Source organism: Furipterus horrens, unplaced genomic scaffold (genome assembly GCF_987537825.1).
Source record: "Furipterus horrens unplaced genomic scaffold, mFurHor1.1.pri manual_scaffold_9, whole genome shotgun sequence".
NCBI lineage: Eukaryota > Metazoa > Chordata > Mammalia > Chiroptera > Furipteridae > Furipterus > Furipterus horrens.
The window spans coordinates 740,334-878,724 of record NW_028327179.1 but is presented as its reverse complement, the minus strand read 5'-3'; the positions used below and the strand labels follow the sequence as shown (position 1 = coordinate 878,724).

General features: G+C 61.7%; 1 protein-coding gene across 1 annotated transcript; it reads left to right on the top strand.

Moving 5' to 3' along the window:
* The first annotated feature begins 24,980 nt into the window (after window positions 1–24,980).
* On the top strand, window positions 24,981–82,891 carry TNS3 (tensin 3). Its single transcript, XM_090286985.1, has 29 exons — window positions 24,981–25,033; window positions 26,924–27,095; window positions 28,562–28,612; window positions 29,948–30,070; window positions 30,304–30,368; window positions 33,029–33,112; window positions 34,531–34,643; window positions 34,942–35,002; window positions 35,713–35,788; window positions 38,415–38,544; window positions 38,834–38,899; window positions 39,809–39,913; window positions 48,014–49,246; window positions 54,612–54,757; window positions 55,478–55,618; window positions 56,008–56,021; window positions 57,566–57,581; window positions 66,687–66,726; window positions 69,661–69,805; window positions 69,922–70,523; window positions 70,995–71,081; window positions 73,048–73,179; window positions 73,735–73,830; window positions 74,362–74,439; window positions 75,178–75,255; window positions 80,661–80,829; window positions 81,011–81,079; window positions 81,169–81,195; window positions 82,187–82,891. The coding sequence occupies exons 2-29, from the start codon at window positions 26,946–26,948 to the stop codon at window positions 82,329–82,331; spliced, it is 4,242 nt and encodes a 1,413-aa protein (XP_090143111.1). The 5' UTR covers window positions 24,981–25,033; window positions 26,924–26,945; the 3' UTR covers window positions 82,332–82,891.
* Window positions 82,892–138,391: the final 55,500 nt, after the last annotated feature.

Here is a 138,391-nt window from a genome sequence, read left to right as displayed (position 1 = left end):
CCCTGGTGGGGGCTTGTCTGCTAGAGCAAGTCCTGTCCCCGGGGCCTCAGTTTCTTCACACGGGAAGCAGGTGAGTGACGCTTCCTGCACCCACCTGTACACGGCTTGCCCTGAGCTCATATCTGGGGGGATAGTCACTATTTAGGCTGAGGGAAGTCCAGTAATTCGTGTATAATTGCTGAAAGCTCAGGGCTCCAGATACCTGCGCCCTTGGGCAGGACAGTCTCAGCTGAAACTTGGTGGTTTTGGGGTGATGGGAGATCCTAGCCCAGGCCTGGCAGGTGGCCCCTGCAGGAACGGCAGCGGTCAGCTCAACTGTTGAGGAATGACCGGGCGCATGCCCAGTGCCTGCTGTCCTGTCCTCTCATGGTCACGGCCCTCTGGAGGCTGTGCTGATCTTGCCGCAGTCCTGGGTGACGGGCGGCTAGGACTTGAAGGAGGTGTGGAGTCGCGCAGAACTGGGGGGAAGTACAGCGTCCCCACACACAGCCTCTCCCAGCATCAGTGCCCAGCAGTGTGCCTGTGTTTGTCACATGGACAGGCCAGGATCAATATGTTGTTACTGACTTCTGTGGTGTACACTGGGGTTCACTCTTGGTGTTGTACCTTTAATGGGATTTGAGAAGTAAGGAACGGCACGTGCCATCATTGCAGTGTCACACGGTACCTCCGCCGCCGTACAGACCCGCTGTGCTCCCCCGGGTCACCCCTCCCGCCCCCTGCCCACTCTGCCCGGAGCTTCGCCTTTTCCAGAATGTCATAGGGTCGGAATCATACAGTACGTGGCCTTCCACGTTGTCTCTGCCACTCAGTAATGCGCATTTAAGGTCTCTCCGTGTCTTTTCACGGCTCGAGAGCTCATTTCTTCTTCGCTCCAACTAATATCCCATTGCCTGGACGGACCATAGTTTATCTACTCACTTCCGTACAGACGTCTTGGCTGCTTCCATGTCTTTTTTTTATTTTTGTGGATTGTCACTGCAGTCAGAAGAGCCATCGACATTTTAAAATTTTGCTCTCATTAGGGCCATCGTGTCCACTTTCCCATAGGCCCCTTTCCTGGTAGGCTGTCCGCACCAGCTTTTCTGACTCAATCCGGTGAGAAGGAATCACTTGACACGTGTGACCTCGTTAAAGAGACATTCACCGTGGTGGCTGATTTCCCACCAGAACCCTTGCTTTGAGGCCTGGAGCTTAGACAGTGGCCCCACATGCCCGTTCCCATCAACAGAAGCCCCGGCGTGGGCTCTGGGCTGCCTCTTACTGCCCACCGAACGCCCACCGAATGCTGTCGACGCTGGCACTGCTGCTCGCTCTGCCGTGGGGCCCTCAGGCGGGCCCTGCCCCGCACAGGCTGCATGAACACAGCATGGACGTAAGAGGGGACGGGGGTTCCCGGGGCAAGCAGCAGGAGCAGCCCTGTGGCCGTGGGACCCACAGGAGGGAGGCGCACACAGACCTGCGCCTGACTTCTAGCCCCGTTGTGGCGGCAGGACTGGGGGTCTCAGCTTCTTCCTCTGCAAAGGAGCAGTCCCAGCACCTTGTTCCTAGCAGGGTCTTGGCATGTTTTCCAGACCCGCAGCAGCTTCTCCCTGGTGCTACCCGGGGGTCCTCGCGGTGCCCTCCTCTCATTCTCTGCAGGGCAGAGGGGACTTTCTTGGCAGTTCTGGGGGTGCCAGGACATGACTGTGTTGGGCATTCCTGCCACTGTCTTCCAGGCCCTGTGTGCAGGCTGAGGGGACCGCCACAGGTCTTGTCCTCAGGGCAGTGGCCTTGGACCCACTCCCACCCACCCCCAGATACCCTCTGCCTCATGGCAGCCCCGAGGCCATGAATTCAGGCACAGTCTTGTGCCACCGGGGTCAGAGGGCCAGCACTGAGTGCCGGACAGAGAGTGTGGCACACCCCTGCACGACCGCTGATGTGTCTCACCGAGGCCTAAGGGCAGCCTTCTGCCTCATCTTTTGAAGTGCGTCCTGTGGTCACGGACAGTGCATTTCTAGTCAAGCTCCTGGTTTCATTTTGGGGGTCTCCTTCTGGGGGACACGCTGCACATCACAAACCCACTGGTCCCTGCAGCTACCCTTGTATCTGAGCCCCACCCCCAGAGTTTCACATGGGACATGAAGCCCCCTTTGGACCACGTGCTCGGCTTTCTCTTCAGTGAAGCAGCTTCCTGGGATCAGGATTCAGGGCACGTGCCTCCCAGTCTCCTTCACACACAGACATGGCTGGGGGCTGCCCCGCCACCTCCAGGCTGCTGTGCGGCTCATCTGTGTGTGGCTCTAGTCATTCAGTCTCTGGCTGCGTTTCCGCCCACCCCCTCGTCATTACCCCCAGAAACTTTTGGAGCCCCAGGCTCCCTGCAGTTCTCAGCCCAGCCCGCACGGGACTGTGACTAGGGCTTTCTGACCGCTGAGACTTCATGATGATAAACAGTCTGAATGGCTGACGTCAGACATCCTCATCCGAGAGTCTCCGTCTAGAACCTTCGACCCTTTTAGGCTTCTTTATGTGAAAAGCATTTGGGAGGGGTCACCTGGGCCACAGGAGGCACGTGGACCTCTCAGCATTGCCCAGCCAGAGCAGAGGCTGCCTCCCAAGGAGGGGACCCAGGAGTGGTCCCCAGGCCTGGGGGATGCTCGTCCTGCCCTTGTGGACCGGTGCAGGGGTGCTGGGCCTTCAGGTGGCTTCTGGCTGGAGAGTGATGCCGTTGGCCGCTTCTGTGAACGGGGCTGGAAGTTTGGCGCCATCCAGGGCGACCCAGTGTGGGTTAGTGGGCATTCCCGTGGATGGAGTGAGCAGGCTGACCATGCTCAGACTTTCCACAGAGCATTTCTGGGGACGATCCCTCTGTAGCACCCTTTGTGGAATTCACTTTTCCCCTTAAATAACTGTTGCTATATTTGTGCCTTTTCTTGTTCTCTTTGTAACAAGAAGGGAGGTGTTAAAAAAGCCAGGCATGTGCGTATTGGGGATCATTCCATTTCTAAGCTCACCCGTCACTTGTGCGGATGTCCCTCTGTTCTGCCTCCTGCCCAGCCTGATGGAGGGCCTTCTCATGAAAGACACCCCCTCCATGATGCACCCTGAGAGCCAAGCTGCGGTCCCTTTCCCAGGACTTCTGTCTCAGAAGTGCACGGGCACTGGTCAGGCCGTGAGAGGCCATTTCGCCCCTGGAGAGCCAGCCTCACCTCAGACCCGGGCCAGCCCTGGGTGTCCCCTGGACGCTGACCTGCAGGGCTGGGTGCACACGCTCTCAGCCACATGGGGACACGCTCCTAACTCAGACCCTCACCAGCTCACACACACACTCAGCCCCTGGCGCACACCCACCCGGGACCCCCACGCCCACTCCCAGCACAGCCACTCCAGGGGGCGAGACTCCTCCGTCCTGTCCTGTCCTGGTCGTTTGTGCACCTGCTGCTCTGGGGACAGGTTGCTGATAGCAGTGGCTGCCGGCGCCACGTCAGCAGGTGCGCCTGGGTGCAGCCTGTTTGTTTGTGCTCGTCCTTGGTAACGGTGACGGGGCCCCGTGTGGAGCCAGGAGGCCATAAAGTGGTTCTGGGCCTGGCCTCTCGGGCCTCAGCAGCCTTCCTGCTCCCCAGGGGATGTGGCTGCCTCCCTGCCTTGTCCCCATTGTCACCTCTCCCCACCCCCCTCCCGGGGGCTCCTCCTGCTGAGAGAGGGAGCCACCCCTGTGAGGGGAAGCATGTGGAGTTGGAACCCTGCGGAGTCCCCTCTCCTTCCTGGACCTGACCGCGCAGTGGCCCCTGTGGGAAGCGCGCTCTGGGCTGAGAAGAGGGCCAGCGCGGAGGCCCACAGACACGCGCCCGGTCCTGCGGTACGGGAGCACGGGAGTGTGCCCGGGGGGGCGGGGCCCGCGCAGCTGCTGCGCGTGTGCAGCCCACCTCGGAGTGGGGCGGGCGGCACGTGTGTCAGCCAGGGGCAGGCAGTGTCCCGAGCCTGAGGTGGTGGCTGCGTGCTGGTCTTCAGCTCCATCAGGAGAGGGACAGGCGCCCGCAGAACCCCAGGCCTGAAGAAGCATCGCTCCTTCCTGCGGGAGGAAGGCTGCGCTGGCCTGGGCATGCCCCCGGGCACAGCCCTTCCTCCTGTCCCGGGGCGCAGCCCAGGACGACAGCGCTGTGGGCCTCTGAGCAGAGCCGACCGGAGTGGGCCGAGGGCAGGTGAGCACGCTCCATGCTCCTGGTGTGGCCTGGCCCCCGTGCCGCCCGTGGGGAGGTACCTGGTGTCTCTGTGAGAAGGAGGCCCCTGGAGCGGGCTGCAGTCAGAGGGGCAGGTGTGCCTCCGGGGCAGAGCCTGGGCCCGTGTGGGCTCCAGCATGGTGCCGGGTGTGCACAGAAGCCGTACCCTCTGCCCCCCGGGTCAGCGGAGGCACTGAGTACGGGGGTCTGCAGCCGGGGGGCCGGTGCCCGGCCACCCGTGTTCCTGCTGCTCAGCAGGGTGACCTGGTAACAGCGTGCACGTGTCCTGACCCTCTGTTCGTGGTTCCGTCACTCTGCGGTCAGCTGCCGCCTCCTCTTTGAAGGGTGGAGACAACGTGAAGGTCTGTTTTCACAGAGTCTCTGTCCTGGGACCTGGGTTGAGCTACGTGGAGGGAGCACAGGCCGCTGTGCCCCTTGCTGGTGGCCTTTCAATGAGGCGTTTGCAGCACCTGATGTAAACACTGGCTTTCTCTTGAGTGGCAGGTGTCTTGTTCCCTGGACCATCCCGTCTCCTCGGGGTGGCTCCTGTGCATTTCAGGGCCGACTGGCTCCGACTGGAGGCCTTTCCTCAGACGTCAGCGTCCGTGGGGCATCACAGCGCATGTGCAGACAGACGGGAGGGCTGCAGTCGCGTCTGTGGACGCGGAGGTGCTGTTGCTGAGCTGGGGACCCGGCACCCGGCCCCGGGCCCCGCTCACTGACTGACCACAGGCCCTGCAGTTGGTGGGAGTGGCTGTCCCCTCCCTGAGCACGTGTCCGTTTTGTTTATTGCTGTGAGGAACAGGGTGCCTGGCTAGGGAGGTGCCTGATGCAAGTGTGTGCACAGAAGTGTCTGTCCGTGGGCCGGGGCGGTGCAGATGGGGAGCTCTGCGCCGATGGGGCTGGGGTGTGGCCGGCGCTGTGCGATGCAATTCGGGGCCCCGCAGAGCGCTCTCGTCCTCTGGGGGACAGCCTGGGGCCAGGATGCATAGGTGGTGTCCTCACGCCCGTCTGGCCTCGGGGACACGGGCACAGGGCAGGGCTGGCCTCTGGCTGCACCCCTTGTGGCTTCTGTGCGTGTCACTCATGTCCTGGTGCTTCCCAGGGCCTCCCACCTGCCCTCTCAGCAAACGTGTTTCCAGACAATGAGTTAAAAAACAGCAGGTAGGCTTGCCTTTACAGGAAAGCTGAGCAGGTCGTAGAGTCCCCGGTGCCCTCGCCCCCACAGTTAGGCCTCTTATAAAATGTCGTGTTAGTTACGCTCGTGGGACAGTATCGATACGTCATTACTGACCAGTCCCTGGTTCACTGTAGGGTTAGTCCTGGTGCAGCGCCTTCCGTGTGTCTGGGCCACCACAGGGTCACTCCCAGTTCCTTCTGACCCGAGCGTCCTCCGCGCTCACCTGTCCACTGTCTTCCCCTCTGTCCTTGGCTGCCCTGGAGCTTGACTGTTTCATAGTTCGGTCTTTTCCGGAAAGTCCTAGAGCTGGAGTCATGCCGCGTGTAGACCGTTCAGATGGGCCCTGTCACTGAGTAACCAGCATTTAGGGCTCCTCCTGTCTTCATGGCGTCGTAGCTCGTTTCTTCCTGTGGCCGAGTGAGAAGCCATTGCCGGCGTGCAGACCACGGTTTTCCAAAGGCGGGAGCTCCGATACCTCGCTCGTTCCTTGCCAGCGTGTCACACGTCTCGCAAAGCCCCAGCACACACGTGGCCGAGTGGGCTGCGTGGGGCCTGGCATTAGCCCCACTCTCCACTCGCCCCGCTGTGCCCGTCCGCTGCCCGCTCCCTGTCCTGGCAGAGCCTTTGCTCCTCCCGTTTGCTTCCTGCGTTCTGTTCGTTTGTGTGCTTCTCCTCTCACCCAGCTTGAACGTGCGTGTGGATCTGAGGACACGCAGGTGAGGGTCCCGGCGGGGAAAGCCGGCCGTGAAGCCAGCCAGAGAGCAAGAGGGGCCGCTGCATGGGTGTGTGTGCTTGCGTGCACGCGTGTCAGCGGAGGGGATGAGTCAGGACAGTGTCCCTGCCCCAGGCAGGGTCGTGAGTCAGAATGTTAGAGCCATAATAATGCGTCCCAGACAAGTGAGTGACCGTGTGTCATGTTCCTTGAGGAACTTAGTAAAACAAGCAGGGGAGTTATAAATAGTCACCACGGCCAGACCAGGGTCACGCTGCCACCCACTGCTGCCCACAGGACAGTTTGTCAGACCCTGGGGCTTTCCGGCCCTGGGCACGTCCCAGAGAACTCTGAGGCGGGGCAGGAGAGCCAGGGCTGGGGCTGGGCCTGGGGCGCCGGGCCCTTCTGTCCCCTCACTGCCAGCAGCCCTTTCTGCTCAGGGACAGCCAGGTGTCCCTGCGCATGGAGAGCCTGCCCGGTGCCAGAGGAGTTCTGATCACCACCTGCTCCTGGTACCTCCAGTTCTGAGACGAGGAAACCGAGGTGCAGAGGGATTCAAGCCCGAGGTCCCAGGGCCCCTGAGGTCCCACCCCAGATGGACTGGGCACTGGGTCTGACCTCCCCTGGGTCAGTCGGCCTGGTGCCTGGAACCAGGTCTCTTGGGCCTCAGTTACAGCGGCAGCCTTGTGACATGGGCACATGTCTTTCCTCACGTGCTCTTGGTCTTCAGAGGACCATGGTGGAGTCCAGAAGATAGTCTCCCCCATCCCCTGCACGGCTCTGGCCTGGAAAAGGACAGTCATGTGATGTGGCCACATTTAGACTCCGTGCCCAGTTCCATGTGTGGGAACAGTTTCCTAGGAGGGGGTCAATTTTGTCGCAAATGGAAGGCCTGGGTGAGGATGTGAGGCGTGGGCAGCCCGGAGACCCCGCCGAGCCCCCCCCTTGTCCACACGGTGCGTGGGCAGGGCCTGCCCTGGGTCCTGCTGTCAGACCCGGGTCCACGCGTTCCTGGACATGGAAGGAGTGGGGTTCTGTCTGTGAGCGGCGGGCATTTCCTCGAATGGGGTCGGGCTGGTTGTGTGGTTTCAGTAGATCGTCTGAAAAGCCTTGGACTTCGCAAGCGTAGGTCTGGCCTCTCCTGACAGTGGGACTCGGCCACTGTGGGCATCGTCAGGGTCGGTCTCAGCGGGGAGCCTTGCGCATCTTTGTGCCGCGTTTTTCTCCGGGACCCACCTGCGTCTCCTCCAGGTGGTGCTTCCCTGCCTTGTGCACGTCCCCCCGGAGCAGGTCAGCCCTCAGCTTTTTGAGGGGGCCAGCTCTGTCTCTGTGCTCTGTCTGAGTATCCAGCTCCCGTCAGGGTCCTGTCCCCGTCGGAGCCCCCGATTTCAATCCCGAGTGCCCACGGGCCCCCTGGCCACCTGCCCTTTGTAGGAACTGCCTTTGGGGTCACTGGCCATGAGGGCCTCTGCTGCCTGAGCCCAGGCTTCCTTCTCTGAAGGAAAGAGGCTGCTGTGTCCATTCCGTAGTGGTCACAACGTGGGGAGAGGGCCTGTGACAATGTTCTGGAACAGAAGCCGGACAAGCGCCCCCTTTCTGTCAGACTGAAGTCAGTGACGGCACTTTTTGTTTGGCTTTTCAAATGGAAATGTCACATGAATGTCATGGTCCCTCTGGGTGTTTTCTTTGCCACCCAGAGCTGACAGTTAAGCCTGTCTCAGTGACTTACTGGTGGCTGGAAGGACACCTGCTGGCCCCATGCACTTTTGGGACAACAGGACACTGACGACCATCTTTTTCCAGGTAGAGTGTGAGGGACTCCCAGTAGGGGGTGCCCTTCCCTGCCCCACCAGAGGGGGGACCATGGGTATGCCCTCTGCCTCCTCCAGGGTGTCTGCCGGGCATGTCCCCACACCCCACAGTGGGCACGGCACTGTGCCCCCGGCCCTGGTTTTGCTGTGCACAGAATCCAGAGTCTGGTGGGGATTTTGCCCGAGCCCCGGTGGCCTGGTCTTCCCCTCAGGGGCTGCAGGTCCCTCCCCGGGGCCCGGCTGCCTGGCGGCTGTCCTGTGTGTGTGTGGCTCTCTCCCTAAACCCGGGCAGGGGGTGCCGCCTCCCCACTGGCTGCTGGAGGAGGGAGCAGTAGGACGGAGGTGGGCAGCCCAGCCGCCGGTCCCCGTGCCTCCCCTCCCCGGGTGGATGGCCTCTGTCCCACAGAGCTTTGGCTTCATCCTGTCGCTTCTCGGGCAGAAAGTGCAGAAGTCTTTTCCTCTCTTGGCTCTGCATCAGCTGAGAACCTTCCAGCACCCAGGGCTCAGCATTTTGGATGATGGCCCGTCACCCACACTTTGTGTGTGACCTTGGGACTCTCCTGTTCAGGTGGGTCTAGGCCAGGCCACCTGGGCTCCCATTTCTCTCTTCCCCTGTTACCTCCGCGTGGCACCCGTTCTGTGTCAGGTGCTCGGTCCGACATTTGCTCAGAAGGTCACCTCGCTCACCCGGCTGAGACAGGAAGAGCCGGACCGGGAAAGTCAGGTGGCTCCCTGAGGTCACAGGGCTGAGTGGCCACCCTGCGCACTCTCGGGGGGCAGCTTACACCTGGCTGTCAGTGCTGCTTCTCAGGTTTCCATTTGCCACATTTGGACACCAGAGCCCGTGCAAGGACGGACTCTCGTGTGCTGTCCCTGGACCTCGGGAGGACATCAGCGTGTGTTTTGTGCCCGCGGTCAGACTCTGAGGGGGTGTGTCTAGGTCTCAGTGCCTCATTTATTGAGAGATGACAACAGGGGCATGAGCAGGGGACTCCAAGTGTCTCTTGGCCTCCACAGCCCGGCCCCAGCGCTGCCTGAGCTGCACACTGTCCATCTGTCTGCCCTCCCACTCCACCCTCTTGTGTTATCCATTGTCGGGGGGCTCACCTGCCAGGGACTCAGGCCAGGCCTCGGCACAGCCACGTCGGGGCTGCGGACAGATGCCACGGCAGAAAGGCTAGCCGGTGGCTTGCCACCCGTTTGTCACGCTCGTGGGGCTCCGTGGGACATGGTCTGCTGGGGGGCAGAGCAGGCGCATCACCATGTTTCTAGGTTAACTGTGATCTTTAGAGATAAGGGAAGGGGCCAGGTTCTTTATGATGGAATCACGTGTGTTCCTGCTGTTTCTGTAGATTGACAGGTATGTGCGTCACACATGCATCTCACACGCAGACAGGCACAAACATTAGAGTGATCGTATGTGTTGGCCGCCATCATTTGAGGCCCCTCGTGGCCGCCGTGGGGCTGGAACGAAGCAGCAGATGGCCGCTCTCAGCACCGGTCGTGCGCAGAGAAGACACGTGGCAGGGAAGGCCCGGGTTGTGCCATGAGTCCCGGGGGTGGGGGTAGGCAGTGGGGTCTTCTGGTCCCTGCAACCTCCCCGGCTTTCTCATCATTGTCCTCTCGCCAGCTGGAGAGAGACCAGTCTGGTCAGGTCCTGAGCACACTGTGTGCTCGTGGGGACGGTGGCCCCGTGACAGCTGCCGACGGGGCCCCTACTCTCCTCGCCTTCATCTGGAGACTCAGCGGACGCCAGGAAGCCGACAGTGGAGCGGGTGGGTGACAGGCCGCCGGCCGGCTGATTGCTGAGCCTTTTCATGACACAATAGTCGGACTGAGGCCCGACAGCCTTTTATTGACGTCCGAGGCGCAGGGGCGTTTGTTCTCCCGTCTTATCTCTGCCTTTCATGCACCGGCCGAGAGCACCGGCTCCTATTGGCGCGCCAGCGGGAATCGTTCCCAGGTGCAGTCGTGGCTCTCACTGGGTCACCGTCGGGTCCACCTGTGTGAACACCCACAGGGCCAGTGTGCCTGGGCGGCTCACAGTGGCCTGGGCCCCGGGCATGCCTGGAAGCGGCCAGCCTGGCGGGGGCTCCGTGTCTGAGAAGTTCGCTGCTTCCAGAGCGGCCTCCGACCTTGAAGGAGGCCCTGGCCTGACTTCTGGTGGCCCCGTGTGGGAGCGCACAGGGCCATGCCGCTCAGCCTGGGACGCAGGTGCAAGCCCTCACCTGGTGGCCGGGGCGCGCACACGGTGCTTTCCCTGCGCCTCTGTGGTCTCGCGCGCCGGAGGGGAGGCTGTCTGAGAATGGGCCCTGAAATCTGAGCCAGTGTTTCCTGGACTCGCACGGCCTCACTTCAGCTGCTTAATTCAAGTGAGGAAGATGGCGGTTTCCATGGAAGGTGACACTAGGACTCAGGTTACACGGTCCAAGGCCCGAGTGTCCCACCTGAGTTCTGTTAGCTACACCTTTGTGTCTGTGCATGCCTGGTGTGTGCATGTGTGTGTGCACGGTGTGCGTTCATGTGTGCTTGATGGGCGCAGTATGTACATATATGCTCGGTATGCGCATGTACGCTCATGATGCGCAGTCATGTGTGCTTGATGCGGGCAATGTATGTACATGCACGCTCGGTGTGCACATGGTGTGTACATGTATGCGCAGTGTGTGACGTGCGTGCATATGCACAGTATGTGCGTGGTGCTTACACATGTATGCATGGTGTGTACATGTATGCAGCGTGTGGTGTCGCACACATGCACAGTATCATGTGCTGTGTACAGTGCATGCATGAATTGTGTGTGTGCGTATACCCATGGTATGTGCATGCGCATGCATGGTGTATGTGTGCCACAGTGTGTATACGTGTGTGCACGTGTGCATGCCCAGGATCCCTTGGAGGACCCCTGCTTTAGTAGGACATGTGGACAGGCTTGGGTAGGACCAGGGCAGCATGTTGAGCCTACTGAGTACAGGAGGCGGGGACCTGCCGCAGGCCCCAGAGCTGGAAGGCGAGCAGGTGCTGGGCCAGGACTGTAGTGCCCTGGAGGGTGTCAGCTTGGGGACAGCCTCAGGCCTAGTCCCCAGCTGCTGCATCCAAGTGGACACCCACGCTAACCCCTTCAGGAGTGTCCTGAGTGTCACAGTGTGGGGGGAGTGGGGGCATTTAGGAAGAGCTGCGTGGGGGGAGAGTTGTGGCCTGGTTCCATGCCCAGGGCCCCCCGCACTGTGGCCCAGATCCCCGGCCCCTCGGGGGTGGCTCAGAGCAGGCCGCTCTCCCGGCTCGGTGATGGGGTTCATGGCTCAGCCCCATGTCTCAGCGACCTGTGCTGTGTTTTTGCCCGCTCTCGGGGCCTCTGTGAAGGTTGGGGATCCCAGTTAAGCTCCAGGTCCTCCTGGGGAGGAAGTGTAGAGCCGCCATCATGAATGAGCTCAGATACGTGTGCTTCACCCCTGAGACCTCTTCTCAGGTTCCTTGGACATGTAACTCTCTTGAACGAAGCCACAGAAGTTAGGAGGAAGAAAGGCAGGTGCCTGGCCACTCTCTCAAACACACAACTGGGTTTTCAGGTTAAAAAATAAAAAAGATGCTCCCTGAGAAGGAACTCAGCTGTGCCCGCTGGTCTGGAGCCTCTCCTCACTGACCCAGCAGAGGCCCTGGGGCAGCGAGTGAGGTGGTCACAGACCATGCGGCGTGACAGGTCTGTGAGCACGCGGGCAGCAGGAGGGTGACCTGGGAAAGCGTTTCGAGGAGACGGGGTGTGAGGTGGCGTGTGGGTGGGCAGACTAGTGAGCTCCCAGCACCAGAGCCCCCCGGGGGGGCCAGCAAAGCCCTCAGTGCTCACAGCCGGCCCCGGGCTGGCATGTCAGGGACCCCTCCGCTCCTTCTAGGAATGACGGGACCCAGGCTGGACTCTGGTCCGAGCCCAGGCTGATTCCTGGAGACGCTCCTGGCTCCCAGGCTGCAGACGGGGCCCTGACCTTGGCCCCTGGCTGGGCCTAGGTTTCCCAGGAAATAGGGGTGGCCCGCCCTTTCCAACCTCAGGCCCTGTGGGCTTTGATTCACCACCCCCACCCACGCCTGAAATAACATCCGGCCTCAGTCTTTTGTCTGCGTGGCGGGTAAAAGTCAGCCAGATTTCTGGGAAGGACGGCAGTAAGAGGCGCCGGCAGCACTTGGTTTCTCTTTGCGCAAGCTCCTGCTCCACTTTCTTCTGTGTGAGCTGCTGAGAGGGGAAACCCCCACAAGGGAACGAGAAGACCCCGCAGTGCTAAGCCCCCCACAGCCAGGATTCGCCGGCAGCAGCCAGGTTGCCTGCAGGTGGGGGACTGGGGAGGGAGCAGAGGGACAGGCGCACCTGGCGTCAGCTGGTGGCAGGTGGGCTGGGAGCCCAGCTAATGGTTAACCCTCGTGGAGGCAGGCGCTCCCCCGGTGGACTCGGCTGCGCTGTTCCCGTCCTGGCGTCCGTGGTCTGTCCCCAGCACGTCCACGCTCAGAGTTCTCGTGCAGCCCTAGCTACACACCCCAGCGACCAGCACCCCCGGGCCCTCAGGGGCAGTCACCTCTGGAGTCGGCTCGTCTCCCCACTTCCAGGCAGTGCAGAGCCCGGCACCTGTGTACTCAGGGCAGCACTGGGGGCCGTGGCCACTGGGCTCGCAGTGGGAGCAGTGAGCACTGCCGGGAAGCCAGGCGCTTGTCCCCAGTGGTCAAGACAGGCCTCAGACCCACTCAGCATTCCAGTCACGGGAGGTCCCTCCCTGCGAGAGGGGCGCTGCAGCACGTCCCCCCACCAAAACCTAAGTGCTGCCGCCGAGCGGCAGTCTGGGAGTCCAGGGTTCCCCGATTCCTCCCGGTTCCTCCTGGTCTCAAACCTTGCACCTGCCCATCTCCAGACGTGGATGTCGGCCGGTGCTGGGGGGAGCTGCCAGGCCGCACGCGACTCATCGCATCCCACGCCTCCTCCTCGGCGTTTGGAACACTGTCACCTGCAGAACTTACTTTCCCTCTCAGATGAGGAAACAGTTCTTAAAAAAAAAAGGAAGAAAGAAAGCAAGCTTAGTCCTTAGGAGAAACTGGGTCCCATTCAGAGACTCGGCTGGTCAGAAAGACAAGGAGGACCGTGTGGGTCTGGGCCTCATGCATTTCTGCCGACCGGTGTCCCCACCAGTGGTGACCAGGAGCCGGCTCCACGGGCCCTTCCCCGGTGCCCAGAAGCATGGAGAGTAGGCTGGCCTCTCCCCCTGGGTCTGGGGTTGAGCCTCAGAGTGTAGGCAATGCCTGAACCCGGGGGCAGCTTTGTGACTTCGGGCCGAGGCGTCATTTTCTGATCTGTACAATAGACTTGGAAAAGTACTTACTTCACACACACACAAAGCAAAACTGCCTGAGTCACCTCTGGGAGGTGCTAGGACCACGATCGCTCTGGAACGGGGGATCAGGAGAAGCAGCCAGGCATGTCACCTGCTTCTCACGCACGAGGGTTACACATTGACGAGGGAGAGTTTTATGTAATGAGGAGTTCTTGCTGACAAGTGCTGAGGAAGTGACAGAATCTGCCGGGTTTCAGATCGCTCTCGGCCTTGACCCTCTGACCCCTCCATGTTCACAGAAGGAAGCTGGCAGGGGCAGGGGGGCCTTACGGGAAGGACAGGCTACCCCATGGCGGAGCCCGTGCCAGAAATCCGTGGCGTCCCACCAAGCCCAGCCCCATCCACAGCTACGGGAAAGGCAGGGGAGCGCAGGCCCGAGCGGCCCGGAGGCTCCGCAAATTCCGAAGGGGGGGTGCCGCTGGGCCGGGGAAGAGGAGGAGGAACCTGTGCTCCTAATGAGCTGAGGAGCCGTAGTCAGTAAACACTGCGGGACTGTCTGGGTCCTGATTCAAGTACTCAGACTGTAAGAAACCCAGACCCAAACAAAGCGTGAGGCCCGGCAGTCACCTCCCGCTACCTGGGGCCCCCGGCCCTGCGGCCTCCAGACTGTGGACATCTGGGAAGACGTGGCGTCTGCAGGATGAAGTGTTTCAGGGAAACCTGCTGAGTTCATCGGCACGTGACCCGGGCTCGGTATGTTGTTTTCTGAAATGGCAACATGGGCTCCACAAAGCCTGTGTTAAACCAATGCTTCTGCCTGAAGGCTTGCTTCAAACTAGCGGAGCGCATTCCTCCTGCCTCCCTTGGGAAACTCCTCCGCTGTCCTCCCAGACGACTCACTTGAATATGAGTGATTGCTCGAGGGAAGAAATCCAGCCAAGGCACACTCACCCAGCGAGTGCAGATTTTGATGCATGTAACAGAGGACTTCAGAAAATTAGGAACTAAAACTGGATGTGGATGTGCGCGAGGTAGTGAGGTCCCTGTCCTCGGGGCTATTCAAGTAGAGGCCGGCGTGGCTGCTGCAGTGCTGTGCCTGGGAGCCGGAGAACCTGCGTGAGAGTGACGCTCTAGTGAGACCAGTGTCCTGTGAGGTGCTGACGGGTTTTTGGTTCAGATCCAACAGCACCCACACAGTTTGGGCCGGTGGCTCTCCAGGTGCGTTCCCGGATAGCAGCCTCGGCATCTGCCTGGGGGGTTGGACACAAATTCCCTGTCCCCACCGCAGACCTGTGGCATCAGAAATGTTGGAGGGGATGGCAGGCAGACCTCCCTTTTCATAAGCCTCCCAGGTGACTAGGATGCCTGTTCTAGAAGGAGGCTTCTTCCTGGGTGGGGCCCGCAGTGCCACCCTGGCAGCGGGAGCCAGGCCCAGGGGCAAGTGAGGACGCTGCACCTCGCGGGTTTGGGGTGCTTCACTCCGGTCAGCAGCCTCTCGTTTCCTGATGCTTTGCCCCCTCCTGTGCAGGTGACCACATAGTCCTCTTGGCCTCACTGCAGAATGTGGTCCCCGCTCCAAAATGTTCCCTCTCCAGAACGTGACCCCCATTTCAGAATGTGATCCCCGCTCCAGAATGTGGCCCCCACTTCTAAATGTCCCCCATCTGGAACGTGGTCCCCATCCTTCAGAAACTGTCAGAAAACCATCCGTGATGCTGGGGGCTGGGCATGGGCGATCGTGGGAGGTGTCAGGTGGAGGTGCATCTCTGGGGGAGAGTGTGTCACGGCAGGAGGTGTCGCGGCCCTGACACCTGCGGTGGCCGAGGCTCAGCTCCACTCAGCCGCGTCAGTGGCCTGGCTTGAAGGAGCCGCGTCCCGCACTGGTCCGTGTGACCGCCTGAGGCCGCAGCTGGCATTCTGACGTCGCAGTGACAGGTTCACATGCGGGCGGCAGCACTGGGACGGGTCCAGGTGGTTGTCAGGCGGACGGTGACTCAGAGACGGAACGCTCTGCAGACGTGTGTAGGCGGCGTCCGGCAGGCCCTCCTGAGGTGGGGGTGCTGTGCCCGCCGGTGCGCCTGCTTGCTAGTGTCGTCGTGACCCGGGATGGGTGCAGGGTCCCTCTCAGACGCACCGGTCACCCGGCGGGGGTCAACGCGCAAAGCTCTGCATCCTTGTGTCAGCTCCCAGACTGGGAGTGGCCAGGGGTCCTTTGTGAGGGGTTTACTGCCGCTTTTTTGTGGTTTTGTGCTCTCTGTTGGCAACGTCACACTGAAAATGGCCCCGGCTGCAGTGCTGGAGCCCCAGGGTGCTCGTGAGTGCGGGGCGGCTGTTCTGTGCTCACGGGGGCTTATCAGGACGTGGCGACTGCAGGTGGCTAGGCATTGGTTAGGTGTTGATCAGATGTTGATTGATTAGGGATTGATTAGGTGTTGATTAGGGATTGAACAGGCATTGATTAGTGACTGATTAGGAATTGATTAAGGATTGATTTGGTGTTGATTAGTCATTAGGTCTTGATTAGTGATTGATTAGGTGTTGATTAGGGATTGATTAGGTGCTGATTAGGGGTCTTTGAACTGCTCCATTGTTACCACCTAAGAACTGTCTTCTCCTCTGACTTGTCTATCACAGAGGACAGACCCCAGCCTACCTTCCAGCTGCCTCTCGGTGACTGTGGTGGGCAATTCTTGTCTGAACTCGGGAGGTGGGGAGCAGGAGGGCCCAGCCGGGATAATGGTGGCAGCGGCTGACGGGTCCTGGGTCCTGGGCATGAGGAGGGTCCAGGCATCGGGGCCACCATGGTGGAGGAGGGTCTCATGCCCAGAGCCCCAGCTCTGCCAGCACCAGTGTGAGACTTTGGGTGCCTGGCCTCACCTCGCCAGGCCCGATCCTCAGCGCCCTTCGGCAAAGTGGTGGCATTCAGGGGTCCCAACTCAGGGGCCGTTGCAAGAGTCTTGAGAGACGGTGCAGGGTGACGCTCGGGGTGGCTCTGGGCCAGAGGGTGGAGCGCGTGCGCTGCTGCAGCCGGTACTTCTCTCCTTAGGTGGCGGCAGTGACGCGGGGACGGGCACCTGCCTGTCACAGCCCCTGTTGCTATCACATTTGTCAAGCCTGACGTTTTAAAATGATCAGTTTTTTTTTTTTAGGTGGTTATTGATGTGAAATGCCAGTTAACTTACAGAATCCTAAACCATATTTCTTTCACGTTAAACTTCAGCACTTAATTGTGTCTGAGAGCAGACAGCTGTCACCGTCTGCCTTGGAGGTGCCGGCCACCCTGCCCGTGAGTTCAGGCCCGGGCCTGGGGTTCCCCGATCCTGCTCTTGCACAACATCCACCCACAGTGAACCCTCCAGAATTCCCCATCTGGGCTCCCTCAAGCCGCGGTGCGAGGCGGAGGAGGCTGACGAGGTCGCCTGACCACACCCACCGCCAGCCCTCGCCCCATCGCGTCGTCCGCAGACCCTAACTGCACCGAGCCCCAGCCGCGCCCCGCTGGCTCTCGGGGCCCGGGGCCCGTGCGCACGGCAGCCGCAGCGCGCTCTCTCCAGGCTCAAACCTCGGTGACGCGTGCAGTGTCCGCCAGCCTCTGGCAGTGCCCGTGCTTCTGGCATCAACAGGTCTGGGAGCAGACACGTGGGCTCTTGGTCAGCTTCCAGGGTGACGGAGGAAGCTGAGGAGGATTGCGGAGGCATCCGGTCAGCGGGGCTGGGCAGCAGGCGAACCTGCCAGAGCCGTGGTCTGTCCGCGCAGGGGAGGTGCGGGCAGCGTCGCCGGGACCTTGTTGTTCGGTCAGAGCCCCGGCAGGACGGAGCCGAGCTGCAGCCAGCAGGCGGTAAGCACTGGCGTTCTCCTGTGGCTTCTGCCTTCCGTCAGGAGGCGCTGCCTGTTCTTGAAGGGGACCCCGCGCCGGGCAGCGTTCAGGGCCTCACTGACGGCTCTCTGGCTCTGTCTCTGTCTCTGTCTCTCTGTCTCTCTCGTTGCAAGTTTCCCAGACATGGGAGACGTGCCCCCGCTGCAGCGGGTCTGCACACAGAGGCTGGGGAAAAAGCCGTCGGGGTGGACAGTTCAGCGGGTCACTTGCTCACGGAGGCCTCTGCAGACCGCACAGTGGTCTCATCTGTAGACCACACCCAGGTTCATACTGAGACTCCTGGTCCGTGTCTAGTTCAGAGGTGTCCTCGACCCACTGGAGTGGAACGGAAACTGACCTGGCGCGGGGGCGGTGCAGAGGCCGGTGGCCTGAGCCAGAGGACGCCGCTCCTCCCGTGGGGGCCTTCCGCCCCGCAGCCAAGCGCCTCCCACGCGCTGGGTCTGGCTGCCTGTCAGCCCTCACTTCCTGCCGGACGAAGAGCAGGGGGCCAGGGCAGGCGTCCCTCTCTGTCTGCAGACACCTGTTCCCAGGCCTCCGTGTGGGGCTGGGGGTGTGATTTCTCCGGTTATGGGAGCTGCTGTTCTCTCAGCGGCCCTGCGCTGACAGGGAGGGGACAGGGCTGTGGGCAGAGACGTGCTGAAGCTCGCTGTCCGTGTCCCCACGCTTTGGGACCTTGGTTTCACAGCTACACACCCCCCTGAAATTCCTCCACACCTTTGCCAAGGTGAAGCCTTGGGACGGGGCAGATGCTTCCAAGTGGAAAAGGGCCGAGTGGTCTCACTTGCCTTTGGGGCTGGGCTCCCGTTGGAGCTTTGATGTGCGAGTCCTGGAAGTGACCGGCACACGCCTGTCATGAAACAGGTGGCCTGCTGCTCTCTCCCGGGAACCCTCATGAGCTCGTGGGGTGTGCGTGGGCCTGGGAAGCTGTAGACCTGGGCTGTCCAATGGGAGCCACTCTCCCCACCCACATGCAGATGTGCCGTGAAGTGTAAAACTTAGTAGTCTCCAAAATATCATCAATACTCATTAACAGTTTTACATTCATTGCATCTAGAAATGATGATATTTCGGGGAACCTCGCTCCCACAGGCAGTTCCCACAGTGTCCGACCAGCGTGCGGGGCAGTCAGGAGCCCGTCGCCTGTGCTGCCGGCAGTGGGGGCCGGGCGTGGGCGGGTGGGTGGCCACGTCCGTCTGTGTGCGTGTGTCTCGCTGCCTGAGTTTCCCAGGAAAATGAGCCGCTGCCCTGCGCTCGGCCAGACCGCACTTGTGACGTTCAGGAGCTGGGCGAGAACCTTCTGTCCCCGCGGGCTGGTGGGGGAAGGGCGCTGGCTTGGGGCCAGACGACAGGTGAGCCCGGGGCCAGGTGCCCAGAGCCGCAGGGAGCTGCGTGGGTGCTGGGAAGAGCTGACCGTCCTGTTCGGGCTCTCAGGCCGCTGATGTGACAGCTCCCTCTTGCCCCGTCCCCCCCAAGAAGGGCCTCCTTTCTTGGCTTCTGGGTCCTGGGGGGCAAAGGGGGACGGGGCTGCTTCTGGTGGCCGCTCTGGGCTGCTGCCGCCTCCCTCTTAGCTTGACCTCTGAGTGTCAAGTGACCGAATTACATCAGCCTCACACAGGTAGGGGAACCTGTGAAGCCCTTTTAGTTTGGTCTCAGGCATCTGGGAGCTGGGGAGCGTGTGGTTTTGGAGGGAGCAGAGGTTGGACGCCCCTCCCCCACCTGCACGCTGACCTTTTTGCATTTGTTTCCTGGTTTTGCGTCAGTTACAAAGGACAGAGGAGGGAGGCGGGCAGGTGAGCGCCAGGTACCTGTCAGGTTCTGACGGCTGAGCACCTGCCCACTCGGGAACCTGAAGCAGGTGTCTGTCCTAGGGGGACTTCGGGAGACAGGAGACCTGCCATCTCCGCACCTTGGGGACACAGCTGCTCAGCCCCTGCTCAGTGCAGCCCTTCCTGGTGTCCCCAGTGCCTCCTTCCTCGGTTGGACGGCCCCTGCCTACAGGCGTGTGTGCGGGCCTGTGTGCTGCCCTGAGGCCTCCCCGCGCAGGGCGGGCGGTTCCCCCTGCGGGCCTGCTCCTTCAGCCACGTCAGGCCCTCCCAGGGAGGAGGCGCTGGGCTGAAGGCAGGAGGGAGCTGCTTCTGGCCCTTCCCTGCGCAGTGGGTCCCAGGTGCCCGTGGCCCTGGTCTGTGTCAGCTGGGCCTCCTGGTTGCTTCTGCCCAAGGGCAGTGAAAGCCCCAGTGAGTGCGGCCCTGCCACCTGCTCCCCAGGGCTGCCGCTGCCCTGCCAGCCTCTCTGGGGACGTCAGACTTAATTGTGAAAACTCTGGGGACACGTCCCTTCCTTCCCGCTTGTCTGCCGTCACCCCCTCCTCCTTCCACGTGGCTCAGAATTCCCAGGTTTGGGTAACACCTGTGCTCAGTCTGAGCACACCTGGCTTTTGGCTGAGCTTGGGGGCAGAGTGATGTCTACTTTCCCAGCTCCAGCCGGCCCCTTTCCGGTCATTCCTGCTGGGCAGTCACCGTGCAGTGCCAAGAGCATCAGGAGAGCAGCTCCAGGTGGGCAGTCCTGAGTGAGTGCCCCCGGTGCGCTCGCGGCGGGAGGGAGGCGTGCAGCTGGCCGCTGACCTTGGAAGCTCACTCTCCCTGTCTGTCTTCCTCCTCCGGCTGTGGACCGTGCCGTCTTGGCGGGTCGCACATCCAGGGAGGCTGGCGGGGAAACTGACGTTCAGGGCCCGTCCCCGCCTGGCACCCAAACACAATGAGGGAGTTCACAGCTGGTATTTACTTAGCACATACAATGCGCCAGGTGCTTAGCTCTGTTCGCGGGTTTCCTTATTTGAGTCCTGCAGTAGCTCCACTTCCCCCACAAGGAAACTGAGTCACAGGGAGGGTGAGTGAACTCCCAGCTCAGACAGTTTGGAAGGCGGTGGTGGCGGCTTCGGTCCCAGGCGTTGGGATTCCCCAGCGGGTGCACGTGACACCCACACCTGAACCCGCACCCGCACCCGCCTGCCTCTGCCCGGGTAAACGGAAGCCCTGCGGAGGCCTTCCAACTGCTTCAGCGCTGGGCCCGCGGCCCGGCCCACACCAGGCCCGGGCAGCCGTGCTTCCTGGTCAGGCCGGCTCCAGTTACGCAACCTCGCCTTTGTCCCGTCCAACAGAGCTGCTCGCACACCACTCAGGGCCGGTCGGCACGCCGAGAGCGGCACACGGCCCCACGGCTCCAGGGAGCTGGCGTCCCCCGCGCGTCCCCAGGCCTCGCCCGGGTTCCGGGGATGGCACCTGCCAAAGGTCTTCCTTTGCTTCTCACCCAAAAGCCAGAGAGCACGGACCAGGTGGGCAGAAGGGGCCAGCCCTCCGTCTCTCCGGCCCGGGGACTGGGTGCTGTCCTTCCCCAGGTGAGCGGCAGCGAGGGGGGCCTGGGGCTGTGCAGCTCCTGGTCCCCGTCCGTGGGGGGCGGGCAGTCGAGGAGACGGCAGCCAGAACGCGGTGCTGTCGCCAGGAGCCCGGTGGGCACAGCAGCTGAGCCCCCCCCCCCCCCGGCCAGCGGGCCAACCCCGGGTGTGATGGAGGGGCCGCGCCGGCCGGGGGTGGCGTCCCGGGGTCGTCCGACGCTGGGGCTTCATTCCCTGGACGCTTCCTCCTAAGTAAGCCCCCCCCCCCGCCCTCAGCCTGTGGACCCCGTGTGCTCCAGCCTTGCCGTCCGCTGTTCTGACAGAGAGAAGATCTGCGTAAGCCACTTAGGTGTCTTCTTGTCCCTAAAAGTGAAGCCAACTGGGCATTTATTGCTGAAATGTATGGACAGTGTCCCCTGCCTCCTAAAGTGGCCCCACCGTCCCTCTGACGGTGTCAGCGGTGGGTGGGTCCTTCCCTCCGTCCCGCAGACGCGGCTCCAGGTGCCGAGGGGCCTATGGGAGCCAGGCAGGCGGAGTCTGCACGGGGACGCAGAGCTGAGACCGGAGGCCACACACCCAGTTCCCTCTGTGCAGGAGGAAGGCCGGGCACTCCGGCCAGTGAGTGGGAGTGTCCCGTATACCGAGGGGTTGTGGGGTTTGGCCCCTGGTCAGGGCACGTACCTGGGTTGCGAGTTCAATTCCCCCTTCCTCTCTCTCTAAAAACCAATAAACACATCCACAGGTGAGGGGAGAACAGCAAAGACAAGCGCAGCTGGGACCTGTGAACGGGGCAGGGCGTCAGGGTCCCTTTGCTGGGGGACGCTGCCTGAGCTGCAGTGCAGGACCAGCGAGGGTCAGCGGGGGGGCTCGCCTGGGAGGGTGGGAGCCCTCAGGGCTGGGTGGCATGGGCAGAGGCTCCGGGGAGAGGCTCTGGGCAGGAGCGAGTGGGCTGTGGGGGCGGCGGCAAGAAGGGGACTGAGGGGCGGGCCGAGCTCACCCCCGGCTCGTGGGCCAGGCCAGGGCCCTGCCCCTCAGCCCGTAGCCGTGGGTGTGGGGACCCGGCCGCAGCTCCGGCCCCAGCACAGGCCTGATTGCTGACACCCCCAGGCTCGGGCCGCCGTGCGTGTGCATCTTCAGGACACAGCGGCTGCCCTGTCCCTGGGCATGTGACACTGCCCACTGCGTGATCCTCACTGGGCACTTCCTCCCCCGTTCTCATTTCCTGTCACCCAAGTCTCGGTTCCCAGAGGTCACATGCGAGCAGGTGGTGGAGGCAGAGTGAGGCCTTTGGCCCCTGCCGGCCCTGCTCTGACCCAGGGTAACCTTGCAGAGAAGGCCACACAGCCATCAGCACATGGCAGGGCTGCCCACCGCCCGTCCCTCAGCCGAGGGAGCCGAGCTCTTGCTACTGGTCCCCAGTTACTGGCACCCAGAGCGGGTCCGTCACCTGAGGGGGCGAGTGTGAGGCCTGATGTGTTGCTGGGACGGCCATGCCCCATGTCGTCTGCTCCTGCCACCACAGCCTGCCCTCCAGGGGGCCTGCCCTCGCAGAGAGGGCGTGACCGTCAAAGACCACGCTCTCCGCTCACAGGGACCCTGGGGCTGGCGTCACCAAGTGCTCTAGAGCCGTCCAGTGGTGCCTGTGTAAGGTGACAGCCGCAGGGTCCCCATGTGGGCCTGGGTTCGTGGTCCTGGGCTACGTGGTCCCTCACCCCAGGGTCACAGGGGACGCAGAGGGACAGAGGGGACCGGACAGCCTGGGGAGGAGCCGGCCGTCTGCAAAGAGCAGGCCAGTTTCTCCACGCAGCGCGCTCGGTTAGTAAAGGCGGTTTGTGCCGGCGCACGAACCTTAGTGCTCGCTGTCGTCTGTCGAAAGGTGGCCGCGTGGGCTGATACCCGTGGCCACTGAGCGGCGTTGTGTCTGTTTCAGGTACAAAATCAGCTCCATTGGCACCAGAAATGAGTGCTGGTCCCTGGGCAGGTCGCCTGATGCTTTACCAGGAGTAAACGCTCCCTCTGCTCTGACCTAGGGACCCCTGCCCTCCGGGGCCAGCATGCCTTCAGAGTGGGGGACCGCAGGTGTCCTCTGTCAGGAGGGACCGGGGCCAGGGAGGCCCCACCCACGTCCCCCGCACACGCCCATTAGTGTGCTGTGTGTGTTCTGCACACGTCAGCGCTGGGCGAGCTCAAGGGACAGGAGCCGGGGCTGCTGGGGACGGTGGCCCCAAGCACAGTCATGGCTGGGGTCCCCCGGCAGGGCCCGGTCCCCCCGCAGGGATGTGGGGTCTGCTGTGCTGGGCAGTCCGGTCGTGAGGAAGGTGTGGTCCCCACGAGGCAGGCCCTGTGACCCCACTCTGAGGCCCCCACACAGGGACTCGGGCATGCCCCCTTGCTGCCTGCCATCCAGGAGGGCAGCTGGGGTTGGTGACCCTTCTGTGACCGGGGAATGGGGGCGATGGCCTGGCTGCCCCACCGGGGGCTGGGACTTCATCTGAGCTGACCTGCAGGTCTGGCGGATCCTCCCCCAGCGACCGGAGTGAACTGTCGGAAAATACCTAGAAGAAAACATGTGATGGAACATTCTAGAAACAAAGTGCTGCCGGCAGTCTCTGCGGCCGTCCAGTTGTGCATGCGTGTGCAGCGAGTGTGTGTGTGAGCCTTGTACCCCTCACGAGAGAACACACTCCGCCCCCACGCGTGCAGTTGTGCGGGGTCCTACTGGGCGCCCTCGCCTGACCTCACCCGGCCGTGTGGCTGGGCCCGGGGGCTGCTGTCTGTTTCTGCTGTTAGGGCACTGAGCGGGCAGGGGGCCCTCCGGCCGGTAGGTGACAGCTCTGAGGTCGGTCCCTCGGGATGCGTTCCCGGGGTTGCTCAGCCCCGCGCACCAGGCCCCGGAAGTGCCTTGCGTACACGCTGGCCAGTGGCCTCTGAGACGCGGCAGCAGCGTGCATGGCACCAGCACCTCATGCACCGTGTCTGGGTTTCAGTGTTTGCTGTGCTTTTCCTTTTTAAAGACTTTATTTATCTGTTTTCAGAGCGAGGGAAACGGAGGGAGAAGGGGGGGGACACTAACGTGAGAGAGAAACACTGAACGGTCCGTTGCTTCTGTATGTGACTTGACCGGGAACCGAACCCGTGACCTTTGGCTTTGCGGAACGATGCCCAGCCTGTTGAGCCACACCAGCCAGGGATGAGCTTGGCTAGTCTGAGGCAGAAACCATCTCCCTGGGGTTGGTCCGGTCTGACCCATTCAAGTTTGGGGGCAAGGCCGTGGGACAACTGGCCGAGTCAGTGTGGAGCCCTGGCGACAGCACAGGCCTGGGCGTGGCGGCCGCGGCCACAGGGAGGGTGGTCTGTCCCCCGAGGGCCCGTGCGGGGCCCAGGTCTGTCCGCCCGCAGGGAGTGCATCCTGTGCCGGCCAGGGCTCCGGCCGCTGATGGGATCACCTCAGTCAGTGCCCGGGCACCTCCGAGCAGGCAAGACGCCTGCAGGAGCTGTCCCGGCCTGGGGCGGAGGGCAGCTCCCCGTGTGGACGCCCGGCAGGGGGAGGAGGGGCCGTCCGGGTCGCGCCCCAGTTCAGGGCTGAGGTCCTGAGCTCAGGAGCTGTGTTGTCAAGATCTCAGGAAGGTGCCCGCCTTACTGACCCGTGACATGGCCTTGGTGCTCATTCCTGTCCCTTCTGCGGGAGCCAAGTTGAGTCGGTGCCCGAGAGGGACACCAGGTGCCGTTGGGTGTCAGGTCCCATCTGAGAAGGGGGCCCTGTCCACTGAGGCGGGCTCTGGGCACCCTGTTCACGTCGCCCAGCACTGCCCACCAGCTCTGTGCCCACCCGGCTGGTCTGCAGAGCAGGGCCGCGGAGACGCAGTGCCCAGGGAGGGGCGGGGTGGGGGTGCCGCTCCCCAGAAGGCAGGAGAGAGAGGAGCCGCTGGCCGGGAAGGGCTTCGGGCAGCGGTGGGGCGTCTCCCCGTCTCAGCCGCCGTGACCGCTCTCTGCACCTCTGTGAACGTCGGTGTCCCCATGAGGGTGATTCTGACTCAGGTTGCTGGGCGCATGTCCTGGAACAGCGTCACACACGTCCACACACGCACGTGCACGCGCGCCCAGGGCAGGGCTGTTCGGCCTGAGGCTCGTTTTCCTGCTGGACAGGCTTTCAGTAGAGGAGCCGGTACCCCGTCCTCTCAAAGTCTGAATCGGTTCTTTCAAGTAGATTCGAGCAACTGAGGTGGGTGGGCACCTCCCCTATGCACAAGGTGGGGTCTCCCGTCCCACCGTGGGGCCCGGCCCGGTGGCTCCTGGGACTGGGCCTCGTGTCCTAGGGCTGAGACTCCCTGACAGACGGGACGTCCTCACAGGCAGTAAGATGAGCCAGCAGCGGTGTGACTGTCCCTCTTGGAGTAAACCCAGGAGCCGCCCCCCCCACCCCCCGCCCCGGGCTGGCCACGTGCCGACCGGCGGGGCGGAGCCGTCGGAATGACCTGTGCTTTGTCGTCCACAGGCTCCAGGGGCTGCCTCGCTGCCTGCGTCTCCCTGCTGTGACGGGCCGTCCAGGTGAGTGTCCGCGCGCAGAGGCGGCCTGGGCCTGGTGTCAGTCAGTCTGCTCTGCAGTCACCTCCGCTCCTCCTTTGACTTTTGAAGTCAGTGTCTGAGGCGATGGCACACAGCCTGTCCGTCTGCCGTCCCACGCGGCCTCCGGGGGCGTGATGGCCTCTGGACAAATGACGCGGGGGGTGGCTTTGAGAGTGTAGTTTGGGGGCTTTCCAGACCTGCTTCTACAGGGGCAGCGAGCTCGTCAGAGCGCGGGCGCACGCCGGCTCCTCGGGGACGGCGCCTGGGGAGGGGCACGTCACTCACCTGCTTTATGGCAGCGCTCAGAACGTCGGCCTGGGCTGTGGAGCCGTCGAACTGCTTTGCACTCGTGTCTGGTGCGTGAGGTTAAAGGGGGAGAATCTGGGTCCTGTTTTGCATCCTGATTTGAATGAATCAACTTCAAAAAGTCAGTTTATGGTGTTGGGTTATTGGTGATACTGCTTCTTTCAAGTGAGATGTTGGCATCCTAGATGCTTCTGAAACGGGTCTGTATCTCCTAGAAATAAGTGCCGAGTGTTTGTAACTGAAGTGCTGCAACACCTGGGATTCCTTCAAAGCCCTCGAGTGCAGGAGGTGGCCAGGGGGGCGGGGGAGGGCCGTGTGTTGATTCCGAAGTCAGAGAGGGTGGGTACATGAGGGCTGTTAAACCGGTTTGTAAGTTTTTGAATTTTTTCAAAATGAGGTAAGAAACAGGTAACAAGAGTAGTAAACAAATCAGCAATATCCACAGATCCCCGAAGCTAGTGGCAGTGGTCATGAGGGACCTAAATCGCCCTCCCCCGATGTCCCCATTTCCCATGTCCCCCATCCCCCATGTCCCCATCCCCCGATGTCCCCCATCCCCCGTGTCCCCATCCCCCGTGTCCCTATCCCCCATGTCCCCATCCCCCATATCCCCATCCCCCGATGTCCCCCATCCCCCATGTCCCCCATCCCCCATGTCCCCATCCCCCAATGTCCCCCATCCCCCATGTCCCCATCCCCCGATGTCCCCCATCCCCCATGTCCCCCATCCCCCATGTCCCCATCCCCCAATGTCCCCCATCCCCCATGTCCCCATCCCCCGATGTCCCCCATCCCCCATGTCCCCATCCCCCAATGTCCCCCATCCCCCATGTCCCCATCCCCCGATGTCCCCCATCACCCGTGTCCCCATCCCCCATGTCCCCCATCCCCCATGTCCCCATCCCCCGATGTCCCCCATCCCCTTATGTCCCGCATTGTTTGTGGTTTCACTGCCAGCTGTCACCATCTGGGGATGACCTGGCCGCCTCTCCCCTGAGCTTTTCCCCTTTCACGCTGGACACCACCCGCAGGCCTAGAGGCTCCTGCCCGTGGTCCCCACCGCACCGTCCCGGCCACAGCTGCTGGGTGCATCTGCCCTGCCCCCTCCCCCACGCCCCATCCTCTCACACCTGTGCCCTCATGTCAGGTGACACCCGCCCAGCCCCTCACGCAGAATTCCTTCCCAGTCCTCCCTCGCAGGGCAGCCGGCCTCCTTCCTGGCCTGAGGGCCCTGCGCACCCCCAACCCACAAGGGGCCACCTGCAGAGGCCTCTCCCAGCCCGGCCTGTGCTCCCCAGCCCCTGCCTGGCACCCTTGTCCTCAGCTGCCTGGGGCTGACCCGACAGCGAGGGCCCCACATGTCCCGGAGGCCAGGCGTCCTGCACACAGCCTCGGCCCTTCTCTTCATTCACTGCCAGGAGCTCGTGGTCCCCCCCATGACGGCAGAGGACAGGGGGACAGTGCGTCCGTGCCGAGGCCACGCTCCAGATGCAGAAACTGGGTCCCCAAGCACCTGGACCGGGCTCCGTGGGCTGCGAGCCTCACCCTGCACGCCCTCTCTCCTAGGCCCACAGCGCTGAGCCCCACCATGGAGGATGGTCGCGAGCTGGACCTCACCTACGTCACCGAGCGGGTCATTGCGGTGTCCTTCCCTGCGGGCTGCTCCGAGGAGGCCTACCTGCACAGCCTGCAAGAGGTGACGCGCATGCTGAGGTCCAAGCACGGGGACAACTACCTGGTGAGCAGCATGAGGACAGTGAGGGGACAGTGAGTGTGGGCACAGCTAGGAGGCACAGAGTTTGCCGAGGCTGGGATGTGCCCAGCATCTTGGGGACTCGTGCAGTGTGGGGGCAGCGCGTCCCTGCAGGTCACGATGATCAGGTCCTGGGGCTGGGGCGTGCGCAGGGTACAGTGACATTTGCCCTGACTGCCCGGCTGCCGGCCACTGCCCTGTGTACTGAGAGCAGATGTTGGGGTGCGGGGCTCCCGGCACTGGGCGCGGCCACTGGCAGGAGAAGTTGTCCCCCTCTGAAGAGCCTGTGGGAGGCGGGTGCACGCTCAGAGGCAGGGCTGCCAGGACAGTGACGCTCGTTCAGCCATGTGCTCGTGCTCGCGGGTCCTCCCCGTGCTCCCCGGCACCACCATGTGGAGGGGCCCTGCTGCCCGTGGCCCCGTGGAGTTGCTGCCGAGGGACATTCCCCCGGCACCCCTGGCCCCAGGCTGCCGGTCCTCGCCGACCAGGCCCCCTGTCGTCCTTGTCACGTCAGGTGACTGAGCCGAGCAGCCTGTGGTGACCCTGCACTGACCCGCAGCCACACTGGTGAGGGGTGGAGGCAGTGCCCGGTGCCTGGTCCCCGGTTACAGGCGGGCGCCCTGGGATCATCGCAGCCTGTCCCTGGTGTCTCGGGGTGTCTTCCTTCCTCACAGAGGCAGGGACCACTCTGAGTCCCTACCACAGCGGGAGCCCTGCGGTCTGGGAGGTTCCTCTTCCCTCTGGGTGCGGCCTCACTAGGTTCAGAGACACCCCACCCTGCCAAGTGGCTGGGATGGGGGTCCCTGCCTTTTTGGGACAAGGACCTTTCTTGAAAATCTTAAGTGTGTGGGTCATGTGACATCCTGAGTGAAGAAGTCAGGGCCACATCTCTTTCCCGCCTGAGTCCGAATGGGGTCCTCTGAAAACTGGCCGTGTGCACACAGCAGCTCCAGGGCCCGCAGACATGGCTGAGGCCGCCCGGTGGGATGGCCTGTCCCCGGGCCGGGAGGCAGACAGGCCCTGCTCTCAGCCCTCCGGGTTGTGCCCACACGCTCCGGGTGACGGGTGTGCACGCCTCTCTCCGCCCCTGTGGCCACGACCTTGTCCTTTTTCTGTGCTGGAGGCCTGATCGGGGCCCACAGCCGGCTCTCGTCTGGTCCTGAGGGACGTGCCTGGCTTCTCGCAGGCCTGGCCTCATGCCCGGGGCAAGACGCCCTCGTCCGGTGTCCCCTTCCTCCCCAGGAGGCCTGTGCGCTGTGGGGGCGGCGCCAGGCCCACAGGGTTCTCTCTGCTGTCCTCCTGTGTTTGTTTTATGCTGCTTTTCATTTCGGGACAGTGAGGCCCAACTCGAGCCTTTATGATCCGCCTCAAGGGCACCCGTGTGGGAACTTGTTTTCTCTCTGGTCCGCGGGGCCGTGGCTTGTCCGACAGCTTCTCGTCCCCCTTTGTAGGTGCTGAACCTTTCGGAACGGAGGTACGAGCTCACAAAGCTGAACCCAAAGGTAGGCCCTGGCCCTTGGCATTTGACCCCGTGGGCGTCACCGGGAAGCTTGTCCCGCAGGTGCCAGAGTCCCCTGAGGTCTGGCCTCACGGGACAGTGTGTATCAGGAACTTCCTATCCGTGGGTTCCTTTTTTAAATGAGGTTTTTTTTAGTTTAAAATAATTATAGCTACACAGGAAATTGTGAAAATAATACAGAGAGATCCCCTGGGCCTCTGGTCCTGTGTCCACCAGTTGTAACATCTTGTGTAACAAAGAGGAAGGTACCCACGCCAGGAAGCAGCTGTCAGCCGTCTGCAGATACGTCCACCTTCCCCTGGGCATCCACGCAGCCGTGTGTGCGTGTGTATGCATGTGGTTCTCTGCCACGTTGTCCGTGTCAATGGCTGTCACCACCACCATCAAATACAGGACACTGTCACCGAGAGTGTCCCTCCTGACCCCTCTGTGCAGCGTGCTCCCCTCCCCCCACTACTCTGGAACAGCAAGGACTGAGGGGGAACATTTCCAGTTGCGCACCAGTGACGGTGCCCACGGCGCACGTGGGTTTCACAGCCTGGACTGCCCTGCGCCGTGAGGGTGAAGCGGTGGTAACCTGGTGAATTGCCTTTGCTGGCTGACACTGGCAGGACGTGGGGTCAGTGATATGAGCACCTCGACTCTGCCCGTCTGCCGAGAGGTCTTGGGGGGTCGGCACAGCTGCGGGGTACCTCCTCTGCGTGCCGCGCAGGCTGTGTGACTTCTCCTGGTCCCGGCCACTTTCTGGAGTTTTCCATCACTTTACACTACGGTGCTTTTACAGCAAGACCGACCTCTGCCCCCTCCCCGCCTCCAGAACACGGGGAAAAGTGGGCGTGACTCAGGGCCGCTTGCTCAGGGCTCAGGCGGCTGATTGGCGCTGGACACCGGCTGTCCTTCTCCTGGTGACCCCAGCTGGGCGGCACCCCTCCCTCTGAGGAGCACCTGTGCCCCCAGCAGGAGCCCCCAAGGTGTTATCCGTGCCTTGGTCCCGGGGGAAAGGCTCACTGTAACGTCCCCAACAGGAAGTCAGTCAGAGAGCAGCGGTGTGGGCAGCAGCGGGGCCCAGAGCCCGGTCCCGGCTCCGGCCGGCCCGCCCGCCCCAGCGCCCACGGCACAGCGGCTCCTGGAATCTGCAGCCAGCTCGGGGCGCAGGTCCGGCCAGGGACAGCTGTCTCCTGGGGCGGCCTAACCCTTCCCTTTCTCTTTCCTGGCCCACGTTGCTGTTCTCCGCCCTCGAGCAAAACGCGTCAGGGGAACAGCCTTCCTTCCCGGCCTCCGAGGCCCAGGCGCCGCTGAGGAAGCTGTGTCTTTGCAGATCCTGGACGTGGGCTGGCCCGAGCTGCACGCGCCGCCCCTGGACAAGGTGTGCACCATCTGCAAGACCCAGGAGTCCTGGCTGAACAGCGACCCCCAGCACGTGGTCGTCATCCACTGCAGGGTGAGCCCCCCCCGGGCCCCCAGGAGGGGCCGTCAGGGCGCGGTCACCTGTGGGGGTTGAGTCACTTCACAGGAGTATGGCCAGGCGACCGGCCGCGTCTGCCAGTGTTCCCACGGGGGCGCCTCCCTGCAAGGGCCCTCCCTGTCCTCTCGCCGACAAGGGGCCTGTGCTGTCTCCCTCCCCCCACCCCCCGTGGGAGTGGAGGGAACCCCGCTCCTCTCTTGTCTCCTCAGGGCGGGAAGGGGCGCATCGGAGTGGTCATCTCCTCCTACATGCACTTCACCAACGTCTCGGCCAGGTAGGCGGGCGTCTGTGCTCCCCGGGCCGGGGGCGGGAGGCTGGGCCCCCTGAGACCGGGGAAGCCCAGCTGCAGCGGAGGCCGTGCCAGCGTGAGTCAGACGCCTCCCGGGTGCGTGTGCTGACGGCCGAATGGAGGCCCCTGATGAGGCTGCAGGGGTCAGCGCCACCGTTGTGAACAGCCAGCGTGGTGCTGTCTCCGTGGAAACCGCACACCCTACAGATTAAAGCGGCCCCGCCCCTGGGCCGTGCCTGCCGAGAAGCGCTTTGCCTCCTGTCCTCTTGCCCCTCAGTCCCCTTGAGTCAGCCAGAGGCGACTGCCGTGGCTCCCACGTTGCAGGCGAGAGACCTGAGGCTGGGTGGAGCTGGGCGGCGCACTCACGCTTCCAGGGCCCAGGGCCGGGCCAGTCTCACCGGCGTCACAGCACGAGGAGGCGTGGTCCCGGGACAGCCCACACGGGCCGGGGGCAGGCCTGCTCCGAGCCAGCGTGCAGTGTGGGCTGCCTCCCAGGGCACACGCGCGCGCTCCGTCGTCCAGACAAGAGGCACCGTCCCCTGGCTGCGCCTTGCCAGGGCCTGCATGTCTCAATGGCCACTCTGTGCGGCCGGAGCTGCTCCGTCCTGAGGAAACACAAGCCTGTTCACGTGAGCTGGCAGCCCCCTCCTCCCTGCACCGAGGATGAAATCTGATTTTCCAAATGTTTTCTCTGGAAACAAATTAGGGAGCTTGAGCCTGCCAGGGAGGAAGCCCAGCCCCTGGTGAAAGTCAGACCCTTGCCGGGATAATGCGCGCTGTGTCGGCGCCAGGTTGCGGTCCCATCGGAGCCCTCGGCGAAGCCAGAGGCGTTTGGACGGAGGCCAGGTTCCCGGCGGGCCGCACGGAGCCCCGTGTTTCCGCGTGTGTGCTGCCACAGCGCAGCTCTGTCTGGGCCCTCGGCCGGGTGCCGGGCGGGCCGGAGGGTTCAGAAACGTGGAGCCTGAGAGCCCTGTCACATGTCACCAACACTCGCTCTGAAAGCTGCCTTTCTGGGTGGTCGAGGCACACACCTCTGCTGCGTGGTCAGGCGGCTCCCGTGAACCTTGGGGCTCCGCGTCTGCCTGTGAAGTGGGTGCTGGCTGTGCTTTACGGCCTTCGTGACAATTCATGGAGCCACCGCTGTGAGGCCCAGGGACAGCGCCAGGGCTTGGGCAGCAGCAGGAATAGCAGGAGTGGCAGGAGCAGGTCCTTGCAGGGGCACAGGGGCAGCACCGTGCGTGGTGACCTCCTCTGAGCTCACTCTCCTCCGTCCCTTCGGCGGCCACGCAGCTCTCTCCGTTCCCTGCGCAGGACCGTGTGAGCCTCTGCCGGTGCCCCCCCCCGGCCAAGCTGTTTCCAGTTTTCTTGAGAATTTCAGCTGCGTCTGCAGATCCCACGCCAACCCAGCCATGAGCGCCAACTGCCACAATCTGACCGTTGCTGCAACGGCCCGCTCAGGTGTCATTCCCAGAAGTCCTCCCAGGAAGGTGCTTTTCAGGCCTTTGTCACGAACTCTGCCTGAAGGTTGGAACAGAAACTTCAAGTCACAAAGCAGGGAGAACGTCCTCGCACCAGCACCGTGATGGTAAGCTGCGGGGAAGACGGAGTCAGAGCCGACAGCGTCAGCGCAGATGACACCCGAGCGAGCAGGAGCATTCTCAGCGCTGTCACTGAAACAGGCGCGTTCCGGGCCGAGGGGTGCGGCGACACAGCTGCCCTGTCCTCCTCAAGAACGTGCTCTCGGCCCGACGGCACCGGCCCCTTGTCCCGACACGAGCAGCCGCTGAGCTGGGCAGCCTCCACTCGGCCGGTCCCTGCGCGTCGCTTGCTGGCCTGGACAGGCCCGTCCCTGCTCCGGCCGTTCCCCGCCCAGAGGCTCGTGCTTCTTGACGGAGAGGCTCGTGCTTGGATCTAATTTCCAAGGACGCTTTCAGCTGAGAAGGGCCTCGGTGGCAGCAGGTGACACGCGTTCAACGGCTTGTGCCGAGGTCGGATTGGGAACGCCCGCCCGTGCCCGACGGGGTTCCCGAAGACGCTGCTGGGTGCCCTGTGCGCCACGCAGCCGGCTCAGTGCCACGCAGGCCGCTGGGAAGCAGGGGACGGCGCGTCTCCAGCACCGCCAGGCAGCCCGAGCGCCTCGATGGCTCCCTCCACCCATTGGCCGCAGTGTCCTCACCCCTCGGACCCCCACACGCCACTTGGGCCGCCCCATGTGTCCCCCAGATGCTCCCCTGGGCTCGGTGCACTGCCCACTACCCGTGGCCTGCAGGCGTGTCGGTCCCCTGGGGTCCTCACCCTTGGGTCAGCCCCGGTCTCGCCCAGAGCCCCCTGAAGCCCGCCGCCCCTGTCCGGGGGCCCCACGGTGCCGGCCTGTGCGGGGGGGCTGGCAGCAACTCCGAGTGCCGCAGCCTTGGACGCAGGCTGCTGCTTGCTGCGGGGTTTGGATCCTGCCCCCTGGTGTCTGCTGTAGCCTCGGCATGCGTCTGTGGGGAATTGGGGTCCAAGAGGAAAGGCTGCAGATCCTACGGGTGTAGCAAGAAACGGAGCCCTTGTCGGCACCGGGGGTGGCGCCGCTGCGGGACTTGCCCGTCCAGCCCCTGTGGGTGTCTGCAGCGGTGTGACGCTCTGTCTCTCTGCCTCCCCAGCGCCGACCAGGCTCTCGACAGGTTTGCGATGAAGAAGTATTATGACGATAAAGTCTCTGCGCTAATGCAGCCCTCCCAGAAACGGTACGTATGTCCCGGGCCGGAGCGGAAGGCAGTGAGGCTTTCCAGGTGACGACGTGCAGCGGAGCAGGAGGGAAGGGCTCGTGGGTGCAGTGATGCGCCCCTCCCCCTGGGGTGTGGCAGGGCAGCCCCTTGTGGGGGCTGTGGACACAGAGCAGCCAGGCCGGGTCCCCTGGTCGGGAGAGACACCCCTTCCCAGAGGGTGGCTGTGCCCCTCCCAGGGCAGTGGCGGTGACAACACCGCGATGGCTTGGGGCTCGGCTGACAGCAGCCCCACGTGCCACCCTCAGCCAGGAACGCAGGGGTCCCGACGGCAGGACCCACCGCCTCTGCATGAAAGTGTGAAACGAGCGTCCATGTGCTCCCTGAGCCCATGGCGTGCAGAGAACAAAGCGCCCTCCCCCAGAGCGGCCGCAGCCAACAGCCAGGTGCCCACGGGATGCACACACCGGGCTGGGCCACCGGCAGGCCGGACAGGCAGAGGTGACCAGGGTGGCCCAGCGCCGGAGGGGAGGGCCTGCTGTCCAGTGCAGGGAGAGCTCAGGGCCTCCCGCGTCCCTGACCCCTTTTCATTTGCTCAAAACCCTGGATCCAATGCGTGTGGCCAAGGAGACTAGAAGCAGCTGAAGGGTCACCCAGACACCCCCAGATCCCCATGCAGTGGAATTAAGGGGGCACGTGGAGCCCTCTGGTGGCCGGGACCCGGCTGTGGCCGGCCATCTGGTCTCCCAGGTTTCTGTCGGCCGGGTGACAGGGCGTTTCTTCCTATTTGTTCTGAAAGCACAGGGAGGCTGTTCTCCACCAGTGGTGGAAACACGAGGACAGGAACCTGCGGGGAGCCTGCGTTTCCTCCTAACGTTTTCGTAAAGGGTGGGCTGAACGTGGCGCTTCTAAACTTTATTGTCAGCGTTTTCCAGGAGCGCCCTCCTCTTCAGCGTGCTCTGTGCACAATCCGGCAGCCTGAGCTAACGGACCGCAGCGTGTGAATTGCAGGCGGACATTGTAGTTTTGTTTTGTTTTTAACTTCACTGAGGCTGAGCCTGCTGGTGGCTCAGTCCAGGGGCGGCCTAATCCCGAGATGCATCCCCGCTTCTGCTGGGTTCCGCGCAGGCACGGGAGACGCAGCAGCCGACACCCACGCGACGGGGGATGCTGTAGGCTTCCTTCTGAGTGGGGTGCGGCTCTGCGGGAGGAGGGGCCAAGGCCAGGCAGCATCGGAGCGCCCGGCCTGGCCACACCCCGTCTGTGGGCCCTGCCGCCCCCCGTGCCACAGGCCCCCCAGGAAAGCACCCCAGGGTGCAGGCCGGTGTGCGGTCGGCGTGGGCGCAGAGGCGGCACGCACCTGGCGCTCGCCGTCCTCCCGGTGCCCCGGGCTCTGGGTCGGGTGTGGCCCCTGGTGCTCAGCTGGCTGTGCCTGGCAGGTATGTCCAGTTTCTGAGCGGGCTGCTGGCCAGGACGGTGAAGATGAACGCCTCGCCCCTGTTCCTGCACTTCGTCATCCTGCACGGCACCCCCAACTTCGACGCTGGCGGGGGTGAGTGTCTCCCACACGCGGGATCCCGGGGTGCTGTCCCCACGCTGCACAGGCGTCCCATCCACCTGAGAGGCCCAGCCCTCCCAGCCCCCGACTGGACAGAGCCATCTGTGTGTGACCAGGCCCCTCACTGAGCAGGGCAAGGGCAGTGAGGGGACCCCAGTGTCCCGTAGGCTGCTGTCTGACTCCGAGGCCACGTCCTCGCCCTAGAGAGCAGCGCGGGCCCCTCTCACGCTCCTTTCCCTCTCTGTCTCCCTCCGCATGGCTCCGCCCGCCCGTGACCACCCGCCTCCCTCAGTGTGCCGGCCCTTCCTGAAGCTGTACCAGGCCCTGCAGCCCGTGTACACGTCAGGGGTCTAGTAAGTGTCGGCTTCGTGGGTCTCGGACGGAAGGGGTGCAGCCTGGGCTGGCTCTCCCGTGGGGGGTGGGGCGGGGAAAGCAGATTCCGGGGCCGGTGCCCAGCATTCCCGCGTCACGCTGTCTGGCTGTCTGCCTGTCACCGTGGGGCGTGGTCCATGGGCCTGAGGGTGCAGGGAGCCACGTGCTATCTGAAGTGGGACACGTCCAGCCCTGGGACAGTGTCCTTTACGGTCAGCCTGTCTCCTTGCGTTTTAGAGGAAGGGTTGGTGCACGTGCTCAGAATTGGTATGAGTTCCTGGGCTTTTTTGGTGTGTGCTAAGCATTTTATGAACAATAACGAGAAATGAGCGAAAGTAAAAGCATCTTCAGCTCTGTGTCACTATTCAAAACAAGCTGCTGTCATGTGTCTGGTCTCGTGATGCAACTATCCAGGGTGACAGTTGTCCCCCCTCTAATCACAGAGGCTGCGGCCATCGCACCACGTGTCCTTGCCACAGGCCATGCGGCGTGGCCCTGGGGCGGCCGGTGTCATCGGCCCCATGCCTGGCCCGGCAGGTTTTCACTCCTTCTGACTCGTTTCCATGCAAGGCCTAGGAGCTGGGCCCCGGGTCACGGGGACGTCATGCGGACTCTGAGCTCTCAGTTGTCAGGCTGCTCCTCCCCTCAGTCCTGAGGTGACATAACGGCCCATCTCCCATTTGTCCCAAAGCAACGTTGGCCCAGAAAGCCAGAGTCGGATCTGCATCGCCATCGAGCCGGCCCAGCTCCTGAAAGGGGACGTCATGGTGAGTGCGCGCCCGCGTCCCCCCGCCCCACAGACCAGCATCTTTGCCGCGGTGTCCCTCGCAGTCACGCCACCGTGACCTGTCCCAGGCGTGTGTGCAGTGTGTGCTCACTGGCGGCTGGGGGCCACGCAGACCCGGCTCCTAGGAGTTCGGGCTCCTGTCAGTGGGGGGCCTGGTGTGTTTGCCCCGGAGGGCCAGCGGCTGGCTTCTGAGTCGGGGACAGTTCTGGGCGGGGCGCCTCAAAATCCCAGGGTGGTGGTTCCTCCTGAAAAGGACCTCGGGGCTCAGCACACCAGGAGGAGAAACAGCTGGGGGTGCTCTTTGCTGTTGGCCGAGGCCCGAGCGCGGAGAGCGGAGAGCGGCGGGCATGTTCCCTATGAGGGGCTGGCCTAGTTCGCTGTGTCTCTGAGAGGGAGGACGCCACCCAGGCCCCAGTGCAGCCTCTGCTGGCCCCCTGACCCGCAGGCCACGCATGTGCCCCGCGCTGCCCTTCCCCGCATTGGGCGCACTGCCTGGCACGCGGCCATAAACTGGAGGGCGTGCCGCCAAGGGAGTGGGGTGAAGTTCAGGCCTGTTCTGTGTGAAGGTTCAGGTACGAGCCTTCCGTTTCTCATCGAGAACCTGGCACCGGTGCCGCCTGGGGATTGACCCTGCGCTGCAGGCCCAGCCTCTGCCGCTCCGCCCGCCCGCCCGCCACCTGCAGGGCTCCGGGCCCCTCCGTGCGGCTGGCCGGCGCCTCGCTCGGGGCTGTGGTGGTGGCTCCAGGCTGACTACCATCCTCAGTCCCTGTCCCCCCGACGGCCTGTCGCCCTCTGATTTCCCTTTGTGACTTCACGAAGCTCCTGCCTTGTGCGCAGATGCTTTTGCTTGTCCAGACGTGAGGTTCTGCGGCCGAGGTGGCAGGAGGGGCGGCCTCATCCGCTGTGACGGGGTCGGAAGGTTATGTGGGAGAGTGGGGCTGGGCTCGTCATCCTTCCCCCTCCGGGGCCAGTGGAGGCACTGCCAGTGGTGAGGCAAAGGGGACACCCCGCCCCCCGCCCTGCCCTGCACACGGGGCCCACCGTCTGGCCAGGAGCCGGCGCTGAAGGTCAGCCTGCAGTCCACCCGGGAAGGGCAGGGCCTCAGGTGTTCAGCACACGTGCCAGGCGTTATGTAACCTCACGAGGAATGTGCAGGGCAGGCCCGTCGCAGCCTGGCAGGCGTCCAGGGCCCGCTCACCCCGTGAACACGCCCCGTCCGGCGTGCCTGGTCTCGCTGCCTCTGCCGTGGCCACTGCAGCTTGGCCACTGCGGCTTGGACTCCAAGCAGTGGGGCTCCATGGCTCGACTCCAAGCAGAGGGCTGCCTCCCCCGGGAGCCTGCTCAAACACACAGCACCATTGTGTATTGTTTCCCACGAGGCCCTGCTGCCAGGCCAGGGAAAGGAGCCACTGCCTCCTGCTCTGCACTCGGCCCCGGGGCGGGTTATTGTGGGCCCTCTGCGGCTCCCGCCACCGCCCCGCGCTGCTTGTGCCTTCCTGTGCACCTGTTCCTCCATCCGGTCCCCTGAGTCTCCCGGGCCTGGCTGGGTCTCAGTCCCTCCTGTGGTCTCAGCAGAGTGGACTCAGGTGTGTTTTCCTGGACAGCCAGGCCCGGGTCGTGGTCCTGTGGTGACGGTGTGGCACGTCTGTCCCCACAGAGCCCCTACGGCTTACGGACGTTTCCCCACTTACCTGTCAGTCCCAACCTAGCCAACCGTGCAGAGGCGGGTGCCCGTGCCTGCCCTTCCTTCCGGGCGATGGCTCCTCTGGGTGGCGGCTCAGCTCCTTCGCTGTCGGCCACCCCGGATCGCGGGTCTGGACTGGACAGCTGCTCTCAGGGACTGTTGTGATCGCACGACATTTAAACGCATCTTCCTCTAGGGGAAGACTTCTAGGAAGATCTCTGCTTCTGAAAGCCCCCAGCCCCCGCCTCCTGTCCCCCACCAGGGCAGCAGCAGCCACCACGCTCTGCTCGCCTGGGCTGGGGACCCCTGGAGGCCCCAGAAGGAGCCTGAGTTCCAGTCACATCGCTTGTGACCCTGAGGCTGGTCTCACGTGACCACTGCAGGGTGTGCTCACAGCCTGGCTGGCCTCCCCGTCTCTGCCCGACCCCCTCTCCTGCCCTCTCTGGGTCTGTCTCTCTCTCCCCACAGCCCCCCGTCTGTCCCTAAATCATAGGGCACCAAAAGCGTCCAGCACAGTGATGCCCACGTGCTGCTTTTGTGAAAAACAGAAAGGCTTTTTGTTGAAACGTGGGGAGTTTGGGCAGAAAACCATCCTCACAACCTGTTATTCAAATTTAGCAAACGGTGGCCACAGGATTTGACTGGGCAGATGTCTTCCAAGGAGACAACCTTCTGGGGGGTCTGCAGGGTCGGTGTGGCCCCTGGCCAGGGTCTGAGACCTAAGGACTGTGACATTGTGCACTGTGTGGTTCCACTGGGCCAGCCCAGGGCAGGGCACAGATGGGACCCAGTGACGGGCGCCACCACCCCAGCCTGGCCCACGGCCCCAGCAGCTCCTCCCTGGGGACCGCCCACTGGACACCCCCGGAGGCACCCCGAGGAGGGGCTGTCCCCTCAGCCGTCATGTTTCCCTTTGTTCCAGGTGAAATGCTACCACAAGAAGTACCGCTCAGCCACACGCGACGTCATTTTCCGCCTGCAGTTCCACACGGGGGCCGTGCAGGGCTGCAGCCTCGTGTTTGGGAAGGAGGAGCTCGATGGCGCCTGCAGAGGTGAGGCCGCTGCGCCGTTGGGGGGGCCTTGCAGGCGCCTCTGCGTTCTCCTCTTCTCCCAGCCCCCACCCCATTACCCCGGTGACAAAATTGTGACCCGTCGCAGGAGAGACAGTTGATCCCGCAAAGAAACATTCTAGAGCAACAGGGGCCGCCAGCACGTCCCTGCACTGACGGGGTGGGCTGTGTGGCTGGGGGCCGCACTGCCCGGCCGGCCCGCGGGGACACGTCTGTCCCTGCTGGGATGGCTCCTCGCCTCCCCATGTGCTGACACTGGTTTCTGTTCCAGATGACCGCTTTCCGGCCCACGGGAAGGTGGAGCTGGTGTTCTCCGCCACCCCCGAGAGGATCCCAGGTGGGTCAGGGCAGGGCGCTGGCCAGTGAGGGTGACACCCTGTCGGGGTCTCTGTCCTTCCTCCCCCCTTTGCCCAGGTTTGGGGGTTTTTCATGGTGCAGTTTTTAACCTAGAATGTTAGGCAACGGGGAGAGTGGGGCCGTGTGTCGGTCCCTCGAGTTCTGTTTCCCCTTCGCGGGGACATTCCACTCAGTGTTTTCTCCTTAATGGACGACCTCATGTCTCTAAAGACGATAAAAGGCTCTGTCGTCTGCAAACACTTAGGTTTGAAATAGTCTCCTTTCATCTGAAAAGACATGGACGGAGGCATCAACCCTTTTATCCTCAAGGCTTACGGCTCATTTCCGTCCCTGCGACCCCTGCGTGGGAACGTTCTCCCTTTTTGTTAAAGATTTTATTTATTTACTTTTAGAGAGTGGGGAGGGGGGAGAAGGGGAGAGAGACATCGATGTGTGGTTGCCTCTCGCACGCCCCCAACTGCGGACCCGCCTGGAGCCCAGGCCTGGGCCCTGACTGGGAGTCGGACTGGCGACGTTCGGTGCGCGGCCGGCGCTCGGTCCCCTCGCTGTGGGAGACGCGCCCCCTGCCTCTGTGCTCGGTGTCACGGGCAGACGCAGGGGGGGCAGTGCCAGGCTCGTGGGCTGCGTCTCCGTGGCGTCCTGAGCCCAGGCCCAGCCCACCCAGCATCTCGGTCCCTCTGCCCTGGGGCTGGTCCCGGCCTGGGGAGGGCTCGGGGTGACGTGGCCCTCGGGGCCCCGGGCCCCACGCAGCAGACGGGCCCGCGCGCGCCCTCCCTCCCCGTGGAGCAGCTTCAGCTGCTGCCCAGTGGGCTGGCGTGGGGCCGCCCGGCCGGGGGGCACAGGCGGAACCTGGGGCTCGGCTGCACTGACTGCCCCGTGTCCCCTGCAGGCTGCGAGCATCTGCGCGACGAGCACGGGGTGAGCGTGGACCTGAACGCGGCCGACCCGCTGCTCCGCTGGGACTCGTACGAGAACCTGGGCGCTGACGGCGAAGGTGCGTCTGCGCGTCGTAAGGCGGCCCCCGCGGGCTGGCGGCCGGAAGCCCCGCCGTCTTTCTGGGGGGGCAGTGCAGGGCCCGGGGGCGGGGGTGCTTGTGGGACCAGGCCTGGGAGCCGGGGCCAGGCGGGCGGCGGGCACTCGGCCTCGCTTCTGTCCGCTGGTCTCCCTGCGGCCGCGTGCGGCCTCCGTCTGTTCCCGTGAGCCCCGTCGTCTGCCTGCCCTCGGGACCGGCAGTCTGGGTCCGGCCGCCAGGAAGGGGGGACGGTGGGAGGGGCCGCCGCAGGCTCTGGGGAACGTGGACGGTGCGTCTTCCAACCGCTGACTGAGAACCAGGCCCGTTGGAGGGCGCGGCAGCCCACGCGCCTCTTGTCAGCCCGGCGCCCCCGGCCATGCAGCAGCGGGGCCCAGTGGCGGGGAGAGCGACCCGCCCATCTCCAGGGCTCGTGAGCGCGCAGGGACGAGACGGGGACAGCTGTGGCCCACACCGGGGTCCCCGAGTGTGCGCTTCAGGTGGCACATGGCTCTTGTCCCCCCGGGCTTCTGGCAGCGTGTCTGAGGCTGCAGCCCGGCCTGGGGACGCAGGTGTGGCCTCCGGGTGCCGCCCTGTGTGGGCGCCCGCCTGCCTCTTCAGGGCCCGGGTCGCCGAGCACACTGGGCTCCAGCAGAGGGTCCCCTAAACGTTCTCACTGCTGCTACAAAGCCACCTCCACGGCCGCCCAGGCCCCGCTGTCCCTCAGCTTTGTTGGTCTCTGGGCAGCCGCCTTCCGGAAAGCACCTGCGTCCCTCGAGGGGAGACGTCTGCTTCCTGAATCCCCCTCTGCCACTCCCCACACGCCCCAGGCCTCTTGGGTGTGAGGGAGGCCGAGCTTGGTAAACGTCCCGATGCCCTTAGCTGTCCCCTGGGGCCAGCCATCCCGCTGGGCTCCTTGCACCTCTGCCCCGGGGGTGAGGCCCGGCAGGCGGGGAGGGGGAGAGGGGACCTTGTCGCCTCAGGGCAGTGCTGCCTTCCTCTGCCCACCTCCGCCTCCGCTCGGGCCCAGGTGCCTGGCTCGTGCCGTCCCTGCCCGGGGTCAGGCCCTTCCCCACTCCCGTCCCTTCTAGCAGCGGCCCTGGCTGGGGACGTGGCTGAGCTGCCGTGTCCTGCGGGGGACTCCCGTTCCATTCCTCCTACTGAGAGGCAGGCTGCACGCTTCTCCCCGCAGGCGCACTCTGCCACGGCGGCCTCAGAGTCCCTGGCGGCGGCACCAGCACGGGAGGGCACAGGTGCTGGTTAAATACTTGACACATGGAACCAGAAGCCTGGGAGAGCAGGGCTGCCCCCCGTGCACCCCACCCCCGCCCCCTGACGTGACGCATGGCCACCAGCTGTCCTTCTTGTCCGTGCCCAGGACAGGCTCTTCCCACACTCCTTCCCATGCACTTTGTGCAGAGCGTGGCAGACACGGGGCCCCTGGGGGATGTGGCCCCTGGCTAAGGGAACAGGGCGGGGGAGGAAACGGTGCCAGAAGTCCCGTGTGCCGTTTACCCTGACACTGGCCTCAGCCCCGAGGAGCACCGAGGGCCAGGGAGGAGGGGCCTCCCCACGCTGAGTGGGTGCAGAGCCGCGGCTTGTAGACCCAGGGGCTGGCGCTGGCTCCCGGGCTGAGCGGTCCGGAGGCCTGACTGCCTCACCCGCCTTGCCACGCCTTTTCTCCACTTCCTGAGCCTCTGGAATTCCAATTTCACCAAACCTGATTGCACCAAGCCCCGCCCCGTGTTTACACTGCTTTGGCCGCTTTGGCAGAGTCCACGTCCTGCTCAGCCAACAAGCTCCTCCACCTTCTGTGCGCCGGGGCCGGGGGCGGGACCAGGGCAGGCACGCCCAGCCCGGGATGCTTGTTTTCTTCCCGCAAAATTGGGTTCCACAGTCCTGGACTGAAGGAGCCGTCGGGTGGTGTGGAAGGAAGGTAAGCAGGGAGCTCGCCTGGGTGCGTGTGCATGTGCGTGTGTGTGCCTGTGCGGCTCCCGCACACCCACCCACACCTGCGGCCGAGCCAGCCTGTCTGAGCTGCTGGGCAGACGGAGCTTCCCAAGGGCAGAGATGTCCTGGGGGCCGGTGGGCTGGGAGCTGCGGGGTTGGGACTGCAGCCTGCACCGTTGGCAGGAGGGACCTGCAGGCCGCGGGGGGACACTTGGCTCTTTCTTAGGTCGGCGACGTTACCGCTCCTTCTCCGGGGCCGGGATGTTTGCACTAGGCGTGTCCGAAAGGGCCGGGCGGCACCGTCAGCACTGCCAGGACGGTGCCCCGGACGTGTCAGGCGAGTTGGGGTGTGGGACAGGCGCAGCGCTGGCCGCGGTCACAATTGTGTGGGCCGTCTGGGCAGTCACCATGTCCGGGACGTGCCGGCCACCGCCCATGCCGAATCCCTGCCACATTCCAGAGCTGCCCGGGCCGCCAGGAGGGCCTGGGACCTCCTGGAGTTGGGTCCCACAGTGGGGCACGTCCGTCCCCAGAATGCCTCACTATTTTCTTTCCTTAATCTGTGTTTCCCCAAGACTTTAGAGGCTGCTCGTTAGAAAACATTTGCCAAGAGCTGCAGAGGTAGGGGTTCTCAGCAGCCCCCTTGGCAGGCAGGTGCGCCGGTGCCACTGCCCTGGGCCTCCTGCCCTGCCGCTCAGGGGGGGCTCTGCTGTGTGTGCCCCAGGGAGGCACTAATGGGACTCCTCGGTGGGAGAGCAGTGGGCTTGTCTGCCCAGAGGCGCCGGCCATGCTCACGCCCTGCGGGTAGTGGCTTTGAATAGAGAAGCCCGGGGCAGGCGTCTGGTGTGGCAGATGAAAGGGGATGTTCTCAAAGGCCCGAGTGCAGGCGCCCCCAGCCCTTGGTGTCCTCTGCTGGGGGCAGGGATGCAAAGCAGATGCAGGGCGTCCTGACCAGCGCCGAGTGAGGGGACCCTGGGCAGATGCTGCAGCTGCAGACCACGTGGAGGGACAGACAGACCACGTGCTGCCATGGGCCTGCGTCGTGGCAGTCATGACAGCAGCTTCCAGAATGTGGATAAATTTTTAAAAATCCATTCTTGTTTCCCAATCTCTTGGTCCCTGGATGGACACAGTGATCCAGGGCAGCACTTGGGGACAGCCCCTGGCCAGGTGGCTTCTCTACAGAAAAGGAGGCATCGTGGTATCACACAGCCGTGGTCAGGCTGGGACTCTGCCCAGGCGGACGGTTCCAGAAAGTCTAGGAGTGAAGACACACGGCCAAGTCACTCCAGGCAACGGTTTTCAACCGTGTGTTGCAAGAATGTTTAAAACATGCAGGGCCTGACTCTTCCGTCAGGGGCACTGGCCTCTTTTCCCGTAGATGGTCCAATTTTAAAAATGAGACCAGAAAGGCCAGCAAGCTTTGCTCTGAGGCAGGCACCAGGGACCAGGACAGTCGTCCTGAGGAGGACACAGTGCCGCTGTCCAGGGGGTCGGGCAGGTCCTGGGGGGGGCAGAGGGGGAGGGGCACGAGGAGCCGCAGCAGGGTGGGTGGGCTCAGGCCGTTGCGTGTCTTGTTTCTGTCTTTATTTCGTGACCATCTTCTTCACGTACAAGGGCCCTTTCCTGGGTTCAGTTGTGGACAGGGACGTCTGCACAAAGCACTGTGTGAGGGCGTGGACTCTGGGGCGGGGCCGGGAGGACGTGGCCCCGCTGCCGTCCTGCATGACCACCAGCACGTGGGAGGCCGCCCGGAACAGACACCAGGAGAGCAGGGAACCGTGAGGTCTCGTGGGGCTTGAGCCCAGGTCCAGGCGTTCAGGCACCAGGCAGTGGACGCGTGGCTCTGGGCCCCAATTTCATGGTTGTTGTTCAGTGGAGTGTGATTGGTATTCAGCAAAATTCACTGTTTAGAGCGAAGTTCTGGGAGTTTGGCTTTATGTCATGCAAGATAAGCCCCTCCTTCCGCACATTCCCTGCAGGTTCCTGACCCTGCACGCCCCCCCCCCCCCCCAGTGCCGGGTGGAGCTGGGGCCTGTGGAGCTGTGCCCACTCAGGGCGCTGGACACAGAGGCTGAGGGCAGCGTCTCCTTCCTCTCGTTCCGGATGCTTCTCCCGGGAGGGCTGCAGCTGTGGGACCCTCAGTGGCCGCGGGAGCTGTAGGGGCTATTCTCGTCTGTGCCTCCACCTGCAGGGACGCTGTGGCCTGCTGAGTGGCTTTGCTGGCGGCCCAGTGAGGGAGTCGCCTGGAGACGGCCCACGTGGGGCCACAGGGGCAGCAGGGGTCATCAGTGGTCGGCGGGTCACGTAGAGAAGTAGCCTGTCCTGGGGTGAGGGGGGCTCCGGGCCCTGGGGACTCTGGGCACGTGGGCATGAGGTGATCGTGTGTGGGTAACAGGCTGGTGGCACTGACGATAGGACAGAGTCGCACAGCCCGAGGCCCCCACATCAGCCCAGGGCAGGAATGGAACCCTGCCCCCACCCACCCAGCAGCTGCAAAAGGCAGGACTGTCTGGACAAGGAGCCCCTTCAGGAGCTAGGGAGGGAGACAGGGTGCCTGAGTCCCTCCTAAGAAACGACTGTGTGTGTGTGGAGTTGCTGGGAAAGCATTCCGGGAAATTCCTTTCCAAAATTAAATTGCTAATTTTGTGTAAAAGTGGGTTGGGTTTGACATTCCTAGGTATTAAAGCGGCGGAGTGCAGGGCTGGTGTGGGGTGCGGGGCAGGCAGCGTGCGGCAGGCTCTCCGTCTGCAGTGCCAGCCCAGTCTCCTCCTCCTCGTCTGTGATCCTGCCCGTCAGCATGGCCGGGGAGTTCAGGAAGGCCGCCCCGGCGGCCCGGGGTCTCGGCTCCCGGGAGATGCTGGGATGGAGCCGCGTCTTTAGGACGACAGCCCAGTGGCAGAGAGCGCATCCCAGGTGTCCCGTCTTCCTGGGAGCACCCCTGGCTCACCCAGCTCCCTTTCTGGGGCTGTTGCCCATGGATGCCTTGGAAGGGCACCTGCCTACCCTCCGCTCCTGTCCCTGTCCCCAGACTGGCTGTCCCCGCCCATGTGAGGACGCCACGCCTGTTAGCAGCCAGCGGCCCCACGGGCTGAGCAAGCCCTGCTGCCAGTTCCTGGAGGTGAGTTTTCCGTTTTCCTCCACGGACGCTGTGCAGAGAGGGCATCTGTGCTCTTTGAAATGGGAAGTGGCTTTGGGAGCAGACCTGTCAGAGGTGGAACCTCTAAGACTCGTAGGTCAGCCCACTGAAGAAGGAGTCCTGGTCGCCGGGTAGGCCCCCAGGTTTGTCCATCCGTGGTCTAGCTTGGTTTGGTTGGAAGCTAGGCTGGGGGTATTGCAGACACTCCTCCACCTTTTCAGTGGCCCAGTGGCTGGCACTCGGAAAGAGCGTCTCTACTTACCGGCTAGCGCACACCTGGGCACACACCCTTGAGTGCACGTCGGCGCGCACACCTGAGAGCACACCTCCGCGCACGGGTGGGCACTGGGTTACCTGCTCAGCTGTGAGGGAAGGAAGCGTCAGCTCTTCTTTGCTCATCTTCCCCGTTTTCAGGTCGTTCTCTGAGACCCTCTTCCCCTCCTTGAGGAGGCGCCTTTCAGAAGCGGGGGGTGGGGTCATCACTGCGGCTCTGCCCTCCCCCCCGCCCCCCCATGCTTCCTCCTGGTTCCTGCCCAGGGGCTCCGCCCCCCAGGGTGTCTCTGTCACTGGGTGTGTACATGTGTTGGAGGGTGCAGGGGTCTCGCTGCCAGACAGGCCAGGATCCTTTGAGGGGCCTTGGTTCTGGTCTCGGCGGGAGGCGGGGCAGCAGGAAGGGAAGGGGGACACAGAGGGACATTAAAGGCTCTTGTCCTGCGTCTGCCCAGAAAACCTGCGGGGTCCCGGCATACCATGTCCCTGCCTGGGGACCAGGGTCTGCACTGCCTGGGTGAGGACCCGTTCAGACGACCCCCCACCCCGTGAGCTGGGACTGCAAGCTCAGACGTCTCATTTAAACACTGAGGCCAAGCCGGGCAGCCAGAGCCCTCCAGGCTCACATCTGCCCCACGCCACTGGCGGCAGCGGAATCTTGCCAGCCCCCCGAGTGCCTGACGTGGTGCAGCGCCGGCCTCCATCCCCGGGGCCTTGCCAGGCCAGTGCGCTTTAACTCAGACTTGGGGGTGCGGTCACAGCTGCACAGTCTTTGCAGAAAGAAATCTGTTGAGTTCTCGGGCTCACCCCCCTCTCCGGCGCCAGCTGTGGCCATGGTCTGTCCTCTGGCTGCCCGCCGGGGCCTGGCGCTGGGCTGACCCCCTCCGTGACGTGGGGACTGGGATTCTCCCAGGGCACAGACTGTCGACCCAGGCTGCCTGTCTGCTCCTCCCGCCCTGCAGAGCGGCAGAAGGGCCCCAGCCTGCAGCTCGGACTGGTGGGTTCCGGAATCTCCCCAGGGCTGTGGAGGCAGCTGTGTGCTGGGTCTTCTCGTGCTCCCGTCAGACCCCATGGGGAGCACCCCCCACACTCGTGTCACCGCTGGGGGTTGAAGGTCAAGGGACACAGGGCTTGGTGGCCCAGGGCCGGTGTGGCATGCCTGCTGGCTGTCCCCACACCCCCAGCAGCATCTGAAAGTGCCCCTGGTGGCTCACGAACGGGTGGCAGTTCGCACTTGAGCATTGTCGAGGGGATGTTTCCCTGGGCCTTGAAGCTCAGCGCCGGCTTCCTGGGCGTCCTGGCGTTCACCTCCAGAGCCCCGCGCACAGGCCTTTCCACGGTGCCGCCTCTGCCCAGGCCCAGGACCATGCACTGAGCCCGTTCAGAGTGACAGTGCCGCCCGGCCTGGACTGTGTGCGTCCTTGCTCTCTGAGCAGGAGGGCGGTGGGCAGCTGGCACACAGGTCGGAGCTTCCCGGCAGCTGCCTGACCTCAGGAGCCTCAGGTGCCCATCTGTCAGGAGGATGGCAGCTCGTCACTGTGAAGTGGGGACGTTGCTGAGTGTCTGCCCGTGACAGGCGCTCGGTCAACACCGGCCATCAGAGAGCCATCACCCTGAGGGGCTCCCAGGCCAGAAGCCGGCACCTGCCCTCCACTGAGAGGCTCGTCCCCAGGGAACTTCTCAAGGTGTCTGTGGGGAGTGTCCAGGCTGGTCTGCCCCCCAGTATTGCCGTCCCCCTCACTGCCCATCCCACTTCCTGTGCTGTCTTTGAAATAAGGGCCCTGCCACACATGCTGTTGCCCGGCACCCAGACACCCACAGGTCTGCGCTGGACTGTCACCCCACGTTTCCAAAGGCGAAAGCCACTGACCGTGCCAAGGAATGCAGCACACCAGGGCCAGATCCGGGTGCTCAGGACAGGTCCCTCCACAGCAGCTCCCAGGGCCCAAGGACCGAGGGCCACGCCCTCAGCAGCCCCGTTGTGGTTGCCTGCAGCTCCCCTGGGGAGGGCGAGGTGGGGAGCCGCTGCTGGCCGGTCCTGCGTGCTGTGGGTGCCTCTCCAAGCTTCCGGGGACCCAGGCGGGAGCCATATGAGGCCCGGAGGCATGAATGGCCGTAGCAGGGCTTAGCTAACACCGTGCAGAGGCCTCGCCATCATCCCCACCCGTAAGTGTGCACAGATCACGGCGCAGAGGTAGGTTCTGTCCTGCCCCACATGCATCGGGCCACTTGTGGCCCGGAGACGCCGCAGCACCAGGAGGACGGAGGCCTCCGCCGAGTGACACACTTTGATGTGAGCAGGTCTGAGTGTTGTTCTGTCTCATTAGTGAAAACCTGCTGCCTGGCCTTGGCAGAGGCTCAGCAGTGCCGATGGGCAGGCGGGGCACCCAGTCTGCCATGCGTAGCCCATCCTCGATTCCTGGGGATTTACACGCTGAGTGAGTTCAGCGTTCACACCGATGCTGGAATTACCTGTGAGCCCTCCAGGCCAGTGACCCCGAATGACCGTCTCTGCATAAAAAGGCAGAAACGTCTTAGGGCCTGAAGCTGGTCCTGGGAATTGCTTTGCGCTGCCACTTGGGTGCAGAGACTCAGGCACCCTCACTACTGTGCGTTGTCTGTCTGCTACGAGTTCGTTTATTGGCTCAGACAGGGGTCCCACCACTCCAAGGGCCTGCAGCCTCGTCACCCCAGACTGACCGTCCTCTCCCGCTCTCTCCCCACAGTGCCACACACACAGGGCCCTGTCGACGGCAGCCTCTATGCCAAGGTGAGGAAGAAGAGCACCTCGGACCCCGGCATGCCCGCCGCCAGCAGCCCAGACCACAGCGACCACACCCTGTCGGTCAGCAGCGACTCCGGCCACTCCACAGCTTCCGTGAAGACAGACAGGACTGAGGAGCACCTGGCTCTGGGGCCCAAGAGGGGCCTGAGCCCTCGGGAGAAGGCCGAGTTGGATCAGCTGCTCAGCGGCTTCGGCCTAGAAGATTCCGGAAGCCCCCTCAAGGACATGACTGATGCTCGCAGCAAGTTCAGCGGGACGCGTCACGTCGTGCCGGCCCAAGTCCACGTGAACGGAGACGCTGCCCCAAAGGACCGGGAGACGGACATCCTGGACGACGAGATGCCCAGCCACGACCTGCACAGCGTGGGCAGCGTCGGGACCCTGTCCTCCTCGGAGGGACACCCGTCGGCCCACCCGGGCCCCTGCGCCTGCCCCCAGAGCAGCCACAACTCACTGCTGTCGGAGGGCTTTGGCAGCCACGCGGGGGAAGACCAGCACGGCGCCCTGGCCGCGGACCTGGGCCTCGGCGTGGCGACCCTGTATGCGCAGGAGGCGTTCGGGAGCCGCGAGCCCAAGCAGCTGCAGCCCGAGCTCGGGGCGCCCTGCGTGTCCGCGCAGGCGCAGGCCTACGAGCAGAGCGGCTACTCCACGCAGACCTGGGTGCGCCAGCAGCAGATGGTCGCCGCCCACCAGTACAGCTTTGCCCCCGACGGGGAGGCCCGGCTCTTCGGCCGTGGCCCAGCAGACAGTTCCCGCCTGGCGCCAGCCCAGCCCACGCTCCTGGGCACCCCCGTCCGGGGGGCCAGCAGCAGAGCGCCCACACAGAGCAGCATAGGCCCTGGGCCCCATCCCTTCGACACCCAGCGGCCCCCTCCCAGCAAAGCGCTGAGAGCCAAGCTCCCAGGCACCAGCATCGTGAATGGGACGGGCCCGGGGCCCAGCCCAGACCCCGCCCCTGGCTCACCCACCCTGGACATCGACCAATCCATCGAGCAGCTCAACAGACTGATCCTGGAGCTGGACCCCACCTTCGAGCCCCTCCCCACCCACCTGAGCACGCTGGGCAGCCAGGCCAATGGCCCCGCAGCCCCGGACAGCGTGGGAGGCGGGCTCCGGGCGGGCAGCCGCCTGCAGGATAGAAGAGAGGACCCCGGCAGGGCCCCCGCACAGCGAGGTGAGCTGGCGTCTCACGGGGACGCTCACTGCGTCCCCGTCCCAGGGCAGTGACGGGGAGTCAGGTCCTTCACTGAGGAGGAGTGGAGCCGACAGCGGGCCCAGGAACATGGCCTCGTGGGGACAGGGAGGCTACTGCAGAGTCCTGATGCGTGAGATGTCCCTGAACTGGCCACGCAGGGGGCAGAGGGTCGTGCTGGAGTGGGGGGGTGGGAGGGACGGCAAGGGGGGAGGGGCAGATTCAGGGATGGGGCTGACAGGTGTGGCAGAGCCCAGGGCAGGAGGCCCAGCACAGGGCGCAGCTGCTGGGGACTCCCGTGTGTACCCCTGCAGCAGCGGGGGAGCCACGCTGACTCGGAGGCAGGCTGCACAGGCATTACCCCTGGGACGTGGCAGTGGGAGGGCCAGGGTGGCTGTCATTGACAGGCAGGGGTCTCGGCTGGAGGGAGACGTGAACGTGGGACATGTGTTGGGATCGGGTCTGTGACGGGCTCTGTCTTGTGGAGGCACAAGGCTGGGGGGCCCGGGCGGACGTCCGCAGGCAGAGCGTGCTGTCATGGAGCGGGGCTGGTGGGGCGGGCGGCAGTGTGTGAAGGCCTCGGGGAGAATGTGCACCTAGAAGGTTCCACACAGAGGGGACGGGCTCAGGCCAGGCATCCAAGGCTGCTGAGGTCTCTGGACACGGAGCCCAGGTGCTCTGACCGGGCAAGGCCGAGGATGTGGGGACCTCGGGGGCCGGGCCCCCCCGTGCTGGCGCGTCTCTAGGCGCAGCTGGCTCCCGGCGCCCCGCCCGTGCCTGTCCCGACTGGAGGGGGTGAAGGCAGCACAGACGCTGGGTCCGTGTTCCCGAGCCTGATGCAGGGACCCCGTTTCCAGTGTCGGGGACTCTCCTCTGCCAAGGCCCCCACCCCCCACTGCAGGGTCAGAGCCCGTCTTACAGTTGCGTTTCCAGAGGGGTCAGGAAGCAACGTTCCCGCCCAAGGCCACACAGGTCATAGCGGGTGGGTTTCAGAACCGCGCATGTGGGACGCGCCGGTCGTGAGTGCGGCAGGTCTGTGTGCCACTGTGCCGTGCGGCGGGGGACCCTGCGGTTTGGGCGGGTGAAGGACGTCATCTCTGCGTGTCTGCTCGTTGCGTCTGTTAAAAGACGCCCTGTCCCAGAGCCTGGCCCACGGAAGGGTCTGCACGCACCGGTCCAACACCGGGGTCGCAGGTGAGCAGTGTGACGCACCAGCTGCCCTGGGGACCTGCCACCCTGTCTGTCCTGAGCCGGGAGCCGGGAGAAGATAAGTCTCCCATGAGCAGACAGACTGTCAGACTAGATCACGCAGACACAGAGCTGCAGTTCTACGGCAGCCACCGTGCGACCTCAGCCCAGCGCCGGCCGGAAGTCAGGAGCCGAGCAAGGACTCGGTGGGAGCAAAGTTCCGTCTGAGCACACGCCCCTCCTCCCAAGGCCTGCTTCAGAGACGCCACTCGGAAACAGTGACATCAGACGTTTTCCTCCTGGACGGACCTCTCCTTTGAGGTGTGCGGGGTGGCTGGAGGTGTCTGAGTGGACGTGGGGAAAAGGATCTCAGGCCCTCCGGTAGCTTTAGGTTTGTATGTTTCCCAGTGGTTGGAACACAGTCCCTCGTGATGCCCGACTGTTGACGTGACAGCTGCTTCATGTGCCGTCCCCTGGACGCGTCACACTCAAGTTGCTTGATAAACCTGCCAGTTTTAGTTACTGAAATTTTTATTTTGCTTTTAGATCACCTTTAGTTCCTTTTATTATAAAAGTAATGACATTTTGTAAATGAAAGGATTTGGGTACTTCAGCAATAAACCAGCAAAGCTCAGTGTGTTCGGTTCTTGACCACAGACTTCAGTTTAAGGAAGGCCATTGCGTTTGCCTTTGGCAGGAGCCATGGGCCTTTAGCGGGGGCTCCATGCTTTTAGGGCCCTGGTGACGTCAGCAGCTTACATGGCAGCAAACTGGACACTCGTCTTCAGAGACTTCTTTGAAATTTGGAGGTGACCGTCTGTCAGGAAGCTGAGCCACAGCCGACTGGGCAGCAGGCAGCTCCAGCCCACGGGGTGGCCGGCAGAGCGGCCAGGTCCTCCCGGCCCGAGCGCGGCCCTGCGTGCCGCAGCAGGCTCCTGCGCCGGGTCTGCGCCAGGCTGGAGGCGCCGCCACTGAGACTCAGGCCGCGGCGGATGCGCAGGACCCGGGCCGTGTGGAGGCTCCCAGAGCAGCGGCCGGTGGGCTCGTGGCCCTCGATCGGGGCGTTTGTCTCAGGAGAGATCCCAGCAGAAGACACACCTGCAGCTCTCGGCCACTGGAGTTGAGGAGAAGCAAAATCCATCCCGCCTGGCAGGTGTGGGAGCCCACTTGGCTTTAAAACTTAAACCTCAGTTTTTACATCTCTCATTTGGATAAGGTCAGAAAAAGATCACTGGGTGGCAGGGAAGGCCACAGAAATGTGGCACGAGCCGGCTGGTTCTGAGTCTGGGAACATTGCAGCAGGTTTGGGGAATTTCCAGATCCCCAGGGCACGTCCGCCCCCTTGATGGGAGGCCAGGCTGCCAAGCTGAGGCAGGCTGCACGCGGCTCACAGTTCTGCTGTGCTGAGTAAGGGGGCCGGCGAGTCGGAAGGGCTTCCTGCATGCCCAGAATGGTGGCTGTCACCCCCACAGTACAGCACTGCCTGTCTGTGTCCTGCGGGCTCAGCCCATTGACACGGGGCTGTGTCTGACCAGGGCCTCCTTGAGCCTAGCTCACAGGCGGGGGACGGCTGGAGAGTTCCAAGGTGCTGCAACCCCTCCATCTCGTCCCCAGACGCGCGCTGTGCAATGTCTCAGTTCCGGTTGTCAGTAAAGGCCGGCCAGGCATCTCAGTCAGAACTCCTCAGTCCTTGCGGACTGTGTCCTGATTGTCAGAAAGACCATGAGTCGCCTGGTGGAAAGGAGTGAGGGCGGTGTTTGCTGGAGTCCCTCCTAGGAATTGCTGCGTGTCCCACCCAGTACACAGCATGAGCCCTGCAGTCTGCAGCCGCCCACTGTGGGTCTGGTTAGTGCGGACAAAGTCTCCTCATACCAGCACGACAGTCATAATGGGGAAGGTGGTGGTGGCTGTGTTGGTGGTAGCGGTGATGATGAGAATGATGGTGATATGTAGGTGGTGATGGTGGTGGTGATGATGGTGATGGCAGTGATGGTGGTGGTGGTGGTTATGGTGGAGGTAATGGTGGTGATGATGACGATGGTGATGGTGGTGGTGATTGTAAGCATGGCTACTCTGAGTGCAGGCGGTATTCCAGGCCCTATTTTGGCATCTGTCCACATCACGTCTGACCTCCATGTCCACCATGACACATAGACCGTTTCCTTCTGTCTAACTGGACAACTCATGGCTGTGCCCCATTCCCCTGAACTCAGGCCCTGCCACCAGTCAGGGAGCCCCTCAAGGGCAGGGCTAGTGACTTACTCCTCTTGTTTTCTGGCATGTGTAATGCTTGTACAGTAAATGGCGGGGCAGGGTGCAGGTGGGGATGCAGATGACTGTCCAAGGACCCATGTTCTTCTGAACTGGTGCAGGGACCTTCCCGAGCTTTATCACAGGACAGTCCCTACCCATAGATGAAAGAGACCGTCCAAAGGTAGGGTCTCGGAGCTTTGGGCGACCTTGTAAAGTGGGGCGACGTGGGGCATTGGGCTCCCTGCAGGCGCTCTGTGCCTTCCTGCTCCAGGCCCTGCTGGGGCCTCAGGACATCGCTCACCCAGGCCCCCAGCTGCTCTGAGGCCCTGTCCGTGAGCGGGTTTCGTGGATCATGTTCTTTAAGTGCAGGGACACTTCGACTGGTGACACCCCAGTAACCAAGTGACCGAGGAGTGACTCAGTCCGTGACGTGTGCGGCCCCACAGTGAGCTGGCTCTGTGGTCCTCAGACCTGATGGCTCTTTATTTCGTGCCATCAAAATATTTCGTTCATGTTGCATCAACATCCGGCCCACTGCTGAGGTCCTGGCAGGCCCCACACGGCTGCCCCTCCACGTCCTCCCACGGACGCAGACAACTGGCTTATGCAGAGCACAGAGCCGTGGAAGTACTGACTTCTCACCGCTGATGGCGGGGACCGTCGGCCTAAGCGATGTGAGCGTAACCCCGACTCCCAGCCGAGGGCTTCAGCGTGAAGCAGTGCCCGACTGTTGCCCTTCCAGGCGAGACCCCGTGGGAGAGCCCCAGATGCAGGAGAGGGGCCAGGCCCCAACCCCAGCCACTTCGGCACCGGGACAGCCTCCTCTGAGCATGTCTGCACAGGTGGGGGTGCCACAGAGCTGGGAGGGAGGGAGTACCCCGGGGTCCGGAGAAGGGAGGTGCCCCTGGGCTTGGGCATCAGTGACAGGTGCACCGTGCGACTGTGGTGGCTTTCTGCAGCTCCAGTGTGGTCACTTGTGCAGTGCGTGGTGCACCCGGGCGGCCCAGGGCTGGGACATCGCAGGCCCTCTGAGCCTGGACGGGCGGCTCCAGCAGGCCCCGCCGCAGCATGGACCCTTCTCCCCACTTTGGAGGGCGCTGCGCAGGGGCACCAAGTGCCTTCCCAGCGCCCTGCAGCCGTCGCCCTGTCTAGCCCCAGGACTGGCGCCTCTTCCCTGACGGTGTCTTGTCCCCGCAGCAGGCCCTCCCGGGCCCTGCAGCCCCTCTGCGTTCCGCCTCTGCTCTGGGCGTCCGTGTGAGTAGTATCACGTGACACGTGGCCTTCCGTGTAGGCTTTGCTCTCTGAACGTCGTGTTCTCCAGGGTTCCCCACAGCGTTGCAGCCCGAGCTTAGGGCTGCAGATGCTTCCGTGGTCTGCAAGGGCTGCACTGGGCGTGGCCGTCCACTGCTCCGTGGCCGGGCGTGGGGCTGCGTCCACCGTCTGGTAACTGAATGGCGCTGCTCTGAGCGTTCATGCACGAGTGCTGTTTGGACACCTGTTTCCAGTTCTTCAGAGCAGAGACCCAGGATGGGCCACAGGGCCACACAGCAGTTCCTTGTTTCAGTGGCCGGGGAGCCACCCCTCGGGGGTCTGAGCGTCCGCTGTGAGGGTTCCGGCCTCCGGTGTGGGTGACTGGTTCCCAGAGTTAAGTCCTGGGTATGCAGAGGCCCCTTGAGGGGCGCTCGGGGAGAAGAGCTAATTCATCTAAGCAAAGGGTGGGCCGCAGTAAGACCCTCTCTGTTGGGACAGAGGTCGGGGCCAGTGTGGCAAGGCCAGGCCTGGGGATCACAGCTTCTGTACAAAGGCCGTGGGCCCCTACGCGCAGCGTGGTCCCCTAGAGGTGGCCCCAGGCCATCCTGAGTCGGGCTCCGTAATTCACGGTGGCCTCATGTGTCTCTCCTCACAGGCCCCTCGGGCGACGAGCCGCTGGGCAGAAGGTTCCGGAAGCTGAGCCTCGGGCAGTATGACAACGAATCTGGGTGGGGGAAGCCCACAGGTGTGGAGCAGCCTCCGAGCCTGGCGCCTCTCCTGTCTCCAACTGATGCCACAGAGGTACGGCCACCCTCGGCCCAGGGCCCCGTCCCAGACTGCAGGTCACCTCCACACCCGCCCGTCACACAGACGGCTCCTCCTGAGAGGCAGGTGCATGGTCTGCCATGTCCGGGCAGCTCCCCGGTCACTCGGCCGCCTGGGCCTCTGCCCTGAGCTGTGTGTGGGACTGAGGAGCGGAGCTGCAGCCACGCTGGGAGGCCGGGGGTCGCAGGTGGGAGGTCAGTGGGTGGTCAGCAGCAGCAAAGGTGAAGAGGTTCCCCAAAGTCGCCAAGCAGCCCAAACCCCCACCCGTCCTCAGGGGCCACGGAGGGAAGCGGGGCACAGGGGTCAGCATGGACGTGGGACCCCGTGGGCACATCACAGAGTGAGCATCGGCCAGGAGACAGTTCAGGCTTTTAACCAGAGCTGAAGGAAGGCAGGTCAGCGAACTCCCAAGCCAGGAACCCTTGCAAATTAGGGTTTTACTTATTCTCAAGGCGGAGGAGTTGGGACCCAGAAAAGGGTCACTTGTGGTCCCAACAACACGGCAGCCCCAGTGCCCCTGTCTGGGGCCTGTCCTGCTGCCGTCCTCTGCCCGGGTCTCATTGGGGGTCCCCGTACGCAGCTGTGGCCACAGCGCAGGCAGCGCAGGCTTACTCGCCTGCTCTTTGCCCCGACGGCTGCAGCACTCCCTGTCCCCAAGCTCAGCGAGCTGACCCCTCCCCCCCATGTCACTTTCAGACGGCGATGGCCAGGTTTCCCCCAGCCCTCGACGGGGTTGACGGCGGGGTCTTCTCTCCAAGCAAGAGTGGCAGTGAGTCCACGCCGTCCACGCCGGCGTTCCCCGTGTCTCCGCAGACCCCGTACGGTGAGAAAGCAGCGGCACCGCCCCCTGCCCCCGCCCTGCCCGCAGCAAGGGCCCTGGGACAGCCGGCTCTGCTGTCTCCCCAGTGACGCGGCCGCCATGCTGCCCCGCGTTCCTCCTGCCCGGGCCGCCGACGGGGTGTGCTGGCAGCACCCCCTCCTGTGTCGCGTGTCCGGTCTCAGCCGCAGCAGTGCAGGCGGCTCTCACGGGGGCAGGAGGAGGGATGCGTGCAGCCCACGGGGTGGGCGTGGGCATCGGGTCTCTGCCGGGGCCCAGCAGGGCCGTGGGTCTGCGAGTGCACGTGTCCCGTGGCCTCCGCGGGGGAACTGCGGGCTCTCTGCTCCTGGAATTGAAAGGAAGGACAGGAACCCCCGACAGATGAAGTGGGGCTCTGTGGTGCCAGCAGCGCCACCCCCCTTTGCTCCTGGTCACCCTGACACATCCTGGTTCCTTATGTCCTTGATGCTGGTCACTGGGATGGGTCAGCTTCTGACCCTTTGTGTCCTCGCCTCGTGTCTGAGACGCCCCAGTCAGGGTGCGGGAACGTTAACAGGACGGCGGTTCCGTTCCTTGGCCCCCTTCCCGGAGGTCGTTCCCCACGTGCCTGGGGAGCCGGGAGGGCCCGACCACGGGCGGGCAGAGCCGTGCAGCCAAAGCCTACGCACGTTTTAAAGCCACCGCTCTTCGGAGCCGGGGTCCTCTGTGCTCTGCATTTCCACCCTGGGCACAAGCGAGGGTCCCCACGATGGCCATCAGCTGGGCGGTGGGACGGGGGCCTCCTGCCGCTTCCTCTTTCCTGAGTGGCAGTGGCGGGCGAGGACAGCAAGCGCCGCTTCCGTTTCTCCAGAGGAGACCTGAACCTGCCTCTCCCCAGGGAAGGGCCGCCTACCCGCTTCCTTCACGGTGTCACTGTAAACGCCTCTTTGCGCGCAGACGTCGCGGTGATGCGCCGCCTTCCCTCGCAGGGGCGGCTGGCACATGGGGTGGGAACGCTGCAGTGTTGCCGCACCTGCTGGTCTGGTCCCGTGTGTCTGTCCTTCTGTGGTTTAATAACTTCGATGGAAGCAAACTCCGGGGCATTGCCCCCCGCCCCCCGCACACCCGCCCCGTCCCCGGGACAGCCACGATGTGGGGTTTGGACCAGAACCAGCCAGATCCCACAACAGCAAGGCCAGGCTCTGTAGGGGCCCAGGTGAGCGCAGGGCAGGGCCCTAGGGGGTGAGGTGAACACCGGCCCACCCAGCCGTAGCGGCTCCCCCTCTCGGCAGAAACCAGAGAGAGCTGGACGCCCTTCAGCGGGCGCGTGGCTGTGTGCAGGTGGGTCACCGAGAGCCGCACAGCCGTTCAGAGGAGAGCGAGCGTGACTGCTCCACGGTCCCGCAGGGAGGTGGACGTGGCCCCGTTTGCGCTGTGAGGCTGGTGTCATCCTGAGTCCAAAACCGGGCCCTTGGAGCTGCTTCCAGAAGCCTCTAACGGGCGGAGGTCGCCGCAGGAGGACGTGAAGGGGAGCCCCCGGCGCCGGGGAGGGAGGGGGAGCCCTTGGAGGCGAGGCTCATTGTGTTTCCTTGTGTTTCGTTCGAAGGCTGTCACTTTCCAAAGCGGGGCACAGAAACAACGCCCAGGCGCCGCTCTCCTTCCCTGGGCCCCACTCGCTTCTCTTTTGAAATCTCATGAGCTTTTCATGAGAACGTTTGCAGCGGAACGGAAGTCCCTGCAGGGTGTGATGTGGATGACATTTCCAGGCGCTTCGATGGCTTTGCATTTGCAGGAGCTGAGGGGCAAGTCCTCATGCATGCATGTCATGGCGTGTGTGTAGTCAGTCCCCGTGTGTGTGTGTGTGTGCAGAAGCAAGCACAGGTGAGTGGGGGCCCCGGACGGCCAGTGTGCGGCACCGCTGCGCCCCCGCCGGGCTACACACGGGACAGGAGAGCGGGCCGCTTAAAACCGCATTTAAAAATGAGCAGCAGGCCGCCCGGGCCTGTGCGTGTGCGGTCGGTCGGCCATCGCGGTCAGCAGAGGCAGCTCAGAGACCTCGCGAGGACGGCCCGTGGCCGGACCCCTCAGCCACAGCCCGCCGCCCGGCTGCACCCCCGCCCGAGCGGCCGTGACCGCAGAAGGCCGGCTTCTGTGGGCTGGCTTTCGGCTTAGAGGCGTCTTTGTGCCTTGGCGTTTGTTCAGCAGCTCATGCGCCCCCTCTGGTGGCCTGTTCTGGAGTCGCAGCACCGGTCTCGTGTCTGCTCTTGTGGGTCCGCACCCTGCAGGCGGGTGGCCGGGGGGCCCTAGGACGGGGTGACAGGCACGTGGGGCCAGAGCTCTGCATCTTGAAACGTCTCGTAAACTCGAGCAAAAGTGGCCAGAGCCGTGTGTGCCGGGCGCCGGGAGGTGGGGGAGCAGTCTCAGAAATGAAGGGAGACCTCAGCCTGTGCCCGTGAAAACATGAGACGTAGCTTTTAAACTCCAGATCCCCGTCCTCCGTGAAGCCTCCCAAAGCCACACTGTGTATCGAGATGACGCTCCGTCCGGGTGGGAGAAGGGGTTGGTCGGGGCCGCGTGCAGGTCGGCACCATGGGGGACAGAATCTGGCACCCACAGCGTGACAGCACTTGTTCCTCTGGGGAGGACGGTGTGGGGTCAGGCTGTCCCTGGGAACTGGGGTGATGTGAGGACATGCGGGCAGCCTGGCGTGTACAACTTGAGGTGATTCGTTTCTGGAAGCGCTCCATCAGTGCCTTGCGGTTTTCCTCTCCTTCCCAAGGCCCCCCGCGCCCCAGCCCCACGGACATCGCATCCACGGCCTGGTGGGAGGGGCTGCCTTCCTGGATCCAAACACACTCACTTGGGAAGAGTGCGGGTCGTGAGACCTGAGAGGTCAGCCGTCCGAGTCACTGAGAAAGCGGGGCGCAGACACATCGCCTGGGTCTCGCCCTTGGTTACTGGCTGTGGCCCAGCTGGTCAGAACCTTTGGGGATGTTCACGGTGGAACCTGGTGGTCCCCAATTAGGGAGCCTCCTTGACAGAGGCTCTAGCCGAGCGTGTGTTTGGTTAAGTCCTGTCCCGCCCAGTTCTCACAGACACATGGCAGCACGTGCGTGTGTGTGCGTTCATGGTGGTGCCTGGTCGCAGTGTCTGAGGCGTCCTGAGCATTCACACGCGTGCACACGCACAGAACGCGTGCGCTTGTAAAGACCGAAAGGCCAGAGAAGTGAGATTCCACACTTCGGACAGAAGGAAGCCCTTGTCGCCGCCCTGGGGCCCTGGTGGGTCACACGGACAGACACAAGGTTCTGTGAGGGGTGTGTGGTAGGGCCACCGTCAGGTCGGGGCGGCGCAGAGGCCGTGTGGTGGGTTCCGTGGGGTTGGGTCCCTTCTCTGTGGACCGTGGGGTCGGGCCTCAGCAGGCCCCGTGGCGCCTCCCTGGCCCGGGTGGGTAGGGGCTGCCTGGAAAGCGGGGGTGGGGCAGCAGAGTGGTCGGGGGACCTGGATCCCCTTTCAGTGAGTTGCCCCAGGCAGGCAGGGCACAGGGAGGCGAGGGACAGGCTGGGCAGCACCCCACGCCCCTTCGGCACCCTCTGCAGGCGCTGTGCCAACCACTCCGCCTCCCTGACCCCCCCGCACACAGCTCCCCACCTGCCACAGCGCAGGCCACAGGCCTTCCTGCGCCCCCTTCCTCCTCAGAAACGCGCCTCTCCGCCCTTCCTTCCCTCCTCTCTCTCCTCCCTCCCGGCCCTTCCCTCCTTCCTCCAGGAGGCCGCAGCCCCGCTGAGGGAGGCAGGGCGCCATCCGTCTGTCTGCCTGTTCGTCCATCCGCCCCAGCCCTTCCTGGGCCGGGCTGCCCGGGGCGATGGGCCGTGGGGAAGGCCGGCCGCTCTGCTCCCTGGTCCGCAGACACGGACTCGTAAACAGCCCAGAGGACGGGCCTGCAGCCCAGGGGTGCCGAGGGGCACGGGCCTGCCAGCCGTCCCCCGGTTGACGAGCGGGTCACGGGCTGCCCAGGGCCGGTCGGCGGCCGGTGTGGGGCCTGCCGCGCAGGGGCCCGCCGCAGTTCACATGTGCTGCAGGCGGTGCTGGCCGGGGAGGGATGGCGGGGGCCTGGCCTTGTGGGGGTTAGGGTTTAAGATGGCCGAGTGGGACTGTGCCCGACCCATAAGGCAGGAGGGGCAAAGGGGCGAGTGCCCGCTCCGCGGCGCGCGTGGTGGGTGTGCACCTGGGGGTGCTGTCTGCTCCAGAGCTTCCACCGCGGGAGTTCCACACGAGACAGCCCCTCTCCTCTGCTGCACAGGCTCGTTCCCGTCAGGTTTCGGGTTTCAGGCCACAGGTGCGGCACATCTTTCCGGTGTCCCAAGTCCTGTAAAAATGTGGGGCCATTTGAAACGGGCTTTGAAGATTCTATAGCTCTTCACCAGTGGGCTCGGGGGGTTGGCCTCTCAGAGAGAAGGGGGAACGTGAGAGAGAAGGGGGAGGCAGCCAGTGTGTGTTTGGGGCTGCCAGCAGCCCACGGGGGAAACGGCCCCCAGCCCGTGGCACAGATGAGACTGCGGACGAGAGCTGGGGGCACCTGGGCCAGGAGGGTCCCCGCACACCGGGCGGGGCAGGGACAGGAGGGTCCCCGCGCGCCGGGCAGGGCTGGAGTGAAGGGCCGCAGGGCTGGGGGCCGGGGCCAGATGACAGGCGATGCCCCCACCAGGGGGGACGGACAGGGTGTGGACCCCAGTGGGCAGGGTGCAGAGCCTACCAGGGACTCTGGTGGGTGCTGGAGGCTCCTCCCCTGTGAGCACGGGATCCCAGGGAGTCAGGTCCAACTTTGGGGGAGTCAGCTCTTGAGGGGCGGGCCCAGGGGTGGGATGCCTTCCTAGGCCGGTGTGGGTGTCTCTCCGGGAGTGGCCGCCTCCCCGGGCCCAGCTGCTTGGCCCTGGGTGACGCTGGCCCCGGCCTGAAACACGGTGAGGAGGGTTTCAGCTGGGAGTTTACAAGAGATGAAAGGGATGGGAAGGGAAAAGGGGGGAAGAAGCGAAAAGGAAGCGAACGGGGAGCTGAGCTGAGCTGAGTGAGGCGGAGCCCGGGCGGCTGCTGGAGCGGACTGGGCAGGCCCGCCCACCGCAGTCCCAGGCCGCCCAGCCCTTCGGACTCTCGGCCGCCCTCTGAATGGGCCTCCAGGGAGGGCGCCGCCCAGCGTCCCGCCCAGCTCCCCCTGGGACGCAGACCCGGGTGGCCCTGCCCGGGTGGGAGTGGGAGTGGGAGGCCACTCCTCACACGGGGCCACCAGGGACCAACCCGCGGAGCGCCTCTGCCCAGTCCTCAGCGTCTCGGGCCCTTCTGTGGATGGACCCACGCCCAGGGTGTCCAGGTGAGCGGCACTCAGTCCCTGGCCGGCAGCCTCTGGCCAGTCTGGTCCCTGATGCTGAAACCTGATCTCCGGGTGGTGGGGGAGGGGATGCAGGGGCGGGACGGGCTGGGCTGTGGGTCTGAGAGCCAGGAAGCTGGGGACAGGATAGGGAGGAAGGTGGCTCTTCCCAGAGTCCCGGTCCCTTGGCAGCAGCCTGGGTCCAGAGGCCCTGGGACCCAACGCCACGCTTTGTCTGCGCCGATCGTGGGGCAGAGGAAAGCCTGGTTCACAGATGTGCGGCTTTCCGGAGCGGCTGCTTCCCGGCACAGCACATTCTTCTGCTGAAACCGAGAAAATGCAGAAGAATGCGCCTGCCCCAGGCCAGGGCTGTGCTGCTGGGCCCCTGGCCTCGGAAGGACAGGGCCCCAGGCTGCCCTGGTGCTCCTGCCTGGCCTCCTGGAGAAGCTAAAACCAGGTGCCCGGAGCTGCGTGGGGGGTTCAGGGCGAGTTACTGCCGTCTGCCCCACGGCTGCGGCAGAAGGCGCGCGCCCAGCACGTCTGTGCCCCGTGCCAGACCTTCGTCCCCAGGAGGACCTGCTGGCCTGTGTGCGTAGAGGCTGCGGAGGGAAGACAGGCTGGGTCCTTCCCTGCGTCTCACCTCTGACCTCTCTGAGGTGAGCCGCCCTGGGCGGGGCACGTGCTAGGGGACAGTGGCCGGCTTGGGCCCGTGTCCTTGGGTCCCGCGAGGTCCTGCCTCTGCGGACCCGGGGCCAACACAGCGCGTGTGTGATTTTGCTGGAAGGATGAGGACGAATAATAGGGAGAGAGCGGGAACCTCAGAACGCCGCGTTGTGGAAAATGCAGCGCGGTGGCCAGGAGACGCGCCCCAGCGGTCAGGGGTCACCTCTCCTCTTCCAGCCTGAGAGCCTGTGAGCCCCACTCAGGGTCTCGGGGCTTCTCTGCAGCTGAGAGGAAGGTGACGTCGGCTCGCGTGCTTCCTGTCGTTCCCGTGCACTTGGCACCGCAGCGGTTTCCCATGGCTCCATGTGTGTGTCATGTCAGAAATTACCTGCTTAGGACGGAGCTGTTTTCCTTAACTCCGGAGGGAGGCGAAGAGGCATTTGGCCGGTTTACACCAGGAGGGAGTGGTGGGCCTCGGCCGCGCGGGCGCTGGGCTGCCGGGTGTGTCCAGGGCCCGCTCCCGTGGGGCTTCCTGCAGGGGTCTGGGCTCTTTGAGTGGGAGCCAAGGCCCAGCGTGGAGACTCCCACGGCCCCTTCCCCGTCCTGTCCCCAGTGGCAGAGGGGGGATCTGGGGACCACAGCAATCTCTCCAGGGAGGGTTCCTTTATGGGCTTAGGCCACTGTCTGACAGACCTCCCGGGTGGAGGCCAGGGCGTCTCATGAAGTGGGGAGCTTCCCAACCTGTGGAGGTGAGTCGGCCTCCTTTGAACAGGCTTCTTAATGGGGCCGCCTGGGCACGTGGCACCTCGGCTGGGGGTCCGAGCTGGCGAGACCGGCATGGGCGCAGCCATCTCTGGTTCCCTCTTCTTGTCTTTGTAAAGTGAGTGGACATGTGTGACGGCACCAGATTCTAGCACAGGGCAGCCACCTGCAATCTCGGAGCCGTGACACCACACTCTGCTGGGAGCGTGAGGACCCCGAGGCTCGTGGGGCTTCGGGACGTGACAGTCGGGGCCGCTCGGGGCCAGCGGCTCACACATTAGGGTCTTGTTTTGGATACTTTGCCTTTTCTGTCTCCTGCCCTCTGTTTCCCCTCCCTGTATTTTTTAAAAGGTTTTATTAATTTTTAGAGAGAGGGGAAGGGAGGGAGAAAGAGGGAGAGAAACATCCATCAGTCACTTCTTGCACATACCCCAGCTGGGACCAAACCCGCAACCCAGGCCGGTGCCCTGACCAGGAATCAACTCAGGGACTTGGGGCTTGTGGGGACACACCCACCCCACGGAGCCCCACGGGCCGGGACGGGCCCGGCTGAGGAGATAGAAGTAAGTGGCAGGAATGCGTGCTCCTGGGTGGGAAGGAAATCTCGTCGGGGTGTCGGCTCTCCCCGCCCCATCTCGTGTCCCCTGGGGGCTCAGTCGCCACCTCAGGCTTTCTTTGGGGCCCTTAGTAAGCGGAGCAGGGGGTGTAGTAAGGGGCTGGAAGGGCCAGGACGGCTTCGCAGGGCGAGGGCTTTCCCGGAGCCCACGCCGTTGGCCGGTGTGGCCCCAGTGAGCCGGGAGCAGGTGTGGGTCAGCGGGCAGAGGGGCAGGAAGGCTTCCCACGAGGGCCCCGTGACGCCACGCCCAGCATCAGGTCCCGGAGAGTCAGCACCGGACGTGACGCTGCTGTCTCGGGGAGACCGGACGGTTCCCTCCTGACGTTTGTTGTCTGGTCTTGCTTTACCTGCTTGGGTCACATCAGCATTTTGGGAGCGTTCTGCAGTGCCAGGGACGTGGCGCTGGCCGGCCCGCGTGGCCGTGAGCAGGTGCCGTCCAGGAGGAAACTCGGGGACTGAGGTCAGCAGGACCCTCCGCCTGGGCCATGGGACTGGCCTGTCGCGGGGAAACGCAGTGGAGCCCAGGACGGGGTGGCGAGGCGTGGGTCCACATCACGTCCCTCCCAGAGGTTCACCCCATGATGTCCTATGTGCCCCCACCCCGTCAGGGTGCTGCTGCACTCGCAGGTGGGTCTCTCAAGACGAGAGTCAGCTGAAGGGACGTCACCTGGCAGGGCCCTAACCTGACAGGACTCCTGTCCTTGTGAGAAGAGGCGACCAGGACCCAGACACACACAGCGGGACGGCCCCGTGAGGACACGGGGAGCAGGTGCCATCCACGAGCCAGAGGGAGAGGGGGCCCTCGGGCGGAGGCAGCCCTGCCCGCACCCGGGCCTCAGGCCCCCGGCCTCCGGGACGCGCGAGGATGAACGTCCGTCGTTGCCGCCCTGCCTGGGTTTTCTGTGGTCTCCGTGCTGACTGCCGCCCCCGGGGCTGGGACCCAGCCTTCTGACCAGGGGTCTGGGCACAGGGCCAGAGGGACCGAGGCTTTGTTAGAGCTGATGTCGGGAAGGCAGGACGGTTGGCACCCCGCTCACCGCCGCGAGACCCGGAGCCACAGCTCCCCGTGACACGCGCACCTGGGCCAGGACCTCGCGGGCGGTGGCCATCCGTGACGTGTTGGGCTTTCAGGACGCCAGCTTACCTTTTCTGGGAAACACGTGCTGCGAACCTCTGGGCTCAGGCCGAGCTTGAAATACTGACCGTGGTGCCGGGGGCTGCCGCATGCGCCGGGAGGGCGAGCTCGCGGGGTTCCACGCCGGGCTGAGAGGGGCTGCGGGTGCGCGTTCCGTGCTCAGGGCGCTGCCGCGGTCCTGGGGGCGGACGCGCTGCCAGGTGAGGGCCCTGGCGGGAGGTGGGGGTGCCCTGAAAGCAGCAGACTCTTGTCCCTGGAAAGAAGGGAGATGCCGCCGCAGCCGCTGAGGGTCCCGGTCCCCGTGTGGGCGCAGGTTCCTGGGGTGCTGACAGGCGGGGGTCCCGGGAGCTGTGCCGCTGAGATCTGCCCCAGGAAACGGGGTTCTCCGGGCACACAGAGGCTTCCTGGGCTTCCAGGGGCACTCCCACCCACGGGCCCTGTCTGCTCGTGCCCTCGCCCAGGGTGAGCACTCCTCGGGGTCACAGGGCAGCGTCTTCCCCTTTCCCCTCGGGCTCCAGGACAGTGACCCTGTGTCCTTGAACCAATCCAGAGAAAGTTCGGCCCGAAGAGGGGATGCCTGGGGACGCACTGTCCTGTGGTGTCCCAGGGGCCTGCCCTAGGGCCAGGGGACAGGCAGGTGGCCCTGGGCTCCTGCAGGTAGCCTACCTGCTCCTGTCACTCGGTGCCACTGTGAGGGGACCCCACTCCAGCCCCCATTGTCTCCACGCCAGCCCCCTGAACTCTGCGTCTGTGAGGGGAGCATTTTCTCTGGGTCCCGTGGCTCCCCCAGAGGAGGCAGACGCCCACTCCTCTGTGGCACTGTCTGCGGGAATCCCTCTGGTCCACGGTCCCCATTGGCTGGAGGCAGCCGGACAGCCGCGGTCTGTCACGGAGGCCACTTTCTTCTGTGAGTCCCAGTGCCACCTCCGACCGGCTGAGCGCATGGTAGATGTTCCAGCCTTGGGGCGGAAGGGGGTTCAGACAACTGCTCCAACATGGAGGGAACTTGGGGACAAGGCAGTCATGAGAGGAGAAGCCCCGCGTGTTCCTGCTGATGGGACAAGTTGGGTTCACAGACAGAGCAGCCAGGGGAGCCGGGGCCGGGATGGGGGGCCGTGGGGGCTGGGTGGGGACAGCCGTCAGCCCTCAGGACGGCGGGCGCACAGCAGCGTGCGTGTGCTCAGCACCCGGAGGTGGTCGGGGAGGAAGGATGTCTGCTGCCCGCGCTGCACCAGGATTAAGGGAGAAAAGGGCACTTAGTGAGCGCAGAGGGCGACTGGATTCAGCCCCGGTGTCGCGAGGCCTCTCCTGCCCCCAGTGCCCAGCGCCGCCCGCCGGCACCTCCTCAGACCCAGAGCTCTGAGCACCTCAGGGCCCCGGCCCCAGCGCAGCCTCACAGCCCCGCAGCAGGGAGTGTTCCTGCCACGCGCGGCAGGCGCGGGTGCGCTCTGGGGGCTGGGGGCTTGGGCGTCCCCTGGGCTGGCGCGCGGGGCACCCTGAGCGTGGAGACAGCGGCTGTGAAGGAAGGAGCTGCCCGGCTGCAGCCACGTGAGGATTCCCGGCGCGGCGCCCGCCGAGCGCGGAAGCTGCTCCCCCCCGCCTCTGGGTCAGACCTCACAGAGATACGGGCGTCTTCAGACAGGGCCCCGATGGCGTGAGCTGTTTTATTGGCCTTTTCTGGTCCTTCCCCGTTGGTGGGCGAAAGGGAAACGGGCAACTCTGAGTCCTGCGCTGCCCAGGCTGCCCCACCCGCCGGGGAACGCGAAGCTTCCAGATGAGAGGGCTTTCCTGGTGCTCCCCGCAGACACGAAGCTCACACCATGGATGGAGCACCATCACCCTGGGTGGTCTGGATGGAAGAGTTTGTAAGAGGAAGAACTCGAGGCCGAGGAGGTGCGTGTCTGCGTGTCCACGGCCGGCCGGCACGTCCCCTGTGTTTGCGGAACGTCATGTGGCCAGAGATGCAGGACCTCGATTTTCATCAGAAAAGTGGGCCGTGGCGCTTGCTTCTCCTGACGTTCGGGGGTTTTCACTAATTAATTCCCATTCTGCCTGGCTGCCGGCCCGTCTTTCCTTGGCTTTCGAGAAGGCCGGTCAAATAATGGCCTGCTGTTCGTGGACAATTAACAGAAGAATTATAAAGTGAGCGCTCCCTTTAAAAAACTGCTGCAAAACTGCCCATATAAAGTCTCGCTTTTTAGAAAATAATACTTTTCATTTAGAGCTGACCAGCAGAAAATGGACTATTTTATCTACAGTGTTTTGTGGAAACCTCATGGCAACCGTAAGGCAAAACCCTAGAGCAGAGGCAGGACTCGTCGCCATGGAGAAGCAGCGCGCAGGGAGGCGGCGCCCCAGGAGCCACGGGGAGGACGGGGCGGAGCTGTGCGTCCTCTGGGCCCTGTCGAAGGAGGTGCTGGGGGTCCCGGAGCCGAGCGTGTCTTGTGGCCGGTGGTCGGGGCTCTCCCTCCTGGAGGCCCCCAAGCTTCACCCCTAGAATACAGCGGAAAGAAGAGACAGAAGCAGACAGACGTGTCATTTTGCAGAAAGCCCTGAAAAGCTGAGAAGGACACTGTCTCAGGAGCTACACAGCGCCGGGGGGGCCGGGGCCGGGCCGGGCAGGAGCTGAGAGAGAAGAGTGAGCGGTGAAGGGCAGACGTTGGGGAGGGAGGGAAAGAGGAAAGGTCATTAGGAATAAAACAGGCCTGCTTATTACGGGTCAGGTCGAGGCTGACTTTCTAGGTAAATAACAACCCACGTTCCCTCAGCAGGGCAGACAAGGATAACGTGGACCTCGGTTTAAGTTATTTCACTCCTAATTGCAGGTTACGTAAGAAGTTTAACGACCGTTTGTAATTATCAGCAGGAGTTGATATGCGAGGGAGTGATTTGTCTGCCTTCGTAAGCTTCTTCGTGTCCCCGGGAGACAGGCAAACGTCTGTTGTCGTCGATGTCACGTGCCCTGGCTTCTGTTGCGTCCAGGACCTGAGTCATTCCCAGGATAAACCCGGTGTTGGGGTCCCGCCCCCGCATGTACTGTCGGGCTGTCCCTTCCGTGCAGGTCTCAGGCCTCGGGCGGGACAGCAGGCTCTGCGGACCCCCTTCTTCCTGTTACTGTCCAGCAATGTAAACAGTGGACGGCGGGAGCCGCTGTCATCCGGCCCCACCGGAGCCTAAAAATAGAGCTTGTGGGGCGGCTGGTGACCCGCCTCGCCCTGCTCTGGGTACAGGAAGTGCGGGTGGGGAGGCCACTGGTCAGGATGGACAGGGCGCCCCCCCCCACACACACACACACAGGCCGGGCGCCAGCTGGCAACCGGGCAAGCCAGGAGGGGGTGGGGTCGGTGCCCTACACGCTACTCCTGCCCGGGGGTCCGCAGAAAAGGGAGAGCGTGAGGCTCATGCGGATGTGCCAGGGGACAGGGGGCTTTGTGGGGAGGATGCGGGGCCCTGGGAGAGGCATCTGCTGGGCCCGGCTGAGGCCGTGGCCCGGTGTGCCGGGTCGGGTAGGCCTCGTCCCCCCACACAATGGAGGCTTGTCCCGATGGGGGCCATGGCCCAGGGAGCCGGGTGGCACCCCCAGAGCCCCTCGTGGCCTTGGGGAAGGACCGGTGTGCCCACAGTGGCACCCAGAGCAGAGACACGGGGGCCCGGCGCAGGCTCCGCACAAGGTGGCTTCACAAATGCCCCTGCCAGACGCCCTGGCAGGCTGGGCCCTCGCCTGCTCCGGTCGCCCCTGGGCCTCGTGCGGGCCTCCTGCCGGGTCCAGAGCTGAGGAGACAGACAGAGGCCTGGCCCCCGGGGCTGGCGTCCTTTCAGAAGCCCCGCCGTAGCTGAGCTGGGAACAGTAGCTGCGCAGGAAGCCACCACACCCCGCGCTGCCTGCTCTGTGGCAAGCACGTTTCTAGAAACGGGAATCCACGCCACAGGGTTTGCAGCCCGCAGGTCTGACCCACGGCACGGCGTGGTCTGTCCTCTGGCACCGGGGGCCCTGGCTGTCACGCTCTTCATCCCGAGCAGGCCAGTGCCCCGTGCCCCACTTCCTCAGAGCGAGGGCACGCCCTAGTGCCCCCGAGGCCGCGCGCCCACTGGGTGGGCCGCGGTGGCCAAGCTCTGCGCGCTGCCCTGAGGACCGAGGCTGGGCTGCGGGACAGGTGGCTGGGAAGCCAGTGTCTCCGTGCCCAGGCACCCACTACCGGCTTCTGCGGCGAAGGGCTAAGTGCCGTCCCTGTGTCGGGGACGGCTCGGACCCCGGGGAGCCCCAGGGTGGGCCCTGAGCCGCGAACAGGCGGCTCTAGGAGAGCTCTGCCCCTGCCGCTTCCGGGAACCGGCGGCGCGATGAGGGCACCAAGCTCCCACCCTGCTTGGGGGCATCTCAGGCTCCCTGTGAGGGAGAGAGGGTCACAGGATAGGACAGGCAGGTGGGTGGGTGGATAGAGAGACGGAAGTTACGTGACGGGTGGACGGTTAGAGACGTGGGTGGCTCGGAGGGAAGGCATCCCCCAGGGAGGGCGTGGTGTCCTCTCAGGGCGGACCTGCTCCTGGGCCCGTGGGGGCCGCACCCGGAGCCCAGCAGTGACCAGGGCCCTCCTCCGGGCCTGCACCCGAGTTGCTACAGCTTGTCCCAGCCCCGTGCCTGGGTGTCCGAGCCCAGGCTGGCCTCGGGGTGCTCAGCGTCACCTCGCTTCTGGTTCTGGCCTTGCTCACGCCTCCGCCAGATGGGGCCTGTGTGTTTCAGCATCTCCCCCGCAGCCCGTCTGAGCTCTGGGCCCCCCAAGGCCTGGCTGCCTTAGTAGCTATGAGCTCCAGTTCTGATCGCCCCAGAGCCGTGGGACTGCCACATGCTCCCTTGTGGAAGAGTCCGAGGCTGGGGAGAGACGATCCTCATCCTGGGCCGAGGTCCCTGAGTGATGTGGGCGTCCCTGTGTGAAAGCAGATGGCCTCACACTCCCTGTGCCTCTCAGTTGACCACAGCACATTTGTCCAGTTCTTGAAGCTCGCTTAGAGAAAAGGGCCAGGTTTTAAAGACACCCAGAACGCACGCAGCCGCTGGGCCTGGGCGCGTGAGCCTTTGTGGGCGGAAGGTGTGTGATTCCGTGGGCTCCGTGGGACGGCCGTCACACAGGCTGGTGTCCCCTGCGTGATGGGCACCCGGCAGGGTGGTCATGAGCCAGGTGACTGATGCGGGGACATGTGGGGCTGCGTGCCCTCCCAGCTGGCGCCCGTGGCTGCCAAAGGGACAAGCGTCCTGGTCGTCAGCACAGGAAGTCAGTCACTCGGGGTCAGCTGGTCTCCAGGGGTGACACCGTGCCCCCTCCAGGGTCTCGGGGACCTCCCCGGCTTACACAGTGAGGACAGGAGCTCACACTTCTGTATTGAAAGCTTCCAGCGGGCTGACACCAGGTGACCTGCGTGTGGCACAAACAGCAGGCGTGAACCACGCGTGGTGGAACCAGGGCACCTGCTCCAGCAGCAGGAAGTAACACCGTTCCTTACAGACAAGGAAAGTGACCGATCTTTCTGCTGTTTTGTCCTGCTGCAGAACCCCACGGCTGCCCCGAGTCCCTGGGTCACTCTGTGGGGATGTCAGAGAGCCCCGTGGGACCCAGACCTGTGGCACCGTCCTTCCCACACACGTTTGCATCCTGCGCCATCGCCAGCGGCAACCCCGGCTTGAGGAGGGACAGGTGGGCAGGGGCTGCCCGTGGTCCTGGCCGTGGGAGGTGGGGCTGCCCGTGACCCTGGCTGTGTTTTACTTCCCTGCTGTCTTGGGGCTGCTCTGACTGGTTTGTCTCCTGAACAGCCTTCCGTCTGCCGAGCGCCAGTGGACAGACACCAGCCCCAAACCCACGCAGGCCCCCCTGGGGAGCAGCCGGACCCCAGGAAGCCTCCTCAGCGGCAGTGAGTTCCCAGGCGCAGGCCCTGGGCGGCTGCATCTCTCGCCAGCCGAGCTCCAGGCCTCTTTCCACGGCCACTCGCTGTCACTGGCAGAGCCCCCGGAAGCTCTGGGCCTCCCGAGCAGCCAGGCCTTCCTGGGCTTCGGCATGGCCCCTGTAGGAAGTGGCCTGTCCCCTGGGGAGGCCCCGGGAGCCCCACTGGCCAGTTCCCACGGAGCGTCCCAGCCCCCCGGCCCCCCGCGGGCAGCTGCCGTGGCCGCCGACAATGGCTTCCTGCCCCACGGCTTTCCCACGGCATCGCCTGGGCACAGCAGTGCCCACAGCCCCGTCCTGCAGCCCCCGCTCCCCGAGAAGAAGCGGGCCTCCGAGGGGGACCGCTCCTTTGGCTCCATCTCGCCATCCTCCAGCGGCTTCTCCAGCCCCCACAGCGGGAGCACCATGAGCATCCCTTTCCCGAATGTCCTCCCCGACTTCTCCAAGCCACCCGAGGCTGCGGCTCCTTCTCTGGGTACGTGCGTCTCCCCGTGGGGTGGCCCCTCTGTCCCCTTGGGCACCCAGGCAGGCCCCCGGGGCCACAGGGAGCTCCTCCCGTCTTCCCGCTGGAGTGCCGCCCAGCCCCCCTCCCCCTCCCCCCGGTTTCTGCACCCATCCACACAGGAGTCACCCCGACAGCCGAAGCACAGACGTTTCTCTGTTCACTCGGGACCAGTGTCCCCCAGAAATAACTTTGTTTTCTGAATTAAACGCATTCATTTGAAAGTTTATTAACTTATAAACTATTTTAATGTTATAAGAGGAAAGTCCGGTCCGTGAAGCCAGCCTTGCTCGGCTCCTCACGACGTGGCGATGGGATGTTTGCGAAGCCTGACCTCGGTGCTGCGCTGCCTGCCCCCTCCCCCGACGCCCGTCCGGGCCCCTGGGAGGTGAGCGCTTGTGCCGAACATCACCTCTCACAGTCACCGCCCCTTCTGGTCCGCAGACAACCCCGGAGACAAGCACGTGTCCGTCAGCTTCGTGCAGGACACCTCCAAGTTCTGGTACAAGGCGGACATCTCCCGAGAGCAAGGTGAGGCGCGGCGGGGCCGGGGCAGGAGAAGCTGGGTCCGAGGGAGGGAGCCGCCCGGGAATGGACGGCGCCGCGCTCACCCCAGCGTGCAGGGCGTGATTTCCAGAGACTCCCGTCAGCTCGGCCTGGCCGGTGACGACAGCAGTTGGTGGCAGGAGACGCTGCCCCACATCTCCGTCCAGGGCCAGGGGTTAGGAGGAAGGACGGATGTCTGTCTGGTGTCACCACTGGTGGACCGAGCAGACGGCCTCGCAGGCACGCACCTGTGTCTGGTGCCGCCGCAGGCCCTTGGGGAACAAAGTCACCTGTGGCTTTGAGCAGCTCAGTCACTAGTCACTTTTCATGGGAACAGGAGCAAGCGAGGTGTCTGCAAAGGAGCTGAGAGGGTCCCTCGAGGGTGAACAGTGGTCGCCCCCCCCCCCTGCAGGATCCACGGTCCCCGCAGCGCGCCGGCCTGACTCACGGGGCCCATGTTCCCTGGAGGGGCTGTCGCTCGCTCAGGATGGCGTGTGACTGGCCAGGAGCCTGGGAGATGCCACAAGGCACAGAAACGATGTTCCTCAGGGGCTTCCTGGTGGCGGCTGAGACGGGCGTGAGGGGGGAGGTCCCCGGGCAGCGCCGGGCCCCTCTGCGCCGTGGCCTCGAGCTCGAATCTCCCAGAAGCGCTCGTGCGCGGAGACACGTGGCTGCGGGCAGCTCTGCCCGGCTGCTCGCTGAGACTCTCCCTCGGCTCAGTCGATAGCAGACATAGTGAGATGTGCTGTTCGACCCGTGAGCTCAATGACACTGCTGTCACTGAGCTCGGGGGTGGCCCGTGGCCCTGAGCCTTCTCGCTCCCTGAATCGGCACTTGTGGCCGAGTGAGCGCCGCGCGTCCGGGCTCCATGCCCGTTGGTCCCAGCGCCTCGGCCCTCTGCCGACAGGACGGACTGACGGTGCTAATGAAGCACCGTGTTCTAGAAGCTTCCGTGTGGACCTTGTCGTCCACCAGCGCGGCCTCATGACTGCCCGCTGGGCCGCCAGGCTGCCCCCTCCTCTGTCAGGACAGCCAGGGTGCAGACCGCCCAGCTCGCTGCGGGCAGATGGGCCGTGCCCGGGGCCACCCACTGGCGTCTGCCTCACCCCGGCCGCACGCTTCGGGGGGCCCTTTCAGAGGGGCTGCTCTGTCTGGGGCGGGACTTTCCCATCTGAACTCCGCACTCATCACTTCGCGGTTCCTCTGTGAGGGGACGCCACACAGGGACGTCCTGCGGGGGCACCAGTGTCACCGCGTGGGCTCCATCCTGGCTGTGACTGAACGACCGGGACGCCTTTCCTGTCAGAGCAGCAGGGACATTTCAGGAAGATGCCCGGAGCCTCTTCTGGAGCATGAACGTGTCCCCTGTCACTGTGTGGGGACAGGAACCCCTGGGACGTTTCTCAGGGGCTGGGCTACAGCAAAGCTGAATTGGACACAGCTGTCCCAGCGGCACTCCCTGGGGACGCTGCCTGTCCCGCTGCCCCCAAAGGCGACAGGGAGGGGGGTGGCCAAGGATGGCTCTGTCCTCCATGCCCCTCAGCAGGACAGGGCGGCCCAGGCCCGTGCCCTCGGCGCACGCACCAGCTCTGTCCTACAGCCTCGGCACGCTGGGCTCGGCGGCTCATTCCTGTTTCGTTGCAAAGAGGCTGACGTGGTCCCCAAATGCCCCAAAGGGCACAGGGCCAGCCGCCTCGCTCCCGGGCCACCTAGCTTCTGGGGACAGGACCTGGGGAGTACTGGCCACCCCTGCCCTGCCCCGAAGCCCAGTCCCTGAGGATGGGCACTACTTTCCGCCAAAGTGGAATAAAGTGGCTAAAAGCTCTGGTGACGTGTGTCGCCACTGGCCGGTTTGCAAAAGGAGGCGAGCACCTACTTGGGCATCGGAGTGGGAACACATGTGTGCCCCACAGACCCTCATGGCCCTCTGCCTCCCTCCCCGCCCCACCAGCCATTGCCATGCTGAAGGACAAGGAGCCTGGGTCGTTCGTCGTGCGAGACAGCCACTCCTTCCGAGGCGCCTACGGCCTGGCCATGAAGGTGGCCACTCCCCCGCCTTCTGTCCTGCAGCTGAACAAGAAAGGTGGGTGCCCAGGGCCGGCCGGCCGCCTCCCGCCTCCCGCCTCCCGGTTCTGTCTGTCCACGGGGCAGTCGGCAGCTTAGAACAGCGCGCAAGGGTCCCCTTGGTCCTTGGTTTTCCGGGTGCCTTTATTAAGCACGGTCTTTGTTCAGAAAGGTTAATTTTTTATAAATTGTTTTTCTTTGTTGCTTTGACTGGGTGAGCCTCCCCACGGGCCAGAGATGGGGACAGGGATGCAAGGCCTCCGGCAGGTGTCCTGCTCCCCCGCTGTCCCCATGGTGACCGTCCCCCTGTGTCGGCAGCCACACCCCTCTTCTTACACGAGGGGCGCACTGCGTGCAGATGCCGGTCCCTGCACCCGGAGGGCTGCTGCCATTACATCGTCCCTTCTCAGGGCGAGCCGGTGCCCGCCCCCTCTGTGCAGGGGACGGATCTGCCAGGCCGCGTGCCCACGTGGTCCCGGGCATCACAGCGGCCCCTGGGGCAGCCCCTCGCTCTGACTCCGCCCTCGCACTCGGGCTTCACCAGTTCTTTTCCTTCCCGTCGACTCTCCCACAGCCGGAGACCTGGCCAGCGAGCTGGTGCGGCACTTCCTGATCGAGTGCACCCCGAGGGGCGTGCGGCTGAAGGGCTGCTCCAACGAGCCCTACTTCGGTAAGTGGCGGGAGCGCGCCCCACATGCGCGGCCCCCCGAGAGCGGGGCCATCACTGCTGAGCCTCGCTCACAGCCTCTCGTCCGGTCCCCAGTTCTGAGAGTCCTCTCCCCTGAGCTGCTGCCCCTAAAGCACCCCGGACACCGAGTCATTCTGAGAAGCTCTCAGCACCCAGCCGCCGCAGAGCGTGGTGCCGGGCCTGCGCGTGCGGGCGGCGAGTGGGGCCGAGGCGGTGCAGGGGACGCGCAGGCGTGTGGGACGGCCCCGGGAGGCCCCCAGGGACGGCGTGCGGTGCCGCCGTCACCGTCCCACGCCGGGGTTCGTGCTCGCAGAGCGGTGCGGACACACGTCAGCCGAGAGCCGCCGCGGCTCGTCGCCCGACACTGCCTGCAGCGCTGACGGCTTTTGCACAAAGTTCCTCCCGAGGCAGCGCGTTAGCTGCTGCAGAGACCGCGCTCCTCCTCTGTCCTGCTGCGCCCCCGGCGGGCCCGTCTGCGGCCCCGTTGACGCGAGTCTGCCCTTGGTTTTGCAGGGAGCCTGACCGCGCTGGTGTGCCAGCATTCCATCACGCCCTTGGCCTTGCCCTGCAAACTGCTCATTCCCGACAGAGGTATGCAGCCGGGTCCCCGGGCCACCCCTGCTCTCGAGGGCCACCCCCTGCAGCCTGTCAGGCACGCCGGGGCCCGGGGCCAGAAGGGCCCAGTGGGAAGAGCCAGGCTGGACGGTGTCCCCTCCCTGTGCTCCGCGGGTAAACCCTAAAGAACGCTGTGACCAGCTGGCCCAAGTCAAGGACCGAAGAGGGGGCCTCGCGGCACCCACGTCCTCGGTTACGCCGTCCCAGCCAGAGGCCGTCGGAGTGCTGGCGCTGGCTTTTGGTTCTGCAGAGTCTGCGAGATGTTGGTGCCGCGGAGCTCGGGGTGCTGGGCGGACTCTCTTCCACCTTCATGGCGGTTTGAAAACACTCACAATAAAAAATGGAGAATAACTTCTCCCACAGCGTGTCAGGACGGTGTGACTGCGGCCTGTGCCCCAGCTCTGTGTCACATTATCCTGTGGCCCATAAAGATGAGTCATTCAAGGCCCGGGTCAGTGTCGTCTGCCTCCTGTAACGTCATTGTTCACACGAGTTCATTCAGAGGTCATGGGGACGGCAGGGGACCAGGTCCTCCCAGCTTTCGCTCAGAAAGGGATGGGACGCGTCTCTGGGCCAGACGCTTGTTGCTAAGAGGAGCCCCTGACTGCAGGGCTGCCACCGTCTCAAAATCTGGTCACGAGCATCTCACATTGTCGGGAAGCGTCTTCCCGGCGAGCCGGACTCAGTGTTATGTTTCCTTGTTCCTTTCTGCAGATCCATTGGAGGAAATAGCAGAAAGTTCTCCTCAAACAGCGGCCAACTCCGCGGCGGAGCTGCTGAAGCAGGGGGCAGGTCAGTCCCAGCCTGGTGGCCTTGCCGCGGCCACGCCCGCCCGCGCACCGTCTCCGGGTGTCCTTCCCTTCTGTGTGTGTGGAGGTTCCTTCCGCATCACGGCTGGGAGGGGAGTGACTCCCCAGGCTGGAAATGCGCCTCTGACTCAAACAAGACCAAAGTCAGAGGGACAAGTGCCAAGTCCGGTGTCTAGCTTGCGGGGAGCCGAGTGAGACAGGACGGGGGTGACCTGCCCTTGCAGCGTCTGTGGGAGTGGTCGAGAGACGTGGCTCCATGAGCCCTCTGACGGGCCGACAGTGGGACCCCCGCCCGCAACCCAGCTCCCCGGGGCACTTAGTTTTCATTAACGGCCTTTATTTTTAGAGCAGTTTTAGTTTCACAGCAAAACTGAGCAGAAATTACTGAGTTTCCATGTCTCCGGCCCCTGGATTCACAGCCCCCGACTATGAGCACCCCCCGCGGGCAGGGCGTTGGGCTGACAAACCTGCGCTGGCGCGTCGCCGCCGCCCAGAGCCCACGGTCCTGTTAGGGTCCCTCTTGGTGGGGTGCCCAGGGGCTGGACAGACAGACGTAGTGACGTGCGCTCACCGTCCCTGTCGGACAGAGCGGCTTCCCCGCCCCGCCTCTTCGTCCCTCAGCCTGGCCAGTGCCAATCTGATTGCTGTCCCCACGGCATTGCTTTTCCTGAAGGTCGTGTGGCCTTTCCTGATGGGCTCCCTTGGCTCCGTCACACGCAATGAGGGTCCCTCCTGTCTCTGGCTTCGTAGCTCATTGCTTTTAGTGCTGAATCACAGTCCAGTCTGGATGGGTCACAGTTCGTGTGGCCACCACCTGCTGAGGGGCGCCTTGGCTAATTCCAAGTTTTGGCAACTGTGACTACAGCTGCTATAAACGTCCTGGGCAGGTTCTGTGTGGGCGTCGGTTTTCATCTCCTCTGGGTAAATACCGAGGATGTGATTGCTGGATCTCATGGTAAAAGCGTGTTTGGTTTAGTAACAAACCAGACTGTCTTCCAAAGTCACGCCACCGTCTGCGTCCCAGCGGCAGCTGCGGGGGAGGCTCCTGCCGCTCCACGTCCTCCCAGCGGCAGGAGTTGTTGGGGTTCAGATTCTGGCCACTCCAGCACGAGTTCTGGGGCATCTCCTTGTCGTTGGGGTTTGCGTGTTCCCGTGACATGTGACGTGGAGCGCCTGCTCACAGGCTTGTTTGCCATCTGTGTGTCTTCTGTGGTGGGGAGTTCATTACAGTCTTGGGTCCAGTATTTTTAAAAAACAGGTGGTTTTTTCTTACTGTAAAGTTCGAAGAGTTCTTTATGTATTTTGGATAACAGTCCTTTATCCGACGTATCCTTTGCAAATATTTTCTCCCAGTTTGTAGCTTGTCTTTGCTTCCTCTTGACAGTGTCTCTTGCAGAGCAGAAGTTTTTAATTGTAATGAAACCAAGTTTATCAATTCTTCTTTTTTGGGTCAGGCCTTCGGTGTTGTAGCTAAAAAGTTATCACTGAGCCCAAGGTCATCTGGGTCTTCTCCTGTGTTATCTTGGAGGAGCCTTAGACCTTTGCATTTTTTATTTGGGTCTGTGATCCATTTTGAGTGAATTTCTGAGAACCATGTGAGGTCAGTGTCTAGATCCACTTTTGTGGCGCATGGAGTCTGGTGGTCCCAGCACTGGGTGTCGGTAAGACTATCTTCGCTCCTTTGTCAAATATCAGTCGACTCTCTATGTTTCTGGGGGCCCCCGATCTGGGGCTCTTCTCTCATCGACACCATGCTGCCTGGGTCCCGGCAGCTTCCTGCAAGTCCTCGGGTCGGGCGGAGTCCGCCCCCCACTCTGTTCCTCACCTTCAGTCCCGTGCGGCGCCTCTGGGTCTCCTGCCGCCACGTAAGCTCCAGGATCGGTCAGTCACTCTGCACAGGCACCCGCCACGTGTGACCAGAACTGCACGGACCGCCCAGAGATCGGGCGGGAAGAGCGGCACCCTGGCTGCGCTGCCTCCCCGTCCAGGGCCGGACCCCGTTCACCTGGTTCTCCTTGACACGTGGACACTTGTAGCTCTTGCTCGGACCTTGTGCGCGTTTTATTAGATTTACACCTGGGCATCGGGTGCTTGTGTGAATGTTGTTTTGAGTTTCAAATGCCCCTCGTTCCCGGCTGGTTTGTAGGAAAGCAGCTGCTTTGTGTCTGTTAACTTGTATCCCCCAACCTGGAACCGCTGACTAGTTTCAGGTCAGGTCACTTGGTAGCATCAGATGCCAGCCTGGTGGCCCGGCTTACAGGGGACACAGCAGGAGGGGACACTCGGGAGCCCTGAGTCCCCCTTCGGAGCCTTTCATGCAGGCAGCGTTTGCTCTCAGGCACATGGGGGGCTGGGGGCTGCGTGCGGGGCGAGGCCAGACTGGAACAGCTCCCCCCTGGGCCTCAGGTCTCCTTCTGGCTTTCCCTAAAGGAGGGGTCACTCGTGGCCAGAACGAAGACGAAGGAGTGTCCCCAGGTGTGCTGCAGCCAGCGCGTCCGCGACGCACAGTGTGGTCTGTCCGTCCTGGGCCCAGGGCCTGGCTCTGCCTCGGGGCTTTGACCCATGGCTGGTCGCTCAGCTCTGCAGACTCAGCACAGCACAGGCGTCCCCCGCGCCCCGAAGCCTCCCACAGGCCGGGGCGGCGTAAAGCAGAGGGCGCCCCCCTTTCCAAAGCGGTGGCTTTATGCCCTTCGCTTTCACAGAAGACCTCCGTCTGTACGGGGTGCACAGGAGCCTCACCCCTCCACACCGTGGCCGTAAGGACCCGGCACACAGGACGGGGACAGAGGCCTGGGGTCTGTAACGTGGCCCCAGAAGCTGCTGCTGCGTTGCTGCCCCCCTGCCTGCGCGGCCCCCTCGGGGGTGCAGGTCCTGGGCGACCCACGTGGCAGCTGCGTGGGCCGGCGGTCCCTGGGGCCCCCACGCTCAGGAGAGCCTTTGTTTTTAGTTAAAGCTCCTTGTTCTGTTCTGGCTTACCATTTTTAAGTCACTTTATCACCTTTTTTAATAACATATAGCACATATTAATAACTGAATGTTTTGTTTTTCTATAAGGTGGACCTGTCAAGGGACAAGACTTCAGGCAGAACCTGGGGTCTTATTTAATCAGCAGGGCCGGGCACTGACAAGGAAGGGTTAAATTTGACTGTGTCACATTCCCGTCCCTTTAAAACCTCTTGGCTCAAAAACCCACCCAAAGGCATGAGTTTCTGACCAGGTGCCTTCCCGGCTGACAGGACGAGCTGGCGAATTGGGGCACAGAAGCGGGGCCGAGACGGCGGGGCCGAGAGGCTGCTCAGGCGGGGGCAGGGTGGCCGCGCTCGGGAGATGGTGGGGGTCCAGCCTCTGGTGGCGGCAGGACATTGAGTGGGGCTTCTTCTTAGACCGAGTGTCCTGGCTGTCCTGACCCACCGGGAGCCCTCAGCCCCCGGACGTGCGCGGGCCCCGTGAGAGTCTGTCCGCAGCGCCTCCTTGTGAGGTCGGGGGGCCGGGCTGGAAACACCAGCATGGTCAGACGCACAGCGCATGCGGCGCAAACGCTCACGTCTCTTTGGTGAAGCCCCTTTCTTTCGGTCCCGAGCGGGAGTGGGTGCCGAGCTCGGAGCTGCACTGTCTACGCCTGCAGCCTCGGTCTCTCACTGGTTCCCGCGGCGGCCGCGGGGCACAGCCCAGTCCTGGAGAGAGGCCTTTACCAGGCTCCTGGCAGGCTTCCCGCACGCCTAGGGTTGCGGTTTTAACTTCCTCTAGTGTGAAGTCAGTTTTCCGTATGAGGTCATATGTGTTCTTTGTGCTAAAAAAGGAAGAAGCAGGAAAGAAAGGAAGAGGGACTTAGTCATGGGCCCGGTACCCACATGCAGACCCTGACTGGTCCCCTGTCATTAGCGTGACAGAGTCACCGCGGTTTTCAGACTTGGGGGAGGGCCCGTCCTTAGTGGCGGCGGAGTAACGGTCCCTTGTGTGACCCTGCTCCCTGTGACTCACTGTCCACTGGGCTCGTCTCTGGCATCTCAGAGCCTTGGATCTGCTTGGAGGCCACTGTCCCCAATTGTTACTTTTTTCTCTGGATTCTGCGGTGTTGCCTTATGGCCCCACATTCCCAGAGTAGGGTGCTGGGTGGGGGTGTGGGGACCATTTTCCATGTGGTCAGATCACTTTCATCCGCCCAGAGCACCCCATGCTGCGGCTGTGGGTCACCTCCCTGGCCGAGAGCACTTCCCGGGGGTGTGGGCACTGGGCCGGGCCGTGCGCTGTGGGCAGAAGGGACCGGGCTGCTGTGAGGGTGGCAGAGCTTCCTGGTGTTCTGGGCAGCTCTCCTCGGCTCGGGGGTTCACCGCACATCTGTCTGTGGGGAGAGAGGCCCCCAGACGCAGACGCCTGCTGCTCACCGGTGGCCGTGGGGATGTTCCCAGGAAGCCAGGAGCCGAGCCCGGCCACTTAGTGGCTGCCAGTGTGGGCCCGGGTCGGGCCGTGCCAGCTTTGTGGGGTCTCATCGCAGTTAGACGACTTTCTTTCTTCCTCTCTGTAACTGCCTGGGGAGTGCCGCAGCGACCGCGGGGAAATGACGCGCAGCCCACTCCCTCTCGTAAAGTCAAACTGCCCCGGGGTTTCCCCGGCGGCCTTCCCGCGCCTGTCTGCACACCCGTGCTTTTCGTTCCCCCGTCCGGGTCTCTGCACAGAGATGGCTTTCATCTGAGTCTCCCGATACCCACACACGGTCCCCACGGCCGGTCGCCACGGTGACCGTTGCTTGCAGCTCGGCGCCCCGAGAGGGGGAACGGAACTGCTCTCCGGTGTGGGGCCGAGCGTGTTCCCAGCGTCTGCCACTGCGATGCCATGAGGCCGACGCCTTCACCTGCCCATCATGGGTGTGTCCTTCGGCCCCTCTCAGGAGCGAGACCTTTAGGTTGCCTGCTGGGTGCCAGAGGCTCTTCTGCTGATTCAGTCAATGTCGCTGAGCCACCGTGCAGTGGCTGCCTGGTGGACGCCAAGCTCCATCAAAGCCCCTGTGTCATCAGCCCTGCAGGCAGTGGGCTCTGGGCAGCGCCCTGGTCACCGAGTCATGGCCACCATTGTCCCCTGCACGGCTGCTCCCGGGCGCCACCTCACTCCGAGCCCCTGGCAAGGCCACATGCCTCCTGCCCCTCGGACGCTCCCTTCACTGCAGTTGGGGGTGGGCTCTTGTCCCCCCCAGACCAGTGACGCTGAGGAGGTGCTCCAGCCTCCCGTGGCCCCAGGGACGTGTTCGGTCTCTGCATCAGCCTGGGCCACTCGCTCTTCCCCCTGGACCCAGGGCAGAGGGCGCTGACCTTGGAGACCCCAGCACAGGCCCCGGCCGCCCACCCCCCGGGTGTGCCCCCCGCCCGCTGACACCCGCCCCCCGCCCCGCAGCCTGCAACGTGTGGTACCTGAGCTCCGTGGACATGGAGTCCCTCACGGGCCCCCAGGCCATCCAGAAGGCGCTGAGCCTCAGCCTGGCCCAGCAGCCGCCGCCCCTGCCCACGGCCGTGCACTTCAAGGTGTCGGCCCAGGGCATCACCCTGACGGACAACCAGAGGAAGTGAGTGTGGCCGCCGCCCCGTCCGCGCTGGGCGCTGGGCCGGGCCGTGGGGGGCGGTTCCCGGGCGCCCCGTGTGCCGCTTCTCCCAAGACTCCTGCTGCCGACGCCCCCGTGAGCGCGCGCCCTGCCCGCCCCGGAGGCCCTGTAAGTGGGCTCACGCCCTGCTCCCGGGTCCCCACAGGCTCTTCTTCCGGAGGCACTACCCCGTGAGCAGCGTCATCTTCTGCGCGCTGGACCCGCAGGGCAGGAAGTAAGGACCGCGCGGCCCGGCGAACGTGCGTCCGTGCCTGCTGCCTCCGCGAAGAAACTAACGTAACTCTGTTCTCTTGAACCCTCCAGGTGGGTCGCAGACGGCGTGGGCCCCAGGTGAGTGCCAGCGTGACCGCGCTGCCCGCGGCCCCCTCTCAGAGGATCCTCTCGGGGGGATGACTCAGGGACGCCGTGGGCGTGGGTTTGCGTGCAGGCAGGAGCGCCGTGGCTGAGGCCGAGGGGAGCAGGCGCAGCTGTGTGGGAGCCTGGAGACAGGGTGCGGAGGGGCCCAAGTTCCTGCCCTTCGCTCTGGGGGCCGGAGTGGTGCGGGCCGAGCGCACGCCCACCGGTGGGCAGTCCCCCACCCGGGTGGGTTCAGCAGGGGCCCGTCACCATGTGCTTTCCCAGGACGCCTACTTCACACCCCCGTCTCGGGGCCTGACGGGCTCCGAGGCCTCCCGAGCGCTGTGCTCCGGCTGCAGAGCTGGCCGCGCTCCCAGCCGCATGGAATGTGTGACCACATCGTGTGACATGCGTGCCCTCGGCCAGCCCCACCCCCCACGGCGTGGGGGCCGCTGAACTTAAACAAAAAAGCCTTCATTTCTCCCAGAAGGAGGAGGAGGACCCTGCCAGGGGCTGGGACACGGACAATGGCCATTGTTGTCCCGGGCCTGGGCCGTGGCTCCAGTTCTTCTGGGAAATCCCTGCCCCCGCCGTCTCCCGTTCCCTCAGCGGCACGTGGTGCCGTGCAGGCGTGTGCACCCCGGGGAGGGACCGGGCCCGTGAGGAGGGGTCGGCGTCGGGGTGGCCAGTACGTCCCCCACGGTTGCAGGAGCCACCGCTGGGCTGATGGCACCCGCGTGGCCTGCGCTCCCATCAGGAGTGACTCCCCAAGGACTCTGGGGTGCTGGCTGAGGGACCCGCCCCGGCCCGGCCGCCCTCTCCTGTGCGCCCCTCAGGCTCCGGCAGGGTGTGCGGAGGCCCCGAGGGGGGCAGGTGTCAGCCCACATGGCGCTGGGCCCGGGCGGGTCTCGGAGGAGGGGGCGGGGGCTGCACCCCCTCTGCCTCACAGGACGGGACAGGACGCTCTGAGCCCCTCTCTTCACAGGGTCTTCGGCTTTGTGGCCCGGAAGCAGGGCAGCGCCACGGACAACGTGTGCCACCTGTTTGCAGAGCACGACCCCGAGCAGCCCGCCAGTGCCATTGTCAACTTCGTGTCAAAGGTCATGATCGGCTCCCCTAAGAAAATCTGAGCCCCTCAGGGCCCGAGATGCCAGAGGAGCTGGGTGGCCCTGCGGCGACCCTGACCTTCCGGCCCCATCAGGTCCCGAGCACCAGCATCCCCTGCACCCTTCCTGAGACGGTGGTGCCCGCGCGTCCATCCACAGCCGGCCCTTCCTGGGCACAAGGGGCCCCAGGGCACCCACCCAGCCCCGCACCCAGGACCGGCCGTGCAAGGAAATGCAGGGCCCTGGGTGCCTCCCATGCCAGCGTCTGTGGGAGGGGCACCCGGTCCGCTCTGCCCTGGCCTGAGGGACCGCGGGGCACGGCCACCCCACTGCGGCAGGCGCCCGCAGGCCGCTGCCCTCCCAGGACAGGGACCCACCGGTGATGAGGGTTCGTGCAGGCCCTTCCGGAACACTGGGGCGCGGACTAGGGGACATGACATGCTGTGAGGACGAGGACGTCACTGCAGGCCAAGGCCCCACCTGACCTGGTGACAGCTGCAGCCTCTAGTCACACGGGGTCTGGAGGTGCGCTGGGCTGCAAGGAGAACAGGTGAAGCCGGAAGTAAAACGCCATTTGCATATGATTTGTAGTTTCTATGCCAAGTCATTTACCATCACCTTCGTCACTGCCGGCCTGTGCGGGTGTCTCAGTGCGGCAGCCACTGTGCCCAGCGTATCCCAGGCACCAGGAGAGAGGGTGACACTGTGGACCAGCTCCCATGTGTGGCGACCATCAGGGTGTCATTTCTAGGCTGCAGGTAGCATTCTTTCTGGGGTGGAAGTTTCCGGAAAGGTGACACGCTGAGCTCCAGACACTCCCGTCTGGTCCATCGCATCCATGCCTGTGGGCTCACGGGGGGTCCCTTGCCCTTTTGGCCCCCTGAGCTGGGCAGAGGGCATCTGTCTCACGGGGTTTGGGGACTCCTCCCCCTCGCCTCAGCCACAGTGTCCAGTTCACACCCACACGAGTGTGGCAGCGCTGAGGCTTGTCACTGACCCGTCGGTGGTCGTGGGTTGGGGAGGAGCCAGTGGCTTTGCCCTGGACTCCCATTCTCTGCGTTGGACCCCAAGTGGCAGCTCCTGTCACCCAGTCAGCAGGGACTGTCTACAGGCCAGGTGGGAACGGGCTTCGTGGGCTCCGTGTGCAGTGGGCGAGGGACACAGGGCCCGCCGCTCGGCTCCAGTTTCAAGTGCCTCATCTCTGTGCCAAAAGTCCACCTCGTCCCCCAAGGCAGACTGTCCGTCCCACGTGCTGTGTGTCTGTAGGGACTGCTGGCGTCCCCCCGGCCCAGACCCTGGTCCCTGCAGAGGCATGTGGCTGTCACTGCAGGAACTGGGGAGGGGACCAGGGCTGGTGCTCTCCCCAGGAGACGCCTCGTCTCGGGCTGGCTCACATCCACGTCTGACCCCTTATCTCTCGGACGGAGGACGACGGGCTTGGGCTGAGACGCACAACCCTGGGAATCAGAGGCCTGGCGTCCCGCTCAGCCGCGTCCCAGGTGCTGAGAAGCTGGGCCCCTTGATTTTCAGACGGACGGGCCAGCAGCGTGTCCCTTCGGAGGTCAAGGTTTGCTCCAAGCTGATGGCTCCCAGGGAAGCCGGCCAGCCCCTGGTTTCTAACGAGATGGTGCGACAGGTCTCTTCACCTGTTCTACGTGCATTAGATGGGACAGGGTGGACCCATTGCCGTGCCACCGGGCCGTGGGTGAGCCCCCCCACCCGCCTGGCTCCTGGTCTCCGGGCACCAGCGGACTCACAGGGCTCTGTCCAAGGTGCTCACCAGAAGTGTGCCCCTAAGTGCCACAGTCAGGGTCCCTTTAGCCCCTCACTAGCCGTGTGCTGTGTCCCTCCAGTGTTACCCTGTAACCCGGCTAAGTCACACCACATAAGGGTCACCCTGCGTGTCTGCAGCTTGGAAGCCTGATCTGCCTTAACTACTAGTGGGCATTCTTACTCTTCTTATATTGTAAAGAGTGTATCCAGTATGTAAATGAGTGTCCTATAAACCCTTTGTATAGTCGTTGGCTCTGCTCTTGAAATCTCTCTATTCAGAGTATAATAAAAGATTAACCGTGGTAGCCCTCCACGAGGCACCTGCTGCTCACGCTGGATGTGAGGGCCCGAGGGCGTGTGCAGGCATGTGCGTGTGTTCGTGTACACGTGCAGGTGTGTGCATGTGCTAGTGTGCACGCGTGCAGGTGTGTGTTAGTGTGTATGTGCAGGGGAGTTTGTGCACACATGCAGGTGTGTTAGTGTGCACTGCAGGGTTGTGTGTGCTAGTGTACACATGGGCAGGTGTGTGTGGGTGTGCATGTGTGATGTGTGCATGTATGTGTTAGTGTGCACGGGCAGGGGTGTGTTGGTGTGCGCATGTGTGTGCTCATGTGTGCATAGTGTGTACGTGTGCGCGAATGCGCCTGTCTGGGAGACCTGCTGTGTCACGGGCCAAGTCGGGTGGTCTGGATCCTGGCGAGACTCCCGACGGGGACAATGAAGCAGACGTGGGTCGGCTGCCACCTGCTTCCCAAGTCCGTGCCAGCACCTGCCCTGAGCTACGTCCCCGGACATCCCCCCAGCCCCTTCCTGGGGACCGGGGAGGGTGGGCCTCCCGCCACCTGGCCTGGACACGCCCACGCAGGTCGCCCCGGGCGCGGGTGGCAGCCGCACAGCCTCCGCAGGACCGGGAAGCTGCCGTCGTGCGAGCGCAGCGGCGCGCCTACGGCTCAGGGCACAGAGCAGTGAGGTGCCCTCGACCGGCGACGGCAGGGAGCCCCGCCCACCCTCCGCGGGACGCTCGGGGACCGGGGCCTGGGCGCGCGGCAGACCCGGTTCCGTGCAGGCGCCCTCGCTTGGGTTTTACATTATCCCTTCCCGGGGGACTCGCCAGGCCTGCGTCCTCCCTGCGGCCCTGCGCCTCCGCCCCGCGCCGGTCCCAGGCCGGTCCCTCGGGCGCACTCAGCCCTGCGTTTGCAGGGACGTCCCCGCTGAGCGGCGTCCGACAACCCCGCCCCTTGGGGGCCGTGCGCCGTCCCCGAGGGCCTGGGGCGTCCGCGTCCCATCGCGGCCTCGCGGTGCTTCTCGGCGGAAGAGAGACGCGGGGGAGGGGGGCGACGGGAAACCCCAAGTGGCAGCGAAGTGGCCGCGGCGCCGCACAGATCGGCGCTTCCCTCCCGGGGCTGAAGCCCTTTGCCCAGGGCTCCCGGCTCGTCCGCGGTCCCCAGCGAATGGCGACTCCCACCGGGCGGGCGTCCAGAGGGGCGACCCCGGCGCCCCGTCTCTGCACACCCCTCACCCCCTTGCCCTCCAGCCGCCTGTCCCTGGCCCACAGATGGCAACACGGGGGCGGGGGCGGGGGGACCCTGCGCTGCCCAGGCAGCACCAGGGGTGTAGCTCGTCCCTTGGGGACCTTTGCTGAGCTCATGAGCTGCCCCTGCCCCTTCCTGTCCCCCCAGCGTCCTCGGGTGTCGCCGCCTCCTGGACTGTTGGTGTGAACACGGCCCGGCAGCACCCAAGACCCCTCCTTCCAGGACAACAGCCTGAGCGCAGTGACGTCGGGGCACAGAGGCGACAGGCCCGGTTTCCCTCTGCAGCACTGGCGCGGCCCCTTTGGTTACTTTAGGCGCCAACTGGGGGACTGTCTGACCTTGTGACCCTGGAAGACAGCTTTTCCAGGAAATCCGGAGAAATGCCTCGTTCTTTGTCTTATTTATTTTTAAAGATTTTATTTATTTAGAGGGGAAGGGAGGGAGAAAGGGAGAGAAACATCACTGTGCGGTTGCCTCTCACGTGCCCCCAACGGGGGACCGAGTCCGCAACCCAGGCACGTGCCCTGACTGGGAATCGAACCGGCAACCCTTTGGTTCACGGGCCGGTGCTCAGTCCACTGAGCCACACCGGCCAGAGCGCCTCTTTCATTTTTATGGTCTTCAGAACAATTTGATTTCCTCGACTCCTCCAAAGGTGACCGACTTGAACCTTGTTTGCTTCAGTGCCTTTGCAGATGCCTCAGGTTTTCACAGCAGGCACCGCGCCGCTCCGTGACTGTTGTGGACAGATGTGTCCCCCCAAATTCACAGGGCCAAGTTTTAACCTCCGCTGTGGCTGAGTTTGGAGATGGCTCTTTAAAGGGCCGACTGAGGTGAAATGAGGCCACTAGGGTGGCCCTGATCTAACCTGACTGCGGTCCTGAGAAGACGCAGGGACGAGGACACAGGCCCAGAGGGTGACCCTGTGGGGACACGGGGGGCAGATGGCCGCCCACACACCAGGGAGACAGGCCTCGGGGGAGCCGGCCCGACCTCGGGCTCGCAGCCTCTGCACGCACCTGTGAGGAGCGGGCATGACCGTCACACTGTCCCACACCTGCAGCCTGTGGTCCCTTCTCAAAGACGACCCACCCCACACACGGTCAACCGGCTTTTTATTGGGGCGAAATACATGTACCCTGCAATGAACAACCGGAACCGCGTTCAGTGGACACTGCAGTGGTGCTGGGACAGCCACGGTGTCGTGTGACCAACACCTCGCTCCGGTTTCAGAAACTTTTCATGACAGAGAAGGGATATCTCGTCCCCATGAAGCTGGAGGAGTGCGGGGCCCCAGCTGACACAGGAAGGGGACCTAAGGGAAGGCCAGCAACCCCGTGGGAAGGAAGAGACGCCATTTCAGCAGAGGACGCACAGCTGAGCCGGGGCTGCAGGACAGAGCTGGGGCACCCGGGGATGGGCTGGAGAGGGAACTTGGGGGGTGGGGGCGCTGCCTGTAGACCTGAGACTTCCAGGCCCCTCCAGGGCCTGACCCGCGGCCACCGCAGCTCCCGCCAGCAGCCCCCAGGCCTGTGCTGCTGCAGGGGAGGCTAAGATCCCTTGTAACTTTTTCAAAGAAGTTACAAAACACTTTCCTTCCCTTTTTCGTAAACAAAGAAACTGCCAAAACGAAGCCTGTCTCCCCCTGTGCTTCCTCAAAGGGCGATAACAGGGCCGATCCATCATTTTTATTTCCGCGCAGGGAGCTGTTCCCACAGGGAGGGGTCGCCTCGGCCCGGCCGTGCACTTTTCCCCGGGCGACCATCGGCTCTGGCGCCCACTGATGTTTATTTCAAACTCCTAATTAAAGGAGAATGTTACGACGGTGCTCGTTCCACATGCTGGAAGGTCGGGAACAATGTAACCCTGGAGAAAATCTTAGGAAGGAATAAAAAAAAACACATTTACAAATAAAAAATTTGGAAATAACAGAGCACTTTAGTTTGGGACACGTGCAACTTTCCTAGATTTTCTTTTTTTTTTTTAGGATTCTCTGAAATTGTCATAACAATTTCAGAATAGCCATTGGAAACCAAACAAAGGCAAACATGGAGACGTGAGGAGGACTGGCTGTCGGCGCCAGGATCCGTCCGGAAAGGGACCCATGCGTAAACACAGCCACGCAGCCCCCCGGCCGTCCCGCCTTCTCACGGAGCCGGGTCCGGCACCCGCACCTCATCACACTGCCGCCACCCCGAGTTGAAAGCCAGCACGTGGGGCGCGTCCCGTGCGGGTCCCTGAGCCCAGCCGCCGCGGGAACCTAGGCTGGGCCGGAGCCTGGGCTGCACCGAGGGCCCGCAGTGCCGCATGTGTCGGGGGAGGGGGCGCTGTGCGCAGAAAAGCCCCTTCCACCTCCTCGCGCTGTCCTCGGCAGAGCACAGGGACTGTGACGTTAGGCCCCGGTCAGCCTGGCCACACCCCGGAGCCCAGCCTTGTGTCGGCTGCGGCCGCAGCGGGGCCGGGATGGTGTGTTTTACATGCGACTGGGCCCGCAGCCGGGCAGCTTTAAGGAGAACAAGTACTGCTCCACGGCATGGGTGGGCCTGACCCAGTGGGGTGAGCACCTTCCCGGCAAAGACGATGCATCCCCACGGGGTGGCTCGGCCTCCAGGCCTCGAGGCTGTGAGGCAAACGCCCACCTGGGGTCCTGCCCAGCTGCCACCCCATGGGTGTCAGACTCAGCTCTGCCCTGAGCATCCAGCCTGCCCCGCGGAGTTCAGACCTGCCCGCCCAGCCCAGCGGGCCAGTCCATCCGGCTGTGCCTCCCTCCCTCTGTCCTTCCGCGTCCATATCTCCTTCCCGTCGGTTCCTGTCTCCACAGCACCCGCCGAGCATGAGGGTTACTGTCGGCATTTACATAAAAAGAAAGGGGGGCCCGGAGAACTTCAGGGGTGCTGGGGCCCTCATCACACAGGTGTTGGGAGGGGGGCGTGGGCCCAGGGCCTGGGCAGTGAGACCCGCGAGGGGGGAAGCCCCTGGGGCCCTGGTTGGGCTGCGCTGACACTTCCCTGGCTTTGGGACGGGAGGCGGTGCTGGCGAAGATTCCAGACGCTGCGCCTGGTGCATGCTTGATGCATGGCCGGCCCGGGGGGAGGCGCTGAGTCCTCTGTTCTGCATCTTCTCCTGGTGCCAGGAAGTGGTGGAACTCAGCGAGCTCCTCCCAGCCTCCCTCCCAGAGCCGCGGGGTCCATTGCAGCCGGCGTGAGGCCTGCAGGGCCTTCGGGGAACTGGGGGGATCCAGTCCGAACAGGCTAAGGTGGTTTTCAGTCAGGAGGGTCCTGCAGAGATGCCTTCCCATGGCGGACGGAGCCAGGGCGCCCCTGGGATCCTGTCCCCTCCGCGTCCAATCGGGTGCCCTCCCGCCCCCTCTGGGTGGCATGTCTGACCAAGGGCAGGGGCTGACTTCACAGGGGGACGGACGAGAGCCCTCGATGATCCCAAGGTCTTGAGGGGAGGCCGCGCCAGGAGAGCTCGGGAGCCCTGGGGTTCTGAGCCGTCCAGCGGGAATGTCCCAGGAGACCTGTGGGTGAGTGGGTGGTCTCGCCCACCTCGGCAGAGGGAGCTCAGAGCCGGCTCCTTTAGGATGGAGAGGGGTCCTGCCCACAGACCTCCCGCCCCGCCCCCGCTGCCACGGCACTGCCCCTCCACGCGGGCACCCCACACCTGCCCAGAGTCTGCTGATGCTTGGTGGTCACGCTGGCTTCCAGATGCACTCATTCTGGGGATCAGGTGACCAGATTGGAGGATGAGTCCCTGGGGCCGGCAGATCCTTCCACGCTGGGGGCATGTAGGTAGGGCCAGCCCAGGCCAGAGGCCTGCGGAGGCTGCGTGGGTGCTGGTCCGTACTCCTCAGCAGCTCAGAGGACTTTCTGGGTCCCCGTGGGGTGGGCCACCAGGAAGCAGGGCCATCAGCGGGGGTGGGGGGGGAGCCAGGGGAATGCGCCCATGTTTGTGGGCAGGGGTGTGAGCTGCAGGCACATGGGTGTCCCTGGATCCTGAGTTGGGGGCTCTCTGTGCAAAGCCCCTGGGGGCTGGGGGCTGGAATGTGTCACCCACACCACGTGGCAGGATCTCTTATGGAGCATTTTAATTCTTTTAATTTAAGAGCCTGGCTGCTAAATCAACATGAAGGAGATCAAAAGTTAAAAAGAAAAAATAAATCAGGCATTACTGAGCAATAAGAAAGGAAGGAAGGAAGGAAGACCCAGAGATTTAAGAGGGTGACAAAGAAGATGAATAAATAGAAAATGAAATAAGTAGAAATACTTTGCTTCCAACTCCAGAGCCGATGATTAAATCGCAAACTATGCGAAAAGCAGGGTTTGTTCTGAAGCCAAACCCACAGACGAGGGCGAGGCGGGGAGACGTGCCGCAGGAGTGTTGGCAGCGTGGCGCGGCCATGTCGGTGGTGACTGGGCGCCACGGAATCTGAGCGTCGCTGTGGCCCCGGCGGCTCACCCCCCGCCTTCCATCCCACTCTCCAGCGGGCACAGGGAAGACCCCTCCCGGCCCCCGAGCAGCCAGACACACAGACGGGAGCCCTGTCCCCTGCTTCTGAGCAGCGGCTCTGAGCAAATCTGCCTGGGGACCCTGCCGTCGTGGCCACGCAGCCATGCCGTCCCGGCGCCAGCGACGGGCCCACTCTGGGGAGCTGTGTGGACCTCAGAGTCCCCGCTTGGAAGGGCTGTCCAGACCTGCAACGCATGTGTGTGTGAGCAGTGAATTATTTTACATACGTGATTTTGTATGTACCGGGGTCCGCGGGTCATCAGGTCACCAACAGCAGGTCCCGAGGAACGGGGTGTCCGTCATCGCACTAACTACATAACTGAGCCCCGTCTGCACCCGCCCCCATCTCCTCTTCCCCGAGTGTGCTCCCCAGGAAGGCGTACAGGGCCCCCGGTGCCCACTCCCCGCTTGCCGCCCGTCACCGCGCCTCGCACACTCTGCGGCCGCACAGGCTGCGCCAGGCTCGGCGTGGGGTCCCGGCTCCCGCAGCCCCGCTCCTGCCAGCCGTGGCTGCGGGCTCCGCAGGTGCGCGCCACTCTGTTCCTTCCGGAGCGTTCCGCTCCACGGCCCATGCACACGCCCGCTGGGCTTCAACGCCAGGATGGCATCCCTGCTGCCTGTGGTCTGAGGACCCCAGGGCCAGCTGTGCTGGGACCGTGCGCCAGCAGCCTGTCCCTGTGTCCCTGTGTCCCTGTGTCCCTGTATCCCTGTGTCCGCGGGGAGTTCTGGCGCACGTCCCGAGTGCAGACGACGCAGCATGAACACCGTGGGGCAGGTTTTCTTTTCCTTTTCACAGGAAAACGGGCATCGTGTTCGCTACAATGATTGTCAGACACCCGTTCTGCCCTCAGGAACCCCAGTCAGCGCCGGGGCTCCAAGCTGAGCCCACCAAACCCACGTGGACTTGCGAGCTTGGGCAGGCGAGTTCCCGTGAACCTGGGGGTCGTGCTCCCCAACCTGGGGTGGTCCCGGCCCCACGTGGAGCTGGGCCCTGACCTTCAGGAGGCACTACCGCGGGTCACCCCTTCGCCCCGTTAACCCAGGCCCGCTGCTGCGCTCCGCGCACCTCCCTCCCGGTGTGTGTGAGCGTGACGGCCGCAGGCTGCTGGACCGGGAGCCGGCCCGCCCCTGCCAGCTGCACCGGGTCCCCACCTGGGGGCGCGGACCCTACACGCGCCCCACGTCCCTGGGACTGCTTAGGCCCAAGTGCAGAGGCACGTGGGGGGCGGAGGGGTCAGGCATTGTCACCCCAGTTTCCTTCCAGGACTGCCCTTAGTGCTGTTGCTTCTGGCTCATCCCCCTGGAAGGGAGTGGGACGTCCAAGAGAAATGAGACTCTTTCCTGAGGAAGTCAGGGTGTGGGTGGGCATGGCGCTGTGGCTGCCCTTCCACAGCAGCACGCGGGGGGCCTGTGTCTGTGAGGTGCCGCCACCTGGGCAGAGACGCCACACTGCGTGGGCTGCCATACTGTGCACGGAACCGCCAGGAGACGCGTCGTTGATCTGACTGACCTGCAGCTCTCACGCCAGAGTCGTCCAGACTTGGACTTCAGGACTCGATGGCTCCGGTGCTTTGGTTCCCACCACCTGCCCCTCAGCTTCACAGAGCAGATCTAGGCCCCGAGGACAAGCCCAGACCCGCCCGCAGTTCGCGTTACTCACCAGGCCTCGGCCCCCACCCCAGTGCAGTCTCTGGTGCTGACGCTGTGCCACACCAGTGGGTAGGGTGCACCCCTAAGGGGGTCACTAATTACATCACACAGCTGTGATACTGTGGGACGCATCGTACCCCCCACCCCCACCCCTGCACCCCACCGCCGCTAGTTGGATGAGCCCCGCCCTGCCTGGATGGTTTAGGATTCGGGGCCTTTGTGAGGTCATTGGATTCTGATGAGGCCACAGTGTCTGTGCCTCAGACATGCGGGCTGAGTCACGATGTGGTCAGGGAGCCCATGACCGTCGCCGTGGGGACCACGGGGACCACGCAAGTTCTCACGCTACAGACGTGGCCTCTGAAAGCCGTGGTCCGACCCGCAGCAACGGCAAACTGCTCTCATGGACCCTCCGGGACACGGGCTTGCAGGGACATTTCTATTGTCACTGTCTCGTGACTCCACCATCTTTGAAAATCGGTGACAGCCAGAGAGCTGAAAATGTACAAACAGCCTGAAGGCCGTGCCGTCTCCGCTGAACCAGAGGTCCGTGACAGCTGATGCTCAGTGTGGGTCACGTGCGCGCCCTCGTGCTGAGAAGGTGGGGGCAGTGTTGGCGGCGACCCTGCGGCTGTCCGGATGAACAGGTGTGGCGAGGCCTCTCGTGCTCACTCTGACTGCTTTGACGGTCTGGAAGCTTCCGGGGAACCAGACCAGCGCCCTGCCTCCTGTGAGAAGGTCTTCGCTGGGCGGAAGGAAGGAGGGTCCCTCCTCAGCAGAGCCCTAACCTCTCACGCGGTGGAGGTTTCCAGCTGCAGAGATGGCAGGACGCCCGTTGAGGAGGACCGAGTACCCCCCACCTCCGGTCCCCGCGGCACAGATGTCATATCCCCACTGGAGGACGGCACCTTGGGCTTTGAGCAACTTGGGGACCGGACGCTGATGGCGTCCGGATCCTGGAGGGAACCAGCCCAGGAGTGGGGCTGCCCCCGGTCCTGTCCCCAGGCCAGCGCCCTCATGTGACCCACGTCTCTGCCGGGCACGGCCTCTGTGCTGGGACGGGCTGCCCGGGAAGTCACTCTGCTGCACCTGGCGGACCCCCTTGGGGTTCAGACTCCGTCTCCATCCTGTGACGGTGTCATCTCCTGAACACCGCCTGTGACCAGCTCAGAGGCTTCTGGAACTTTCCTCTGGCACCAGATGGGGCTGCGCACCAGCTATCAGTCTGAACCCTCCTCGGTACACACTTGGTGGCTGTTTTCCACAGTTGGATTCCTGTAACTCGAAACTAAGCCAAGTCGGCGCTGGCCTCCACCCTCTGTCCAGCAGGTGGCGGCCTCGGACCAGGAATCTTGGGGACCGGGGCCAGGGGCCGGGCTCCCCAGAAAGGGGGGGCTTTTCCTAGGGGTGCCCAAGAAAACCCAGATTAAGACACGCCGGACGGCGCTTCCTGCGGACAACGTGTCTGACGTGAGGAAACTCTCGTAACCGGGGCGGGTCTCTCCTCCGTTTCTGCAGCAGGAGCACAAGGCGCTGCAGTGTCCAGTCCCCCCGGTTTCCTTGCTGCACTGCAGCCTCGGGGCGCACGGGGCCGGCGGTCACCTCGGGGAGCCCCTCACGGTCCTCAGAGGCGTGGCTTCCCCTGCTCGCCCTGACCTTCGCCCGTTCTTTTCTCAGGGAGCGAGAAAGGGTTCCTGACTTTGGTGGCCCGGCTGCTCTGTCGGGGTCGCCAGGTGGGGAGCGGTCGGGTCACTTCCCAGAGGAAAAGTGAAGGCACCTGGAGCCGAGCGCAGGTGCACACGGTCTCAGCTGCCCAGGGGTCGTGCGGCCGGGGGAGGGGAGGGGCGGCGTCGCTGCAGGGCCCACGGGGGCCGGAGGAGGAGACGCAGAGGGCTGGCCCGAGGCCTTGAGTCCCAGGCGCCCCCACAGGCCGGAAACAGACCCGCCTGCTCGAGGGGCGGCCACTCACAGGACAGCGACCGTGGCGCTGCCGCCCTTGACTCTGTGGTCCTGCTTCAGCGGCCCCAAGTCAGGGGACTGCTCACTGCGTGACCACCCCGCAGCCCCCTCCTGCCCACCAGGAGCGCACCCGCCGTGCCGGCCAACACTGCAGAGCAGGGCTGGGAGCCAGGCGCCCGCTGTCCTGCCGTGGTGCGCACCCAGCCACGGTCCCGCGGGCAGACGGCCCCACGTTCCTTTTCTGCGGGACAGGTGTGCCCAGCTTCTGATGGTCACAGAGAAAGCCACTTGCATTTGAGAACCCGCCCGAGCACTTGGCATCGCGAGAACGCCGGCTCACAGTCGGCCTGGCCGGGCAGCCGTGACAACGGGCCGCCGGCAGGGCTTCAGCAACAGACACCGATGGTCCCGCGTCCTGGAAGCTGGATGTCCAAGGTCAAGGGGGCAGCAGGGCTGGCTCCCCCGAGGCTCCTCTCCCGGGCGTGCGGATGGCCGCCTGCTCGTGTCCACACGTGAGCCCCGCGCCCTTTGACCCGGCCGGGTTGAGGGCCTTCAGTTCCTTCCTCTGGGACGCGTGAGGGAGAAGCATTTTAAATTCAGCTTCTGAGACAGCAGCAGGAATGAAATGCTTACAGCGGATATAACACCCACGTCCCCATCGCGACGCCCCAAGTAGCCTGAGTCTGTCATCTCAGAGTGACCGAGTCAGGAGCAATCAAGCTAATGAAGACGACCAGGAATAATCGGAACATTTTTCTGGCTGTAATTATTAATTGAAACCAGATAAGAACTTAATTTTCCTAGATCTTTTATGGACATTTCATGCAAGAAAACTGTTTACCACCAGTAATGACTCAACACATACCAGGGGGAAAGCTCTGGATTCTTTTGTTTGTCACAGCGCTGTGTGTCAGACCTGTTCTTAAGGAAGCAAACAGGATTTGATTCCGAAAAAAGGGAGGGTTCCTCTTCAGGCCCCGGAGACTGTGGAAACGTGCGTGTGTCCCTGTCCTTTGACGTTGCCTTGTTTTTGTGGGAAGTCATCAGGTGCTTTTGACCACTGAGATTTTAATGCGGACGTTAAATTCCACTTTTCAAATGCTGGTTGATACCTTTCTCCGCTAATATCACTCTGTGTTACTGGCCTCTGTCCCCCATCGGGCTGTTATATACACTGATGAGAAGCGTCTCATCTGAATGTGTTCTGAAGCCATCATCATACATGTTGTGGGGCTCAGGGGTGGCCACGCATGTTCTGGGGGGGACAGACCCCGCCCCACGCCCCAGGCAGCTGAGGCGCAGGCCTGGCCTTCGCTGAGTGAAGGGACCAAAGGCCCAGTGGGGCAGGTCACTGGCCCCAGCTCGCCAGCCGGCCGAGGGGTAGTGACCACGCGGTGGGGAACGCCCCCGGGGTCAGCTGTCCCCGTGAGACCTCGGACGCTTCTGGAAGGAGGACGATGCCGTCAATGTGCGCCGGACGCTGAGGCCGAGAGCTCGGTGCTGAGGGCAGGGCCGGTTGTGCGCTGACGACTGAACTCAGGTCTCTCCGTCAGAGTGGGGCGTTCCCGCCTGAGCCCTGGCAGACGTGTAGGCGTGAGCAAACGTCTAGAACTGTTTGACTAAGGCCTCTGGGACACGTTTGAAGGTAGACGCGCCCTAGGGGACACCTCTAACCAGGTGGTGCTGCAGACGGGGCCCCGTCGGTCCCCGTGCCCAGCCCCTGGCAGTGACCCACGGCTGGGCGAGCGATGGCCTGCTCTTCGCGGCCGGATTCTTGCTCTGACAACATCCCTGACACCAGGCACTTGGGGTCCCCACAGGATTTCCGGGTCTCCCCACTCCGGCTGGCTCACCCGCAGGCCTGTCTCCCCCAGACGTGCGTATGGCATGGGGTTTGCTTCAGCCAATGACGGGAAGCACGCGTGTGTTGGCATGTCTCTGGAATGATAGACATGGACTCTGAGGTCAGATTCAACATTTCACTGCTTTAAGTGGAGAACACGCCTTCCTGGAGCCACGCATGACCCCAACATGACACCGGTTTGCATTTCCTGTTATTTTGCACTGGGCTCAGGTGCTCAGCGTGTGGTTAGACAGTCACGGATGGCACAGGGCGGTTTCCCCGGTGAGCCCAGCACCCGCCTGGGCCCGCATGCAGTCATTAGGTGTCACTGACTGTATTTCCTATACTGGACTTTACGTCCCCGCGACCGGTCCGTACCTGCCAGTCTGTGCTCTCTGACCCCTTCACCTTTCACCCGCCCGCCTGGCACCTTCTGTCTGTCCCTCAGCTTTTTTTAAATGAGTTTTGTGAGTGACAAAGAGAGCAGGCTGCCACGGGGTTGCCTCCGCTGCGGCTTTGGCCTTGGAAAACCCCTGAAAGCCCCTAAAAGGGAAACAAATTGCATTTTTTTACCCAAAATCCAGAAAAAACAAAACAAAACAATTAGTATCCATACGCGCTGTGACCCCACGGGCCGGTCACACGCTGCCGGCCGGCGAGAGTGTTTATTTCAGCTTTCCGTGCGTGAGGGGCGTGCGCCTGTGCAGCGTTTCTGTTTGCAGGGGCAGCCGCGCCGTGAAGCCTGCGTCCTCTGGGGGCTGCCCCCGCCCCCCACCCCGGCCTCGTCTGTTCATCCGGATCGCCCTCCGTGCCGGGTGAGGGCTGGGCCCCCACCCTGGGCCCCCACCCAGCTCCTGCCCGCCACCGAGGGGGCTCCCGTGCCGTCCGTGAGGTGCTGCCGCAGCACCCATGCTGCAGGCGTGGGAGCCCCACCCTCAGCGGCCTTCACTGCCCTGCAGCCAGCGCTCGCACGTCCCACATCTCGGGCAGGAATCGGTTAAAAGTGTCCTGGGCCCCAGCAGGCTGGTACCCTCTCCAGACCACTCCTTGCTCCCAGGGGCGATGCCTGCGGGGTGTCTGCACCCAGAAAGCCCTGCTTCTCAGCTGCTCTGGACGCAGTGCTGGCCTCAGCGGCAGCCCCCAGCCCCCAGTAACGACACCAGCTCCCCCAGGCCTTTCCCACTGCGGTTTCCCCAGAGGAAGTGGGGGGCGGGGGCAGGCGGACACAGGGCTCAGGTCGGGGTGCTCTCCAACACCAGGGGTTTATTTCCCGACCCCATGTTACCCCAACGTGTGTGTGTGTGACTCGGGACGCGGGCTGAGCTCCGCCTGGAGCCGTGGCCGGCCACACCGTTCAGACAAGTCCTCCTGGGCACAACCCACGAAACGCAGGACGGAAGGGACCGGAGCGCTAACAGCCCAGCAGCATCGGGGACGGGGCCTGAGGGCAGAGCCAGGATGGAGGCTCCCCTGGCAGGCGTCCGTCCGCTCCCGAGGCCAGCGGGGCTGCGGCGGGGCCCGGGTCTCGGCCGTGCTCCGGAAGCCTGGGCTGCGATGGAAGAGCCTTCAGACAGCAGTTTGCTCTCTGTCGCTCTTCAGAGACATTTAGTAACAACTGAGGGACGAGACCTGGGAATACGGTAAAGTGTGGCTCCTTTCCAATGAATATCTACCTTCTGAACCTCAAGTAGGTCATTCCCAGGGACTGAGCCCACCTTTCAACGAAGCTGTGATCGAAATGCAAGTGTCTGTGGGTGACCAGTGGCCAGCGTCCCCAGAGAACAAACATTATTGTACAATTTTTCAAATACGACGCTGGCCTCTCGGTTAGAAACAGCACGGTATGTGCAGGCAGAGAGCAACGTGATCTACAGACGAAGGGACCCCAGAACGAGGAACTGAGGAAATGGGGGCCTAACCTACTGACTTAGAAATAACCAGGCTGCTGTGTCCCAGAAAACAAGAACGGAAATAGGGGCGAGTCCAGGAAAGTCCCAAGTGCACATTCTATAATTTAACAAATGTGTTAGAAAAAAAAACAAAAAACAAAGAACCCAGAGGATGGGTTAGCAGCAAAGTGGATACAGCTGGAGCAGAAGAGGCTAAAACCAGAGGGAGGAAGGTGGGGGTGAGAGGCGTCCTGGGCCCGGGGGTGGGGGGGGTCGCCCGGAAGGTCCGTACAGACCCCGGGAGGTGCCGCTGCCTAGGTCTGTGAAAACACCCTGGGAGAGGCTGATAAAACGGATAACTTATCGGGGAACACACTTCTCCCAAACCAGCCCCTGTGGGAATAGGATTCCTTAACAGACCCGTTTCCACAGGAAGACCAGCAGAAGTTATCACAGAACAGGTCCCGTAAACCAGCCAGCCCGAGAGTCCCCCAGGGCACGTGGGGCGGCACAGCCCCCAGGAGGCCAACCGCGTGACGCCCCCAAAACCATCTTCACCTTTGACCCAGCGATCCCGCTTCTGGAATTTTACCCTAAAAATACACCTCTAACAAGAAAAAAACACATATGCATAAGGTCACTGACTGTAGCATTGTTTGTAATTGCAAAATACGGGAAATTACCAAGATGTCCGCGTGCAGGAGAATGACTTTTTGAAATTTGGTACTTACACAAAAACAAAAACATGCTGTTGTATAAAGACGAAAACTGGAGGGATCTCTGAGAGGTGCTGCCGGCTGAGAGGCCTGGTGTCAGAGGCTACCACGGTGTGTAGCAGCGCTGCTCGCTGTGAAGAAGGGAAGGGAGAAGGAAGATGTTCACCTGCTGGACAGCTTGGGCCACAAGCAAGGAAACCAACCAAATAGCAAACTGACACGCTGCCCAGACGGACTGGGACCCCAGCAACTGGTTCCTCGCAGGGACGGGAGCAAGGGGGGGAGGGCCGGGGGAAGGAGCTCACGTCCCAGCTCTGCCCCAGAGCTCCGGCTTTTGGAAGCGCTAGCGCGTCATGCACTCAAACGTAGCACTAGTCAGCGACGGTGGGGCCTGCTCACGCTTTTCTGAAACTAACCAGAAGTTTCCACGTTGGTCTGTCCCGGCCAGCGTCGCTGCGGGATTTGGTGGCTTTGGGGCCAGGTGGCCGGGGGCGGACGGACAGGAACAAACAGCAAAGAAGGCCCAGCCCTGCGCCAGCGGCACCGCAGCCCCCACCCGCCGGCGACCCTGAGCAGCAACCCCGTACCCCAGGCCTCCACAGCATCTTGCAGCACGAAACCTGAGTCATCCTCGGGGGTCTAAATGGGTTAGGGAGCGGGGCTCACCCTGCTCGGGGCCTGGCATGAGGTACACGTGGTATTTTAGAAATAATCCCATTGCCGGCCGGCAGTCTGCGAGGCTGCGGGCTCTCCCCTGGGAGGATGTCCCCCCTCGCTGGTGTGTCCCCCCGTCAGGGGCCCCCCTGGGGATGAGATGCGTGAGGCCTCAGCCTGCCCCGGGCGATGTGCCAACCTTGGCACTGGATTGTGGGCGAACTGTCATCTTCCCTCTGAGCCTCAGCACACAGACGCTGTGCTCCTGCGCCCTCGGGCGGGGGGCGGGGGGCAACAGATGCCGTCTGCGGGCCCATCGATGGCTCCAGGCTGGGTCACGTCCCATGGGAGCCCTCGTCCCCACCGAAGAGACCTCGGGGGAGTCAGGAGCCATCAGTTCAGCGCCAGACCAAACAGACCAGGGAAAAGATCAGCAAAGCTGCAGGGTGCGCCGCTGAGGGTCAGGGAGGGTCAAAGCTCACTCCAAGGGCGAGTTCTGCAGTGTTTATTGAGTCTGTTTATTTACTTTGACAACATTGGCGACAGTAGCCTGGGGACCCAGGCTGGTCCTGTTCTGGCCTCTGGCCTCACCCGGTCACTGTCCTTGGAGCTCAGCATAATAAGGGGGGGGGGGGGTGACATCTTTGGGCCAAAATACAACAAAAACCCAAAAAGCTCCAGTGCCAGAAGAAGAAAGAATCGTCTCTTTAAACAGAAGGAAAAATCACATCGCAACTAACATTGAACACAGTCCTCTGATCTCTTACTCCGTTCAGCAGCATCTGCCCGCACGGGTGCTGCTTCCGCGCAGTCAGCGGGCAGCGGGACAGCGCGTCCCCTGCCAGCCCCGGGCAGCGACCCCCAGCAGCGAGGGGTGCCGGCTGTCTCAGGATACAGGGGCGCCTTTGGTCCCTGGCGGTCATTTTGCCGTTTACAGAGGAGAAAACTTAGGAGTTTTGCCCGTGTCTTAAGCTAAATTTCTAAAGTTCATGGTAAAATAAACACATTTTTTCACCTTATTACATATCCTGAAAAAGTTGTAAGATTTTTTAGAATATGCACGAGTTTAATAGCTCGAGCTCTTTGTGGCTGTTACCACTTTGGAAGCTGGACGATTCCGTTTGGGAACACCTCAGCTTTGTTGCTACTTCTCCTAAGTTTGGGGGGCCCCTGACTGCAGGTCATAGGACTGTTAAGGGTCATGAGGAAACGCAGACACTACTTACAGCCACAGGGCACGCAAGCCTGTCACAGCCCAGCACCTGCCGAGGTGACAGGCCCCTGGGGCCAGGCTTCCCGGAGCAGCAGAGCAAAGAGCCAGAGCGTGACCGGGAGTCGGCAGGTCCCGGCTCTCCTTTGTCCTGCCCTGAGCCCGAGCCGGAGACCACTATCCGCGTCACTTAGTCTTCCCTCCATCCTGGAGAGGAAACCGCTAAAGGACCGCACACACCTGCCCGTGGCAAAGCGTCCTCGGGCCGTCCCTCCCGCCACAGAGGGTCCCCATGGCATAGCCTCGGCCGGCCGAGCCCGCAGTTCCCGTGTGAACCGCCTGCTGACCTCCCAGGGGCCCCCGCGTGGGGGCCAGACCAGCGGGGAGCAGGCCAGGCCCGGCCCCGCGGCACCCACAGCCCCTCCTCACACGCGGGGTTTGAGCCGCTCCTTCCAGGGGGTGAGAAATGACCTGTTTACTCACCAAACAAAACCGCAGCCGAGCAGCTCCGGGTGACGCTTTCAGCGCATAACGTTGCTGTTGCTTCCGTAGGAAGTTCCTGCCATTCTTCAGGCTGCAGATCGTGACGCGCGCTTCTCGTTATCTGGCTGGTCGCGTCCTGGATGCCGGTCGCCTGGGGTGCAAACGCGGGAGGGGCGTGTGAACAAGGGCCCCACGGGGACCCCAGGGCGGGCGCCATTCCGACCCGGGAGCACTGCCAGGGGCCGCGGGCTCCGCTCTCCCACCTGGCTCCTTTATGGGGGGCGGGGGAGGGCACATTTCAGATGCATCTGGAAAGAAGGATGAGTCCCCCGGAGCTTTCTTGCCCACAACCTGAAAAAAAAAAAAGCATTTTAACACGTATTATTTCAGAGCAGCTTTTTTCTATATCAGTTATTTTCTAGATCCATTTATTCTCTATTGAAAGTTGACAGAAGTCAAAGCTTTCGCTTCTGGGTGCACATCCTCCTACAGTAAAGAAGTTTCACCAGCCCTCTGCCGGTCCTTTGCGGCCCCTGGGCCCATGACCACGGCTGGATGAAGAGAACGGCGAGGAGCGGGCACCGGGCGGTGGCCTCAGGCAGGCCTGGTGGGACTGTGTGGCCGGAAATAGCAAGTGCCACCCCCTTCACCACAAAGGAATGGATGAGCCAGGGTCCCCTGGGGCCTGTTTGCTCTCTTGCCCTGCGAGGCTTGTGATGGGGTTCATACTACCCTTGGGCTCAGAGACCCTCCCGGGTGGCAGAGAAGCCACGGCGCTGGAGGCCGGTGGCCGAGGTTCAAGTCCTGCATCCGCCCCTCACTGGCCTGTGACTTGGGCACGTTACCCTCCCGCTCAGTTTCTCCACCTGAGCAAGAGCCCTTCCAGGGCTGCTCCTTCGTCCAAGTGGTGCCTTTGGGAGACGTCTTCACATCACGGGCACCCATGGGTGTTTGGTGCCACCCAGGTGCCTCGCCGCTGCCTGAGGCTCGTCCCCATGGGTGACGGGCAGTAGGCTGAGTGTTCCCCTGGGAGACAGCCCTCAGGGTCTGACACAGCTCCCCGGGCTCCGAATTCTGCCAAAGGGGATCTTTTAATTTTGCAGAAAATCCCCAATTTTGATTTAAAAATCAATTTCAAACGAAGAAAGACGTATTAAGTACCTACTGTGGTGCTTGGCCCTGAGCCCCGTGTCATCGCTGACACACGTCTGCCCTCCCCCCCCGGGGAGACAGGCAGGGACAGCGGCCCTCACGGGGGACAGCTCTGGAGACGGGACCCAGTCAGAGCATCCCCTGGAGACAAGTCGTGGGAGGAGAGGGCAGCGGGTGGGGAAAGCAAGGTCCCCCTCTTCTCATGAGACACGTGCACTTGTGCGGCACCACGTGGGACACGCGTGTCAGATCTCAAAGTCACGTGAGACTCGGGCTCCTAGAGGAGACCGCCTCACAGATGAGAGTCCCCGGCTGCTTCTGGAAGGACCAAAGCTCCTGTTCCCATGAGAGGGGCAGGAGAACGTCCTCGGACCGCGGTGCTGGTGTGGTAAGGAAACTGGATTTCATAAGAAAATGAAGGCCAAGGTCGTGGAGGAGAAGAAGAGGTGAAAGTCACTATTTTGGGACTTGGGACCTGGACAAGATGTCGGGATGGGAATAACGTCCACCATCGCTCTGAGGACTCGGGACGGGCGGCGCAGAACGGTTAACGAGAGTCCTCTGGCGGCCGTGTGGGGAGCGCCTGCAGAAAAAGAAGGGTGTAGGCAGGGGGGCGGTTTCTGGATTCACCTCATTAGGCTGCGCAAGAGGGAACTCGGCCTGAGCCGCGCCGTTAACGAGGAAAGTAAGGACGGGAGGGCGCATCGGAAGGGTTTGCAGGTGTTGAATGGGCGGTGATCAAGGGTTCCTCCTCGTTTTTAATTTTGATGAAATAGCTGGATGGTGGGGACGTTTTGTGGGGCGGGAAGGGTTGCAATAGGACCGATTGGGACAAGGGCATGTTGAGCTGCCCCTGGGACCCCCGAGGGCAACGTCAGGCACACAGCTGGACGTCCTAACCGTTCACGAGTTTGCTGGGGCTGCCAAGCCCAACACCACAGCATTTAAAGTGTTCAGGGGACTTTTTGCTTTCCTTTGGTGCCGTATTTTGGAAAATTTTCAATAACACATGCGATACCCATCCTCTGGTCCGCACCCCAGGCCCAAGGGCTCAGGTCGGCTCGGGCCTCGTTGTCCAGGCCGCAGACCTGAGGCCCCCAGGGCCCAGAGGATGCCGCAGGACGGCAGGCAGCAGACAACAGGCAGAAGGCAGCAGCTCCTAATCTTCACAAAGCGGGTCTTCGTCCGGAAGAGGAAAGAGACCCTCGTGGCTGTCTGAAGCCCGTCTTTGTTTCGGGCGGAAGCGCAGCCCGCATCCACCCCGGCCTCTGTGGTGCCTGCAGAGCGCAGGTGTGGCCGCCGCCGCCCTCGGCAGCGACCTGCGCCGCTCGGCACGAGGTGCGTGCTGCCCTCACGGCGCCCTGGATCCCACGGGTGTCCACCGGCCGCAGGCGCCGCCTGAATGCCTGGCGTCCGTCCGGCGTGTGGCCGAACCGCAGGAGTTGGACGGCCGCGCCCCGCACCCTCCGAGGTGCTTCTGGCTCATCTGTCGTGGCTTCGATGCGAGTGCCTCTTTCCAAGTGCTCGGGAGGTGGTTCCCATGGGTGTCCGTCCAGAAGTCCCCGCACCCCCAGCCCCGTGCGGAGCTCACAGCTGGGCACCCGGCACGCTCCCTCGCGGCGCTTCGGTCTGGAAGGGCTCCGGGGGAGCTTCGGCCAGAAGGGCCGATTCTTCTCACTCCAACCGAAAACGGCAGCGCGAACGCCGGGAAGGGCGGGCCCCGCGCTGCAGGCTCCAGCACCGGGTACGCTTCACCGGTCCCGCAGTCACCGTTCAACCTGGGGACACTGTTAAGAATACCTGCACCGTTGTGAAAACACACACTTTGTCACCTCAATATTGAGTCTCGTGTGGGTTCAGACATTGGTCCCCTGGACGGTCCCCAGTTTTCCTGTCTGCAAAGGTCTCGTGCGTGTGACCCCGGGGCCTGTGAATGTCCCCGTGATGCGGGGACACATGGGGACATCGTGCAGCCAGTCCTCTTCGCTCTGCAGGCACCCAGACCAAGAGCCGAAGGCTGACAGAGAAAGGGACTTTGCGGCTAAGCCACTGGGAAGTCTGTCCCCACCCCCAGGGCATGCGATTTGCTGAGGCCTCTGTCCCCATTGGAACCCATCTTGGCGTTTTCCAACAGGACAGCGAGCCTTCAGTAAAAAGCTGATGGGGTGGCTTTGCTGTCCCCCACCCCCACATCAGCTAGGAGCTTCCCCTTGTCTTTCCTTGGGGTCGGCGGGCATGCATCTGAGGCACCAGGGCCACAGCTGCTACTCGTGGCAGCTTAAACCGGAATGAAATGAGTGCATATTTCTATTTTCTAACCACCTTTCAACAGAGAAAATGTTTACATCTTCTACCTGCTCTTCCCCGTTTGAGGACCGACTCACAGAATCATTAAATGTTAGAGCGAGAAGGTCCGTCCGGTCCCGAGGCCGTGTCTGCGATGTGGGCGGCGCGCCAGGCGGCCCGGAGGGTCAGGAGACTCTCAGGTGAACGGGAACCGTGCCCGCGGGCGCAGAGAGGCAACCTCCGCCGAGCCCGTTCCAACTCAGCCAGCGACTCGCTCTGCCTGCGGGAACGCCACGGCTCCGTGGCTCACAGCCTGCAGGTGTCTGGGGACTCAGAGCGCCGCTTCCGTGGGTGAACAAGGGAACTGACCAGCATGGAACTTAGCTGGTTATAACCCAAGCGTCGTGGGTCTGCCTGGCTGTGATAATGTTTGAGAAACATGGCATTAACCGTTACAATTTCCTTAATAAAATGCCGCTTTAAATTGCACTGTCCTGACGTAACAATCCGCAGGCTGCCTTCCTGCACGGACATCCGGCACCAGCAGTTGTTGTGATTATTCAGCTTAGCTGGGAGCCCAGCGCCTCGCTGACAGCCGGTAGCGCAGCGGCGGGGGAGGTGTCACGTCTTTAGCGGGAAATGCTGCGGAGTCTCACTTCCTGGCTTCCTGGTTCACGTTCTCCCTCCCCTCAGTGCTCCTTCCCCACGTCCTCCTCTTTTCTTTCCTTCTCAGGACCCAGAAATAAGCTGCGGAGTGACGTCCACACTCCTGCCAAATGCACGTGTTCGCATCTCTGGGCCCCGAGCAGTAGCCGCTCCATGTCGGCGACCAGCACAGTCAACCTCAGGCCTCAGCGGGAGACGCCCCCGCGGGTCAGCGCCGCAGCCCCAGCAGCTCCAGCAGCCGGCCGACGGGAATGTCAGCTAACGGTGGGTCGTGTCTTGGAGGGTCTGTGTCCCGTACGCTATTGGGGACCCACATGAAGCACGATCCCGGGTGGGGGGCTACAGAAACACCGGGTTATCTGAAACTCACTGAGGCTGAACCGTGCGTCCTGGGTGTGGCCAGGCAGGGGCTGCTCTGGGAGCGTGACGCTCGGGGCGAGTGGGCCTGGTCTGAGTCACACGTGACGCTGAGCCTGCACGTTATCACACGGCGGCCCTGCCTCTCTGAACTCTGTTTTACGGCGAGGCATGTGGGTGTCACGGACCAGCCCGCAGACGGCGGCGGGGGCTCCTGGCGCCTCAGGGTGCTGCGTGGCCACACTCCCTGCCTGCAGCGTCCCTCGTGGCCTCATGTCTCCTCCTTTCACCCTCAGACCTCCGCTTCCCCCAACGTGGCGGACAGTCTGGCAGCCGCGCAGGACTGTGGGGACCGGGGCCACGTCGCAGGCCTTATTTTCTGGACATTTTCCTACCATCCCTGAAGGGAGTAAAAAGTGTAAATTAGGAGCAGGCGCCGGCCTCGCGCAGAAGGGTTGCGGCGGCCTGGAGGTGCGCTCAGCTTCCAGCGGGCGTTCGCTTTCATTAACCCCCAGGCTGGTCTCACTTCGTTGCTCAGCTTCCAGAGCGCACACCGAAATAAACGACAATAAAGGGCTTAAACTTAAGTGATTTTCTGCAATTAAAGTCTCCTGGAATTCTAAAAAGCCCAACTGTATCAGCAGTTGCCAAGCAGAAATGCATTTTCCACTGGCTCAGCCAGGAGGAGCCGCAGGAGCCGCATCCACCAGCAGAGGGGCCGGGGCCCTGGGCGGGGCCCTTCCGACCGACTGACGGGGGCTCAGAAAGCCCCGTCCGGCCACAAACCGTCCACGGCCCCCTCGGTGTGGCGCATGTGGGCAACGGAGGCATTAAAGCCGGGGCAGGGACAGCGGACAGGAGGGCTCTGCAGAGGGCCGAGGTCCAGGGTGTCTTCACACGCGGGCCTGGTCTCCTGACGTCCCGCCCGCCACCTGTCAGGCCGCTCGGGCCCCAGGGCAGGTCTGCAAAGGGCAAACTCAACACTGGAAGCCCCCGCCTGCCCAACTTGGAGTTCACGTCCCTCCAGGTGTAAGACTTTGCAGGTAATTGCAGAACACAGTTAACTTTTAAATGCCAATTAAAACAGGGATGCTAATAGTAAGGAGAGTAGTCATGATAACAGTCACGCAGTAGAATAGCACAACCAGTCTTCCAGACCCCGTCTTGCTCCGATCTGCCCACTGCCCCCACTCCTGCTTAGTCCTGCATGAGACGTGCTGGTCACTGAAGGACTAACCCGTCGCCCAGGAATTACTGAAACAACCTCTGTGCCCGAAACTGCCTCCCCACGGAGATAAGGAGGGTGTGTACAGAGCGGTGGCGGTTCATTAAAACGGGTGCAGGCACCTTGCGACAGGGACCGTGGCGGCCAGCGTTCATTAACCGAAAGCCAAGATGGGCCCCGTCCCCAGACCTGCCTTCCCCTGACGTGAAAGAAGCCTGAATTCTGCACGTCCTCAAGATGGTTCTGCAGGACGCTGTTCTGCCGTCTTCTCAGCTTGCTGCTTTTGGAGCAAAGTCACTTTCCTGCCCCGACTCCTTGTCACAACTCCCAGGGGACATCCATGGAGTCTGAGAGAAATGTCACCCCATGCTCTACTTGCCATTTGAAAAAATGCCACTGATGCCGCCCATCGTCTGCGGGGGTGAGGGACTGGCTCTGTCACTGCAGTGGCTGCTCCCGCCACCTCCTCAGAGGGCAGACCGCGTACAATGTCGTCTGTGAGCGCATCGCCGAGGCACGCGCGGCCGGGTTCCCCGGAGGTGGCCTGTGTGACACCGTAAGCCATGCGCGTGGGATGGCTACCACGTCCCTCCACTGCGGGGCGGTTTGGACGCTCGCCTCCATGGCTCCCAGCGAGGTCTCCCGGTCTGAGGGACGTGTCCTTCGATGCGGAGAGTGGGTGGGCCGGACCAAGGGAATCAGAGCGCAGACCAAAGCAAAGGCTCGAAAAGGGGAGGAAAGGAGAGTTCTGGGGGAGGGCGCCCACTCCACACCCAGCAGCCAGCCTTGACCCGGGCTGTGAACGTGGCCGGCCCACCAGCCCGTGGTCCCTCCTCAGCCCGCCCCTGCTGCTGCTCCCCTGTGACCCCCACTCCACGCACACCCCAGGAGGGGACACAGGGCCGCCTCGGTGGGACTGGGTCGGTGTGGCCGCCTGGCTTGAACGGGACCACCCTGTGCTACCTTGTGTCCCGCTGGCAGTCAGTGACCATGACACCCACTGTCCTAATGGGCAGGGCTGTGCGTGCCCCACGCTCCTGAGACTAACGTCACCACGAAGCAGAGGACACCAGCTCACAGACTGGGTGCGGAGAGCGAACAACAGGAAGTACAAGGGGCGCAACAAAAGTCAGTACCAATTCTGCTTCTGTGAATATTGTGCTTTGTTCTTAAAACAAATTATGGATGTGTTTTCCTTGATTAGTAAAAATTTGAGTAATTTTAACTGAACTAGTTTTTATGTTTTAGTAATTGACATAATGGAATATGAATGAATCCATTGATAGTAAATTGTGAACTAAATATTTTTATATATTTGACCATGTGATTCAGTTATGTGATAATAAATAGTAGTATAAAAGGCATAAAATTAAACACTCAGGTTTGTTTTCCTCTTTCAAGAACATCAGATTGGAACGAGTCTTTAATTATTCTGTTCAGGGTTGTTTTGTACTTAAAATGTTTTGGTTTTAAAAAACGCTCTGGTACTTAAGTTTTATTGCATGTCACAGAGAGCCCTTTAAAAGTCGAGTGTGTTTAACTGTGGCCTGATCCCCTTAGTGTGATTTCCTATTTGTATCTTTAGTATTCAAAATACGAAGAGAAAATAGAATCTGTGCCGCAGAGAACACCAGTTCCTCAAGATGCTCCAAGACCATTTCCATCATCTAAGAGCCTGAGACAGCTCTGCCCATCACACATGGTCCAAGCTCCGAGGAGCCCTAGAGAAACAGGCCTGTTGAACTTAACTACTGTGTTTCCCAAATTCCTTGTACAGAACATGTAATCACGGAATAATCGCTTCTAGAATATCCTGCAGGAATACTGTTCCTTGAAACTTATTCTAAAGGGCATGAGACTTCCGGCCAAGATGGAGGCCTAGACTGACACGCTCCATTTCCCTCCACAACTAAGAAGCGATACAACTACCACAAAACCAGAAATAACCAGAAGTTCCAGAAAATAAATGGAAGTCCAACATATAAACTTGTAAAGAAGTGGTGCTCATCCGGACGGGCAGGAGGGGCGAGGCCGAGGAGGAGAGATCAAGCTGTGCTGATGGCAGTGGCAGCAGCAATGTTGGCAGGACAGCAGTGAGCACAGACACCCGTATTTAAGGGGAGGTGAGAAGTGCCTGGGGAGCACCCCCAGCTGCAGACCAGACCCGTCAGCTTGCAATTCCAAAACCGGGGAAGGCAGACCCCCATTGCCTTGGACTGTGAAGCCCAGAGGGGGTGGCGATGGAGGAGGAGGCTCCCGGTCTCTCAGCAGAGAGTGAATGGCAGGAATCCATCTTGGACCCCCACCCCCACACAAAATGCCACAGCATGGTGAGAAGGGTCTCCCAGTTGTGAAAAATGCATGGGGCTCTGCCCCCTATAGCGTAGGAGGTGTGACTGCCCCACCCAGGGTGCAAAGGTAAACACAAAACTGTCACAGATCATGATAGAGATCCCGGTGATGCAGCTGACCAGACAGCAAGTATCTAATCTAATGAAGCAGCAGATAGGAAATCTTTCTGAGGCTCAGTTCAGAGCTTTGGTTATAAAAATGCTTACAGACCTAACAGCAGGTCTTAAACAAGACAGGGAGGGAATGAAGGCTAGTCCTGCTGAATGAACAAAAGCACATATGAAACTAGTGGTGAGGGAAAGAAAACCAGGGATCAAATCAACAAATTGGAACATAGGGAAGGAACAAACAGTCAACCAGTGCAGAAAAGGAAATGAAAAGTGAGGAAAATGAGGAGAGGCTCAGAAACCTATGGGACAGCTATAAGCGAGCCAACATCCGAATCACAGGGTTGCCAGAGGTGAAGAAGAAAAACTAGAAATTAGAAAATTATGTGAAAAGATAATGAAGCAGAACTTCCCCAACTTGGGGAAGGAAATAGACTTACAGGTCCAGGAAGCACAGAGAGTTCCAAAATAACTGGACCCAGGGAGAACCACACCAAGACACATTATAATCAAAATGTCAGAAATTAAGGATAAAGAAAGAATCTTAAAAGCAGCAAGAGAGAAGAGAATTATGTACAAAGGGGTCCCAATAAGACTCTCAGCTGATTTCTCAAAAGAAACTCTGCAGGCAAGAAGGGACTGGCAAGAAATATTCAAAGGAATGAAAATCAGAAACCTACAACCACGATTACTCTATCCAGTGAAGCTGTCATTCAGAATAGAAAGGCAGAGAAAGTGCTTCCAGGACAAAGTAAAACCGAAGGAGTTCATGAGATCCAAACCACTGTTATATGAGATGTTAAAGGGACTTGTTTAGGAGAAAGAGGATCAAAATTATGAACATTGAAATGAAAACTGTATCACAACAACCAACAGCAGAAGCTAGGGAACCAAAGCAAAGGCAAACTAAGAGGCAACGAGGGTGGGAAAAGAACTATAGGTATGGGGAACATTATTGGGGGAGGTCAGCAGGGAAGGGGAGGGAGAAAGGGAGGGAGATGGTACAGGAATTAGGACGCACAATAGGAGGGAGTGGAGTAGACAGGAAGATGTTGAGAAGAACTATATGCCCAACCAATGGGCATGGACTAAGGGGGGGGACAACTGGAGGGAGGGGGTCACTGGGTGGAGGGGAGCAAAGGGAAAAGAAATTGGGACAACTGTAACAGCATAATCAATAAAGCACATTAAAAATAAATAAATAAAGGGCATGGGCTTACCCATTTAATTTCTTTCTTGGTATTTCTTTGTAATGCAGATTGCCTGTATGTTTAGTTTTGTTTTTCAACCGCACTGAACTCTCAGAAAAACTGAACTACAGTTTTACCCTGCGGCCGAGAAGCAGTGCCATTTACCGCTGGGCCTCCGATGGCAGAGTCTCTCAGTGGCCTCGTTTGTAAAACAAATCAAATAAAGGCTCTGGGCTTTGGCTCTCTGCTCGCTGACTCCGTAGCGCATGTCCCAGCTTCTTTTCAAAGACGGCGCCTTTTCCTGGCGTCTGGGAGGCGTGTCATTCGGAGCAAATGTAATCAGCCCCCCTCGGCTTTTCCTTCTGTGAAAGGGCAGCGCCATGGGCTCCGGCTGGCAGTGTGGTCCGCGGTAACGAGCACGTGCATCTAGTGTTGAGAGCTTTATGGCTTTTCTCACTCCACGACGCTTCCTTACGGCGTGTCACCAAAGCCCCTGCGGTCCTTGGTCTGAAGCTTACCTGCCAGATTTTGTCAGACGATGAGGCCCCACTGCCTGTGAGGCTTTGCCTTTGCTTCTCGATTATCAGGACTAACTAAATGCAGTGGGTCTTCTGTGAGTCTGATGCCACGTGTTAACTATACTGATGGAAATTCCGGTCGAGTAGCCATGTTCACAGTCTCTGACCTTTGGAATATGGTAAGAACAGGCACTGTGAATACAGATCACTCTTATTCAGAAACGGGGGTCGTGAGTCTTACGTATCTGGTCAGTAACGTACAGCAATAGCCCCCATGAGCCCCGCCCACCTGTCCAGTGCTGGAAACGGAAGTTCTGGCTTTAAATGACAGGACTGTCTGACTGGCTCGGTTTACTACTACAGACAGTAAAGCTAGAAGGAAGTTTTTAAGTCATTGTGTGAACACGATGGTCTTAATAGGGGAAACTGAGAGAATAAAAGGGGGAGCTGTGCCGTCACACCCAGAGGTGCTCCCGGGGGTCCCGCGTCTTCCACCCCAGAGCCTTGAGGTTGTCCCGGCGCCTGCTGCCCACACGGGGCCTCGCTCGGTCCTGTCTGCTGCAGCAGGGGACAGAAGTCCAGCCTCAGTGCTGAGAACAGCAGCTCTTATCAGGCTCAAGGTTCTGCAGGTCAGGAGTTCGGATGTGGCGCAGGGAGCTTGACTTCTCCTCACCCCCAGTGGCCTCGGCTGGGAAACTCAACAGCCAGGGGCACCTGCAGGCTGGTGCCTGGGGCTGGAATGTCCTGGAGAATTCTCCCCCGGCCAGAGTGGCGCAAAGGCTTCAGCTGGCGTGGCTACATGCAGCTTCTCCCTGTGGCTTCGGCTCCAGGCGTGGCCGTCGTGGGCGGTCAGACCCCACTGTGACGGTCTGGGGCTTCCAGGGCACGATTTTCTGTGACTGAGGCAAGAGCTGCGTGGCCTTCAGGGAGAAGCCTCGGAAGCCACACAGTGCCACACTTGTACCCCAAGGGTCAGGGAGCCGCACACACTAGCCCAGGTTCAAGGAGAGAGGACAGACTCCACCTCTTGATGGGAGGAATGTCACTTATTATAATTGCCAGAAAAAAAAAACATTTTATGTGTCAGACAGACAATGGGCTCTTGCTGGGGAGACAGAGCGCTCCCAACCTAAGCGGAGACAAAGGGAGGTGCCACCCAAGTGCATCCAATGACGGCACCGTAGCAGCTAATGTTTCGATTTTGCCACAGGGATCGTGAGTGAGTTGATGAGACGGAGCACAGAGTAAACACTGCGGACACAGGCCAAAGACGATGTGGAGTTTTGATTCGTGATGATAGTGTCACGGGATGTCACTGTTCAAAGAAGGGACCATGTGATATGTGGAGTTAAGAAAACATGATTCTACATGGAATGTATGAAATAGACATCTGCCTCCCACCATGGAAAAATTAAGTCCAGATGGATTAGAGACTTCAATTCAAAAGCAAAGCTTTACGACTGGTAGGAGCCCTGCAGATGAAAATCGTTCTGACCCTCGGGTTGCGGAGGACTTCTTAAGCAAGACATAAAACACACAAATCACAAAAGAAGTGACTGATGAATCCACTCTTTCGAAATTAAAAACACCTGCTTATCATAAACTATCTCATAAAAATTGGGGAGAAGATATTTGTAATATATGTAGCTGAAGTACAATCCCTACCTATCGTCCATCCATCCATCCGTCCACCCGTCCATCCATCTGTGATGTACAAATAAATGAGAAGAAGACAAGCCACCCGGTGGAAAAATGAATAAAAGACCCAGCTAACACTTTATTGGAGAGAAAAACACAAATAGCCAATAAAAGCACGCAGAGTTCCTGACGTCATCTGTGACCGTGAACACATGAGCCAGACCGGACACCAGAGTGGCTCATGGGAACCTCTGGTGAGGAATCGCAGCGGATGCATCAACTTGGAAACTAACGTGACCTCTCATGACAAGTCGTGGAATCCGGTCCCGAGTGGAGTTTTCCTCTAAACGCTCATACGCACGCACTGAGTTTGGCCCCAGTCAGCAGGGAGTGAGACCCCGGCAATGATGCTGACAAGGGGCGCTCCTTTACCGTCAAAGAGAATTAGGAGTAAACCATTCAGGACGGGACCTGAATACTCCGGCTTTCAAGTGGTGACTGAGGGAAAGAGGCGGCATCTTGTCCCCCGTTCCCAGGAGGCGTAGGGACCCCCGGAACGACTATTTTAATGAGCCTCGAGGGAAGCAGCTCAACAGGAGGAAACAATTCAAACTTTGCTGGAGACCCTTTCCTTTACCGTTTACTAACTGCGTCTGTATTGTAAACACTGACCCTGTCTTCAGGACTCTGGTCTACAGTGTAGATACAACACCCTGTAAGTCTCTCCATCGAGGTTCTGTGTTTCTATTAATATGCTTATTAACCTATTGGTGCCCACTTCACAAAGCTTTGTTCTTCTCCTTGGTTTTGAGTTTATTTTCTTTCCTTAATATTCTTTTTGGGAGGACTCTTCACTTTTCTCTTTTCATTTGGAGGCAGGAAGTCGGATGGAGGAGGTGGGCTGCATGAGCCTCACAGACCGTAGCAGTGGCTGCAGGTGTGAACCCCCACAGCCCCGAGACCGGGACGCGGCCCTGACCTCCCGGGGCGGGTGCAGCGCGGACCCCAGCGTGCCCACTCGGGGTTTCTGGGGGACCCGTTCTTGGGCTGTTAGTGCCTCTGTGTCCTCTCTGGCATCGCCGCCGGGGTCAGCAGCACACTGCACCACGCTCGTGACCCTAAGAGGTGAGTGGGGACAGGCCAGCCCCAGACACATTCCCGGTCCTCCGTCCAACGCCCCGTCACGTCTCAGCTCCCGTTCCCGAGGCCCTTGAGTCCGTCCCGACCCGCCGCAGGGCCGAGCCGGGTGTGTCAGAGGCCGCGCCTAACGAGACACAGATGAAGCGCGGACATGTGGTGGCTCCCCGCCTTCCTGGCATCGGTTCTGCGTGGACGGGGTCCAATGCCCAGGAGACTGTCCTGTCTTGGAGATGAGTCAGCCCTGGCTCTATTTATACGACTAAAAACAATGAGCTGAATTCTCGTTCCGGCTGGGTCAGTGGCTGGGTGCTGGGTGAGCACACAGGGGGCTTCACTTTGACACTTTATATTAATGTAAAAATTATGCTAAAGGGGACAGGAACGGACGAGTCCGGGGTGGTGGCCTGTGTTGCAACGGCCCCTGTTTCCTCCGGGACGCCTGCCTCTGGCCAGCATTTCAACAGCTTCATGGTTATTAATGTTTTCAGGACGTGCTTTCTGAAGCCCTGGATGCCTCTGCGTTCCGTTATCAGACAGTCCCCCCGTTTCTCGCCTGCAGTTCATGTTGGCTCCATTCGGGGAGGGAAAGAAAGAAATCTTTGTGGAGCAGGCTTGTGCACAGAAACCTGAAATTTGGCAATCCAAAATTGAGACAAATTCAATAACTCCTCCTTTTATGAAGATCGAGGACGGCTGATTTCCAGTTTTTACTGCGGAGGCGCTTTCTGTAGGGGTGAAAAGTGACCGTCTGTTTAAGAGCGAACAGGCAGGATCTTTATCCTCACGTGCACAACGGGCGTCCAACATTTCACCCGCGGTTTGCCGGGGAGTGGCCCCTCGTCCTGCCGTTGGAGGGGAGGCCCCAGGCGACCGGCCCAGGTTTCAGAGCCACTGAGACAGGACAGGTTTCCCAGCCCTGCGACCCGAGAGCCTCTCTCAGCTTCAAAGCAAAGCAAGCCATAAAAAAATAAATAAAGACCCCCCTTTCCACCTCTGGATTCAGAGGACAGCCACATCTGCCTGGGAATGTTGAGCAATCGCAGAGGGCGCGGCCCCGCCCAAGGGTTTCAGCGGCCCCCGGCTCCTCCTTCCGCCTCGATGGGCTTACGCAGAGTGACTGATGGCTTCTCGGTGAGGCGCCTGCTTAAGCAGAGAAGTTAATGACAGGAGATTTTTGTTGGCCCCGGGGCTTGGCGTGCACGGACAGGACGCCGCATGATCGCCCCGTGTGTGACGATAAGATGCTCCACTCCTGCCAGCGCCAGGCAACCTCGTTAATGAAAAACATGCGGCGTGTGATCACAGAGGATTGGTTTTTCTAGGAAGAATCGCCCTTTGGCATTTGCGATCAGCACAAAGGAAAACATAATAAGATCAGGGACCCAGCTTCCCTGAATCTAGGGCAGCTGATACTTAAGGCTGGGGTTAGGGGGGGCCTCCGCGGTCACCCTGCAGAGGAGATGTTTGGGTCTGCTGTCTTCGTTTGTTTAGGCTGGTCTGGGAGGCTGGCCTCCACTGCACCAGGCCCGCCTCCGAGACCGGACACGAGATGGCCCCGGAGCTTAACACACAGTTGAGGCCTTCACCCTTCGGTGCTTAAAACAATGCAAAAGAAACGATAAGTGGTCTCATGAAAGGGTTACAAAGCGGCCAAAGGTCAGGGGGAAGTCCAGCAAAAGCGAGCTGTTTCTTGGAAGGAGATTCTGGATATTCTCAGCCAGAAGCATGGTGTCCTGGGACTGTTTGCATTTTAAAGGCACATGGCATCCGGATGACCTGCTTCAGCCGCGGCTGTGGAGCCGTGAAGGCCCACCCCCAGAGGGGCCCTGCCAGGCCTGCCGACCCCTCCCCGTTACAGAATCAGAGTTTAAGCAAGAAGCGTTCCCGTGGGCAGGAGCCCTCCTTCGATGGCAGCGCTGCCTTTCCCCTCCCCGGGGTGACGCCCAAACCGTGTCCGGGTGGAGACACCCACCACCTGCAGGAGACAAGGTGACCGCACCGAGCTCTTGGGGTTGTTTCGGCGGCTCAGCGTTTCTAAGAGCTTAAAGCACTCACGTAACTGTCAGGAAACTAAATCCCACCTTCGCATGAGAGCGAGGAGTCTCTCAGCCCTGCTCCAGCGATCTCAGGCTCGCCCCCGCAGGCGGAAACCTCGGCGCCTCCAGGATCAGCGGGAGCTCTGCTGGGCGTGGGCGTTGGGGGCACAGGAGTGAGAAAACCCCGTTTGCCATCAGTCCGACCCCGTAATGTGGCCCGTGCCTGTGCGCACGCCGCCCACTGGTTTCCAGGCGGCCAGGATGGGCTACTTCCCGTGAGCTTAGAAAAATGAAAGACTCACAACATACTCTTTGGACCTTTTTTTTTTTATCCAAAATATACTTTTATTGAGAGCTTAATATGTGCCGGTCCTGGTCCCTGAGCTCCATGCCACCCACAGAGCCTGTCTTCTCAGCAGAAGCTACACTCCGGTTGGAGACGGTGGACGATAGGGATCGGTCCGCACGGCCCCCACCCAACCAGGCGCCGGCGCTCGGCTGTCGGGGAGGCATTTCGCATGGTGCCATTGGGGGGACCCCTCTCTGCGGAGCCACACGGCTGGTACCAGGACATCTGGACACAGGAGGGTCTGGTGACGTTCACGGGAAGAACGTCCCCGGGGAGGACCGGCAAGTGCAGGACCCTAGGCCCCCAGAACCGGCCCCCAGGGAGCTGCCCGAGCCCCGGAGCCCAGGAGCCCAGCGATGCAGGTGAGGGGCCTGGGCAGACGCTGCAGGGGTCGTGATGAGCCCCACCCACCTCGGTGGGGACATCCAGTTTTATTCCAGGTGTGGCTGGAAAGGGTGTGAAAAGGTCTTCGTTACTAGGAGGTACCGACCACCGGTGCTTGTAACAGGGTGCAGGTGCGCCGGAGCGAGGGGGGCGTGGACAGCCTGCAGCTCAGGGGAGGGGCGGGGGCTGGGGCGGAGGGCCCTGTGCTGAAAACAACGGCTCACACGCAGCGGTGCCTGGCGTGACCCCACGGCTCGTCCTGAGCCTCCGGGGCCGTGGCGACCGACTGAACAGAAACAATAAAATAGGATCAGCAGATGTGACGCAACTGCCGCCAACGGCAGGAACCTATTTAAGCCGCTTTACGACCGCGAAGTCACCTCCTCCGCACACACAGTGCCTTCTGCCCGTCCCCAGTCCAAGTGACTCGCAAGAGGTCAACTCGGAGTCTCGGGAGTGAAGGGCTGTCCTTTACCCCTGCTGCGGGGGACCCACTGGGCTCTTCTGTGACACCCTCCTCCGGGTGGCCATCTTGGGGGATGCCCCCCGGTCCCAACCCCGATGCCGTCCTTCCTGCGGGAGACTGAGGAGCCCCCAGGGACTCTAGGAGGGAGGCTCAAAGCCTCGTCCCCCTGAGCCTCGGGAAGCGGGCGTGTGCTCCCTCCTCCGGACGTCACCGCTGGGTCATTAGGAACCAGTTCCTGCGCTGCTCCTCTCCCTGAGTCCGCCCCCCGCGGCGCTGTGTTGACGGACAGGCGATGAGTCAGGTCCTTCCCCACTGCCGACAGCTACACGCCCCGCAAGGGGAGACGGGAGAAAGCCGTGGGCCTCACACGCGGGATGACAGGTAATTACATAATTAGGTAAGCGCCCCTGGCTGGAAGCATCTTGGCGTTTGCATTCGAAGTGACGAGATCTGGCAGCAAGAGCGCTGATGTCAGGCGCTGGGTCGTTCCGGGGGAGGCCTCAGTGGCCGCCCTGCCTCCTCCCTGGCCTCGAAACTAGACACCCTCCCCAAGGGCACGTCCCCAGCTTCGCGCCACCAAGTCTTCTAAAAAGGGGGAGGGGCGTCCGTTCACCTGCAGGGCGCCCCCCGAGAGAAGCTCCTGCAGCTGAGCTTTCCCGCGTTTTCCGTCGCTCTCCGGCCCCCCACTGTGGTCACAGGGTCCCCAGATCAGTTCCGTTCCCTCTTCCTAAACTGCGTCCAGCACACCACCCTGCACCCCGGTATTCCCAACGGACTCTGGGTGCCGCCCCTGATGACTCCTCCCTGTCCCCCCATGTGCAGTCCACCTGCAGGTCTTCTGTGCTGTTGGCGCCCCCCACCCCCCATTGTCACCGTCCTCGCTGCTCGCAGCTGCGTCCACACTCATACCCCCAGTCGCAGGGGCAGCCTGTCTACCGGACGTGGCACGGACGAGTCCCCTTCTGTCCCCGGGGCCCCTCACAGTGGGAACCAGACCCCATCAGTCCTCTGCCTAAGACTCTGAGGCTTCCCAGCATCCTTAGAGTGCATCTATCTTGTTAGCGCCAGTCACCCGCTCCCACGCCTCAGCCCGCGGGCCTCTTTCTGACCCCCAAACACTCCCTCTACGCCCTGCAGGAGTGGCGGCCGTCCTGGGGCTTGTGGGGCCCAGAGAGGGGGTGGGAACCCGCATTCCCCAGTGGGGCGGATCCTGGGGTGTGGCTCCAGGTGTCCCGGTTCAGTCGGTGGCCTCTGGGTGCCTCAAAGGTTTCTCCTTCAGGAAGCATCCCCACCAGCCACGAGGGCCTGAGGGTCTCCCACACCCCTGCACAGCGAGGGTCCGGACCTGCAGCCATAGCACATGCAAACAGGATCCAGCAAGCCGTGTGTGTGTGTGCATGTGTGTGTGTTTGTGTGTGCGTGTGCGTGTGTGTGTGCGCACACGCGCGCGCGGGTCTGAGTCCTTTCTAGACCCTCACAGGCAGGCGTGCCAGAGGGGCCGGATGGGAGGAGCCGCCCTGGCCTAGCTTTGCTGATAGGATCCCCTGTTGGAAATCTGCTGCTGTTCTTTGTGTCCCAATATTCATAAACAGTATTCGGCCGAAAAGAAGGTGCTGGCTGATGACTCCCTGAGGCCTGGCAGTGACATTCTGGGAGAAACTGGGAGCAACAAGGCCATCCTGGGGGAGTGAGAAGTCCTTCCGTGAACCAGGAGGCCGCAGGTTCGATTCCCAGTCAGGGCACATGCCAGGGTTGCGGGTTCCGTCCCTGCTCGGGTTGCGCACAAGACGCAACCGACCGATGTCTCTCATGTCTCTCCCTCCCTGGCCCTCTCCCGAGAAATAAATACATAAGATCTTTTTGTAAGTTACATTTAAGCTTTTGTGCACCTGAAAGGACTTTATTTGGGGAGTTGTTTTTCTCTGGCTGTAAAACTTTTGGTCCCGTGTTTTCCTTCCAGCCACTTTTAAAGGTGTCACTGCACGCCCCTCTTACTTGTATCTTTCCTGAGGATAAATCTGCTGTCGCTGGTGTTTTGGTTCTGCTGGGTGTAGTGTGTGTGTGTGCGTGTGCGTGTGTGTGCGTGTGTTTTCCTGACTGACGTTAGGAGTTTTCTCTTCATGGCTGGCTTTGAGCAGTTTGTTTATAATGCCCATGAAGTGGTTCTTTATTTATCTTTTGCTTGAGGTTCCTTGAGTTTATGGAAGAATGGGTTTATAATTTTCATCAAATTTGGAAGTAGTTAGCCATTGTTTACTCAAATATATTTTTCTGACCCTCTGCTCTGAAAATCCGATCATACGCATGTTAGGGCACTTGACGTTGTCCCCGGCTCACTGACACTACGTTGATGTTTTTTAAATCATATTTCCCTGTTTCATTTTGGATTTTTTTTTTTTTTTTGGTATGTCTTGAAGTTTACTAATCCTTTTTTCCCCAGCAATATTTAGTATATCTTTAATTTCATACTTGTATTGTTTATCTTAGACATTTTTATTTTTATCTTTAGACATTTGATTTTTTTTAATGGAGCAAGGTGGATTCTGAGACTGTTAGCTCTTCGTGGGCTGCCGAGTGTCAGAACAGCTGGGACAAGAAGCGAGTCGTGTCCCCGCAGGGGGCGGGCCCGGGCCCTGCTCTGGGACGGGCTCCCCCGAGCGCCTGTCCTGGCACCGGATTGGGCTGGGACCGCCCCTACAACAGAGGGCCTAAAGGGGGTGTCCAGTCTTCCTGCGCCCAGGCTGGCCCAGTCCCCTGTCCTGCTCAGCGTGGCTCCTTGAGAGAGGGCCCCTGGGAAGCTCAGCCTCGTGGGGACGTCACACGAGGGAACCATGTGAACGTGAGCGAGAGGTCAAGGCCCGCTGCTGTTCCGGGAGACCGTCTGGCCGAAGGGAGGAAGACGCCTCTCGGCTTCCAGAGTTGAGGAGCAGTGCAGGTGGGGTGCTCGGCAGCACCCCAACTCCCCACCTCCATTAACACCTCTCCAGTTCACCATCCCTGGGCTGCTGAAGCCCAGCCACTCAGGTGGGCAGCCCAACCCCTGCGACCCCTGGGGTTCTGGGCAAAGACTCCCTCTTCTGCAGCCCCTCTCAACCCAAGACCAACAGAGGCCGGACCCTGAGGCGGGGGAGGGGCGCTTGGCTGCAGAGAGGCACGTGCATGATGCGCCGCCATTGTGACGTGGCTGCCGAGCATCGGCTCCACTCAGCGCGTAGGGCTGGCGCTCAGGTGCCCGGGTCGCACTCTGAGCCTCGGGACCCGCTGTCCCATCCGGCTGCCCCTCAGGGGACCCCCGGCTCCTTCCACGGGGCAGCTGGTCCCAGCAGCTGATTGTACTTCGGAAGCGAAACCCACCTAAAAGTGACCACTGCAATGATTTTTTTAAAAAGAGCATGATTTTAAAATCTTCTGAAAATAAATGAATGTTAATTTGATTTCTTATTAATTCTTTGTCATTAACATTCAATACTTTTCAGTTCTGTTAGGAGGGAGCTCCACAACCCACGGGGGTGAGTAGGGGCCAGGCCAGCAGCACAGGGTTCCCGGGCCTCTTCCCCACTAGCATCTCCCTCGGCTAAAATATGAACCCCCGCGTCGCTGGCTGGCAAGTTTCTCAACCACTTAATCTTTGATCTCGTCGGCAGCCGTCCGCCTCAAGAGACGATGGTGTAGCTTCTTAAGAGTCTATCTGCACCGCCGAGAATGGCTGTGCAGTCCGACTCGGGAGTGACACGGTATCTGTCTCCTCCCGTGTTGAATCGACATCTTACGATGATGCTGGAGTGTCCTCTCCAGTGAAGCTACAAAGCCTGGGCGGGGTGATATGGAGGGTCTGCTGTTGCCCATGCAGCAGACCCCCCCTCTCTTCGCAGCTGAAGGATCCAAGGGAAAGACGGAGTCAATACAGCTTGGCTTCAGGTGCGCCGCAGGAGTTGCCGGTGTTGACCACAACGTCAAACCGCCTTAGGGACTCCGGCTCCGGATTTTCTGTCGGGGTTTACTCCCTTAGCCTTTCCCCTGAAGAGGTATGCCGCAAGGCAGCGGAGGTTTTTTGGAGTCAGAGTTTTCCTTCTCTGAATCTTTGATCTATCGATTGAATAACTTATGAGTACTGAGAAGTCCACATGTGTGGATAGCTTTCTATAATTTGTCAGAGAGGGTCACATGCCTTGAACACCGCGGTGAGGGTAACAGCCAAAAATGGCACCAAGTCTGGCAGATGAGCACGCAGCTCCCACACGCAGTATTGGTGTTGTGTTGAATTACAGGAAAGGACAGGATCCACTTTTTCATTCCCAAGGCCACCCAGTCCTATGGTTCAGCTAATAGAATCGCACTCTGTGACGAGGGCTGTGACAGTCCACCCAGTGTCTCAGGACGGCGATCAGCTCCTTGTCCAGGAAGAGCTGGTCTAATATCAGACACCAATGTCTGCATCCCACATCTCACTGTATGGAAGAATACACAGTAAATGTTACAGAATTCTCACCTGTACAAACAAAAACAAGTTTTTGTTTGTTTTTTTATTTTATTTATGTACTTTTAGAGAGAGGGGAAGGAAGGGAGAAAGGGAGAGAAACATCACTGTGTGGTTGTCTCTGGTGCACTCCCCCCACCCCACTGGGGACCTGGCCCACAACCCAGGCCTGTGCCCTGACTGGGAATCGAACCGGCAACCCTTTGGTCCACAGGCCGGCACTCAATCCACTGAGCCACACCAGCCAGGGCCAAGTTTTTTTATTTTAATGAGACCTGACTATATATTCAGGTTGACGCTTACTGACAGCTCTTCTTTGGCGTTGGGTGGACGGAGAGACGGTGGCTTTCTGCACATAGGTCTCTGGGACCAAATCAGCTGGTTCAGTGTTTGTCCCGGTGTGCAACGTTGGGCGGGATTCTGATCCGCGAGGGTCAGAAGACGCTTCTGTTAGCACTTCCAGAGAGGAAGAGTGAGGCACTCTAAAATTGGTTCTTCCGTGAAAGCAACAGAAACCCTGGCAAAATTGCCAAGCTCGCATTGCTTGACTTGCAATGACCCAGGGAGGGTCTACGCCAGGAAACCCTCTGACTCTCAGCACGGCCCACGGGCCAGCGGCGTTTCTGACTCGCGCGCTCACTGAGCCCGGTCAGGACGTTACCACCTACAGACTCACGTCGCAGCAGCTGTGGGAACAAGCCGCCTAGCAGCCTCCGGGAGGCTTTCTCCTGGCGGTAAAGTTTCTGAGAGCAGTGGCCACGGCCGGTCCATCCTCTGCCCTCAAAGACAACCACAAGGACACACGACACAGATTCAGTGAAGGCCCGTAATGGAAAGGAGGCCACTTAGATTCGCAGAATTGCTCTTATTTGTAGCTGGCAGCAAGGAAACAGGGATCAGCGCCATTTACCCCGCGTTCTGTGTACTGTAAGTTCAGGGTGTGTGAGTTCTCTCTGTGCTTTGCGATGTAGCTGGTTGTGGCTTAGGGGTTTGTCTGAAGTGGCCGAGATTTTGTGATCGGAATGTACAAAGTTGTGACTTATTGCAAATCCAAGAAAGCTCATTATTCATTCCTCTAACTGGGTCTCCTTCCCTTTGGCAGAGTTCTGGTACATGGTGTTTTTAAGTTCTTAGTTGTTGTTTGTCTTTTTCCCTTCTTTCTTCTTTTTGTAGAGGATGAGTATTTGCTGTGGTTTCTTGTCTTGCTCCGAGATAATCCTCTGGGATAGTATAGAGCAGAAACATGTAAGAACGCCGCACTTTGGTTGAGGATTGTGAAATGCAGAAATCCTCGGAATAGTTGAAGTTCTCGTTGGAACATTCTGTATTCCTAAAATTAAGGTCACGAAAGCTTTTCCTCGATGACTTAAACCTGCCGAGAAGCCGGAAACGAGCAACTTGAGAAAGTAGGACAACGTTCACTGACTGGCAGGCGCAGCGCCGGCAGGCTCAGGGGGCGGCTGGCGTGGGACACCGCGGTGGCCCTTGAAGGAAAAAGGGTGAGCCAGGCGGCGTGACATGTGCTGCCTGAGGGCGGGACCCAGCAGTGACCACGGGTGGCCCTGCCAGAGGGGCCCATGGACATCCAGCCCAAGCCCAACACACAGGGAAGGGACACAGGGCAGGTCACTGTCTACAGAGGGTGGCCTCAGGGGTGGCTCCCAGGGATCCTGGGGCCACACGCGGTGAAGTCAGTAGCTACACTTTCCTGGGCCCCCAAACTGTTACCAAGGCACAGGGAGAAACGCTCCTCAGCTTTGCGCCCCAGTGAAATGTCTGATCCATTCGATGGACAGGAAGTCCCACCAGAGCAGCAGGCGTCGCATGCAGAGCCCCCTGCGCTGGCACCGGGCTCAGGCCGTTGGTGGCGCGGCCGCTGGCCCGCAGCTGCTCTGCAGAAAGCCCGTCTGTGCTCCAGACAGAAACGGGGCTTTCCTGACCGCGGGTGTCGAAGTGGCTCGTTGGAAAGCTTTCGCCTCCAAACCCTGACCTGTGTTTCCTGCGGCCCTGGACCCAGCTGGGTTGCGGGGCGTCCTGGGGCATCTGAGGAGGAAGCAGAGGCCAGAAGGCGTGCCCTTGGGGGCTGCGGGGGCTGCGGGGCTGCGGGGCTGCGGGGCTGCGGGGGCTGCGGGGGCTGCGGGGCTGCCGGGCTGCGGGGGCTGCGGGGCCGCGGGGGCTGCGGGGGCTGCGGGGCCGCGGGGCTGCGGGGGCTGCGGGGCTGCGGGGGCTGCGGGGGCTGCGGGGGCCGCGGGGGCCGCGGGGGCTGCGGGGCTGCCGGGCTGCGGGGGCTGCGGGGCCGCGGGGGCCGCGGGGGCCGCGGGGCCGCGGAGGCTGCGGGGGCCGCGGGGGCTGCGGGGGCTGCCGGGCTGCGGGGGCTGCAGGGGCTGCCGGGCTGCGGGGGCCGCGGGGGCCGCGGGGGCTGCCGGGCTGCAGGGGCTGCGGGGCCGCGGGGGCTGCGGGGGCTGCGGGGGCCGCGGGGGCTGCCAGGCTGCCCGCAGAAGGGCCAGGTGCATGTGGTCACTTGCTGAGGCCCAACGTCTGCCGCACCCGCACTCCAGAAAGAGGCACAAAACTGTTTCTCTTTAGGAAAGTGGGTGTTTCCATTTTTTTTCAAGTGAATCCAAAGTGGCCTCGTTTGTGGCACACGTGTCTCGTCTCCACAATTTCCTCACTTGCGATTTCGTTTCTGCTACTTCCACATGGAAGAAAAGGACGTTCCAACCCATCTGAGTGTTTCAGAGTCTGAAGTGCGTTTCCACTGTAAAAGCAGGGAGTGATTGCAGATCTGTGAGGTTTCGTTAGAAAAAGCGTGTCATTTTGGTTATGTTCCTAATGGAGCCAGGCCCCGCCCAGTGAGGCCGGAGGGGCCCCTGGTCAGGCAGATTCATGGGGCCAGGGTGAAATCTGTCATCATACGGTAAAGGGTTTGAAAACAAGACAAGCAAGGCTCTCTAAGACAGAAGCTAAGACGTGCACCTTTCTCGGGGCCGCACTCCTGCCCAGACCCTGGGCCCTGAGGAAAGGCAGGTGTGAGAGCCGGCGCGTCCGGACGAGCCTCCCAGCCCCCATGGGTCCCCCGCCCAGGAGGAAGGTCGCCAGGCTGGGACAGGCCAGCAGGGCCTGGATGCCGAGCGAAGGCCTTGCATGCGGGGAGCGCGGATCCCTGGGGCCTGCCCTGGCCAGCGGCTCAGCCGGCGGGAGCATCGTCCTGTGCACCAGAAGGCTGCGGGTTCAATTCCCAGTCAGGGCCCCTGCCTAGGCTGTGGGTTTGATCCCGGGATGGGGTGTCTGTAGGGGCAACCGATCAATGTCTCTCTCTCTCATCAATAAACGCATCCTCAGGTGAGGACTAAAAAGAAGAAAGGAATACAGACACCCACTCTGAGGTGGTCTCTTCTTGCCCAAGGGGAACCCCATTAACCCCTGTAGGCACAGCCCGGCCACCGCCCCAGGCTCGTGGCCCCTCCTCCTCCTCCCGGGAGACCCCACACAGACCTGGGACCGAGGTCCCCTCCACAAGCCCCTCCCCTTATGAAGCTTCTGGAAAGCCTGTTTTCTCTTTTGTATAAGCTGACACATGGCTGCTCTTGCTTATATCAAGTAAAACGCTGAACAAGAAGGAAGTTCATCATTTCCTCCAAGAGGTTATAAACTCCTTAAGGTACACCGGCCGCAGACGGGACAGCTAGAGCAGGATGTTGCAGGCACGGGACCACATCGGTCCTGGAGGCCGGCCACTGCCCTGGTGGGTCTCCGTGACAACGGGCCATCTGATGCTTCCGACGTGGCTGGCAGGGCCCGCAGGGTCCCAGGAGGAGGTCGCTGGCCACACTGTCAGCCGGAGAGACAGGGCCTCCCCCCGCCTTTGCCTCCCTCCCCGCCCTGTTCCGCTCGGGGAAGGAGCCCCACCTCTGAGATGTCACCCAGTGTGGCCGTGCCCACAGAGGCTGCCCCGGGCGCGACAGCCGGGACCCATCTCCTGCCGCCATCTTACACGCGTGTTTAGAGCCGATACGAATCATGTGTTTTCAATATTTAAGATGGAGCCATCTAAGCAATTTCAACAGAAACCATATTCACTAGACAAACACCAAACCAGAGTCTATTATGTTTCCAAAAAGAAACTTTTAAAAACAATTCAGCTGACTGTGCTCGGTTATTTTTAGACCAATCCCACCAACCCAGCATTCAGACCAACAATTTACTGCAATTTGTTTACAACTGCAATGTGTGCTGACGGCCTCCCCGCCCCGGGAGGGGGCAGGGCTGGGCGAGGCGGGGTGGGAGTGGGGGTTCCGCCATCCCCCGGGGCCCCATCGAGGTGGCCGGCCCAGGGCGGGGCTGCAGGGCAGGCACAGCTGGCAGGCACTGGCCGCATGTCCTTGTGGGACTGTGAGGGCCCCCACCCTTCTCTCCCCGTCCCAGCCGCAGAGAAGCCTGCTTCTGCCCCCTCGCCCGCCCCGGCTGTTCCGCTATTTGCTGGGTCCTGTCTCCGCTCCGGGTGAGGGGTTTGTTACTTGGTTTATCCTGACGGAGAACAGAACGATCGGGACAAACGCTCAGGCCCCGGAGAGCCAGCGACTCGGGTGGAGATACATGTCTGGATCCGCGTTGGAGTGGATGACGGAGTGAATGGCGTGACCTGTGGCCCCTTCACTGTCCTGTTGTGCTGAGCCGAGAGCAGAGGGCCTCGTGTGCACGCAGGGAGGCCACGCACACTGAGTCGCCCCTGACTCTGAGGCTGACGCCCCTGTGCGCTGCCGGACTTGGCCCCGGGGAAGGGGGCAAGGAAGCCGGCGTTAGAGGCGGCTGTGGGGCGGGAGGCGTGGTGCTTTGGGACAGAGGAGAAGCTGAACTGGGGCCTTCTACACGGCAGCCAGCAGGTCTCCAGGGAGGAAAAGAGTAAACGTTCCAGGTAGGGGAGTCCCCTGAGGGGCTGAGATGGGAACGCGCTGTAAGAAAATACGCGGGAACAAAGAGACAAAAAACCTGGCAGCGGAAGGGAGAGACCAGCGGCAACAGGCAGTGAGCAGTCCCGGAAACGACCCCAGTGCCCACTCAGAAAGTTGTGTCCTCGTGGGCACACTCAGGGACACAAAACACACTGTGAGCCACCGGCCCCCGGGGCGCGTGGGGTGCGGAGCAGGACCCGAACGCAGAGAAACTCACAGCCGGAGAGAAACAAAACCAGAGCTGGGCCGGCTCCACCGGGGACACATGGCCTTCGTCCTGAGCGGTGCCACACGGGTCCTGAGCGTCTCCAGGGACATGGCCCAAGAGAGCGCAGGTCCCTGAGAAGCCCAAGGACCCCGGGGGACCGGCACCACCCACAAGGCCAAGGGCAGGCGGGGGCGGGGGACAGGGCGCTGTGGAAGCCGGGCCCCCAGTCTCCCCAGTTCACGCTGACTCAGTCCCGCCCTGCTGCAGCCTCCACATCTGTCAGTGAGGCCGGCCACCTCCCTGGAGGAATTTCCGTGACAACGGCCATCTGACATTTCAGACCCACGCGTCCTGCGAGGTAGCTGTTAATGTGGTTAATGAACCACCCAGGACACCAAGTTATTAAGTCCACCAGGACTCAGACACGCCGAGCGGAGGGCTCTTGCTTTGCACGGGATGCTTGGCGCACCAGGGGCCTCCACCCACTGGTCGTTCCCAGAATAGAATTCCATGTCTGATCCAATTTGACTTAATCCAAGTGACGGGTTAGACAGAACGTTTTAAAATTCAGCCTGTTATTGTTTGGGTAAAAGCTGCTCCGCTTCCTGGAAGTAGAATGGATTTTAAGTGCACATAATGTACATGGAAGCCTTCTGGGTGGGGGTAGAAAAAAGCCACATTCAGAACAAAGAAATAACGCCCACAGTTAGTTACCCCGCTTCCCAGAAGCCGCGAAGCGTTAATATGACAGACTCCTGAACATAAACTTCCTCTCGTTTCATCTCCTGACTTCTTTAAAAGACACAAAATTGCATCAAGGGAAAATTATAATGTATTGTTGGATTTATAAGATACATCAGTAGAATATGAACAATAATTGGGTCCCTTCATGAGAGGGGGTTAGAACTTTAGGGTAGAGTTTATTACATTAGGTTAAATTAATACAACTGTAGGTGGATCTGGGTAGGTTAGCGGGTACATTGGAAACCCTACAGGACCCACTAGAGCGTTGGTAACTGTAATCCCACTCCTGACATGAGAGGAAAGGCCGCGCTGAGGTGTGATGCCAGAAAGCAGAGCGGAGGTTTGCTGGGGCTCAGGGACGGGCCGCAACGGCTACGTCTGAAAGGGGCAGGAGAGAACTTGGGGGGAGGATGGAAGAGCTCTGTGCCTGGAAAAGGGGGTGCATCTGCCAAAACCCATCTGGCTGTCCAATTTCCATGAGTGTGGATCGTGGATGCAAATTATACCTGACGAAGTTGACTTTAGAAAATTATCAGACAGTTTCCCCAAGACACGAAATGAACTGAGTTCTTGCCTGGAACAAGGCCACTTGCTCAGCACTCGCCCTTTTCCAGGCACCTCTCCCACTTCCATATGGAACTGGCGCCCCTCTAGCTGCTGCCCTGGCCGTTCCCAGAGTGGGTGGGTCTGTGGATGTTCTAGGACCATGGAGACCCTTTAAACAAGCGGACTCTGCTGAAAGACTGGCAGATTCTGCCTCCACCCCAACCCCCACGGGTCTGCACAGTCAGAAGCAATGAGGGTTGATTTTCCCCGGCGCTGGGACCGTGAGCTGCGTGGTCTGGTGAGGAGCTGGGAACGCTCCCCAGGTGTCCCTCCTGAGTTTTGAAAACAGTTCCTCTGGCCTGCCACTGCCACCACTGCTGCCACCACCACACCACGTCCTCTCCGCCCCTCCTGCCTGTCTGGGTGAGTGTTTCTTCTTTATATCTTTGTGTGTTGAACTTCCATGCAGCTCAGTTCTCTGGAACTTCTGGTTGTCTCTAGTTCTGAGGTAGCTGTGTTCCTTCTTTGTTGTGGAGGGAGACGCAGCGTGTCTGTCTAGGCCTCCACCGTGGCTGGAAGTCCTTACTACCCATTTAAAGACTCGTTTTTTAAAGAGGTAGGGTAACGGAATGACACTTTGCAAACCATTTTCATTTTATTGAGCTATAACTGACAAATAGCATTGTGTAAGTTTAAGGTGCCCATGAACGATTTGAGACACATATATGTTGCCGCAGCGGGGCGAGTTAACAGCTCTCTCACCTCGTGTACTTTTTGTCATTTCTTTTCTGTGGCGAGAATGGGCAAGATCCACGCTCGGGACAGCTTGCCAGCACACGACACAGCACGGGGAGAGGGCGACAGGACGGACGTCAGCTTTTTCTACGTCGGGTGGAATTCAGCACTGAGACCATCTGGTCCCGGGCTTTATGATTAGGAAGTTTTTGATTATTGATGCAACCTTCTTAATTGTTACTGGTTTGCTGCGATGGTCTGTGCCTTCATGTTTTGGTCCTGGTCGGTTGTGTATCTCCAGGGTATGTCTGTCTGCCAGGCCGTCCCGTTGCTGGCGTGTGGCTGTTCCCGGTGGTTCCCCATGATCCTTTGCGTCTCTGTGGCACCAGCTTCACTGTCCCCCTTTCATTGATGCTTTTACTTATTTGCGTCCTCTCTGCTTTGCTCTCAGTCTAGTTAAAGATTTGCAAAATTGGTTTATTTTTCCGAAAAAAAAAAAAAAACGCTCTTAGTTCTGTTTATCTTTTCCATTGTTGTTTTCTGGTCTCTATTCCATTTATTTGTTTTCTGATCTTCACTATTTCCTTTCTTCAGCTCACTGTGGGCTCCGTTTGTCCTTTTCTCCTCGTTGCTTGGTGTGTAGTTAGGCCACTGACTTGAGCTCCCCCTTTTCCTTAACGGAGGCGTTGGCTGCTTGTGCCGCACCCCATGGGACCCGGTTCTGTTCCCGTTTGGTTTGTTTCACGACTTTCAGACTTCCGCTTTGACTTCCTCTTGACCCGGTCCTGACCCGTGTTCAGGAATCGTTGAGTTTCCGCACATTTGTGAATTCTTGTGTTTCCTCCTATTATTGGTCTGGCGTTTCATACCCCTGTGGCTGGAAAAGGGACCCGACATAATCTCCATCTTCTTACATTTGCTAAGACTTGTGCTGACACAGTCTCTCCTGAACTATACGCTCTGTGCGCCCTGAGAAGAGTGAGCTCTTCTGTTCCGGGCATCTTGTCCTGTCCTCATGCTGGACATCACGTGAGCAATACAGGCTCTATTGTTTCATGCCTGGTTCCTTCACTTCACACCCGCCCACGGAGTCCCACCTAAATTACCCCACACCGGAGCGGCTCACTCCCAGGACAGAGCGCCATCCTGCTGCACAAAATGCCCCGGCGCGCTCCACGGGCCCCTGTAAATAACGCAACAATATGTCCTCCGCATGCCTGTGGCCACTTGGGTCGCTCAGGTTTGAGCCTTATTAATAACCCTTCAAGTATCAACTTTTTACGTCTTCTGATGTAAATACGTAAATGTGCGTGCATTTTCCCTTGGACACGCACGCACGAGACATGGGTTTGCTGACCCACTGGGAAGGTGTGCCTTCACATTTAGTCGTTAATCCAAACTGGCTTCCAGGATGCTGTATGAATTCACCTCCTGCCCAAACTTTCTCTGTTCGCCTGGCGAGAACTGCTTTTTCTTTGTGTGATGCTTTATCACCACCTATAGCTTATATCTCTGTGGTTTTAATTAAAGGGTCATACAGGTTGAAATTACAAACTGAGTGTCAGTCACCTTTAACCTGAATGCATGAAAAACCAACATTCAAGGAAGATGTCCGAGACGCAAACATGCCTGCAGGCCGCCCTTCTCAGGTCCCGTCTGGCCCGGTCTTAACTACCGGCTGTAGACGCGCGGCCCCGCGGGGACTGCTCTGCGTGACTTTCCTGGGCTTCCCAGCTGCGTTGGTACTGCCGTTACTTTTTTCACACCTACTCATTGTCTGTTCCCCAACTTGAAAAACCCCAACTGTGGAAAAAACAACTCCCTGCTCATGTTTCTTGTTATGTTGCTAGGTCAGTTATGGAAAAATAATAAAGTGGGGGTTTTTTTAAGTGGTTTTAGGACTTAGTCAATTAAGTGCCATTGAAGTGTGGGTTGAGGCTGAGAATATTCATAAATACGAGGACGATTTAATTCCACGTAAATCTGTGCAATTCTTAGATTCCGTTTTCGTACTGGAAGTAGATATTGCAAAGAAACTATTTGTTTGTGTTGCAAAGGAAGCTGCCAGAAGAGGCCGGTGTTTACTGCCCGCGCCGCACGGCAGGTCCCTCGGACCTCGCAGGACCGGGCCCTCCGGGGAAGACACGCTCCCTGGACAGTGTGTGGAGGGGCGGCTACTGGAAGCAGAACGACCTCAGGAGCCCGTGTTGGAGCCCCAGGTCCCGGGGGAGCAGGGAGAAGACAGTGTCAGGGTTATTCACGGGGCTCCGGCTCTGACTTGCAAGGAGCTTAGAGATGGTCCCCCTTGTCCCAGCTTCAGAAAAGCCGAACAAACTAAGACCCGGGGACTGCGCTGGGACCAGTCAAAGAATCCAGACGACAGGGTCAACCACCGCCGGCAGTCTGCAGGGCGGGTGCGAACGCGAGGCCACCCAGACGCCGGCTGCGTGACAGGCGCCGGGCCCAGGCCCCGTCTGAGGGGGACACTCGCCCGGGAGCCTCCGCCGTGGACCACAGCGGCTCCCTCTCCTCACGCCCCCCGGCCCGGTTCAGCGAAAACGCCGCACGCGAAAGCCTGTCCGTTCTCCGTGTCCAGGTGTCCCCCCCAGAAGGGAAGTGAGTCCGAGGACTCAGAGATGCAGGCCGACGGAGGGGCCTGGCCCCCCGACCGCACGGCTCTCCTCAGCCTCAGGCCCCAGTCCGACGCCGCAAACGGCCGGGGGGGCTTCGCTCCGTTTTCCACCGTGTGGCCGCTGTCCTCACGTCCACGGTAATGCTGGGCGTCCTTTTCCTTCCCCCAAACCGCAGCGTCGCGTGATTCCTCTCCGTTAGCCTCGGATGAGTGCATCTGAAACAACAGGTTGCCTAAAACCGAGAGATTCGGGGCAGGGGTGGGCTGGCCGAGCCCCCCCAGGGTCCGTGGGCGGGGAACGGCCGTCCTCGGGGGAGTCGCTGGGCCCCACCGTGCGTCTGTATGCCTGGCCGGTGTCCCCGCACTGGGTGCGAGGAGGCGCCCTGTCCCGTCGGCTGGAAGGCACTGCTGGGCTGCCCTTTAGACAAAGCAAAAGCAACAGCCACATAAATCTTGACTTCTTCTAAGTTTGGATTTCGAATCCTTAAAAACAGTTCCGTGAAATTTTATTTTACTAGATGAAGCCTTCTGGAGCCTGATCTCTCTCTTTGTCCCTTTTCCTGCCGTGGCTCAGCATGGACTTCCGGTGCTTCTGAGGGTCTTGCTCCGTGGGGGGCGGGTGGTGCCAACAGAGGCATCTTACCCTGTGTGCCTGCGCAGGCTGGTCACTGTGGCCTGCCCCTCCAGGTGACCGTGTCTGCAGATGGGCCTCTTCGGGGGGGTTAGGGTTGAATGAGGTCGTGAGGGTGGAGCCCCAGGCTGATGGAGTGGGTGCTCCTGTCAGAAGGACACGGAGAGAAGGTGGCCGTCTGCAAGCCCGGGAGACGGTCCTCAGCAGGAACCAAACTGGTGGGCGCCTTGATCTGCACCCAGCCGGCCTGGAGCTGAGACAGGTGAGCCTCTGTCGTTGGAGCCGCCGGCTGCGGTGTTTTGAGCAGAGCGACACGCCTGTCCTTTTCCAACTCCCAGCAAAAACCGGCCTCGGCATTTTGTCTCATTCACGGCTACGTCCTTGCCCGACAACCCTGTGTCCCTTTTTATCCCCTTTATTCATTTACTTGTCTCTCGTTCTTTTCCTTTTCTCCAAGAAATGTCTATGGAGCCTCTGTTTACTGCTATGTGCTGTGCTTGGTAATGGCTTAAGCTACATCAAGAAGTAGGATCTGCCCTGGCTGGTGTGGCTCAGTGGACTGAGCGCCGGCCTGTGAACCAAAGGGTCGCCGGTTCAATTCCTGGTCAGGCACAGGCCTGGGTTGCGGGCCAGGTCCCTAGTTGGGAGCATGTGAGAGGCCACCACACACTGATGTTTCCCTCCCTCTCTTTTTCCCTCCCTTCCCTTCTCTCTAAAAATAAATAAATAAAATCTTTTTTAAAAGAAGAAAGAAGATCTGCCATTTAAGAAGCACCACAAAACCATATTTTGAATTGTATGTTCTACATAAGTATTTAATTTTTTCTCCCCAATAACCCGGAGGGATGTATCGTAACCCCTTCCTGCTGTGGGTGAGACTGAGCCCCAGTGCCCCTGAGAACGGCGCTTACTGAAGCCGCGATGAGAATCGACGGGACTCGCTCGAGGCCCCTCCACAGACCTGCAACGGGCCGGCGTGGAGGCCCAAGGCAACACCCCAAAACAGAGACAAGCCAGTGCCCACAGGGGGTTCTATAATCCCTTTGATCTGCCCACGGGAGTCACTGTTGCCGAGTCCATCCCGGTGCCGTGTACCCTGCAGGAGTCCCACCGAGGACACCGACCGCCACACCCAGCCCAGCCTGGCGCCCCTTTGCTCACACCACCCCCTCCACGCGCTGGAACTCTCCTCCTGGTCTCCGCCTCCCAGCATCATCTCTCGGGGACACCCCTCCCTCTCCCGGCCCTGAAACCTTCCCGCCGGAACGGGAGGGAGAAGTGCCGCGCAGACACGGGGCGGGCGGCCAGTCTCAGGCCTGCCCAGACGTGGAGGCTGGGGCTGCGGGGTGGAGGAGGCGGCTCTTGGCGGGGCGTCTGCTCGGGCTTCCTCAGCCCCTCACGGGCCTGGGCCCCAGCCTCCAGTCAGGCCCCCGTGCCTGCAAGCTCTGGGAAGGCCCGGGCCACCGGGGGCCCTTTTCTCCTCCCGCCGGGCAGCGCTGGGCCTTTGGGTCAGCCTGTGACACCTCTGTGCCCAGAGGAAAACGGAATCAGCTCGGGAACGTCGTTCTCGTAGAGGACCAGTGCCGGACGGCAGGTACAGCCCCGGAGGTCACGTCCTGTGCATCTGTGCCGTGTGTCACGCCACCTCCTCGCCGTCTCCTGCTCGCCACATTTAAATCCGCAGACAGGCTGCGCGGCGTGGGCTGCACTCGCCCCTATTTCTCAGATGCGGAAACCGGGGTGGAAAGAAACAGTGACTCAGCAGAACTCGGCTGCCCGGCTTCAGAATCCCACACGGAGCTGCGAAAAATGGGCTCGTTTGGCCTTGCGTCCCAGTTCCAGAAGCTTCTAACGTGGCGACGTTTATAGAAGCCGTAGTAGCATCTGCTACCCTGCCCCCCCCCAGCCAACGGTCTCCCGGACACTAGTGTGCGAGCCGACGTCAGGCTCCTTTTCCTGGTTTGTAGAGCTGGGACAAGAACGCAGGTCCTCACCGTCACTCTGAGTTGAAAGTTAACGCGTGGGGATGAGCTGCCCGCCCACCAAGAAGAAACGCCAGCCTCTCTCCCCTCAAGCGTCCCCTGTGCGGCTCTGGAGGAAAGAGTCACCGGCTCCATCCGGCCACGCCGTTCCTCCGCTGCGCGGCTCGGTGGGACTGTAGATGAAAAGGGGGCAGGCTCCCAGCGCAGGAAACTGCATTTCCTCTTCGCGGCTGTTCCTGGGGCTGCGGCCTCTGTGCCCCGCGGCGGCTGAGTCAGCCACAGGTCGCCGGCCGCCCTGGGGCCGCGCAGGGCGCTGGCCTCTCCCAGGCTCTCCCTGACGTCAGGAGGTGCCGGCGACGTGCAGGGTGAGCTGCAGAGCTGGGATGCCGGGCTGTGACGGACCTATTCCTGGCACCAGGCCTCCGACGGGAAACACGGGACACTCCTGGGAGGTCTCAGGACATTTTAAAAGCGCATGAAATCCTGAGAGACTCAATTCTGGGTCTGGGACAATACACTGGGAACTTATTAGACCACAGCACGCAGCTTCACGTCCGCTTTCCTTATTCACAATAAGCATAGCTATTTATTTATCAGAACGTGGGACGAGCTGCTTTGGGTCACGTGGGTTCTTCGGCCTGGGCATCGTCTGCGGGAGTCTGGGTGACGGTGTCTAAGGCGGTCCCCTGCCAGGGAGTCCCGCAGGCGACCGCGTCCTCAGTCACCCTGAGATGCTCGCTGGGCCCTGGTGCCACGCAGCTCATGCTACGACCGCCCCCGGCCTGTCCCTCCACACGCCCCCACGGCCGCCCTGCCTGCGGGTGCTGAGGGAAGCTCTCAGACCTGGGCTTCCCCGGAACCCACTCCGCATCCTGTTCCAGCTGCTTCCTGGTCCTAACGCCCCAGGCCCTGTGGCCTTCCGCGGGACAGAGGCACCGCGGGTCCTCTGTCGTAGCCGGGAGAGCAGTTCGGTGCCTTTAGAAGCTCTTAGTCCCTGTTCATCAGCTTTGAATAATACGTAGCGATCCCTCCCCAGACTGAAGGAAAGTTATTCAGTAATGGGCCCCGAGGGCGTTGCACCCACTGCCGTGAGGCCCGACCCCTCGCACAGCGTCCTCGGGAGAAGTTCATGTCCCTCTCGGCAGGAACCTCCTGGCGAACGCAGTCTCCGGAAGTAGACGCTCCGTGATCTGGCCCCTGGGGATAAACAGCCTGACTTTGGGGATACGAGACCAGCCTTTGTCACCCTCCCCCCACTAACTGCCTGTGTAGGCTGAGGCGGGTGACTTAATACCTTGGCGTCTCCAGCAAATCATCGCTGAAATTAAAACTATAGGTGTCATGAAAGTTACAGCCCCGTGGCTGCTGGGTCAGAGCACACGCAGAGCGCGGTTCAGATGACACGCCGGGGAACGCTGGAGAAGGGATTTGTCGCTACGGAGGCCCATTGGGGAGCACTCCTTCCACGTTAAAATCCTTTCCTTCCTCGTCACGCATGGAAAACAGGGTCAACGTCACGTGCTCCCTGGAGCCGTGGTCTGGGAGTTTCTTAGTCCATGTCTAACAGAAAACTCTCACATAAAGGGAAGTGTTTAACCAGAGGGAGGAGGCTTCCACGTTTGGGAAAAACCTATCTACTCTTTCATTCTTTAATTGTAGGTTACGTTTATTGTACGTCCGGTGAACACACACAGCACTTCTTCCTGACTCCTCTTACAACGTTCCTTCCCTACAGTCCTTCCCAGGTCCGTGTGGCCGCCACGGGCTGCGTCACCTCGTATGGTTCTCCCTGCGCTTCGTCACTCGGGCTATGGCCTCATTACCAGAGACGCAGCTTGTCTGTGCGGACCTGTCTTTGCTTCTCGGCGGGGCTTAGGGTTGTCCCTGTCCCCAGCGAGGTTCCAGGTCACTCCCCTGGCTTCCTGGGTCTCTTGCGGTGGAGTTCAATAGATTTGGGCTTCTGTCCAGCTGGTGATACAGGCCTTTAAGTCTTAACTTTCAGCTTCTCGCAGACTATTATTTATTTTTCACTTCCCAAGAGCACGAGACTGGTGGAGCTGCTTTGACCTTTTAGTTGGAGTTCTGTCCCACACTTAACGGGAGGGGAGCCTGTCACCCGGCCTCATCTCGCGTTCCCGGTGAGGGCCGGGCCCCGGTGAGCCTGAGTCTGGGCTGGACGCTCCCGGGAACGCCTGCAGCGTCCGTCCACGCACGCGCCCCGGCCCTCCGCCCTCTGTCTCTGTGCCGCTCAGGCCCGAGGGTTCCCTTTTCTTTCTTTTAACCTCAGCTATTTCATTCGTTTCTGTTCTAATGTAGGAATAATTTTTTCTTGTGCTTCAGTGAGAGAGACCGAAACTCGTTAGCCCAGCAGGTTGCTCCAAATTCTCACACACGCGCACCTGGCCCGTGGGTCCCCTTTCGCTGCGGCACTTTTCCTCCTTCATTAAGAAGCTTGATGCGCAGAGGCACTCACGCCGTCCTAGCCTCTCCTGCGTTTGCCGAGGTGGGACGCTGGCGTCAGGCCCTCCCTCCAGGGGGACAGGGTGTACTTCTGTGTCACCCGCATGCAGGAGACAACACAGGCTTTTAAAATAATTATGTCGTTCATCTTGGTGTTTCAGAACGACACAATGTCACGGGAGGAAAAAAATCCCTTTTGTTTTTACACTTTGAAGCCTGGATGTATGGCTTTTATATTGTCTGTGGTGGCGACAGATCACGGCCTTGAAATAATGCTATTGAGTTAATAAATTCAGCGGCTGACTGAGAAACGGCTGCAGCGTCACAGCAAAGAAAGGCTGGCGTGCCGCAGACAAAAGAGCCCCCACCTCGTGCTGCCTAAATGGGGTCTTGCTGGCGCTTTAAAGTGTGGTTGGTTTATTCATTTATTTGTTTGCTCTCTGCCTCGCTCTCTGCTGAGCACTGTGCTGGGAATTTCAAAGCCAAGAGTGAGTGAGATGCCGTCTCTCCGAGGCAAGTCCACGGACCCACGAATGAATGATGCCATCGATGTGCCGAATTCAAACCCCAGGAGAGGGGCTGACCTGGATGCTGTCCTCACCCCCACCCCCCACTTCTAACAAGAGCTGGCAACAGCATCGCCCAGAATTCCCCCCACCTGTGTGCACCGACGAGAGGAGCATCGCCCAGAATTCCCCCCACCTGTGTGCACCGACGAGAGGCCCTCCCCCAGCTGTGGACGGGGGTTGTTGCTCTCCAGGGGCCAGTGTGCAGGCCGGGTGGCTGTCTGCCTCGTGTGGCCACCACGGAGGTGGCGGGAGCCCCCACGGTGTCTGAGCTCATAGGTCCCCGGGTGGCATGTGAGAACCCCCCACTTCCCTCGCTCTCCAGGCTCCCTCTGCTTTGGAACCCAGACCTCTGTTCCAAATCCACGCTGACCAGAGACTCCTGTCGAGAGGTCACCCCCCTTTAAAGGCCCGTGTTTCCATCCGGACAGCCCCGGTCACAGGACAGTAGCCTGTTTGAGCTCCTCTCGCGGGGCCGCTGCAGCCCGGGGCCCGGGCTTCGTCCTGCCTTCTCTCAACCACAAAGCCCTGTCCCCCGTGTGTCCTGGGAAATGGCAGGCAGCACATCCCCCACACATGTGGGACCACGGAGGGCTTCCACCAAAGGAAAGAAGAAACTATTTGTTTTTGAATTTCAGAAAAATACAGCACCAAGTCGGTTACGATTTTTTCCTGTAACAAGCTGGAAAAAGAAATCAAAAGGACGGAACGATTTGATCACCTTCCAGCGGCCCAGTGTTTACCACGGCCTGTAGCCTGCCCCTCCAGCCTGCCTCGCCCAAAATGCTTCAGAGGAGGAGGCGGAAAGGAAACGCTTTGCCCTGTTCTGTGTTAGCGTTTAAATTATGACCACATGGTCAGCCTCACTGACCTCCGCCCCCTTCCTGCGCCGCCGGATGTCCTGGGGGTCCTGCCCAGACCCCAGGGGCGCTTTCTCAGGGTGTCGCGGGGAACTGGGACGCAACGCCACAGGTGGGGGCCCTGCTGGGGTGTGCGTAGGGCCGTCCTCGCTCCCCAGGGAGGCTTGGGGATGTGGGTGCGGGGGCGTGGCCTGGCTGAGTTCCACGGAGCTGCAACATTTCAGTGGGCACGCGAAGTTACGTGGCAAATGGCATGTTTCTGGACAGGCCTCCGCCTCCCACATCAGCCGGAAGAACCCGTCTGAGGACACCTGTGTGGGGACTCCGGAAGCCAGAGGCGGCTCGGAGCCGTGAGGTGGCTCAGGACGTTTCGGCACAAAGGACTCATTGCCATGGGAACTCAGCTGTGTGGTTGGGGACGGTTCTCCGGGGCTCACCCACCCCTGGTGAGCACCCACAGCTTCGTGGTGGGCGCCTTTCCAAGGAGGCGGGTAGAGGGAGCTGCCTGGCAGACAGACAGTGTTCTCCCAGTGTGAAGGGCAGATGTGTGACTGTCCGGTGCCTTCAATAGGAGGTGTGCCCCCCAGCAAGTGGTGGCTGGGGTGCCCGGAGCAGTGGAGCATGTGGCTCAGCGGGGGGACCCGGGGGTCTCTGAGCAGGAGGAGGCCAGGCCTGAGGCGGGAAAAGTCATGAGCAGCCGTGGGGAGGAGCCCTCACGAGGACCCGTGGGTCCCCTGCTGTGGAGCCACGGCTTGGAGTGAGTCTCTCCCCACCTCCCATGCGTTCTAGGGCTTCTCTCCCAGGAGCGCGGTGCTCCCCCTAAGCCCGGGAGGCAGAGTTTTGTGATAACACAGACAGTGGGTAGGACACGGGCTGACTCGGTCCGTCTTTCCCTTCTTCAAACAAGCGGAAGCTTCGCACGCAAGGGAGGGAGAGGAGCAGGGCCTGGGCGAGGATGCTCGGGGCAGAGGCGGGCGGCGCGCCCTGTCTCCATGGGTGGCAATGGCTCCCATCTGTCCCCAAGGTGGCGTTCTGGGCCCACAAGTAAGGACGATCAAAGGTCACGGTGTGGCCCGATGGAGTGTTTCTGGCTGGACGTGAGGAAAGCTGACAGAGACGGTGCAGACCCAGCGGAGTCCCCTGGGGCTGCAGCCGAGCCCCGGCTTCCCTGAGCTGCCACCGTGGCAGGACCTGGGAACATCCTTGT

Bases quoted from the DNA above. Each gene is read 5' to 3' on its own strand.
- TNS3 (XM_090286985.1), top strand. From the start codon at position 26,946: ATGGAGGATGGTCGCGAGCTGGACCTCACCTACGTCACCGAGCGGGTC. The intron at 28,613-29,947 runs GTAGGCCCTGGC...GTGTCTTTGCAG, and splicing joins TCACAAAGCTGAACCCAAAG to ATCCTGGACGTGGGCTGGCC. The intron at 80,830-81,010 runs GTGAGTGTGGCC...GGGTCCCCACAG, and splicing joins CTGACGGACAACCAGAGGAA to GCTCTTCTTCCGGAGGCACT.